Below are 117,193 nucleotides of genomic sequence, written 5' to 3' on the forward strand. Positions count from 1 at the left end.
TTGTCGGGGGTGACAGGTGACCCAAAACCTGTCGGCGGCTGTTGTGTTGAAGTTGATTGTTTGGGCGCAGTCTTAGTGCTTCGTGTAGCGGCTTGTGGCTCGCCTGTGGTGGTGGTAACAGTGTTGTCTATTGATATGTCGTATTTTGCGGCTTGCTCTCAAGTTTTTCATTGTAGTCGGGGCGTGCTCTGCGGCCATCTTGGGCCCCTTTGGGACGTAGAATCAAGGCCGAGGATGGCATTGCATCGAAGGGGGCTCTGTGGCCGCGAGCACGCGTATTTGGGGCCGTTTTTGCTCCGATTTTCAAAAATTTCGTTCTCGCTGTTGTTGATGTTTTTTTTTTTCTCAGCGGTTATAGGGACGGCCGTCAGCCGTTACGTCGTAACAACCCCCACGGAACGGAAGAACTAGGATACAGGTCACGTGACGATAAGCAGGACCGACGGACGATAAGCGGTCCTGGGACAGGACCGACGGTGCCAAGGGCGGTCCATGGCGATGGACCGACGTCCTGGGTGTCGGTCCCCCAGGATCAGGAAGTGTTCAGCATGGAACCAGACTTGTATATAGTTGGGACTCGAGTCCTCTCGAGTCCTACCTTTCCTAGTTCTTCAGCAATCAACTTCGTGACTACCCTCACCGGTACTTTCAGCTATCCTAAGTGACGAACTACTCTACGACTCTTGTTGAGGCCTTGACTGATCACCAAGCCCTTTGAAGATCTACGATCTATTCGACCAGGACCACGGAACGACTGTTACTACTCTCAATCCCTGGCTTACTGTTAACACAAACCCACTGTCAGTTAGCTGGCCGTAACATATATATAGCGGTAGAAGCTCGATTTTAATCCCTTTTTATACTGCCTACGTTTAGAAAGCTGTTTCTCCGTTAATTGCGATTACTACGCGCTTGATGTCTTGTCGTATCTTGCATATAGAAAGACCCTTCTATCTTTTTACCTATTTCTTAAATAAAGTTAGAGTCTCTAGTACTTATAGGAGGGTCTTATCTAAGAGTAGAAACGCGAAGTAGCGTCCCGAGTATTCGTCTTTAATTACTAGTATCTATTTGCTATTATCAAACCTTAATAGGTAGTTAAATAGATCCTACGCGATACGGTAGTATAGTCTTATCGCTTTTTACTCTAAAGTTCGTCTCGAAACTACCGTTTTAGCATAAGTCGTTACATAGTATTCGTATTTAATCCTTTCTAACGCCTTGATTCTTACCCCCCAAGCGGCTTTAACTAGTCGCTTAAGTACTTCCAGACCGAAGTATCCGGAGCAGCGGTACTATAGTTTAGCTCCGTCTATCCTTTCGCTATATATCTTATATAATTGCTTCTTACGGCTTTATACTTTATACTTAAACGCTAGGATTTTAGCATTACTTATAAGGATTTTACTATAGTACGAGGAACAGGGTTTATATTTAAGGAAGACTAGGTTTGCCTTGTAGAGGAGTTGTTTAACTATAGCGCTTTTCTTATAGGTTTCGAAGCGAAGTATATAGTCTAATCCGGAGTACTATATACCTGTCTTACGTAGCCTTGCTTTAGAGACGATATTAACATAGAAATTTTCGACGTAATAGACTTTTTCTAAGGTAAAGTCTTTAGTATTTAGTCCCTTCGGCCTATTTAAGATATTCTTAAGTACCCTTTTCCCCTTTCCTAGGATTAGAAACGATATCGTTCCCGACTTTATTCTTTTATTATAAACGACCTTCGTATATAAACCTAGTTCTAGGAGGTCGAGGTTATTTACGAGATAGGTTATACCGTAATTATCTATTATTATGCTATTTAATAATAGGTATAGACCTAGGAATAGGGTTAAGAAGATCCTAGGGGTTAGGTCTTCTCTCTCTATAGTTTCTATAAGAAGTAAGGGATCGATATTAACTACGTTGATTAATCTAGGATAATTCGGCTAGTCTTAGTCGCTTTGCTTACTACTTTCGCCTCGTAGCCTTCCTCGGGTATATCGGCTGTTCGCGCGGAGCTATCCTTTTCTTATAAGCATAGCTTAAAGGTTGCTTTAGGGGTCGGAATCGAGTCGGTCTCTTATTAAGGTTGCTTCCTTTTCTAAGAAGGATACGTGTTTAAGTATTATTCTCCCTTTTACTATAAGTTCTACCTTCGCGTATTTCGCTATAAGCTACTTATAGGTTTCGTTATAAAGGTACGACTTATTTCCTTTCTACTTATTCGGTATAGCTTTATTCGATTTATCGTTCGTTATACTCTCTACGGAGCAACCCCTTAATATAGTATAGATTCCAGTAGTTTTGTTCTGACTTTTCTTATAAAGGTTATCTTTATAAAGTAGGTTTGTAAGAATTTCTCCGTATTTACTTAGGCTATAAATCTTTTCTCCGGAGCGTTTTTATATAATAATCTACGTAAGCTTTAAAGTCGCCTAAGTCGGTATAAATCTCTATCCTACCGCTTTAAGGAACGCCTTTATAGCTAGACTTCCTTATACTTTAGGTATCTAGTATTCTACTTTACGAAAGTAAGCCTTATGCTATTTTATAAGCTATATAGTTAGAGAAATGCTTATATTTGCTTTTAATAGTATAGCGTTATATTTTTCTTATATAGTTATTAACATACTTGTCTTGTTTAAGGCGTATTTACGTTTAAAAATAGTAATTAAGTTCCGAAAGTTGATTTTGTTCGTCTTAAAGAGTTTTATATAGGCTAGTACTAATAGCGCTTAGTTAACTATAGCAGAGACTTAAGAGTTAATAAGTTTGTATACTTTTTCTTATTTTATAAGGCTTCCTTGTTATGCTACTTAGTATCTTAGCTAAGTAGCATACTTATCGAAAATCCCCGGTATCTACTTCGTTACTAGGTCTAGAGGAGATAGCCGTTCTCCTAACGGTATTTAGGAGACGGTATCGTCCTAAGTATTCGTTTTAAAGGCTTTATAACGTACGGTCTAGGTTTTAAGTCGTTTCTTATAGTCTTTTTATAGTTAATAGTTCTGCTTCTTAATAAAGACTTTAAGCATAGGGAGTTCCTCCGGTTTTAGAATTTTATTTAAACCTTCTTCGTCTAGATTAATATATTTCTAAACGTCTTTCGCCTAGGCAAGATACTAAAGCATACTATACTATTATAGCTAGTTACGTCTGCTTATTGTTACGGCCCAACCAGTTGGTGCCTGGCCGGCGTAGTTATATAGTGCAGAACAGGGGATAATGATGCCGGAGTCATCATTACCGAAACTTTTGCTTTGTGCCACAGTTGGTTGCCCTGACCTGCTCGTAACACTTATAAGCTTAACTATCGTGTCTAAAGATACTTTCGATAAGTACTTAGTCGTTATAGTTTATTCCTTAGTAAAGCTAGAAATCGGTTTCGTTCTTTCTTCTACTTTATATAGTAGTTAGGGTTTATCTTAAGTTAGAACTAGGCTTATAACTATAGTAAAGCAAAGTGCTAAACATAGGCATGTATTTAAAGTAGTAGATTAAGTAGCTTATCTTCTCCTAACTATACTATAGAACGATATCATGCCTAAATATGTTTTATGGGCGAAGCGGAATAAAGATATTCCGGTTATTCTATTTCGGGATTATCCTTACAGGCGATATGTGGGTCACGTGATGGTGAGGCTGCGCACTTCGCCTCGAAGGCATCACGACATAAAGCAAAACATAGTCCCCTTTTAATAGTGATGACTTAAAGAGCTTATTTCTCGTAATCCTAACATAAGGTGCTTAATTAAGCGTAAAAAAGTGATAGTCTCGAAGTGAAAGTACCTAGGAGAAAGTGCCCCAGCTTATCCCGTATGGAAGGGGGGGAAATGGAGCTTTTTGTCCCAGGTGTCGGGCATCTAGCCGTATGGCCGGCTGGGTAGCCATACAATCCTCTGTGTTCCAACTATTCCAACAATCTCTGCACCTTTCCAAGAAAGCCTCACCAATCTCATCCATGCCAAGCCGTGGTGTTACTAATACTGGTCGACATTGACGCACCTGGACTATACACATGCATAATATGCAGCACTAGGCTCAAGCCGGAAGGCCAAACTGATGCAAGGAGAAACCGAAGGGGACGTCAAGTCTCAGTGACGCGGGGACACGGCTACAACATGATGTGAACCCCGAAATGCGGCGCATATTGTGGTGTTTTCCCCACTGATAGATCAAACCAGAATCTGCACCAATTGACATCCCTTGGTTGCCAAGAAATCAAAATCAAGACTCAACTACGGGTCAGCTGTTCTTCATGTATTCTCCGGCCCGAAAACAAAGGCACTTATAGAGCTTCTTCCAAACTACAACCATGGTATCGTGCCAGAAGGCGAGACATGATGCGACTAATTTCAGTCTAGTGCAAGTTACATGAGACATCCCCATTGCCAACATGGGTCGCTCAGCTGGAGCCTGTTTTGAAATGCTGTCCCACGCCGCGAAGTAAGACGTGGCACCCAAAGCCAGCCTCAACCTGATTTTGTACTTATACCAACATAATCCCTGCAATAGGGCTACCAATAAGGGTGCAACGGCTCTGCAGGCTAGGTATGATATCGGCTCCCTTGGCCGCAGCATTGTTAAACAACCGCGCCTTGATTTACATGCGGGTATGGACATTTATTTTCGAGGCTTAAGTCAGGTGCACTCACTCCCAGCCTTGTTTGAGGTGATATGGAATGCATGACACCGAGTTTCAGAGCCTCACTGCCCGCGCAAACGCGGTCCGCTTCCACCCCCTTCAACTCGGTTGAACGTCTACATCGTCGCAGTCATACTTGATATTTTCCATATTTCAGGAAGTTTCATCATCGCAATCTGCCTTATCTGCTTTTGATGTTCTCCGCAGATCAAGAATTTTTCGTGTTGTTTGACGGCACCAATTAATTACTAGAATCCGACCCGTACACCAGGAATAGACGGTCCAGTCTACTCCGTTGCAAACGGTGCATCAGTGTCTAGGTAGGCTAAAACCTAGCTAAGATGGCAGATCCTGATAAAAGCGACCCCGTTGCCATTGCGGCCCTTGTTATCTCTGTGGTTGCCCTCTTTGCGGCAATTTCTCAGATTGCGCAGGCTATCTTCGCCTCGGCGCGAGGCCTTCCAAATTGCGATGAGAGGGTCATTGGAAAATGGGCGCTCAAAAAATGGGCCTTTCGCCACAGCCGGACCCGACTTAGGCTTCAAGAATTCAGACTTGAGGTTTTCTTTAAGGCACCAATCATATTTCTGGCGCCCGCGAGTAATCCCAAGAAACCCACAGACGGCGAATTACGCGTAGCGGACGGAACCGATCAAAGTTGCGCTGAATTTCACATTGATCCGGAGGATGTGGCATGGAAGTCGGGGAAAGAGGAGCCAGGGCAAAATGAAAAAGAAAAAAAAGAGCCAGTTCACACAGTTGAAAACGAGAAAGCTACTTGGATATGGTTGCTGGTAGCAATTCAACGAATGGAGAGAGATTCGCGTAAGTGGGAAAAGGATTTTGTCAAAGCAGCAGGACCTGGACGGGTGCCAATTTATGAAAAACCAACTCTCACTATCCAAATGCAACCAAAACAGCGAAGTTTTGATACCAATCCAGCGATCAAAAAACCCTATGCCACTACCACAATCTCTCATTTAGTTGAGCTTGCGGCAGTACTTGGACTGTACTGGAAGGTGTTTGACCAAGACGAAAACAAATACCGAGCCGCAGGAAATGAATATAGCCTCATGGGATCTCGGGTCCCTGATTTCGGTATCGTGTTCGTTTTCGAAAAGACTGGCGCTCCAGAATTTCAGAGTCGACGAATCATACCTACGTCGGAAGTAAAAGAGCTCTGTTTTGGGAGACTACCAACACTATATCGACGGAAACCTGAGGGATCGGCCGAAGATGTCTCTTGGCAGGACTTGTCAAAAACTTCTTCTGGGGACAAAAATCTTAAAGTCGAAGTTCTTCAGTTGGGAAGTCGTGACGAGATCGCAGAAACATTGACACAAATCGGATGTAATGCAACTACAGCATTGTATTACAAGAACGAGAAGAAGCACCAGCATTTGTTCCCAGGTATGTTGTAGTTTTGATACATAGACACTTGACGAAGGTGCTAAAAGTATGCAGTGACTTTCGAAATTATTGGTATGCTTGCAAGAACTCTCCATATAAGGAATAGATGCTTTAGATTCCTGCCGAATCCAACAATATTTCCCTGGGATCGTGATTCCCTATCACTCACTCGGCTGCTGGCTGCGTTTTGCGCCTGCATTCAGAAACATAACGAAACCATTCAGGATGAGCTTCTTCAAAAGACTTTCGAAAGCGAAGTTCAGTCAGAAGTCGATAGGATTGATCAACTTGTCAAGGATTCTCAATCCTTGTTAGGAGAAATTATGACCGATGACCAGCTTAACTATTTCAAATTGAACCTGGTCCACGATTCGATAGACAAGGCCGACAAGTTACTAACAGAGGGCGATTCACCGTCTAGCAATCAAAAGGTTGTGTTAGACGTTCTCCGACGTCACTTACAAGAGGTTTTGGCGGCTGTTAATAAGGATACATCTGACAGAGGTGACAGTCCGTCTTTTGGCGACATACTTGATGTTCCTCCCGAAATGAGAGAGCAACGTTTCATGGATATATATTTCAATCGAGTACTCTGGCTCGTAATCCCAATGTTTACGAACTCTTCCGAGAAAGACGATCAAGAAGAAGTGTCGAGAACCATTCACCATGTTGATGACAAACGAAAATCTCATATTCTTAGTGGCCAGGAATCTCCTGAGGTGGACGATCAGGCGCTCTCATTTTCAAGGTCAACTATCAAAGATCCCAAAGCCAACTTACGAGATGAACGTTATACACTGGGATTGAAGGCGGCATTGACCAGGCATGAAGAAACTCAACGTCTTCAGATATGGTATACATTGGTATTCAGAATGATCTGCTGGCTCATATTGCATGAATTCGACAAGAAGGACATACAAGTTCCTAGCAGTGACCTGATGGGAAACAGGCAGCCTGTATTCATTATGTAGGCGAATGATTCCTTTACAAGAGTGCCAGCCTTTTTGCAGGGTTGGACCTAAGAGGCTTGTTGTACCTTTCCAAGGAGAACTTCGATACGATTACTCCCTCTGTAGGCAATTAAGAGTATAGTCCTACGAACCTATGATGGGGTGGGAGTTTGCGCTATGGAAAACTAGTCAAGTTTGTCCTTAAACTTTATCACCTAGTCTTAATCTCAGAGTTTTAATACAACCAACTTACTCGTGTGTAGACCCAGATTCTGCTTTTTCTGGGGCTATAATTTGCTAACTAATCCTGTATTTAACTAGTATTTATAACAAACAATTGCATATAGAATCCAGTATAATTAAGAAGTATTTCTCTTCCAATCTCTGGACCCCTATGATGCAATTCAAATAACTTGGGCTACCTTAGAAATTCATGGAGTCGCTCCCTTGTGACTGCATGATAGGCAAAGGTCTTGACACCTCTTTTGAATGGGTAAACAAATTCACCAGTTTCGCCATTCCGTCGTGCTGGGCTATTTCAAGGACTGTCATTCGGGCGTAATGGGAGATTTCAAAAGCTGTTACCCCAGTATCTCTACGAGGTAGAAGCATGCCCCAGGCGTTGGTAGGGACTGTCACACTTATGTCTGCGCCGAATTCCCAAAGAAGTCGAACAATCTCCTGTTGGTGTAGCAAACATGCATAGATGATTACGGAGCCGTAATTTTCTATTTCCGCATTTGCATCGGCTCCGTATTCTAGCATGGTCTTGGTGGCTTCGAAGTTGCCGTTACGTATGGTTTCCTTCAATGCCTCCAGGCAGTCTTGCTTCTCTCGCTTCTCATTCATTTTCTCGTGGCGTATGATTAACTGTAAGATTTCTAGTTGATCATACTCTGCAGCTTCTCTAAGAGGATCGTCTCTCCTTGACAATCTCTTCAGTGCCCAGGCGTTGTGAGCTGTATCTGTAGAATGACCTAGGAGCTGCCGGTTTGGTGGCCGGGTTCTTACGCCACGTTCCAAAAGTAGCTTCACAATCGCTACATTCCCATTTCTTATAGAGTTGATGAGCGGAGTGTCATTCGTGGCCGAGCTTGAATTAACATCCGCTCCTGCTTGCAAAAGAAGGCGAGCAACTTCAACATGATTGCCGCGTGTGGCAGATAGCAGAGCGCTCCCACAGGCTTTTTTCGCATTGACATCTGCCCCATAAGCTAGGAGTAGCTGAACAACTCTCTCATGACCGAAGTACGAAGCTTCATGTAGTGCTCCTTCGCGACCATCCCAGTCAACATCAGCCCCGGTTTCTAAGAGCGTTTGCAGGATGTCTTGATAACCGTATCTGGAAGCTTCCACGACTGGAGTAGTGAACTGGTAGGTTGTCTTGTGCAAATTGACATTTGCCCCTCGATTAAGGAACAACTTGACCATATCTTCTCGGCCGTGGCTTGCGGCATATGCCACAACACAATAACTTCCCTCGGTATTGACATCAAATCCCATGTTCAGGATGAGTTCTGCTATATCGCAAAGCCCAGAGAAGCTACAGGCTTGAAGAGCAGTCATCGCCCGGTGTGGGGTGTCTAGATATCCCCCACAAGCTAACAGAGATTTAACTATGTTACGTAGCCCATACGCACAGGCAAGAGACAGGGCATCTTTCCGTAGAGTTTCTTTTGGCCAGGGCAATAATGTACCGTTTTTATCCTCTTTGCGTCTAGTATCCTCGTCCAGCTTCTCCCAGAAGTGAAACAGCCTTTCATTCTGCAAGAAGGTGACAGCAGGTTCGATTACGTCCCTTGAGTCATCTGAAAGGCGAGCGAACTCTGTCCAATATGCAGCCTTCCTGAGTAGAGGAAACTCAGACAAGCTTTTCGGGTACGGGATACCAGATGAACTCTTCAAGTAGGCAAGAAGGGTGCGAGTGATCGCGATACCAGTGTCGTATGGCCCAAATTCCTTCCGTCCGGAGTTGAGAAGGTACTCTTTTACAGAGAAGTGAGCAAGTTGAAGTTTCCGTAGTCGTTTGTTCCAAGACATTTCAACTACCACCGAAACCAAACTTGGGCAGTATCGAAGAATTTCTTTCGGATCGGGGAGTCTGTATTCCTGGTCGAATCCTTGTGGCTTCACAGCTAGTAGGTCCACCGCTTCTTCCAAGAGTAGAGGTCGAGATGAATGAATAAGAAACTGTAAAAGCCGCGTCGCTTTCATCTTACGGTTCTGTGGAATACGATCGACTATTCTTCCGTATGTTTCGTTAAGGTCCTTGGGTAGACTTCTGAGGGTAGCCTCAATCTCCTCGAGACTAAGACACTCTTCTAAGCAATCCAATTGGCAAGCTGCCCATCTGAACCTGTTGCACATGGATTAGTCATTTATCAAACTTATATGCGTTGAAATGAGATTGAATGAAGACTCACATTCCATCAGCCTTTTGTCCAACTTGGTCGCAAATTTGTTGAAGAACCAGAGGTCGGGACGCCCATCTTCTAAAACCGGGACTTGTTCTTATCCTAGATTGAACGTAGGAGCAAATGTCTGCGTTGACATGGGCCACATCAAGAGATTTACAGTTATCTACTCCTGTTATGAGTGGAATTCTCTGTCGGAATTCTTCTTCTGGACGACTCGTGATCAAGAATTTGATGTGTCTGAGGCAAGGGGAGCAAGCGAGGTATGTTATCCAGGTTAAGAGCTCCTTCCGATTCGAACATTCATCTAGCGCGTCAATGATTATGCAAACATCGTCGGCAGCCTCTAGCATTGAAGCAAAACAGTTTGACAACTCTGTCATCGTTGGCTGGCTGCTTCCATTAGTGCTTGAGCTCAATAGACTATCAAGCTTCTGCAAGATTTCAAGGTTCTGAGTACCAACTGTAACGGTATAAAGCTGGAATATGAGTGAGCGGACCAAATGATCCACTGTCTGCTTTTGCCCGTCACCAAAATCGAAGAAAAATTGCAACACGACACGAATGCCTTGTATCACAAGTGCATCATGAATTGTGGTGCTGAGGACAGTCTTACCACACCCCGGCAAGCCATAGAGCCATAAGTGCTGGCGTATCCCGATGCCCCATTGCTGGAAGGTCCATGAGTTAAAGATCCATAGGCCGGTGCCTTGGTGACGTAGTTGCCTCGCATGATTGAGGTTGACCGATACATCAGGAGGGTTAAGCCACTTTTTGATGCGATTGAGGTGCGCACCCGTCCTCACGTCTTCAATCACAGCTTTTGTTTCGTTCAACGCCTGGGTGTGCTGGAGTTGACTTTGTTCAACTATGTTCTGCGTGAGTTGAGTTCCGACGAACAGATACAGAAAGTCTGATGACGCTTACTAGATTGCAGTACATCTGTGATTTTTGTTTCTGCTTCAACCTTGGTGGGTGCAATCTGCTTGAGCAGATCTTTTGCGTACGCTGCGGCAGTCATGGCCGCGAAACCCTGCCAGGCTTTGTTTTTGTGTGTGTCTGAATAATCGCAGATACCGCGGATCACTAGGCAGGGGAAATGGTTCACCAAGCCAGCTGCCTCCATTTCAAAACATAACACACTTCTTTGGGCAGCCATTTCGTCTCGTTTCAGTGCATCTTTCATGACCCGATTTGCCGAGGCTATTAATCCATGGTGGATGGCAGGCTGACTTTCATCATCGTCCTCGCGCTGCCGCCTTACAACGACACGATCTGGGTCGCAGACTTCTGAACAAGATGCAGTAGATTGCACCGGGTGGACATAGTCAGAGGCATATAACTTGTCGCTGTCTGTCGGTGGCCGTGAATGTGTCTTCCGTAACCGCGGTCTCTGTTCTAGTGCGCTTTCTACCGCGTCATTTATCTCGTTGCCTTCCAGGGCGTATTTGGCCTCAAGAGCGCCTACAGCTGTAAGCAGCAATTGAGGTGGCTGGTTCAAATGGGTGGTTTCAGCGAAAGCCTGATTTTGAATCATCTTACCAAAATCGTACTGAATAACGCCGCCCTCTCTAATACTAGGACATCCGACTACAACATCGCCGAGGCGGATGTCGTGCATCAAGCTGGGCGCACCGCCGCCAATGCCGACCATCAATCCGATGCGGACGTTCGGGAAACTTTGAACCAAGTCCCTAGCGACTACTGCGGCAGATGTTGTGCCATATGACGATTTCGGTAAGACGGCGATTACAATATTATGCTTCCCCATTCGCCCCAGAGCGTAGACATTATTGTCGTTCGGAGCAACAGCGTCGGGATCCTCATGTTTCTCATCGAGAAAAGCCTGGGCGGCAATGAACTCCGTAGTGATTGCGCAAATCCAGCCGACAGTGTAGTCTAAGGGGTTAGACATGTGAGCAATGTCACAGGGCAGCAGACGCCTGGTCTTTGCTAATTAGATGCTTGTTCACGTTTGCTGGCTGACAGGTTTAAGTTACATGTGGAATCATAAGGCTCAGCCTTGTGAGCCGCGGGCACAAATGTTGCAGGCGAACTGCAAAAATGCCGGCGCCTAGATGATAGGCACCCCGCTGTCTTACGGACAGGGAGTCTAATGCCAAGCATCCGAGCCGGCTTCGGATGTGACATGCATTGGGGGTCGATTTGCCAACCTCCGTTATTGGCTGCTCCGCCATCTGCTCCGCACTCTGGCCACAATGCTATCAGATAAGGTGGAGTGAGAATGCAGCTAAAGTCGGGGGTGCCGTTCAGAGTGTCAATGGAAGCGAAGATTGTACTTAAAGACAGAATATTTCCTACCCTCGGCTTAAGCTTTTCTCCTATGTCTTAATCGTCGTTGACTTCTTTCACTACATCTTTGGTTTCGATCGTCAGCTAAGTAATTTTTTGCACCATAGTTGGGAAACCATGAGCGTTACTCCGGAGCCAAACGTTGTCGTTGTGGGCGGCGGCATCGTCGGCGCCTCCATCGCCTGGCATCTCGCTCCAGAGGCGAATGTTACCGTCATCGCCGAAGACCTCGGGGGCGTCGCGACGCCAAACTCGTTTGCGTGGATCAATGCGGCGACGGAAGACAAAACTTACTACGACTTTCGCATTCGCTCCATTGAACGATGGATAGAGATAAACAAGAAGCTGCCCAACCTGCCCATTCACTGGAGTAAGGCGCTGAGCTGGAACCAGCCCGAAGACGAGCTTGAGGAATTCCTCGAAAATCATGCAGCATGGGGCTACGACATTGTCCGCGTCAACCAGACCGAGATTACCGACATCGAACCCAAGCTAGAGAGTAACGGTGTACCTGACTGGGCCGTTCTCTCTGGCCAAGAGGGCGCTATGGAAGCAGAGCTTGTTGCCATTCAACTGATCGAAAATTCGGAAGCTGCCTTTGGTGCAAAGCTTCTGGAAACTAAGGTCACTGGATTCATCAAAAACGAACACGGAAGCATCGGAGGCGTCATTACACCTGACGGAGAGGTGCGGGCCGACCATGTCGTCCTTGCGGCCGGCCTCGGGAGCGTCCCGCTTCTAGCGGCAGAGAATATTAGGCTTCCCCTTTCAGGCCGAGAGGGTCTGCTCATCAACACCCGACCAACTAAGGAGAATCTGCTGAACACATTGATTAATGGCGACCAACTGCACATGCGCCAGACACTTGAGGGACGCATCAGGTCCGGCAAAGACTTTTCAGGCGGTGACACTGACGGCGATCCCCAAAAAGCGGCAGACGAGTTATTCGCCAAGGTGCAGAAGGCTTTCAAAGGCGGAGACAAGCTCGAGTATGATTATTACACCATCGGCGTGCGGCCAGACCCAGAGGACGGCTTGCCCATTCTTGGCCCAACTGGCCTGAGCGGTCTAACTGTTGCTGTCATGCACTCTGGTGTAACCAATGCTGCTGTCGTTGGCGACTTGCTTAGCAAGCAGATTTTGAGGAATGTGAGCGGCCCTTTGTTGTCTCCTTACAGGCTTGATCGGTTTGAAAAGAAATGAGACTGTAGACTCGAGGAGATGATGTGACGCGGGAAAAATAGTATAAATGAATTTTTGAGATCTCTCGCTGTTAGAAGCGATGATGATAGTACTTCATTTACGAATAGCACCTTCATCAAAAAGCACCACAACTTGTCTGGGTACATGTCCACGCAAACTGTTTCTCACACTGAGTCTAGCATCAGTTAGTGTTGTGGACCTTACTCAAATGAAATCCATGTTCCGTGCTCCCTGTTATCCGTTAATGTCGCAATAGTGGTAGCAATTGATGAGATCAGCGAATACGCCATCGCATCAAGTCGGAGTGCGGAGTGGCCTCATTTTCGCCATGCCCTCGAGTTCCTGCTTTGAGAGCCACTTTTTCTCCGCACCGCAGTGATGCACAAGCAGTAAATTCTTCGCTGTTTTAATGTAGCATTATGCATGAATAGTGATTGGCATACCCAAGGCGTTTAGTACCATGTAAGTACATGGTAGATCTACTATAAATCTTAGTGTATGATTCGGCAAAACTTGATGGCGAAGTTGAGGTCACCCCGCATTTGATAGGAAAACTTCGGTGTTGATTGCGATTGTCGGAATCCCGGGTTGAAGTGGCTCCGTGACCGACAAAGCTACCGACTATTATCGGCTATGTAGACATCGCGTGGATAAGCACTTTTCACTAGCCGTATAGGTAGGCAGCTGGAAGAGAGATATTTCACCTACTGGTAAGACCCATCATCTTCAGGGGCTACCAAGCCGTCACTGCATGAATACACGGAGCCGTCTACCATAACGATGCTACAGTTATTGTGGGCAGCCTCTGAATGCAACAAACAGGATTTTGGGATTGATATTTCAACTACTTTTGCGCACGATGCGAGAAGCCGAAGATCAGGGATTTCAGGATTGACGGAACTTCTGAGCCATGCCAAGGCAGCGTGCACCAACACAAGGTCAGGAACGCAAATTTAGAGGCGATGGAAAGAAGCCAGTCAAGAGGAAAAGAAAGAAAAGCTTAGCTTTACAACCTCGCTGGAGATTATGAAATAGTTCATCTCAATCAATACATTATATTCCTGTCGATAGGCTTGACGTTCTATAGTATCCATTTACACAACTGTGTGTTTTCCCATTCTTCCAACTTTTTGTGGTCAGAGATGCAATTCTTGGCGTCAACAGGTTAAAATGGACAACATCTGCCATTGAGCCTAGGATTGGGATAGAAATTGAGAGACTGAGAACGTAGGGTGGTGTTAAGCTAGGTGATAGTATGTTTTGAGGGTGTTCTTTTTTTTTCCATCAGGCTAGGTAATGGAAAGAGAATGGACTGCATCGAGCGGAGTGGAACCTGGAGCTCTTCCTTCGATTTCAAAACACCAAAGGTTCATGTTTGGCGCAACCGTGTCATATATGACTCGCCAACGTCTTGAAAGCCTTCTTCTCCCAATCTCAATTGCACGCGCCTCCTCCACTCCGTACGCTGACTCATCCGCTCGCTATCGTGTCCAGGAAAGTCGAAGTCCATGGCATGGCAAATGCGAAATTTGGTCCTGACCCATTCGCGCGGCACGTAGCCAGCCATTTCCCAATCAATGATACCAACTGATGGTTGATCTATTCGGGTCAAGTCAACAATGACGTTGTAAGGACCCATATCGTTGTGGGACAGCACTAGATCTGAGCAGTCCATACCAATCTCACTACAGTATCCAAACTGAGCTTGGGGACTGCGGTCCTCTTGACCAGGAGGGGCCATCCAATTTTCATTCAGATCTTTGTTATCGACGCCACAAATAGCAGTCCCCTTTCCTCCATAACAGACACGGTTGACGCAAAATTGTCTTGATGACTCCGTCAAAGAAGGCCACACAGTTTCTAGCGTCTGGCCCGAAACGCGGCTAGTGATGAGGTAGTAGCGGCCCTCAAATTCCGCATGAAATATAGTTTGAGGTATGGGAAAACTTAATGTCGGTTTTGTTGGGTCGTGGAGGTACCTGAGTACAGTATGCTCGCGGGTATGGTTGTTCGAATGCAGTGTGTGGATTTTGAGGAAGGCATCCCCGATGCTCCAGACAGCGTTTGTATTGCCGGTGTCGTAGACCTTTTGAATGGGGCCATCTGCAGGAAGTGGTTCTTCATGTGAGCTGGTCTTTATCTGGTCATTATAATACGAAACGGCAAAATAGGCGCCTTTGCCGTCGCTCCATGCATGCGGAAAAGCGGAGGGATTCTGAACTCGTAGAATAAAAATATGGTTGCCAACGACCCAAGAGTCAGAGTTCAGCTTGCGAATTGATTCTCTAACTGGTACTTCGTTGTAGTTTTTGAAGGACATAGATGTCGACCGGCTATAGTTGTCGGGTTAGTTAGGTTTGTTTGTTGCTCTTAGCTAGGGACCGCGGTCTTCTCGGGATAGCCACTGTTGTTGAGGTTAGAAGCATAGCGGTGAGCGAAAAACCTGCCAGCCAATTGTACTTTCGCCTATTATCGGCCAAGACATCATTTAAGCTTAGTAAAAATCATGAATAAGCAAAACCTATCCCATAATGAGTGCTGTGTGACCACAATACTCTCGCAGGAGAGACAACAGCCACTCAGGGCAAACCGAAGCCAATTTTCTACCAACTTGATAGCGAGAACGGAATATAGAATAGGTTAAGAGAAAACCACCAATCGTGTCCATTGTAAGCGACGTATTTATCTCGTCCAAAGTCCTTATAAGACGTACAAAATGGTATTTCACGGTGCTTCATAGTTCAAGTTATAACCCTCCTTTCGGCTTGAAACTGTAGAATGCGCCTGATCAACCAAGCGTTACTTCAATGTGCCGACTTCAACTGCCCCATCGCAATCATTTCGGCAACAACGTCATCTTCAAGCTTCTGGGCCTCGGTACCAGACAATGAAGGTTGTGACGCTCCCTGTATACCTGGCGTTCAGCCAATGTAAGGATCCTCATCGCGACGCAGTTGCAGTCTCTCTATGAATCGTTTGCGAATGTGTGCTGGGATGTTGGAACACTCCGCCAGTCTCCTCTGTCGAGATTCGAACAGGAGCTCCATAGCCCGTAGCAAAGAAACTTGAGACGATGAACTGGGTACCAAATCCTTCATCTGCCGTTTGAGAAGCAGGTAGTAGGAAATCAGCCAGTTACCACCACTGAGGTAGGTATCTTGTAGGCTCAGCTCGTACGAAGCCGGATAGAACCCGGCAAGTTCCCAGTCAATAATGGCGTTAAGCTTATAGGTCGAGGTTCCATCAGTATTGTTGAATAGCTGGACCATTATGTTGCGGGGAGTAAGGTCATTGTGGCAAAACACGGCTTCATGTCCCCATTGCGCCATGGTGGAGCTTTCGAGCTTCACGGGACCAAGATCTTCATAGTGAGACCGAAGCACAATGCCGTCGGGACAGGTAGTGGCCTCCGCCGTGTGAAAAGGCCTTTTCAACCCCATTTTCTTGCTGACGGCACCAAGAAGAGCTGAGCCATCTCTGAGAAACCCAATACCTGGGCCGCCAATGACTGCGTCTTGGAACCCTTCTGCAAGCATTTCATTCAATGCTTGTCGTAGCAGAGCTTGAACGCGGCCGTCGGAAAGCCGTAAAGTGTGTAGGTGACGTAAAGCTCCAACCAATTCAGCCACAATGGATTGCTGGTTCTTGCTGCTCATCTGGTCCCAGGCTTCTTGTAAAGTACTTCCCTCGACATATTCCATCACAGCGAAGCATAGTTGTATGTCTTGTGCGTTGTGAACCACACCCGTTTGACGAGGCAGCAGTTCCAATCAAAGTCGAAAGGGAATTCATTTGGCTTTAAACGTATGGGATAGGAGAAGATGCGGGGATCAGTGGCTGAAAGAAGGTCCAGTACAATGAGCCTGTTAAAAAAAAGAAATGGTCATGCACATTACCGGCGGGCTACAGAGGATGAAACATCCAGGCATTGGAGGTTGTTCAATATTTTGCATTGAAGTTTAATCTTTCTATTTGTTTGTTCTTCCATAACAAGCTGCCAAGAACATTGTTCATTGAAAGCCGGACATATCCCACAGTCAACCTTTCCTTGACGATGTGTTGCAACCGGTATGATAGATTCAACGGCATTGCTATGGGGCACAAAATGACACCAGACCGGGCGATACGGGACTGAAAATAGGTGAGTTTAGTCGGTGGCAAAGTCTTTTCTTGACTCACCACGATGCGAGTGTCTTTGGAAGAGTCATTGCATGTGCAAACATTAGCAGTTCCGTTGTAATTCAGGCCGCAAGTGCCGCAAATATTCTAGTCAACTGGACCGACCCGTGTCGCAGCCTTCTCGGGACCGAAGTTGATGTCGCCACCAGTCGCCATGATGTCGATTTCTGGATAATGAATAGGGGGGACAAAAGATTGAGCTTTAGGGACTCTTATGACGTTGGACAAATGGTTTTGAAGCTGTGATGTGAGAGGATTTGACGAAGAGGCGCTTAGCTTGCCCTTTTATCTTTACTTCCATGGTACTAGATACACCTCAAAAAAAGCCTCCGTTGGAGCACAGTTACTTGGATTCTGGCGGTCGAAGCATTCCCTGCACCGGTTCGCATTTCGGCGTTCGCTGCCAGCACCACGCTCCATACCCCATTCTATTCAGAAAAAAATAGGTTGCATGCACAGCAGGAGAAGTAGGTTACATGCAAAACAGTTACAATATAAGTCGTCCTCAGCGGAGCTCATTGTTAGCCGAGCCTAGGTGTCTATTATCGGCTGGGAATGCTTTTCTAACAGCTAAAAACGTAAGTATTCTATTGCTGATAGGCTAGTGCAATGAGCTGTACTACGACATGTTTGCTATTCTCATGCGCGGTCATGCTTGGCTTGGCGATGCGACTTCTACAGATTGTTCTCTACTAAACTTGACCCATCCTGCTCGACTGACTTTGAACGGCGTGTAACCTGATCGCATCAGCGCATCATGATGGCATTATCAAGGCTATTTGCGCAAGTGAGGCGACTTTTGATAAGAGGATTAGCCGCTATCTTACGTCTACAAAGAATGATCAAATAAAATAACCACCCAAATGTAATCTTGAGATACCATAGGTGTGCTCTTCAATTTGCTATCCCACTGTAATGATTGCAAAGGTACCTAGCTACTCGCAAGTTGAGTCGAATGGAAATACAAACTGTTAGATTTTAGGATTTTACTCGTCGTCCTCATCACGCTCAGCCTTTTGTTATATATGGTTTTGAATGTTTAGTTCAATGGGATAGGACCTGTGTATTTTACATGTATACCAAAGGTTGGTGTGTCGCTGTCATTGTAATCCTAGTCGGGGTCTGACCCTTCATTCGTGCCTCTTCTTTGGTTTATACATGTTAACGCTTTCTCTTGAGTAACCGACCAGCTTGGAATCACTTGTGATTTGGCGGTCGAAAAGAAGCACATCCTCGCATGCACTTCCCAGTGGCGGATTGTCGATAGACGCGGGTTCCCAGTACCATATACCCCTGCCGAGATTCTTGGGTGTCTCTTTCAGAATGTCAACAACCTCCCGAACCCAGTCTGTCTGTCCTTGGGGACTAAGGGTAAGTCTATCAGCATTTGATATATTCAGAGCGGGACATGAGACGGGGTAATCTGTCTCGACGACATGGACCGGTTTCACGTATGGAGGCGAAGTGAAAACACCAATTGTTTTGCGCAGATTGTCATAGGTTGCTCGGAGTCCGTTCCAAGGATAGAAACTGATGCCAAAAACGTCCCAATCCGCAGGCTTCACGATTCCCGTCTCGATGAGGGTTTCGTAGAAGATCTCCTGAAGAGTCGAGTTCCAGCCAAAGGATAAATGAAGCATCGTGTCAGGCTTGGAAACGCCACGACGGACCGCATCATCCACCCCTCCACGAGCAGACGTGTAAAGTCTGGCGAAGTCTGTGAAATTGGCGATTCTGGACGATTTGGGATGGATATCAATAGTTGCGTAACCAAGTGGCCAAAGCATCCCATGGGTGACTTCATTTCCGAGACTGACAATGGCGAGGTCGATGCCGGCTTTGTGAAAAGCAATTAGCGTGTCCTTAACATAATTGCGAAGGGTTTTAGACAGAGCATCGAAAGTGGTTGGCCAAGCTGCTGGCGTAATTTGCTTTCCCGGGTCGGCCCAGTTGTCCGAGAAATGAAAATCGAGATAGATTGCGTAACCCTTTTTGTAGAGCCGAGAGGCGAGCTCAAGATTGTACTCCAGATTGTGGTCTCCTGAGGGAGGATCGACCCAGAGGCTGGTTCACAGTCAACGACAAACACAATGAGAAACCGTTCGCTAATGAATGGAATGTGTACCGGAGTCGCGCCGCATTCATACCGCCATCTCCAAGTATGTCCTCGAGTGGTCTTGTCTTGTTATGGCGGGCCGAATCCTTGAAGGACGCCCCAGAATCCTCAAGCCACTTGACGCTGGAAATGTCATGGCCGTAGTAGAACTTTGGCCGACGAGGAGGAAGTTGTGGCGTTGCTGTTGCAGGGAATATGAGTGTCAGGAAGGTCAAAGCAACAGGAGCGATTGAGAACAACATCTTGATGATTTTTAGAGTCCGCATAGTGCCACTGGAACAATAATGGCAGAAGGCTACGGCTTAATGTATTTCTTAGATATAGAACCTGTATGGATCGGGTGTGCAATGCTAGACAACCTATTTTGGGTCGCTTCCCCGCTTGCTTCATCCTTCCAATCGTCATTTGTGGTAACAAAAGGCGTGGTTAAAGTCTGGGGTAGGAAGATCGCCAAGTTTTCCCCTCATTCCTCGGCTGTCTTTATGCCGAAAAGACGCCAGAAGTCACAAACAAAGCCTTTTATCAAGAGAGGCCCTGACCTGGTGATGCATGAATACATCAATGAAATAAGAAAATAGGAACACGTGTGCGTTTGTCCCTGACATTCTGTGAAGTTGACAAATCTGACCTGGGCTTGGTGGCACCGGGTTAGGTGATCTTGGGCGAACATGCCGCCCTAGTGTCCTCTTCTCCACCGTGATACCATCTTTTCAAGGGTCCACATGATTTATCTGCTAATAAAAAACTAGAAATGAGAACCATTTGTGATGTTTAAACAACATGATGTTGTTATAGCGGAGAATCTTGTTTTTACCTCAGCTGGATGCTGCGCTGTCTTATGATGTAAACCATTGAAATCTTACTTCAACCTTGTAGTAAATTAATATTTTATCGAGTGATTTATGTTGTTTGGCGAATAGCCCAAATTAAGAGCGACGAGATCAAGCCAAGCCCTCACCATCAAACCGCCTGTTAACCGTTAGGAATGAAATAGTAAACAAATGGTTCCTCTTTCGAATTTATGGAAAACTAGTACGACCATATTGACACTATAGCGAAACTGTAGCATAAGAAATGCTCAGTATTGAAGCCTTGGGTACAAAATGCATTGATCGTGCTTGCGTATCGGAGAACACACCCCATATTGTGGCGCCAAGACGCCCTGAACTGATCCGATCGGCCACCGCGTCCGATATTGAGATATTTTTAACATGGCGAGTCGTTAGGAGATCAAACGGCACTAGTTAGCCTGCAGATCTTTCGGGACGAACTAGGCACGTAGGAATCAGACTCGAGAAGTTGTAAAAGAGTAAATTGATTCAGAAAGAAACAATATGCATTTCAGAGGGCTTACGTAAACACAACTCGCACGGTGTGCCTGGTGAGCATTAACGTTATCGTCACATTCTGTTTTACCAACCAGGCGTGTTTCCCAAGAGCCTTCTGTTACGGCCAGCTAACTGACAGTGGGTTTGTGTTAACAGTAAGCCAGGGATTGAGAGTAGTAACAGTCGTTCCGTGGTCCTGGTCGAATAGATCGTAGATCTTCAAAGGTCTTGGTGATCAGTCAAGGCCTCAACAAGAGTCGTAGAGTAGTCGTCACTTAGGTATAGCTGAAAGTACCGGTTAGGGTAATCACAAAGTTGATTGCTGACGAGCTATGGAAGTCTGTCCTCGAGCCCGGCTCGAGTCCATCCTATATACAAGTCCTGAACGGTCCTCCTTATCTTGGCTATGTTGGATATTTGACATATCCAACATATCCGGGGATCGGTTGGATATTTGACATATCCAACATATCCGGGGATCGGTTGGATATCTGACATATCCAACATATCCAGCCCGGGTTGTCCCTACCCCGCGTTATCCCCGAGGCCACGTGACTTGTCCATAGTTCTTCCGTTCCGAGGATCCCTGGTTACACCTGTCGGCTGGGTTACATATGCCCTGCGTTAGCCGCCGGGATCCAGGCGGGGTCGTGTTGGCGACCATGTCCAACGGGTCGTAACAGATATACGGTAGTATAAAGTAATATCGAGTATCGTTCGGGATTATAAGGATATTATAAGATGTTATAAGATATTATAAGATATTATAAAGCTTTGCTAGAAAACTATACGTAATATGACGGGGGCGACGCCTAGCGCCCGGGGATATGCAAATCTATATAAAAGCTAATAGTTAGCAAATAATTATATAGAAATATACAAAAGCTTAAAAAATCGGAAAAAAAAAAAAAAGAGAAGATAAAAGAAAATAGAAGTATAATAAAAGATAAAAACTAAATCTTTATAAAATAGTATAGAAAGCGTTATAAATTTCTATATAGTAGGGGTTATATACTTAAACTTTGCTTAGCGTAAGGAAAAGGAAGAAGTTCTAAGCTTTACTAAATTCCTATTTATTTATCGATTTAGGCGTATAGACTATGCACCTAATCAACCGGAACCGGAAGATCTAACCTCCGACGGATTATTATAAAGCCTCGTAGGGGGCTATGTGTTACGACCCGACAGTTAACAGACCACTGACGACGACCCCGCAGGGGCTCAGCGGTTATAGGGACGGCCGTCAGCCGTTACGTCGTAACAACCCCCACGGAACGGAAGAACTAGGATACAGGTCACGTGACGATAAGCAGGACCGACGGACGATAAGCGGTCCTGGGACAGGACCGACGGGAAAACATCAACAACAGCGAGAACGAAATTCTTGAAAATCGGAGTTAAAACAGCACCAAAACACGATCTAACCGGTCAACTGGATAGCCGTGTGCTCGTCGTAAAGCCCAAAGCGACGTAGGCACCATGGCGACCCCATGGCCCAAGGATCAGACCTGGCCATCGCCCTATCGAGAGCACGCCACGGAACTCAGCAGATACCTACAGACAGCACTGAAATCTATCGATAACGCAAATGGACATCCAATCGAGCCGAAGGGCATCAGATCCGCATTCATCGGAACCCTTACCCTCCTTGCCAAACTACAGCACATCCCTGATATCAGCCACGTTCACGAAGCAGTTGAAAATTTGCGAGTGGAGACCAAGGCAGCGAATGAGAACGCTACCCGTACCACAAGCAGCCTGAGAATCGCCATTCAGCAAAACACAGCCGAAATCACACAGAATACAAACACCTCGAAGGATACTAACGCTACCGCTAAGGAGGCGCTGAAAGTTGGCGAACTGACAGCCAAAATGGTGAGGGACATCAAAGCACTGGGACCAATGAATCAGGGAAGCGCCGCGCAGTCTTATGCTAGCGTAGCTGCCAGAGGAGGACTCGTAGGAAGCATACATAACCCGCAGAACCAAAGACCGAACCATGTCCAGACCCTCCGCGAAATCATTGTAAACATTAGAGACCCTGTTACAATCGCCAGCATAAGAGCTATGAACCCCCGCTCCCTTAAGGCGCACGTAGACCGCGCTATCGAACAGAGCAACAATGAACATATCCGTAAACTGAAAACAGTATCCGCAAACCAGTTGAAGAGCGGAGACCTCAGTATCAAAACAGCCACAGCCACAGAAAGGGAAGCCCTACGCCAGTTCGCCGAGGACTGGGAACACCGTATTGGCACAGGGGCCGCGGTACGGATACCGACATACGGGATCCTCGCCCACGGCATACGCACAAGCACAATGGACATGGAGCGCTTCACGGAACTACGAGAGGAACTATTACAGGACAACAAGGCGTTTATCCCTACAGCAGAGATTAAATACATTGGATGGCTGACGAGATCCGCCAACACCAAGTCAGCATCATCCGTCATAGTTGAATTCTCAAAAGCGGAAGACGCCAATAGACTTATCGACGAAGGACTTATCTGGCAAGGAGAGGTGTTCCAATGCGAACGATACGACAGACAGTGCCGTCTGAGGCAATGCTTCAGATGCCACTCATACGGCCACATAGGAACCCAGTGCAAGGCAACGACAACATGCGGCTACTGCGCGCAAGAACATGCGACCCGAGAGTGCCCTACGAAGAGCGACGCAGACACACCCCGGAAGTGTGCAGCATGCCATGGAGAACACGAGGCCTGGCACGGCCGCTGCCCGACTAGGATGCGCGAGTTAGCCAAGATCAAGGAGGCCTATAGACAACGACCACGGTACCACCCAGAGGCGAAGACATCCCCAACCGCTAAGGAGACGGAACCCCAAACTGGAATAACAACAAGGCCGGTACTGGAACCAGGCCCAACTCAGGATACCCGCCCGGGGCGTAGCAGATCACCCATTAAGAAGAAAGTACAGAAACGCCAAAAGTCAACAGGCGGCGATACACAGCATGAAAACAACAAAAACGACGAAAACACAATCACAGTCGCCCCAGAGAAGCCCAGACCAAGGAGGGTAATAATGCCCTCCCGCCGAGCACTAGAAGCTATAGACGTAAACACGCAGACGATACACAACAGCCACAACATGGAAATAGTCGACGATAGTGAATGATAACACAACATACACTTACAATACTACAGTATAACGTCAGAAAATCAAGAGACACCGTTATGGCTACGCTCCTCCGCGACCCTCGGATCGATAAATACGACATCATCGCTATCCAGGAACCATGGAAGAACCCATTTAACGCCACAACACACCACCCAGCAAAGGACCGCTTCCACCTCTGCTATCCGTCGAACAGAGAGGGAGGCCCAGCCAGGGTCTGCTTCTTCGTAAACAAAAAGCTGGACCACTCTAAGTGGCAGTTTAAGGAACACAGCAAGGATCTCTGTACCCTCACCATTGGATCAGAGACTGACCAGGGCGTCAAAATTGCCATACACAACATATATAATCCCCAAAATCAGGAAGAGGGAGAGAAAACGGTCCTACAACAACTACGAACAGCCCTAGAAACCAACAATCACATCGAGCAAATAGTGGTGGGGGACTTTAACCTCCACCACGAACTATGGGGAGGAAGCGACATTCGAACGACAGACGCGGGAGCCAGGGAACTGGTAGAACTCATGGACGACTCCGACCTCATCAACCAGCTACCCGCGGGAACAATCACATACAAGGAAGGAGACTATAGCTCAACGATAGACCTGTGTCTACTTACAGTAGGACTCATCGAAAGGCTTATTAAGTGCGGCATAGAAGACGAAGTAAACCACGATTCAGATCACCTTCCGATAGCAACGTCGCTAGACCTCACAATCGCGCAACTACAACCAGAGGAAAGGAGAAACTGGAAAGCCCTAGACGAAAGGGTATTCATAAGGGCTATTAAAAGGGAGCTCCCACCACTAAGGAGGCCAAGAACAAAGTCTGCCCTCGATAAATATGTCCAGGACATCACTGAAGCCCTCAGTATAGCGACTGAAGAAGCGGTACCAAAGAAGATCTTGTCCCCCAAATCGCGAGCCGGCTGGAGCGAAGAGTGCGAGGAGGTCCTGGCCGAGACCAAACGACTCCGAAGACGGTTCTATGCGGAACACACAGAACAGAACTGGGAAGAATATATCATAGCCCGAAACAAGAAAGGCCGGACGATAAGAAAGGCGCTACAAAAGGCACATCGCGAGGCGGTTGAAACAGCAGCAGAATCACCAGAATCACTCTGGAGGATTGCTAAATGGGCCAGAACCAGACAGAACCAAATGCCGACAGTCACGCCAGAAATCGCCAAGCCAGGTAGTAATCATACGGCAACCACACCTGAAGAGAAAGCAGAGCTCTTTCGGGAAACATTCTTCCCAGCACCACCAGAAGCAAACCTAGAGGACATACAAAACGCAACATATAGAGACCAGATCACGCTCCCACCAATATCCGAGAACGAGGTAGAGGAAGCAATAAAGAAAACAGCACCGCGTAAGGCACCCGGCCCAGACGGCATCACGAACAGAGCGCTACAAATCGCCAAACCATGGATCAGCCCTCACCTAGCCAGGGCATTTAACCAGAGCCTCCGCATCGGTTACTGCCCCCAGCACTTCAGGAAATCTACTACCATAGTGCTACGGAAGCCAGGTAAAGATAACTATACAGTTCCGAAAGCATATAGGCCAATAGCGCTGCTCAACACAGTCGGAAAGATTATGGATGCAATCATAGCGGAAAGGCTAAGCTACCTAGCAGAGACATACAACCTGTTGCCTAAGAACCATATGGGCGGGAGGAGACAGAGATCGACGGAACATGCCCTACACCTCATTATCGATAAGATATATGAGGCTTGGAACACTAGACAAGGGATGGCGGCGAGCCTCCTTCTCCTAGATGTCTCGGGGGCGTTCGACAACGTGTCACACCAGAGACTCCTACACAACCTCAGGAAGAGACGGATTAACGAATCCATAGTACGATGGATTACTAGCTTCTTAGGAAACAGACAAACCCAAATACACATCGACGGATACCGGTCAGAGCCTTACACGCTCACCACCGGCATCCCACAGGGCTCTCCTCTTTCACCGATCCTATACCTATTCTATAATGCAGATATCCTCGACAGATGTAACCAAGGCCAGGAAACACTGGCCACTGGGTTTATAGACGACGTAGCGATCCTAGCATGGGCAGAAACGACTGAAGAAACATGCCGCAAGCTCCAAGATGCACTAGACGAAGCGGAGGACTGGGCAACAACCCACGCCTCCGTTTTCGCGCCCGAAAAGTTCCAACTAGTCCACTTCACAAGGGCAAGGTCGAGAATCAATACCAATACTCCACTACAGAGCAAATGGGGGGAAATACACCCCAAACCGACATGCAAATACCTTGGCCTCACGATGGATGCCATACTTAGATGGAAACAACACATCGATGCGATAGAGCGTAAAGTCTCAAAAACCATCTCCGCGATCAGCAGCCTCGGGAGCTCCACCTGGGGAGTGAAGACCAAAGAAATGCGAACAATATACCAAGGAGTAGCAATACCACAGATGATGTATGCCTGCTCAGCATGGTCTAACTCCGGCTGGAGGGGAAAGGGATACACAGACCGAACTCTCAATAGACTGAAACGATTACAAGCAAGGGCGGCAAGGGCAATGTGCGGAGCCTTCAGGGCTACGTCCGCTCCAGCACTCGACGTCGAAATGAACCTGCTACCGATGGAGCAACGAATATGGAAACACAACATCGACACGATCAACAGGCTAGGCCCACCAGAGCAAGGCTGCGAAAGCACCCAGAATAGGAGGAAGAGAAGAAGAAAGAAGAAGCAAAGGTTAAGCCCAAGACACACAATCGAACAAGAGCTTCACAACAAACAGGGCAGTAACACCAGACCGAGCGAGCAGATCCCACCCTTCATCACCCCTCCATGGTGGCAAGGGCCGCGCATATATATCGCAGACACTGCGGAAACGGCAGCAAAGGAACACCAGACAAGTCTCGATATAGAAAATGAAGCGTTACATATCTATACAGACGGAAGCGGCATCAACGGCCACATAGGAGCAGCGGCGGTATGCCACACTACACGACAAACCCGTAGCTCATATATGGGAGATGACGCCACCTCAACAGTCTATGCAGGGGAGCTGCGAGGCATTATCCTCGCCCTCGAGATTGCGGAAGAGGATAAACGGAAAGGGAACAACAGAAGTAAAATCCTCATCTACACCGACAACCAAGCAGCCATCAGATCGTCAGCCAAGCCGAAGGGCAAATCAGGCTCCTACTTGCTCAAGACCATTGCAGACAAGACACAGAAACTCCAGGAACATGGACTTAAGACAGAGATCCGATGGGTACCCGCTCACACGGGAATCCAGGGCAATGAAGACGCTGACATAGCAGCCAAAGAAGCCACAGGCTGGCGGCAGAACGGCCAGACGGGCACTAAGGCAGACACACCAAAGGAGCTATACGCACTCCGGTCAACGCTTAAGACATGGACGCATAGGGAGGCAAATAAAACGTGGCAAGCCGAGTGGTCGAGAGAGACACGAGGTAGAACCACCCATCGTCACACGCCGAAACCAACAAAGAAAGTGTTACAGCTCCATAGTAGGCTAAGCAAACGACAGAGCTCAATCCTCGTGCAGATGCGCACGGAAAAGATCGGACTCAGGGACTTCCTCTTCAACCGAAGAGTTCCGGACGCCACGGACGCCAACTGCCAATGCCGGGAAGGACGACAAACGGTATCGCACGTCCTGTTGCGGTGCCGTAGGTTTCGACAACTCCGACGCCAGGAACTAGGAGCCATCCCAGGACGACATAACCTCCGGGTCGTATTGAACGAACGCAAAGCAGCCGCGAAAGCCATCAGATTCATGGAACAAACCGAGATCCTTGGGCAATTCAGGATCGAGTCACAACCCAGACAAAGCTGAACATTGGGGGGAGACTGTAGGTACGCAGAACCACAGAACGAGGCATTAGGACTCGACAGATCCTATCATAGAGGTCACATTAGTAGGAAACCGCGATCAACATTAGGTGGCCGCCAAATGTAGATAGAGGTTAAAGTGCAAAGCAGGAATTTGGGGACAGCTGGTCAATGTTTTCGCATTGGCGAAGTGGGGCGGCTCGGATTAACATTCGAACGCTTCGGCTGTCTGCCGGACCCCGCTATCCGGGCATAGCTGCTGACATAAGAGCGGCTCCATAACCGAGTAGGAATAAATCAATCAATCAATCGACAGGACCGACGGTGCTAAGGGCGGTCCATGGCGATGGACCGACGTCCTGGGTGTCGGTCCCCCAGGATCAGGAAGTGTTCAGCATGGAACCAGACTTGTATATAGTTGGGACTCGAGTCCTCTCGAGTCCTACCTTTCCTAGTTCTTCAGCAATCAACTTTGTGATTACCCTAACCGGTACTTTCAGCTATACCTAAGTGACGACTACTCTACGACTCTTGTTGAGGCCTTGACTGATCACCAAGACCTTTGAAGATCTACGATCTATTCGACCAGGACCACGGAACGACTGTTACTACTCTCAATCCCTGGCTTACTGTTAACACAAACCCACTGTCAGTTAGCTGGCCGTAACACTTTGATTGCTCCTGTTCAGTAAGTCACCTTTTGAGAACTACTAAACAGTATAGACAAGATGTCTTCTCGCGCTTCTGCTAAATCACCTACTCCAGGATCCTCATCCTCTTCGCGCAACCAGCCTCAGAGCCTCGCGCAGGAGCCCGCCAACACTAAGGACTTCGACATGCCGGACCTCAAGTACGACTCCGATGGAGATGGCTCTTTCACCAAGGAAAGCTACGATAAGCTCCGACGCATAATCCAGAAACAAGAAGCCGAGACAAAAGACATATAGAAAATCGTTAACGAAAACCGACAAGCAATGGAAAACCTCAACGAGCAACTCCAGCACGCTGGACAGGCCTACAAGAAGCTGGAAGAAGACATCAAGGGGGACGCCAACCTCCGGAAGATCTAGGAACTCTAGGGGGAAATCACTACCCTCCGGGCCGCCGCCAACATCGTCACCACGCCCGTCCACGGAGGACGACAAAAGCTCAAGCTCAGTGCGCCTGTCACCTACGACGGAACCCCCGGGACCCTTAAAGGATTCCTGATTCAGGTCAAAAATTACCAGAACTTTCACCATAGAGATTTCACCAACGAAACCGAAAAAGTAGTACACGCAGCCACCTACCTCCGAGGAAAGGCCCTCAAGTGGTTTAAACTAATCCAGGAAGAATACCTCAAATGCGAGACCCTCGACGAGTGCACCACCGAGACCCGCGACATCTACGCCAATTTTAAAGGATTCGAGGATACGCTCAGGTCACTCTTCCAAGACCCCGACGAAAAGCGACAAGCCGAACGAGATCTGGCACAACTTAAGCAGACTAAGTCCGCCAAAGACTACTCCGCCAATTTCCGACAACTTAGCGTTCAACTCGACCTCACCGAGGAAACCAAGATCTTCATGTTCTATCAAGGACTAAAGGACGAAGTCAAGGACGAGATCATCAAGATTGATCGACCTGACGACTTTCTCCAGTACGCCGAACTCGCCATCAAAATCGACAACCGGCTTTTCGAACGACGAAAGGAAAGAGGCGAAAAACGACAAAACCCCAACTCAGGACGCAAGTACCAGTGGCAGCCTCAGCACCAGTTCAACAACCAGCGAAACGACAATAGACCCCGCAACAACTGGAACAACCCCCGACAAAGTACTGCCTATAGTCACCATAGTAGACCAATAGACCTTAGTGTTATACAGAGAAACGACAAAAAGAACGACAGTTGGAAGAAAGACAGACAGTGCTATAACTGCCAGAAGATTGGACACCTAGCATACGAATGCAGGTCACCCAAGAAGGAACGCTTCCAACCGGTACTAGAGAAACGACAAGCGAGTATCGCCACGAAGACGATCCCTCATAAACAACTCAACTAGACCACCTGCTTCGATGACAACTGCCATATCCACTCTAGCAGTAAGGAACACGCAGGATGGTACCCCCAGAAACCTCAAGAACGATCTGGTTACGACACTACCAACGTACCTAAACGGACCCTCGCTGCGGGATATAGAAGCAACAGCAAAATCGAGCGCAAGACAATCGAACGGCTCGACAGTATGAACGACAACGAGGAATTAGAACAAGACAATCAGCGAAGGCTGAGCCTCCTCTACGCAGGACGACAAGCCCACCTGCAGCGGATTCAACAGGACTTACAAAACCCTATGTAGCAACGACAACTCGGTGCGCTGGACGCACACATCGAACGACGACAACATGCACAAGGAGATCCCGCACGGATCCGCCAGATCAACCAAGAACTAGAAGAACAGGTCGAATCAGAAACGACCAAGAACACCCCCAACGACTCGGAAACACCTCGCGATGTTGCCCGTCAACATGCCCAACTGGAAGTCGCCTTTGAAGTCGCTTCAGTCGACGACACCAGCTCTGGAGAGGACTCTGACGAAGAAATACAGTGGTATCACTGCTACCGAGACCAGTGCCGAGTCCACTATATCAAGAAAGACGAAGCATGGAAGAAATAGCAAGAAAACGACGAACAAGGAACGGACGAGCAGTCAAAAAACTAGACTCGCCTACCGAAGACAAGGGACAACGACAGGCAGTCCAGACAAGGTCCCTATGTAGCGTAACGACGCCTACGACACAACGACACGAGCATGTACAAGTCCAAATACAGCTTAACGGAAGAACAGCTACCGCCATGATCGACAGCGGAGCCCAAGGAAACTTCATATCACCAAGAACGGTGAATGAAAGAAAGATAACCTGGAAAAGAAAAGCAGCCGAAGACTGCTACGAACTCAGCACCGTTGAAGGAGAACAAGTCCAGTACGGCGGAGGACGCATTGTTATGGAGACAGCGCAACTCCCAATGCAGATCCATGGCCAGAATGAGCGACTCAACTTCGATATTACGGAGATAGGAGACAAGTACGATGTCATCCTTGGAAGACCATGGTTATACGACAGTAACCCACGGATAGATTGGAGAACAGGCCAACTCCATTGGGACCAGGATTCAGTCACTGAGAAGCAACCACGGAACGGTGCCTCAAACGAACCTCTCAAGACTCCTGAAGCGAAGAGATTTCTAGCATACCTACGGATCAAGGATGCAAACGCCAGGACGTTATCAGCAACAGACATCGGCAAGGAAGACCGACTTCTGTCTATCCCAGAAGAATACCGGCAATACCAGAAGCTATTCGCCGAAGAACTCGAGACCGGACTCCCAGAACACAGCAACTACGACCACGAGATACCCCTTAAGGAAGGGAAGGAGCCAAAGCTAGAAGCAATCTACGGACTCAACCAGAAAGAAATGGAAGCACTCGACGCTTACCTCGAAGAAAATCTACAGAAGGGATACATCAGACCCTCCACATCACCAGCAGGATACCCAATCCTGTTCGTACTAAAAAAGAACGGCAAACTACGACTCTGCGTCGACTACCGGAAACTTAACGACATTACGATCAAGAACTGCTACCCACTACCGCTTATCTCCGAATTACGAGATCTACTGCACGGAGCCCAGTGGTTTACAACACTCGACCTAAAAGTAGCCTATAACCTGATCCGGATGAAATCAGGTGAAGAATGGAAGACAGCGTTTCGAACACGCCGAGGACATTACGAGTACCTTGTGATGCCCTTCGGACTTACCAACGCACCCGCGACATTCCAGACGATGATTAACCACGTCTTACGAGAATTTCTAGATGTGTTCGTCGTAGTTTACCTCGACGACATCCTAATCTTCTCCAAGACTCTAGAAGACCACAAAAAACACGTACACCAAGTACTGCGGAAACTGCAAGACGCCAAACTCCTAGTGGAACCCGAGAAGAGCAAGTTTCACGCCAAAGAAGTCGAATTCCTAGGTTTTACGATAGCCCCAGGAATCCTCAAAATGTCTAAAGACAAAATCGCAGCAGTACGAGACTGGCCTATACCACAGAACGTTAAGGACGTACAATCCTTTATTGGATATGTGAACTACTACCGACGGTTCCTAGAAGGGTACTCAGACAAAAACGACCCTCTCACGAGACTCTCGAAGAAAGATGTTCCCTGGCAATGGGAAGAAGAACAAGAACAAGCCTTCAACGAGATCAAACAACAAGTCACATCGGAACCAATACTTGTTATACCAAACCCCGAGAAACCATTCGAAGTCGAGACCGACTCCTCAGACTACGCTATAGGAGGACAACTAGGCTAACGAGACGACGAAGGACGACTACACCCTTACGCCTTCTTCTCACGCAAGTTACACGGCCCAGAACTCAACTACCAGATACACGACAAGGAACTTATAGCAATTATCGAGGCATTCAAAGAATGGAGACCGCAACTCTCAGGAACCAAGTACGAGGTCAAAGTATACACCGACCACAAGAATCTCGCATACTTCACCACATCGAAAGATCTCAACAAACGACAAATTCGATGGTCCGAATTCTTGTTAGAATTCAATTTCAGAATCATCTACCGAAAGGGCAAGGAGAACGGCAGGGCCGACGCCCTCAGCCGAAGACCGGACCATGAGGTCCAGGTACCTGAGGAAACCCGAGTTATCCTCAAAACAGACAAAAACGGAGACCTTATGCCAGCAGCCAGACTCTTAATGATGGCCAGAAGAGACAGTACCAGCACGACTGGAAGGATGTCTCCTGAAGCCATTAGGGAGATACACTCCGCACCCGCACATGGTCACCAAGGCGTAACCAAAACGTGGAAACGCATCCGTCAACACTACGACAAAACGGCTATACGACAAGAAGTATCTTTAGCGATTAAGGACTGTGAGGTTTGCGCAAAAAGCAAACCTAGCCGACATCAGCCTTATGGAAAGATACAGCCGCTCCCAGTGCCGCAAACCGCATGGGAATCCATCTCGCTGGACTTCGTCACTAAGTTACCTAAGTCCCGAGAACCGATGACCAACGTCCACTACGACAGTGTCCTCGTCATCGTCGACAGACTCACAAAGTACTCATACTTCATTCCGTACATAGAGTCAAGCACTGCAGAAGACCTCGCCTACAAGTTTCTACAGGTGATCGTAAGCCAACACGGAATGCCGAAGGAAATCGTATCCGACAGAGACAAGCTGTTCACTTCCAAGTTTTGGAGATCCCTGATCTCGCAGCTAGGATCTAACCACAAGATGTCCACCGCTTTCCATCCGCAAACCGATAGCCAGACAGAACGAATCAATCAGATCATGGAAACCTACCTACGCTGCTACGTCAACTATCAGCAAAACAACTGGGTCCAACTGCTACCTATGGCCCAGTTCGCTTACAACAGCGCAGTAGGAGAAAGTACAAAAGAATCACCATTCTACTTGAACTACGGATTCAACCCGACAGCCTATGGACAACCCCGACAAGGCCCAACAGCTCTGAAAGCTGTGGCAGATATCAACAAACTCAAGGAAATCCAACGAGATCTTCCCAGAGACCTTGAATTTGTGCGCGAACGCATGCGCAAATACGCTGACAAGACAAGAGTTAAGGGACCAACTCTGAAGGAGGGGGATAGTGTATACCTTCTCCGCCGCAACATCAAAACAAAACGACCAAGCGATAAGTTGGACTTCAAGAAACTTGGACCCTTTGAAATTACGAAGAAGGTATCTAACGTCAACTTTAAACTCGCACTACCCGACAGCATGAAGTGTCATCCAGTCTTTCACATTTCACTTCTCGAATCAGCACCAAAGGGATCGTACACTACGGACTATATCGAAGTAGATCTAGAACAAGAATACGAAGTCGAACGGATAATCGATCACATCGAAGAACAAAAAAGTATCCGCTACCTTGTCAAGTGGAAAGGATACGGACACGAAGACAACACATGGGAACCACCTCAGAGCCTCGAAAACGCACAGGAAGAACTCGGACGTTACTAGAGACAGCAAGAACAAGAACAACAAAGACAAGCACCAGTACGAATCGAAAAACAAACGCCAAAAAGTCAATTTCGACTACGACAACCACAACCCATCATCCGTCCACCACGATCAAACAAGCCACGGGATAAACACCCTCTCATTCGCCTAGGAACACCTAGCCCTAAGTAGCCGAGGAACCTCCAACACTCCCCGCACCCGCGCCATCCACCAGAGGACCCAAACCCACAAACTCGTCACCAAAACCAAAAAGGGACCAAGGAGGATCATTCCCGAGACCCACTGCCTGGAGGTCACTAACGACGAACCTCTCGTGAGCATCCAAGGCAGGTAGGACTTCGTCGTCCGCCAGGACGCCATCCTCCCTGTCAACCTCCTGCATACCACGCTCAAAAACTTCGGTCTGCCGCTCCCGAACCATCTTACGGACCGTCCGAATCCGTTTCAGACGACCCGCAGCATCCGCCATTTGAACTTGCAAACGAGCAAACTCTTGATGAAGCGCGAATAGCTCCTCACCCGCTTTCTCTTCTTTCTCATCCCACTCCTTTTGCTGAGAGTTCAACTTCTGAACTAGAAGCAAACATTAGCAACCCCCAGAACAGCGAAAACACAAAAACACGACTTACGAGTAGACGCCACGAGGACGCCGTCACAAGGTTTCTTCGCCTCGATGCAAGTCCTACAGCGTGTAGACTTCTCGCCAAAACGACACGGGACCTTTGCACGGAAACAACGAGTGCAAGGCATGTCGCTAGCAATCGATCGGGACTCCACGTATTCAATAAGCGCAGCTCTCTCACGATCTTTTATCACAGTCAAGTGCGACTTTGTCTTTCGAACGCGACCTGACATGGTGTCAGCATCATGAAAAACAAAGGAAGCAAATTTGTGGATCCCCAACCTGGGACCAACGACCTACTTATACTCAGGTCTCGAGGACAAGACCTTTAAGAGGGGAGCTGATGTTACGACCCGACAGTTAACAGACCACTGACGACGACCCCGCAGGGGCTCAGCGGTTATAGGGACGGCCGTCAGCCGTTACGTCGTAACAACCCCCACGGAACGGAAGAACTAGGATACAGGTCACGTGACGATAAGCAGGACCGACGGACGATAAGCGGTCCTGGGACAGGACCGACGGGAAAAAACATCAACAACAGCGAGAACGAAATTTTTGAAAATCGGAGCAAAAACGGCCCCAAATACGCGTGCTCGCGGCCACAGAGCCCCCTTCGATGCAATGCCATCCTCGGCCTTGATTCTACGTCCCAAAGGGGCCCAAGATGGCCGCAGAGCACGCCCCGACTACAATGAAAAACTTGAGAGCAAGCCGCAAAATACGACATATCAATAGACAACACTGTTACCACCACCACAGGCGAGCCACAAGCCGCTACACGAAGCACTAAGACTGCGCCCAAACAATCAACTTCAACACAACAGCCGCCGACAGGTTTTGGGTCACCTGTCACCCCCGACAAAGTTTGCAACGTCCCACAACGACGAAGATGAGTCCGACAGAACAGTATCACCTTCCGCACGGAGAAAGCACCAGGCATTAGGCATGCTACGATCGATGCCACACAATACTACAGACCACAGACAGACTGGTCCCCTGTCGCCCCTTTTGCGAAGAAGGATTGGTATCCCTTCAACGCGCGACAATGTCTGCGGAATCTGTGCGGGAGCTCTCATACCCAGTAATCGAACATGTCGGAGTCAGTGGAGCATTGTGCTTCGTGGAAGACCCTTGGGCCAATGTGGTGGAGGGCAATAGTGGTCAACAGGCAAGAAACAAGAGGCCACATAGGAACCCGGCAGGAGGCAACAAAGAATTTACAGATGCAACTAAGAAAACGGCATATACAAGTCCGGGAGGATACGGACAAAACAAAGAGACAAAGCTGAGCGCTGGGGGGAGACTGTAGGTACAAAGAACCAGATACGGTGCTACCAGCACCAACTGAACCGAAGCAGGAGGACGCAAAACAAGCATTCTAGAGAGCAACACAAAAGCGAGAAAGCAGACAGGAGAGCAACACACTTCTTCAACAGAGGGCACAAACACACAGAATAGAGAACATAGTGGGGAGCTTGGGGATAGCTGGCCCTGATGCAACATCAGGGCGAAGTGGGGCGTCGCTGTTCATTGTCGACGCTTCGGCTACCTGCCAAACCCCGCTTTCCGGGCATAGCTGCTGGCATAAGAGCGGCTTCATAACCGAGTAGGAATAAATCAATCAATCAATCACAGGACCGACGGTGCCAAGGGCGGTCCATGGCGATGGACCGACGTCCTGGGTGTCGGTCCCCCAGGATCAGGAAGTGTTCAGCATGGAACCAGACTTGTATATAGTTGGGACTCGAGTCCTCTCGAGTCCTACCTTTCCTAGTTCTTCAGCAATCAACTTTGTGATTACCCTAACCGGTACTTTCAGCTATACCTAAGTGACGACTACTCTACGACTCTTGTTGAGGCCTTGACTGATCACCAAGACCTTTGAAGATCTACGATCTATTCGACCAGGACCACGGAACGACTGTTACTACTCTCAATCCCTGGCTTACTGTTAACACAAACCCACTGTCAGTTAGCTGGCCGTAACACTATGGTTCTATATAGTAAACCCTTATTTCCTAAAAAGGCAAATACCTACCTAGAAATATATAAAAACAAAAATCGTTTTACGCGAGATTATATATGTTTACGCTTATAGGGTGTTCCTATCACTACCTTGAATTTTGACCTAGTGCGCCCTGCGGACTGCCGTAGCATACCCCACTACACCCGTCTCCGCTGTGACAGACGTACTATGTATGTGATGAACCCCTGTAGTACGTCAACATTAGGGAAACGATCAGCACACTCGTTAGCCTCACACAACCCTTTGCGGATGCCATGAAGATAGTTGGTATATTTCCAGAAAAGACGAACTTCCATTATATCCAGTTGTAGTTTGCAGACCTATTCTTCGCCTGGATATTGAGTGATGGTTGTAGTAGGGTAATACGCACCTGCTTGAGGAGTAAATGTGAGACGAAGAATGGGCCCTGTTAGAAGAAGAGAATCAGCAATCGTCTGGCGTCCAATTTAAACAGCACATTTAACGGTTATCAAAGTCCTCCAAGTGTTCTGTAACGAATTAGGCAAAAAACGAGGGAAGCGTGGCTTTCCCTTAGCCCGCCGCTCCCGTTTCAAGCATTCAGTTCTTGGACCAGGGACTAGCAGGATGTCGCATGCCGAATATCCGAGTATGACATCAGGAACAAGTCTCGTGAAGTAGCATGATTTACCAGTTAGACTTTGTTTTCACTAGTTTGGCCATACAAGCTTCGAAGCCTTGGGCAAGGTGACTACTCTACTGCCAGGATGACGTCAATACATATTGAAGTTATCCAAGTAGGACGGCTTTTACACTATCTACAAGAGATATTGGCCAATTCGGCAACACTGTCAAAGAAGAATAGCTATGAATTCCGCTGTAGCTACTTGTGTAGCACATCGTGCAAGGTGTTGACTGTGAAATAAAGGGACGATCCGACGATTTGGAAGTCATGATAACCAGACCTAATATGATTTGGAATTATAGATGTTGGCGTCTGTAAGAGTTGAACAGGGCCTAATAGAAACGAGACCTGTAATCCAATTGTCACAGCAAGGGAAGAACATTCTCAAAGCCGTGAAAGATTAAGAGCGATAGCGAGTTGAGACATTGCAAAAAGAAACAGAGATACTGTACGCTGGATATAAGCATGAGTACTGCATCATGGTTAGATCGTGAGCTGAGTCGGCATGGTTTTTGTACCCCATTGGCTCGAAAGCTGAGACAAATAACTCGCTCAGTGGTTCTTACAAGGTTTAGCGAAAATGTTCTGCACAAGGACCTCGAATCTTCTGTGGGTCACCTTTGACTAGGAAATCCAAAATGACACTCTTATGTAAAGTAACGACGCAGTTGTTTCACCCCGCTATCATGAGAACCCTGGTGAAGTGCTTATGAGTGCAGCCCCCACTAGTAGCGGGCTTCCTCCGAAGGCCGTCGCCCGCTGACTAAAATGACCGAATGTATCAAGAACGCATATAGAGTGAAGCGTCTTTACTTATAGGCTTCGTTTCGCCGTCCAAATACGAATCTCGAAATCTATCATCTTAAGCACTTGGACGAGAAACAATTAATGCTTACATTGACTCGGTCATCCTGATTTTACAATGTCGTCCGACAAGCAAATAGTTTTCATTACTGGTGGTAAGCTATTTTTGACTTCCGCGGACGTTGGTGCTTAACTGAATCCTCCCAGGCCACAGCGGCATTGGCTACGAGGCCGTCAAGGCCCTCTGCAAATCCTCCCAGTCATACGAGATAATAATTGGCAGCCGCACCCCGTCGAAGGGTGAAAAAGCGATTTTGTCTCTTCAGAAAGAGGTGCCCCAGTCCAAGTCTACTTTGACTGTCTTGCAGACAGATCTTGAGTCCGACTCGTCACTTGAAAAGGCGGCCGAGGCTATCAAGACCAAGTATGGACGCCTTGATGTCCTTGTTAATAACGCTGGCGCTTCCTTCGACATTAAATTGGCTAGCGGTGAAATCTCCATGAGAGATGCCTACAATGCGGCATGGAATACGAATGTTGTCGGGCCACAAATCCTGACAACCCATTTGGCTCCGTTGCTGATCAATTCATCTAACCCTCGTCTTGTTTTTGTATCATCTGGCACTTCGTCGCTGGCCGATACCCTCCATACGGACCATCCGGCAACCCAGGCTCTTAACAAACCACTTGCGGCCGGATGGCCGAAGAAGGAAACATTCATTCCGATGACGAGCTACCGTGCCTCCAAGACCGGATTAAATATCATTATGCGAGACTGGGTCCGAGTCTTGACGAATGACGGTGTGAAGGTGTGGGGGCTCGAGCCTGGCTTCCTGGCAACCGAGTTTGGTGGTGCTGACCCGAAGGATTTGAGGGCTCTGGGAGCTGGAGAGCCAAGCGATGGTGGTGAAATTATACGTAGCGTGGTGGAAGGAGAGAGAGATGCTGATGTCGGTAGAATTGTTACTAAAGATGGTCTACAAAGATGGTGACGCATCTGGCATAGCTTCAATATGAGGTTGCCATGCCAATAGCATAGGTTTAATGGAATATGTCATCCCCATGGTGTGGGTTACACAACCCATGTTATCTATAGGATCGAAGAGACGTACCACAAAAAGCTTCATAAGCTAGTCTCTAATAATGGGGTAACGGGGAAGCGGTGAATGTTGAGTTAGAAGTTACGCAAATTGAACAACAAATACCTAAATGTTTGGGTTATTCGATTACCGAGCTCAGCTCATAATATATAACCGTGCTTTAAAAAGAAAGGGCTTAACAACCACGCGCAGGTAAGTGTTCTGCATGCGAAACAATATCAAAGCTTCAATAATTGTCAACTCCTTGTTGTCATCGCTTGTTCGACACCATATAGTTATACTGGCTAGAGTTTAAGGTAGTTGATATCCTACAAATAAGGCCGTAGAGCGTGACGTAGTTCTGGCTTTATTGAACACTCATTTGACATTCAATTATTTGTTAACTGCCAGACAGATTTCCAGCGGTCTTAAGAAGTTGCCGAACTCTAGTTTGTTTAAAACCGCGTCTAAAGAGGATCAGTTATCTCCCTTGGAAAAGTTGAAATCTTGATTCACCTCTTAATATAGAACAGCTTTACCTGCCCGCTCCTCTTCGTTTGTACAATATATATAGATATCCTTTAATGCAGGGCATTAGCCGTAGCGGTATCCATGAGCAGCAATGACCAGAATTCATGAACAAGTACAAAGCAATACACATGAAAACTCTGAGCGCCATTCTGAACTGGGATGTGAGATTAGTCATTTATGAAAGACGTACCCATGTTCAGAAGAGCTCTCGAGAGGTTATATGTTGATCGAGACACAGCTCTTCTTAAGGTCTGTCTTAATTTCTTGCCGCCATCGCAAATCACCCCAAACGTCACTGTCTTGGTTTCCTCCATTTGCAATGGGTTTGATGGACTAGTAAAGCAGCATCCCCGTTCTCAGTCAGTAAGTCGGCAATAATGCGGAAGAACAGGCCAAGATAATACAAGGACTGGTTAGCCACACTGCATGTTAGTATTTAAAATAAGAAAAAAAAAAAAAAAAAAAAAAAACTGTAGGCTCATTTACTGCACAAGGATAAACTGGACGCTGACAGCCCAATAGAGCTGCGCACCCTGGTAAGTGCTTATGTCAGGATTCAACAGGGGTGGTGTTGGCTGCTTGGTTACCATCCCACGCTTTCTGATTTTTGCCGCCGGCCAGCCAGCCTTGTGAACAGAATTTATCTTCAAACATTTCACGACCTTGTCAAGCGTGCTCACTCAACAACTATTTTGATTTGCCAAGCCCTTGGTTTCTGAGCTAAGCCATGAGCGACAGCAGTGGCAATGACGTGGAGACTAGAACTGCTATTGCCAGCATGGCTCTCGCCATTGTCGCTCTAGCTGTTTCTCTCGTCGCACTGGTGGGAACGCTGGGCCAGCTCTGTCAGCAATATCTCGCAACCGCCGTGGGATACTCTAACTGCGGCGAACGGGTCATGGGGCCATGGGCCAAGTACACCAAGCTACGATTCCGTCCGTGGGAGCTCCGATTTGAGGTCGTTTTTGAAGCTCCCGTTTTTTTCCTCTGTCAACCGACAAACAGAATGGGTCCAGTGAAGGGGGCACCGATTTATTTTATGGACGGTCGCATATCTGATGAGAAATTCGCTCCTGGCTCCAAAGAAAAGGGTATCCTAGGGCAGTATGGCGGTGCTTCTGCCTCTTGGCTCCTTCTTTTTTCTCTTATCTTGTGGGCGAAACCAGCACAGAACGCTCAGAATGGGAAAAGTGGTGTTGTTGGTTGGAAGAACTAACTAACTGGCTAGAGGGCTGTGGAGGCTGGCTAAGACCAGTGGTGGCGGCCGTCAGCCCACGTGACGGGCCGGCGAGGCCTGCCACCCACATATCTCAAGGATGGAGGATACAAGTCGAGCTTGGAATAGGCAACAGTTCTCTGAGGGAGGTCTGGACATGTACAGACACAGTACGGATTATTCATCTCGAGCAACATTCACAGTGGCATTTCAAAGACAGTTATACACGCTTGACCTGATGCCAGATGGCGTCAAAAAGCCGTTTGCTGTCACAGCCATGTGTCATTTGATCGAGATGGCCGCTCTTCTCGGCTCCCATTGGAAACAGTTCAGCCGTCGCGATGACAGGTATATTGCGGATGGCAATGGCATTCTCATCACAGGTACAAATATACCCCATTTGGGGCTAATGTTTACCTTTGCAACCCATACTTCGACCACATTCGAGGCTGGTCGTGTCATCCCTTCCTACGACATGAAGTACTACTGCTTCGGGATGGTACCTACGATTTTCATCGCAAATGATGAAGCTCGATGGAGAAGAAGAGTTCCCGACTATCCTGATAGCTTAAAACTGGGCACCAATAGTGACATTGTTCAAACCCTTTCCAGGCTAGGGTGCTATCCGGAATCATTAGACTGTTTTGCTTTGGAAAGCCGACACATTACAACCCATCTATTCCCAGGTAAGACCTCCCGATCCTGTATACAGACTTTTATATTTTCTTACTATCTGTAGTTATATTTGAGATTATCGGCATGGCTGCTAGCGTGGTCTGCATCAAAGGACTGTGTTTTCGAGTGCTCCCCAACCCAACGCCATACCAGTGGGATAGCTCGCAGCTTGCGTTTGACCAGTTGATAAAATCATTCTCAGAGCATCTAGCTTTATCTGATGACTTAAATTCGGAAGATGAAACAGTGCAACAGATCACGACTTTGAGCAACCGGCTTCTGCATATATCGGCAACGGCAAACGTGCCGGCAAACGCTCAGAACTCAAGGCAGGAGTCGGAAACCACTGTCGCCTTGAGTCCTCAGCTTATGGATGAGCTGCAGGACTCCATCGAATGGACTACATCTGTGGTCACGTCCGAATTTCCCCGAGACATCTTATTGGATGTGATTAGGGCACACATAGACGCTGTACTTGGCTTGCTCAATGAAGACCACTCGCAGGATGGCATCAGTTCGACCATTTCTTATATCATGCCATCTGGAGCTTACCATAGAAAAATCAGGACTATGCCCACAGGCTGGCGCGAAAATGAGTTGGCAAAGTTCTATACGGACGTCATTCTCCATCGTGTCGTGTCAAGACTTGACCGTGCGCGTCAGAGACGTGCGCAGACCTTTGAGCCTCCAGACGCCGCCGAACCATGGCAAAGAGAGCAGGACTCCAATTTCACAGAACCCAGAAGGTTCTTACCCGGTCAAGTCAAAGCTTCGGCTGCTAACGCCTGGGCGTTGCTTATGTTTCGCATGATTTGCTGGCTCTGGCTGCACGACTTCCACCCTGACGATGCTCAGATATCAAAGGCCGACTTTTTCAATAGCCGTCTTCCTGTCTACATAAGTTAAGCATGCAGAGTCAACGCATTACGGGATCTTTAAACCGTAATGCATCCTGTTTGAAAAATCACTATAGTCGATACTGATTATTCTCACTTCTTCTGTGCTCGTATCTTGCCTGTTATTACGCCTGTTGAATTATGACCAAAGGTTACTGATACCCCAGTGGACTGCTAACACCAACCTCTGACGGTCACATAAATCTCCTTGCCTCGATTAATGGTAGCAAACAGTGTAACGGTCTGCTGTGCACTGCTACACTTTCTAGGCAGGCAAGCATCTAGACCTAGGTATCGGCCCACCACGAGATGGTGCAGGGTTGCAGATCCCCCTAGCCAAGTGGATACAGGCTTTAGCCAGACTCCTCCGCCGAAACCTTGTAAATAATAAGTTAGTTCTCCCCGGAACATTTCCCCTTATATATATACTTTTTCCGGTTACGCCAATAGTAGCCAATTCCGGGAGGAAAAAGGCAAGGAATATGCCCAATGGTGGGTTTGAATTAGCGACCTCAATGAAGCGTTTGGGGCCTTTGTTAGCTAACGCCGTTGAGCGATGATGGGAGTAATGCGTTCGGAGATATTTCCTTGAACGTGCTCCAGCTCCGGAGCTGGGTTCCAGCTCCGGAGCTGGACATGTTTCTGCGTTAATTTTAGCAACGCACAGCCGACATAGGGCAGGTCAGTTTAAAATGTAAGCAAAGCACCTGATCGAGACCCATAGTCCTGTTCGCCTTTCTGCGGGGTTTACCATCTACCTACATTAGATCTTCACCTCGAATGTTTTATGATAACCTGTAAAGCTTTGCAAACCCCCAGATGAGAAGCTCTGAGATGAGAATGGAAATGCCGAATCAAATACAACTAGATTTGAAAAGTATTTGGTGCTTTGAAGAGCAGCCTGATTTGGAATGTTGCATGTGCATGCAGACGGTTTCTGAGGAGCCGTTGATTCGAACCTTCCGAGTTCTCCAACCAGAAGAAGAAAAGCAGCATGGTACTAAGACCTTGCAGACAACGAACGGAGAATGCCTTATTCTATACGACCGGCATCTTTCTTGTTTGTTGAAAGGTAATGTCCAGTACATTACAATCTCGCATGTCTGGCACAAAGGTATCTCCGACACTCAGATTCAAGGACCCTCAGAAAGCCAGGATCCGGACGTGCAACACTTGGTCTTGCACGTCCCCACCGAGATAGCAAAGAGTGTCTCCAAGGCTTTGCGCAAGGATGTTGAGATTTGGCATGACTACATAAGCGTGCCTCAGGTTAGTTTGAGCCAGGTCCAAGTTCCGAATTCGTTATTTTGGATTTTCCCCTCGTTAACTGACGCTATGATGGCGTAGTGGTCACCGACTGTCAAAACTGCAATTCTGCAGGCAATGCATCGGGTCTACGCTGAGTCGGCTCTTACAGTTGTTCACTTAGAAGATGTCACGCCAACTATGATGGACATATTCCTCGATGGTGAAGACGATGAAGCTCGCCTGAAAGGCATGATTGGGATTTGCAATGCGAAATGGTACAGCCGCGTGTGGACTGCAATGGAGTACATCCGAAGCGCGAAAGTGAGAATTATGGATTCAGAGTTTCGACTACATGGTGAGGAGTCCGCTCAGGTCTACCAAGAACAGCTTAACAAGTTCTGGTCTGAGCAAATCGTTAAAAACGAGGGTGACGTGAAAGAATTGGAAGCCCGATTAGACATTGGCGAAAATATCGTGCCTTGGAATCTGGGTTCATTGAGCCTATGCCGCGCAGATTCCAACAGCCGGAACTTCGGCCTCGCCTTCGCATTACTGTCTCGTCGGGGCTGCCGCGACAACTACGACTTCCTCTACGCACTCCAGGGTATCATAACCGGGTCTTCGGTTACGAAGCTGGACGGTGAGAACTGGGACAAATCGTATCTGAATCTAGCACAACAGTGTTTGAAGGAGGGCGATTATACTCCCCTGCTGATGACACCAGAGTTTGGACCAGAAGATGGCTTAGATGTTCGGAATATGCCAGCAAACAATGTTGCTGAAGGTTACAATGATGTTTATGTCAGTCTCGCTACCCCTACCATTTTTCAGCTATCTTTTTTCACCCTTCAGACTGCTGAAATCTCACCTTTGAAAAGCTTGATTCCATCTAGGAGAGCTTAACATTCTGGAAAACAACGACGCGCAAATGGTAACTGACCAGACTCACAGGCATTTTCTATAGGGCATATGACATCACCACCAGAGTACCACGAAGCTCTCCATATCCTAGATAATGGTGATATAACCCTCAAGATGCAAAACGCTGGTAAAGTCTGGAAATCTGAGCAGTGGGATGGGTCTTACGATGATCTTGCCCACTTTTGCGCACGAAGTCTCGACACGCCGAATGTAGACGACTTCGCAGACCTTTTTGGCTCGCGACTACAATTCGGGTTGAAGGAGAACATGATGCAAGCTTTGTCTGTTGGCGACCGTCGACAAAAGCTAGAGCATACGCTTGTCTCACTGTCAAAAGTTCCCCTCGGACAGCCTTGGCCTTCAGATAGCCCGTATGACATTTTTGGTATTATCGAGGCTTTGGGTTTATTGGAATGTTGGCCAGGGCAGTCACAGTCTCGCTATGACTTCCAAGGTACCACCGGTAATGTCTTGCATTTGACATGGCGTCGATTTCGTGTGTGGGTTGCATGTACAACCTGCGGTGCACGGTCCGTCAACGACGCTGGTTTATTCATCCAAAATGAGCATGGAGAGGTTAATGGTACTATCATGTATCGTTTTCCCGGGCTTGGCTACTCAAATACCCTTCCAAGCGGCATTTGTCTATTGGTGGAGGGGAATGGCAGGATTGTTGGGCGGGCAGTATGGGCTACACCGGTTTGCTCATGCGAAGGGCTGGAGACCGTGAGGCTGAGGATGCCTGCTCTTCCGAAGCCTCGGCCAAGGTCGGAATTCTGTGAAGAGTTGGGGTGGACTTCTTAGTTCGGCAAGCTGAAGGACAATTGCGGCTTATCAGCCTGCGATGAGGTGTTCTGAAGTGCAGATTAGGGACATGGCCCACTCTGGAAGCATCGTGTCGTTACTCTCTTGGCAGGGCCTTGTCATTTGAACACGTCAACTTAATCAGATTTGTAAGGCCTTGGCAACAGATCAGGCTTTTGTTGTTGAGGTCGATTATGCTCGAAGTTGAGGTATTAGTCATATTATTTAAACTTTTATCGCCGTGGCGAATAACCCGACGAGCCGCTCTCGTCCGTGCCGATCTCCCTTCCGGGCTCGACGACCCGTCGTCGCATCTTTGACTACTACTGCGGAAGTTGTGCTTTGTCCACAACGACAACAGCTGCTGAGCGATTACTAAAGCGGGAAATTAACTCATAGTAAGTCTTCCTCGGACCTTCCCAACAACTACCATTTCGGTGTAGGCAATGCATTAAAAAAGACCGCAATTTGCTAGTGATTTTAGTCTGGTAGTGGCTTATACACATGGAACCTCGACTCAGGGACTGACTGCCCGGGGTTGTGACTGGAATACTATGTTTGCATTGAAAAGCAGCGTGATGTTGGTTATATGATGATATTCCACGAGCGTGTGAAGGCCAGTGTCCATTGCAACGAGATAGCAGTCACCTAAAGGCCCGTACAGCAAGGTAGAATCAAAGTAGTAGCCTTGAGCTGTTGCCAGATATGTAATTAGATAGTTGATCTTGACATGACGCCCATGTGAAGCCTCATTAATACTTCATCCCACTATAACCAATCTTAATGCCGGAACCCTTGTAATCCCATGGGTTTTCCTGCGCTATTCGTTAGTGAGCCAATGAGAATAGCCTTGTTGAACGGCCTCTTTTGTATATACCCCGCTTTTCGTACGTCAGATCACTGAGCGCTCAAGCCAGGCAGCAGGAGTCATATGTTCATGGTTTATTTCAAGTTGGCATCCATCTTTAGTCAACAAACAAATTCTGTCTCACTGAGATTCTTGACGTCCTATTAGCATGGCTCGTACAAAGCAAACAGCAAAGCCCTATCAAAAAAGACTAACAACATGGACACGATTTTATCTATCGCCAGAACAGAAGTGGCCGACGTGGCCTGCTGACTATGATGATGTCCACGTTGGTCCGCTTACGAACGTAGCAGGTTGTCGAAATCCATCACTGGGAAGAATGGTCGACAACCCAGAGCAGGCTGCCTACATCATTGGTGATTGCCATCGCCATTGAAAACCGGTTGATGTTGACTAACATTGCTGTTGACACACGCAGAATGGGTCACGTTGGATGACTTGAAGAACTTCCAATCCTCCCCCGCGTGCGCAGAGTTTTTGCGAAACCTTCCCGAACGCAAGGATCCACTAGTCTCTGTTGAGTCTGGTCATGCTCTAGGGCATCTGAGCTTGAGGGATGCGTTCGCTTCGCCGTCGTCTGCTTCGTCGCGCTTCCTAACTCTAAAACACATTATACAAGGCGTAACATCAAATGTCGATGGTCGGGTGACATTTACTGCATTCTTGATACCGCAAAAGGTTGATGACGTCTGGGGGATGTGGAAAGAAAAATTCAACAGTGTGTTTGGCACCTTCATCCCACGCGGATTAGAGTCCGTGAAAAGAAATCACTATTTCCGATTTCATCTCACAGCGGCGTGGTTTTGGGTGCTTGAGGAAGACGACTGGGTGGAAAGCAAGTTTGGACAATTGGACCAGACAAATGAAAACAGCCAAAGCCGAACAATCTTCTGCCAGTTTTATATCTGGCCTCGAAGACTTGGTGTCACTCCAGAGCACGAGGAAGCCTCGGCAGCAGATCCACAGGCGAGAGAGTCTTGGGATCAAGCGATAGCACAAATCATGCCTCCGGCTACAGCCTGGGAACAGGAGCGTTGGGACATCAACAATGTGCCTCGGTTTTTCCCCCCGGAGCCAGATTTGGATTCGGAGTACCCTACGTATGAACTAGAGCAACAAAGAGGCTTAGAGGAGTATCTCCAACTGCATGGCTTCAAAGTCGGTGAAGCTTCACAGACTGGATAGCTCTATTAAATAGACGACTAAACAAAAACTACAGCTAGTTCTTACGAAAATAGATTTTGAAAGCTCCTCTGGGACAATATTTGAACGTTCCCAATTTGTGAACCTCGGCTGCACACATTCTTCCAGCCGTTTAAGCCATTTCTCTCCCAACTATTCGGTCTCGGACCTCGAACTGACACCTACAGTTCCAATTGGATGGTATATACCAAGCTGCATTACCACCCTGCTCTAAATAAGTGACAGATGTGGGTGATGAGGAAGATATGGTGCTTTCGAAATAGCTAGGTTTTAGTATGCGTCTTTGATGACTGTCAGTACATCTGTCAGCATATCCTTTCTACTCAAATAAAAAACAGTGCTGATGGAGAGGCCCTACATATCTCATCCAGTTAATAACTTTTATCCCTAAAGCACTTGGAACAACTAATGAAGAAAGGTTACACTCTGGAGAATTCTATGGGCGAGATTTCTTCCCTCGGCGAATAAGTTGTTCGCGTCGCTGTAAGCATTTCGGTTGTCGGTTCTATCAAAATTGTGCGAACAAGCTACGACGTCTGCTTTTTACCAAGGCCAAGTACAACCTGGCCGTTGGGTTTATTTCTATGAGATTGAATGTCGGAAGTGCCCCGGAGGTGGCTCTCATAGCAGTGGTTGGCGGCGTATTCTGTGAGCCCTCTTATGCCATCGAAGTATTTTCTGACCGCCTACTGGTATTCTAGTATGCCGTTTATGTAGATTGTGTTCCCTTTCTGGTCTCTAATCTTGTCTCTGGAAGTCTAGTTCTTGGGAGTTTGTTTCATGCAGAGATTGGACAGTATTTCGACGAATCCATCGGTGTAGTTGTCTCCGCTGTACCTAGAATCGTTGAGAAAATACTTGACGCGTAATGATGCGTTAGAAATTGTTTATCAGGCCCAAGGCCCCCGGAAGCTCGAAGACTCATCATGCTCTATGTTACATGAGGTCCGCCGAGTACTTCGTGATAAGCTCAACGAAAGCATTATGGAACACGATAACGTCCTCAGAGCCGTAAAGAGAGGACTGCAACTTTACAATAACCAGTGGGTCACGCGTTGGATCGGCACAAATTTCAAGCACCACGTCATACGGCGTTCGTTCGCGGGAAACAAGCTCAGAAGCCCGCAAACCGCCTTGCTCGGTGATGACTGCATTGCCAATGCGCACGCTCTCAACCCCGCCCCCAGCGTAATCGAACACTGCTTGGAACAGTGGCGCGTGCGGCCAGTCCTTGGCTAGGACTTCCATAGTTGGAGTTACTGGCAGCCGCTCCAGTAACACACTGTACGGTACGCGCGCGTGCTGCATTGCCCCGCGCATCGCCTTCTTGACGAGACCCAACTGTTGGATAGGACTCAACGATGATCTGCCTCCTTTTTCTCTCGTCTTTATGCGTACAGGCAATAAGTTGGCGAAGAAGCCCATCGCTGCCATGTCCTCCACCGTAGCACGGTTCGTGTCCGCAACTCCAATGGTTATCATTCTTTCGTCGTCATCGTCATTATTATTGGTGGCTCCGTCCTCACTATTGCTGTTCTTGCTTGTTAATCTGCTCAGGAGCGCGGCATATACTGTCATGAAAAATTGCATACGCGAGACCTTTTGTTGCCGCACCGCCTCCTTGACTTGTGTGGACACTGCCGAGCTGAGGCGGAAGACCCCTGTGTGTTGATACCAAGAACAGGGGGGACTGTTGTTCCGATCGGTGTGCAGGCAATGTGGGAGGTCAAGAATGGGCATGATAGGCACCACCTTGTTGTTGTACTGGAACATCCAGTAGGCAATGTCAGCATCCAACCGTCCCTGCTCGTATTCGACGCGCTGACTATTGGAAATCTTCGAAAATTGTGGAACAGCGACAGGGAGCACCGCGCCGTTGTAGAGAGCACAGATTTCAGAGAGGAGCGCAGATGTGGTCGCGCCATCCCCGGCGAGCCGATGATAGGCAATCACGAGAAGATGATGATGGGCTGACGACCAGTGAAAATCAACAATCTTAAATGTCTTGCCAGACTCAAGGTCGTAACCCTCCCTGTGAAGCTGCTTCATTGCCTCCTCGGCCGAGGCTTGATCGGCGACCGCTGTGCAATTCAAACTCCATGTCGGCGTGTCCAGGATAACTTGAGTCATGTCATTGCCCTCATTGGTCTGGAGCTCGGCGAGGAACGCAGTGCGAAGGATCTCATGTCTGAGTATCACTTCGTCTACAGCTGTGCCGAGTCTTTGAAGATCTATGTAGCCTTCGAACAGGTAGGCGATGGTGTTGTGAAAGATAGTACAATCGCGCGAGAGCTGCTGTTGCAGTTTCCATGAATACGTCTGCCCTATCGACAGGGGATGCCGACGCAAGGTCTTTGTGCTGGCCTGATCATCGCCGCTTGCGTCTAATGTCATGCTGGTCCGGGCGGAGTTTACTGACGGCTTCCCAGATGTCAATGACGAATCCATGCTGCTAGAGGTCGGGCTCTGGATGGTTGACGACACTGACGCCTCCGGCTGGCATTCTTCTGGATTGAGAGCAATCAGAGGTATTGCATCACGTGGAAGTCGTCTGACGGCTTCCTCAGCGAGATCTTCAAGAGAAGCACCACTGAGGACTCGCAAGATGGGTATATCGACCAAAAGTTCTTGGGAGAACCTGCAATAAACGAAACATCAGCCATGTACATAGATGTGAACGTCGCAGACTCGTGCATTCTCAACTTCTTTATGGGTGCTTTTTCAGGTTTAACGAGTCCCAACACCACTACATAACGAACGTCATCGGATGGGTAGAAGACAAATTAAAACGCAAGTACATGATGACGGATTGCGTCTGTTTCGGAGAAGGAGCGAATCTCTCTCACATACCATCCTGATACTGCAACAGCACCGAGCGAATCCATGCCCTGGTCAAGGAGTGCGGCATTAACATTGACACTTTGATCTGCAGGGATAAGGAGGATGTCGCGCGTCTTCTGGGCGAGCCCATCTTGATAAACCACACATGTTAGAATTGCGCTATCCCAGCAAATACGGATGGGCGGGTCCTCTGAATCTTTGCTTACGTATGATAGCATTTTGTGCCTCGTCTTTAGTTGCTGCTTCGCGCAGTCGGTCCTTGATAGAAATCCTACTAGTCGAAGACCCTTGGCCCACATAACTCAAATGGTTTTCGGGTGTCCGAAGATGGCCAAACCGAGGGTTATCCCACAACTTGAAGGAGTTCTTGTTCTTGGCCTCGAATACCGGGAAGCCCGTTATCACTTCGATGTCTGACATATCTGTGACGGACATCCGGGTGGTTTTGCCTTCGCTTTGTCTAAACACGCCTTGTCCTGAGACGATGGCTTCGGCAAAAAGGGTATGGAAGTCTCCTTCTGCGAGTTTGCCCATGTCGTGGACTTTGAGAAGTTGCTCGTCGAAATGTGTTCTGGCTAGATATCCAATGCCCATCACGGCGCCCACATGGATCGTCGAGGCCTAGAACTGTTAGCGTTATCCGGTTTTCCCACCTCAACGTCCCCGTCTGTTTTTCGTTCTTGAAGAAAACAGAGAAGGCTGGATATTGCGTCGAGGTCACATACCGCCAGTCCCTTTGTCCGCCGATACTGCGCGAGGGCTTGCAAATAAGCGTTGGCCGCGTTGTAGTTGCTTTGACCGGGAGTGCCACCGACAGTGGCCCCAGACGAGAACATGACGAAGAAGTTCAACGGCGTTTCTGCATTTGCATCGCAGAATCGCTCGTGGAGAAGGCGTGCACCGATCACTTTAGAATTCAGCACTAAATTCATATCTGCCAAGGTCATATTCTGGAGCATCGTATCTCGGAGGACCAAAGGGCCATAAGCGATTCCTCGTATTGGCGGCAAAGTCTTGCGGATCTTTGACAAACCTTCATCTAAAGCTCTCTCGTTGGACAAATCCCTGATTGATAAACATGTTAGTTGGTGTCTAGGGCTGTTAGGGTTGAGGACAGAATGCGGGTGGCCGACTGTCTGAACGCACATGGGTAAAACTGTAACATAACCGCCAAGCTCTTCCATTTCCTCGATCCATTTACAGTCCGGGGTTTCCGGGTGGCGACTGGATAGAACAACATAGCGACCGCCATGTGTGACAATCCATCGGGCTAACGATCGACCCATTGTTTTGGCAAGTCCAGCAAGAAGGTAGGTCTTGTCTGGAGCGAGAAAACTCCCGGCGTCAATAGGGCGAAGCCGGGCTTGAATTGTGTCAGTGGTCCTCCAGTCAATAATGGTGGTGAGGTCCATGGGGGCTTCATTGAACTGCATATCAGCGACCTTGATGATTGCTGCTCCAACCATGACGTGATCATCGGTAACTGCTGAGGATGCGAGAAGAGCCTGCTCGACAGCAATGGCAAATTCACCACAATTGAAATTGTCATAAAGCGTGCCGGACCCATGCTCTGCGAAAAAGTGAGCAGAATCGTACTTTGCACAATGTGGTGGTTGAATCTTAGCCAGGCGACGGCCTAAGGTAGCGGCGGCTCCGTGCTCTGTCGCAAAAGAGAAATCGCAATAGACAGACACTTTCGCAGTGACCATTTTCTTCAGCGCCCGTTCCGATACCCAAAGGTCTAGGTACGTCCATGAGGAGCCTGACTTGAGCTCTATCGCAGTAAGTTGTTGACTGGTGGCAAAGTGTGCCTGAACGTTATTCCTCTTGGCTTGTTTTTCAATGGCATGAACGCAAAACCGCGGTGCGTCAAACACGAGAACACTCGTGCCCGGGACTGCGTTGCTCATAATGCGTTGACTTATGAGGGAGGCAACAATATGGAGCAAAATACATTTTTCTCCAGACGGCAAAGAGAAGACACGGCTGGCTGGAACACGGATGACTGATGCGTTGTTCTCTGCCAGTACCACTACTGGCGTCTCGGTTTCGATGGCAAAACCCTGGCAAAGGTGGAAGAACCCCAGATTACCGACGCGAATGGCCCCGGTTAGAGCAAAATTGACCTGCACCTGGACCAAATCATCATCATGCACATTAGAGAGTGAGGACGGCGGAGATGGTGGGCAAGGGCTGACCATCGCGTCCATGAACTCAAGGTACGAAGACGCTCCATCCTCAGCAAGACAGAAGCGCAAAGGAACACGATCTGGCCGGGCATCCGCGAAAATAGCACGACTTGCAGAGTTTAAGCGATTGTTGCGCGCTATATCGTGCTTGATGCGAGGTATCCAGGCATGCCCGTCGACGAGATAAATCTCGGGTTCATGGAACCCTATCAAGTCACTGCTATCCTCAGGTGGTTTCGGCGACCCTTCGAGCTCAATAATGTGCTGGGCGATGAGTGCGGGGTAGTCCGAATGCTCAGCGTTGTCCATGTCGATGTTCTGGACGTGGATGTTCGGATTCTCGAGCTGTATCGTCCGAAGGAGGCCGATGGTCATAGCCTGACGAGGATTGTGCGTGAAAGCCGCCTCCGTGATCCAGATCACGGCCTTGGCGTAGTCACCCGAGAAAAGTGATTTGGCAGCCTCGAGCTTGATGTCGTCGAGATCATCGAACATTTCGTCATCAAGCTCCGAGGCTACGACGAACGTGGAACCTGTCTCCAACCGCGCAGCCTGTTTGAACATAGTTTGCAAGCAGTCAAGACGGAGGATCCGCCTATGGCTTAACTTGGCTTGAAGCTTGTCCAGTAAGGCTGATGATCGACCAGAGCAGCCACCGACAAAGACTAGCTGCGGCATGTTCGCTCCGTCATCTTTTTGCCTGGGTGGCGTGTGAAGTAGGCTTTCAAACTGCTCCACCTTGGGATTTATGGCATGTGCACTGAACAGTGAATTCTGGAAAACCCAGCTTTCGCGGTCAGATGTGCGGCTGTCGATTCCTGAGAACCCAGCTTGCTTCAGGATCGCATCCCACTCTTCGTACGAAGCAAAAGGGTCAAGGATACGGCCGTCCTCGTAACCGGCCCACCAGTCAGGGAAGAGCCCAAAGATGTAGCTTGTGCGCAAATACTCTTTAAATGTGGCTTCCGCGATGACAACATGGCCACCCAGCTTTAGCAGAGACCTTACGTTCGTCATAGTTTCAACAAGATGTGGTGTTGCGTGGAGAACAGACGAAGCAATTACCAGATCATACGAGTGAGGTGTGAAGCCTTGTTGCACCTGAATGGCTGTTAGCAACCCTATCTTTTAGCCTAAACACGCACCACGCCTGCTGTAAGTCTGATAGAAACGACGTAGACAATGAAACGAGGAGTACTTGCTGGATCCTGAGTAATGTCTAGCTTTCGGAAGTCCATAAGGTCTTTATACTGGGAAAAGACCTCGCGAGCATTTTCGAAAAAGGTCGCTGAGATGTCAGTAAAGGTGTAGCTGTTGAATCCTAGCTGTGGGACGTCGAGAATATAACGTGTAGCTGAGCCTGTACCAGCGCCTAGGTAGGAAGTTTTAGAGCATTAGTATGGCGGCTTTTTGAACATGGATCCAATAGACAGTAAGCCAGGTCGATCTCACCGATTTCAAGAATGTTCATATTGGGGAAACGATGGCAAATCTGGCCAATGAGATGTTTGCCGTAGTTCCAACACGGTCCATTGCTGAGAGGACTGGCATAGAACTCGCTCAGCAGCCCATCCGCGTTCATCCAATGGAATGGATTCGTGTTGTCACGGATTGTGGAGATCACATTCTCGCTGACCCTCTTGACAAGGCGCACGTAGGGGTGATACCAATTTCTAAGTCTTGGTGTTAGCCTCCACTTGAAAGATGCATTCTTACGACTGGGGGAAGCCAACTTACTCGTCACAGAGTTTCTCTACATCAGCCGCTGTGTCCAACTCCCAATCTGCCTCGTAGAATGTTGTTTGCCACTGTCGAGCCTTGTCCAGGACCTGTTCGTTCCAGTGAATGTATCTCTGCAGTCCTAGGCTTGCATTCCGACGGTCTTCGAGTGTGAGTTTGCTTAGAAGTTCCTTCACGTAATTATATACAATGCGCTCGATGATAGGTATCATGCGCTTGTCCTCATCAGTAGCCCAGAATTCGGGACGATCTAGAATGCGATCTGGTACATAAGGGCCCCACACAGTTTTGGTGAACATCAGATGGTCAGCGGACGGCTCTGGTCTGTAAAGTGGCTGAAGAACGATGTTGTCCACTTGAAAGAGGACAACAGAACTGTCATCAAAGACCTCGACGTGTCCAGTCAGAATCGAGTCTTTGAAGGATGAGCATGTAGAGTTAAAGAGCACAATGACTTCATCACAAGAGCTCAATGCGGAGGCGCACGCTCCAGGAGCCAAGGCAATTCTGTCAATGTGCACAGGAACAACTGTAGACCTCAAAGCTTTGTCACCTGGGTACGAAAAGGCACCCATGATGGTCTGAAAAGCTGTGTCCAACGTGGCTGGGTGAAGAACGATCTCTCGCAAAGAACTGTTCGGAAGTCGGTAATGGGAGAGCCGCCCCGCAGCTCTGCCATCTGCACGGCACAACTCTCGGACACCACGATACTTACTCGTATAGTCGAGACCCAAGAATTCAAGTTCCCGGTAGAAGCTGTTGATGTCTATGTTGTTGGGATGTAGTGGCTCATCTAAGCCTCGTTGCAGCAAGCAGGTCAAGGAAGAGCTAAAAGTGACAACGACGCGACCACTGGCCGACGTGGAAGGTTTTGTTTCTCTGTCAAGAGCAGAGTCAATAGAAACTTCCACTGACAGTTGCTGATCACTCTGATCCATCACTTTAAGCGTGACAAGCAGCTCAGCCATGCTATTCTTGTCGTCGAAGGAGATGGCCTTGTCGATGCTCAGATCCAATACCTCGAGAACAGTGATGTCTATATCATGCGGAACACGCTTCTTTGCTACGTGCAGCGCTGCTTCCATGGCCATCACAACATAGCCGGCAGCGGGAAGGATAGGTTGGCTTTGAAGGTCGTGACCCTCAAGCCACTCATCGTCCCGGGGCTTGATGAAAGATTGCCATTGGAACGTCAAGTCCGTAGTCGACGGAAGAGGGGACCCCAGAAGGAGATGGGGAGCTGTTCCGGTAAGGAAAGCTTTCGTAGCACGTGTTTCTGTCCAGTGTGTTCGTGTATGGTCCCATGCGTACCTCGGAATGACCTTGGTCAGGCTTCTGCGGGGCCATGTTGAAGGTGACACAGTTCTCATGAAGCTGTCAGCTTTAAGTATGTTAAAACAGGCAAATCGTTCCCAGAAATAGGCTAATGCTTCCGCGAATGCATCCATATCATCTTGCCCTCGTTTCATGCATCCTATGTATGGCAGATCCGTGCCGTAAATGGCATGAATAGTTGCAACAGTAGGACGCTTCAGAGCAGGGTGAGCACCCACTTCTACACCACAAGCGACATCATGGTCACCCACAGCACGCTCGACAGCCTGCGAAAAAAGCACTGGGGAGACGAGGTTCGCTTTCCAGTAATCTGCTGTGATGTCCGTACATTTCAAGAGTCTCCCCTCGTACACGGATGAGTACCAAGCAACAGGCGAGCACGATTCGGGCGCCTTGGAGGCGGTACTAACGGCACAGTCACAGTCGCTAAGGGCTTTGATGTATGTGTCACCACACGAGATCATATGATGAGAGTGGTAGGCTTTGTCGACGCGTAGGAATCTGACGAACTTATCTTCGTCCTTGAGGATGGCCTCAACATGTTCCAACGCTGACGATATATAAACGCGATTAGCTCGGTCCACGTCAGATCAAGCTCATGTGCGCGCATACGAGGGACAGGAGGAAGAGAGTCACACTTACCATCGACATCACCAGACAATGTCACGCTGGTGGGCGCGTTATACGCCGCAATGCAGATTCGCCCTTCGAACTCTTCAAGGTTGCACAACTCTTTGGCATCGTCATATGAGATCTCAGCCGCGAGCATAGCACCTTGGGCACCGCTAGGAGATGTAACGCGCGACGTGGTGACTGCTAGCCCACGCAAGTAAGCGACACGGATGGCCTGAAAAGGCGTGATATATCCCGCAGCAGCCGCACAGGCAATTTCACCTGAACTGTGACCGACAATAGCTGTGAACTTGATGCCTGCAGCCTCGAGCAATCTGATGAGCACGAGTTGTACGGCAGCGCAGAGCGGCTGCGAAAAGCCCGCCTCGGCCGCATTGGACTCAACCCCATCACAAAACAGCTGTTGCTGGAGCGTCCACGTAGGACGGTATTCTGTTGGAAGCGTCTGTAAGGAGGTGTCCAACTCATCGATAATATCCCGCGCCAAAGGAATAGAGGCTAAAAGCGACTTGCACATGTGTGGCCACTGTACACCCTGTCCGGTAAAGATGCCCAAGATCTGGGGTGTACTCTTATGGCCGCGGCTGGAGCTGAAGTCAATACCTAAATTGTCTTTAATGGCTGCCTCGAGTGCGAGACGGGCCCCTTCGCACGTGTGGCTCGAAATTGCGTGCCGAATGGGCAGTACAGCTTGCTTTTGCATCAATGTCCAAGCTAGATCTGCCATATCAACGGATGGATCTGACTCAAGGAACCGGAGCATGGCATCCATATTTTCTTTGAGGGAACGCTGCGACTTGGCCGAAAACACGAGAGGCATGCCGTACGTAGTACTCGAGAGCTGGCTCTCCAGGTCGCGGGATAACAATTTGCAGGATGATAGCTCCTGCAGGCCGGATCCTACATGCTCTTCAATGATGCAGTGTGCATTTGTTCCGCCAAAACCTGCGTGAAGTCTTCGTCAACCTTGAGTCACTGCATATGGATGATACTGTCTGCAACTCACCAAACGAGTTCACACTGGCTCGACGTGGGTGACCCAGTGTAACTTGTGGCCAAGGTTGTACTTCCGTGGGGATGCTAACGTGATGATAGAAGGGCTGCACAGCAGGGTTAAGCTTTTCAAAATGTTGGTTTGGTGGAATCACACCATGCTGGACCGCAAGGGAAGCTTTCAGCAAGCCGGCTAGTCCAGCAGTCCCTTCTGTATGACCAATCACCGTTTTCACGCTACCGACCAGCAGATCCTGGGGTTGCGTGACGTCGGGCAACTTGTTCCTAAAGAACGCGTTCGCGATAGCCTCCGCTTCTTGGGGGTCGCCTGCTGGCGTTCCCGTCCCTGATTGATGATATTCATGAGTTCAGTAGTCCAAAAACGGCCCACGTGTATATTTAATCCAGAGGAACTCACCATGGGCTTCAAAGAATTGAGGACGGTCATCAATTCTATTCAAGTCTAATCCTGCCCTCGCATAAGTCTCTCGAATCAATGCTTCTTGTGCCAGATGGCTCGGCATTGTGATTCCAATTGTTTTGCCGTCTTGGTTTACACCCGTCTCTCGGATGATGCTCTCGATGTGATCGCCGTCACTCAGAGCTTGTTGTAGGGTCTTGAGAATCACAGCTGCAACGCCTTCCTGTACGTATCCAAATTCCGGTTAGATGATCATTTATAAACACACAATGTTAGCCAATGGAACACTGACTCCTCTTGCATAGCCATCAGCGGCAGCATCCCACATTCGCGATCTGCCTGTCGGGGAGAGCATGTTCAATTTGCTCTCTGAAACATAACTCACTGGAACCCATTTTCACGTCAGTATCCAGTAATCGGGGTCAAGAGATTATGTCTAAGTTGTTCCATACACGGAGATAAGATCATGTTCGCACCAGCAGCCACCGCAACTCTACTCTGGGCACTTCTGAGTTGCTGTACCGCATGATGAACGGCGACGAGAGACGAGCTGCAAGCTGTGTCAATGGTCATCTGCAGTTGCGACATGAATATCAGCCGCTGTATTGATAGCGAGATGACCACAGAAACTTACGCTTGGACCATGCCAATCGAAAACATAGGATAATCGGTTCGAGGCAATACTCGCGGCAACGCCTGTGGCGAAATAAGTTGGCATATGATGCATATCTTGTGTTTTAATTGTCTCAAAGTCGTGCGTCATAAGTCCAACGTAAACAGCCGTATCAGAACCCTGAAGCTCTTGTACGAGCCCCGCGGAAGAGAGTGCATCATATGTTGTCTCCAAAAGAAGGCGCTGTTGAGGGTCCATGCTTTCGGCTTCGCCCGCCTGGATGTTGAAGAATGGCGCATCAAAGGCGCCGAGAGGTTCCTTCAAGAAATACCCATATCTTGTGTTTGTACTGCCATGGTGCATGCCATCGGGGTGAAAGAACTTTTCAGCACTGAAGCGCTGCTTAGGTACCTCACTCTGAAGGTCTCCAGGTTGCTGCAAAACCTCCCAGAATTTGGATGGGCTGTCTACACCACCGGGAAAGCGACATGCGCTCCCGACAATAGCGATGGGTTCACGGTTCCACATCTTGATACCGAATTCAATTGAGAAGAAATGGGCTTGCGCCTGAGAAGTATCAAGTAAAATACAGACTGTCCATTACAGCTGCTATTTGTGTGGTTAGAGAAGCAATTATTTGTCTCTCCATAGACAGCCTCCTGTCGTTGAGCAATATTTATCTACAGACATGAGTTGACTCCCGCAACTCCATAAAGAGCTATAATGCGTAACTACATCCAGGAATAGCGCTATATCCAGGCGTCAGCGCCGATTCATGGCTGCTGTAAATTGCGAGCAGGTCGGGAAACCTACTGCACCACAAGTAAAAAGTCTCGGTAATGGTGCCCGAGGCATCTTCGGCACTGCCAGTATCCCTGCCCCCTGTTCCGCACTATAGTATACAGTTGCATGCTGCGAAGACTAACTGGAGCAGGTATAATCCTGGATTTGCCCTCGAACAGACATGTCGTTATGCCCTCGGAAACTAAGCAAGGCAAATGTCTAATTATACTTATTGAAGCGGGGTTGGCGGAATTTAGCATGGAGGCCGGTAGCGGCTGAACAGTAAACACAACCGCACCCATAGCTTACCACAGGATGTTCTACGTTGATAAGGGTCAACAGAAGTTCTCTGGTAAACTAAGGATCCGGGTCACTTACTGTATGGCGCTTCGCTCCTCTGATTATAGCTGCTTAGAGGTTTCAATTATGGTAGTTTTCACTCTCAATAAACAAACGTTTCTAGTTCTGATCATGGTAAATCACTGAGAAAAGTAAAACGATACAAATACGTGTATTGGGTGCTTATCTGCTATCCTGGTACAATGGTGTCACTGCTGGTGAAGATGTCTGATGTCCTCAAAAAGAAACAAACAGGAAAAAGCCCCCGATTAATTCCCCCACTCGAGAACATAATTACAAACCCACATTGTACACCTAATACGTCGTCCACATAAACCGACCATCTCAAATGTTAGCGCAGCAGGTGACCCACTGTTACCCAGTGTGCAAAAGAGCATTGGACAGTAACAGTGGGGCTGGTTATCACGCTAAAGTTGGAAATGCTTAGTAAAGGTATAGTTAGAAAATTAGAAAACTATTAGTAACTATATATATTAGATAACGTACATGATAAGCGAGTGAGACAGACAAGCGAGTGAGACAGTAAACCAGACCTTCGCGACAATAATATCGAAATCTATAACAAGAAATCTTAGATTGATTAATACTACTCGGATTCCTGTTCTTCGGATGTTTCCTCAATAAATTGACATGTTCTCGCGTTGTGGCCTGTATTCCCGCATACGCCACACCGACGATGAGTCGTCTCAGACCTCACTTTGCGACCACTACTCCGTCGCGTTTCCTCTTGTAGTTGCGTGTCTGCCTCTCTTTGCGACTGTATATCCTCTCCAGTAGATATAGTAAGACTTCCTCCTTTCTGTAGACGTGTTTTCTTAGCCCTTCGACGCCGACTTAATATTGCATTCTCCTCTCGAAGGATTTGAACCTCTGACTCTAGTAATGCTACCCGATGCCCTAGTCCTTCTGTCCCTCTGGCTAGCTTACTCACAGCACTATAAATTGATGCTGGAGAGCTGCTTCGGTGGCGTGAGATTCGACTCTTAATAAAAGTAGACTGTGATCTTGCTTCGCTTGGGTTGCTCGGCGTCCTAGAGATCCAAGGGTCTGGTGTCTGAGGGACCCCCTCCTCAGGCGTTGGCGTTCGGAACTTTACATCCAGCTTTGAGAGAACACTTTCTGCATTCAAAGGGACAAGTCCAGCTCCTCGGAAACCTCCCTGGATATTTTTCCTCGTAAAAGACTGCTTAAAAGCTTCGTGAAATGCTGCAAAGAAATCTTCCTTCGAGATATGGGTTATGCCTCGCCGCATCTTATTCTCAATTTGCCGACCGTAGGCATTCTTTAACGGCTGAAAACAACCAACATCTAAGGGTTGAAGTAGATGAGACGAGTGAGCCGGCATGCACAGTGTAATAATGTTGTTTTCTTGACAAAAGAGCTCGAAGGCTGCGGAGTGGTGACTTTCATGACCATCAACAACGAGGAGGCGATATTTCCCAGACGTACGTGGTTTTGTATAAATGTCGAAGTGTCTGATCCAGTCAATACCTCTCTCGTTTGTTGTCCATCCATTTTCAGACGTTGCAATAGCCCAATCGCCCGGAAGAGAGGTTTCTGTATACCAGCTTGAGAGGTGATACTGGCCTGCAACGATGATGTATGGCGGGATGCTCTCCCCTTGGGAATTAATAGCCTGGATAACTGTAACCCATTCCCTATTGCCAGGCTGTGTCATCTTCGTATTTGAACGCCTTTCAGCACTTGTAATAACCATTCCAGAAGCAATAACGCCCATCATAAAGCCGGTCTCATCAAAGTTGTAGATATCAGCATCAGCAATACCATACTTCGCAATTGTATTCTTCACAAGCGAAAACCAGCCACGAATCACCTCTGGATCTTCGTATTGAGCTCTCTTATAGTCATACTTGCGAAAGAAACGCGTCCTAAGCTGTGGTTGTCGCTTGACGAAATTAGAAGCCTAGCGCTTCCCAACTGGAGGCGCGTCGCGCTCTGCGAGAAGTCGATTGGCCATTTCTTCCACACCACTCAGCCGGGGAGGAAATGATCGCGCATCTAGGTCGAGAATATACTCAACTATTGTCTTCTCTTCTAAATCTGATAAATTCCGTGAATTAGGCATGCTGTCGCGTCGTGAGACTATTCCCTTTAGTCGCCGGCTTAATGTTGCGTGACTGACTGTATAGAGTGCACCTGCGGCCCGAGCACTAAGTTTTGGGTCATTTCTCATTGCTTGAAGGGCAATTTGTAACCTTCTTTCAATACTAGCTGATTCCATGATTTATTGTAGAGGAAAAGGTGCCGGTCGCGTCAAGGTGCGACGGTCGCGGTTTACTGTCTCACTCGCTTGTCTGTCTCACTCGCTTATCATGTACGTTAGTTAATTATTAGTAAAATAACTATGAGTTTCAGTTTCTAAAATATCTATTTTAGAATATTTTCAAAGACTAAAGCTTTTAATATTAATTTAAAATTAAGTTAAAAGATTTCATAATTATTAATAAGAAGATAAATAACGTACATGATAAGCGAGTGAGACAGACAAGCGAGTGAGACAGTAAACCGCGACCGTCGCACCTTGACGCGACCGGCACCTTTTCCTCTATAATAAATCATAGAATCAGCTAGTATTGAAAGAAGGTTACAAATTGCCCTTCAAGCAATGAGAAATGACCCAAAACTTAGTGCTCGGGCCGCAGGTACACTCTATACAGTCAGTCACGCAACATTAAGCCGGCGACTAAAGGGAATAGTCTCACGACGCGACAGCATGCCTAATTCACGGAATTTATCAGATTTAGAAGAGAAGACAATAGTTGAGTATATTCTCGACCTAGATGCGCGATCATTTCCTCCCCGGCTGAGTGGTGTGGAAGAAATGGCCAATCGACTTCTCGCAGAGCGCGACGCGCCTCCAGTTGGGAAGCGCTGGGCTTCTAATTTCGTCAAGCGACAACCACAGCTTAGGACGCGTTTCTTTCGCAAGTATGACTATAAGAGAGCTCAATGCGAAGATCCAGAGGTGATTCGTGGCTGGTTTTCGCTTGTGAAGAATACAATTGCGAAGTATGGTATTGCTGATGCTGATATCTACAACTTTGATGAGACCGGCTTTATGATGGGCGTTATTGCTTCTGGAATGGTTGTTACAAGTGCTGAAAGGCGTTCAAATACGAAGATGACACAGCCTGGCAATAGGGAATGGGTTACAGTTATCCAGGCTATTAATTCCCAAGGGGAGAGCATCCCGCCATACATCATCGTTGCAGGCCAGTATCACCTCTCAAGCTGGTATACAGAAACCTCTCTTCCGGGCGATTGGGCTATTGCAACGTCTGAAAATGGATGGACAACAAACGAGAGAGGTATTGACTGGATCAGACACTTCGACATTTATACAAAACCACGTACGTCTGGGAAATATCGCCTCCTCGTTGTTGATGGTCATGAAAGTCACTACTCCGCAGCCTTCGAGCTCTTTTGTCAAGAAAACAACATTATTACACTGTGCATGCCGGCTCACTCGTCTCATCTACTTCAACCCTTAGATGTTGGTTGTTTTCAGCCGTTAAAGAATGCCTACGGTCGGCAAATTGAGAATAAGATGCGGCGAGGCACAACCCATATCTCGAAGGAAGATTTCTTTGCAGCATTTCACGAAGCTTTTAAGCAGTCTTTTACGAGGAAAAATATCCAGGGAGGTTTCCGAGGAGCTGGACTTGTCCCTTTGAATGCAGAAAGTGTTCTCTCAAAGCTGGATGTAAAGTTCCGAACGCCAACGCCTGAGGAGGGGGTCCCTCAGACACCAGACCCTTGGATCTCTAGGACGCCGAGCAACCCAAGCGAAGCAAGATCACAGTCTACTTTTATTAAGAGTCGAATCTCACGCCACCGAAGCAGCTCTCCAGCATCAATTTATAGTGCTGTGAGTAAGCTAGCCAGAGGGACAGAAGGACTAGGGCATCGGGTAGCATTACTAGAGTCAGAGGTTCAAATCCTTCGAGAGGAGAATGCAATATTAAGTCGGCGTCGAAGGGCTAAGAAAACACGTCTACAGAAAGGAGGAAGTCTTACTATATCTACTGGAGAGGATATACAGTCGCAAAGAGAGGCAGACACGCAACTACAAGAGGAAACGCGACGGAGTAGTGGTCGCAAAGTGAGGTCTGAGACGACTCATCGTCGGTGTGGCGTATGCGGGAATACAGGCCACAACGCGAGAACATGTCAATTTATTGAGGAAACATCCGAAGAACAGGAATCCGAGTAGTATTAATCAATCTAAGATTTCTTGTTATAGATTTCGATATTATTGTCGCGAAGGTCTGGTTTACTGTCTCACTCGCTTGTCTGTCTCACTCGCTTATCATGTACGTTATATTTAATATAATAAATTTTATTCTTAAGAAAATATTCTAGAAAAGTAATTATCTATTATAAAGCTATTAATAAATAAGTATAGTATGACGTAAATATAATATAATAATAGCACTACTTTGTCTTAGTCTCTTCTCTAACTAACTTTTTGCTTTACTGTGCGTTTTATAAACGAGAGGTCAAGAGCATCCCCTCGGAGACCCTCTCAACTTTAGAATAATGGTGTCTTCTTTTGCAGAAACTGAGTGGCTAATGAGAAGATCAGGAGGAGGGGTGGATCTTAAGTTTTAAATGATATTAAAAGTTTTGGCGTCCACAGTTCCTCCCGAGGTTACAACACAAAATACTGCTAGAAAAGGTATAGTTTCTTCAAAATAATTATCGAGCATCATTTAAATCGTGGAACGTACCGCAACCCACACAAGCAGCAATCCAATCATACTTTTGATATTCGAAAACCTGGCCACATTCACCACCTGTTCTTCCACAAACACTTCACATCTTGTCCATCTGCCAAAAGAAGACCCTCCCCTGACTCAAACTGTTTTTTTATACTGCTTCCAGAATGGCTTCTTACAGCTTGCCACGACCATCTACAAACCAGACACCAAGTCTGCGATTCCGCGACAAGCCATATGATGTGTCAAAACTCGAGAAATCGCAAAAGTTCACAAACCATGTTTCGCGCGTCTGCGAATTGATTGCCCAGAGGCACACGGTAAGGTCAAAGTACCCTACTAGCTGACTTGAGTATTTCACATGACTGATCAAGTTATATCAGAATTTTGATGGACTCAACATGCTTGTGAAGCTCTCGTTCGGGGACGGTACCCAAGAGCAGCCGTTGCATTCCATCATTATTGATTCCCGCTCGAAAAAAGCCATTGTTCTTGAAATGCTTCCTGAAAAGGTCCAACCAGACCTTGAAACAACCATTTTGCCTGAGTTTGTGCTTGATGTCATGGAAGGTCGCCTCAATCCCCAGCAAGCATTCAGGCTCTACGCTCGACCTCCTTGTCCGGGTGCCTTTGCCAGTCGCTTCTCTGCCTTGGGTCCTCCATCACCTATAATAAGCAGCGACGAGTTAAACGTTGAGAGTCTGCCGAAGCCGTGCGAAGACATCCAGCAAATAAAGAGTGATCTCATAAAATGGGGCTACGCATTCGTCGCAAACGCTCTCACGGCGGAGGAAGTGAAAGTGATCAAGACTGCCCTAGAAGAACAAGCAGCGGGTGAACGGCAGGCCGGAATTGCTCACATGGCGAATCTCCATAAATCTGCCGACGATAAGCCCGATCAGCGCGTTTGGTAAGTATGCTATGGCTCCCTGTGGTCGACGATACACACTGGCACACTTTGCCCCCACTAATGTACTGAAATAAGGAACCTCGTGAACAAAGGAGATGAGTTCCTGGACCTTCTGAACCACCCCCTGATCGACGCAATCATGCCTTGGTTCCTAGGAAGAGAATTCGGCCTCTTCGCCATGACCGCGACCATCGTATCGCCGAGGTCCAAATCCGGAATTTATATGCACACAGACCAGATGGACATGACGCCCAATACGACAAATCACCCTTATCTCTTGAACATCTTTTGGAATCTAACTGACATAACTGACGAGAAAGGTGCCACTCGTATTTACCCTGGATCACACATCAAGAACGTAGTGCCTCACCATATCCGTGATGTCGTACGTGATGACGTTTCCTCTTTGTTGGCAGATCGTAATATATCAGTCCACGCTTTGTTTTTTCTCGTTTCATGTAGATGTGACTAGCTGAGTGTCTGACACTGAATAGGGCGGCTCGATACCTGCAGCAGCACCAGCTGGCTCATGCCTCCTGCTGGACAGTCGGACTTGGCACTCCACCGGTATAAACAAGACAAGTAGCTCACGGCCTGTCATCTGCTTGACTTGCTGTAGATTTTACGTTCAAAGAATGGAGAAGCACGACCTTTTCCTCTCCGAAGAGACCAAAGAGAAGTTGTCTAATCGCCAACGGGTACTACTCGGTCTCCCGCTCAAGCAAACGTCGAATGGCGCAGACAAACAAGGCTGGGGAAGCATCTATAAATTGGGAGGAATTGACGCCGGTAGAATGCGGGTAGCTGTGTAGCAGGTTCTACCCATTAGTGTTCAATTTAGCGGGTTCTTGCGATGTTGGCCATAGGTTGAACTTTTCCCCCTTCTGTCAGTGCCCCAAAGTGACCGGGCATTTCCGTATAGAGATCTATGAGACTTGTCCACTACCATTGGTGGTAACCGATTGATCTTACTCATAACCTAGGGGAGAAGTCTGGGTCAGGTCTCCAATGGTTGTACTGTAGTACAAATATCATTTACTAAGTTCAAGTTTGAGCAGAATAATTGATAATCCCCACCCCGCTGCATTCCGACAATCTTTCCCTGCTTCTCTTGCCTCGGCGATTCAAATCAGTCTGACCTTATAGGTCAGTACATCAATCGGTCAATTCACTGCAACACTGTTCTGTTAAAACATAGCAAAATGATCATTCAAAGCCTAGAAGACTCGGTGTACTTGACTTGGGCTGATAACCGTTTGAGTTCTTTCTCGAGGAAAGCCAAAAGCCAATTTGCACTCTCATCTTCTACAACACCGGCCTCCCAGTTCACTGTGATACCCATATAGCCCCCAGCTTGAGAAACTACACAAACTGTGTACGGCGCTCCGTTAGTTGCTATCCCCGCCGACAACACAAACCTATCAACACTGGCCCTTGGCCGAGCAGCTTGTTCGTCGATTTGCGAAGCCTGACTATCCACAACCCCAAGGTTGGTCAAGGTAAAAGCATGCCGCCTAGAAGTTCCACTCGATCTCAGGAATCCATTGCGATGGTCATTTTTGAATTTCAGAAGACCGTTGGTGAGGTTCGCCGTTGAAGCGCTTCGTTGGCGTAGAAATTGTTTGCACATGTTCGCAGACGCCCAGAGTTTCGAGTCGTTTGTAGAGGACAATGTGTTGTCATCATCTTGGGAAGAACTGGCAGTGCGCTGACACGGAATGTAGCCCGGTGGTGGGTTGTCGTCTGCGCAAAAGCGCGGCTCCGCAATACTAGTAAAGCAGCCCATGTCATCTTGGGCGTGTTTCGAATACTTTCTAAGCGAGAAGGGTACGGAGGCCGTAAAACGCGTACTAGGCGTATGCAGAACGGATAAACCAATGGCCACCAGAACAGTTAAAAGAGCTGTGATGCTTGTTTGGTGTTGTCTGCATTGGCGCAAGAGGCTGCGGGTTTCCTGTTGCGGCAGATGGAAATATTGCAAGTTGCTGAAAGGCGGTCGCGTGCTCCCGATGGGCGGTCCAACCCACTCTAAGGGATCGATCGGAGCATACACGAGTGCTTTGAACAACAGGCGCAAAAAGTATAGTCTAGACATAGGGAATGTCATACTTTCTTCCAAGTAGGGAATGAGCGGTAATTTGGGTACTGCAACTATCTCCTTCCCCGCGAGGTTAAGATGTTCACTCCCCGCGGTTGTCTCTGTGGAAGATAGTAGCTGGTTCAAGCATCTATGAAATGTCTTATGGAATGCAATCATTGAAACGCCATCTCCAACGACATGGTGACAAACAAAAGTGTTACGACCCGTCAGATGCACTTAACAGACCCACTGGGTCGGGCGGCTACGACAGGACATATGTACGTAGGATCACGGGAACAAGGGTAAACCTCTCGGCAAGGAAGAACTACGTTACAAGTCACGTGACAATCGACCAATCAGGACAGAGTCGACAGAGTCGACGAGCGACTCTGTAGACTCCTGTAAAGGACCAATCAGAAGAGAGTCGATAGAGTCGACGAGCGACTCTATAGACTCTCTAAGACATTGGGAAACGGGACTTGTATATAGACCAGGACTTGAGCATCTGCTTAAGCCTTCTAGATAGTTCTTCAGCAATCAACTTGTGATTCATCCTCGAATGACTTTCAGCTTACCTCTCAGTATTGTGAATACTAAGAACCTCGTTACCATAGTGTAAGACTGATCACCTTACCCTAACCCTACGATCTACCAGAACGACCTCTACGAACCAGTGTTAGTCTCTTACTGCACCTTCTGTTAGCAGAACCCTACTGTCAGATAGCTGGCCGTAACACTTTGATTGCTCCTGTTCAGTAAGTTGCCCTTTGAGACTAACGAACAGTATAAGACAAGATGTCTTCGCACGGAACTACCGAAAACCCTACTCCTGGAACCTCGTCCACGTCCGAGAGACGTATTCCCCAGAATCTGGCCCAAGAGATTCAAGACCAGGAAATGAAGGAGGAATCCGATAGCGATGACGACAATGAAGAACTTAAGCGGCAACTTGAGCGGAACAACAACGAGCTCAGGGAAATGAAAAACCTGTTCAACCAGAACGTCAAAGCCCTCAAGGAGCTACAGGAACAAGCCCGCCGCACCAAAGAACTAGAGAAGGAAGTCACAACCCTTCGAGCTGCCGCGAACGTCATATCAGCTCCTGTCGAAGGAAGAGAACGCCTTAAGCTCAACACCCCTACCACCTTCGACGGAACCCCTGGACAGCTCAAAGGATACTTGGTACAGATACGGACCTACCAAGCCTTCCACATCAACACGTTCCAGAACGATACCGAACGTGTCGTCCACGCCGCCACCTTCTTGAGAGGGAAGGCCCTCGCTTGGTTCGAACCCCTCCAACAAGAATGGCTGGACACCCCTATCGAGAGATACAGTCAAGAAGTGAAGGACATCTTTTTCAGCTTCAGTGGATATGTTAAAGCCCTTCAATCTCTCTTCTTAGACCCCGATGAGAAAAGACAAGCAGAAAGAGAACTGGCGAGCCTACGACAAAACAAATCAGCTACAATGTACGCCGCAGAATTTCGACGACTCGCAGCCAGACTCGACATGACCGACGAAAGCAAAGTCTTCGCTTTCTACCAGGGTCTCAAGGACGACGTCAAGGACGAAATGGCCAAAGTGGACACGCCACCTAGCTTCCTTGATTATGTCGAATACGCCATTAAGATTGACAACCGACTGTTTGAACGACGCAAGGAAAAAGGAGAAAAACGTCAAACAGCCAACTCAGGAAAGAAATACCAATGGCAACCTCAACACAAGTTCAACAACAAAAACCAGAACAACAGGAACAACAATCAGCAGAGCACCGCACATGGACAACACAGTGGACCCATGGACCTGAGCGTCGCGCAAAAAGACAAACCCAGACGCAGAGAATTCAAATGCTACAACTGCGACAAGCCAGGACACATGGCCAGACACTGCATACAGCCTAAGAAACTTACGGCAACCCCTAAGCAAGCCAACGCTGCAACCAAAATCCCTAGCCACGAAGAAAAGGGATGGACAGCCTGCTATGACAATGATTGCACTACGCACAGGCATGCAAAAGAGAATAGTGGATGGTACCCTCAAAACCCAGCAGGACGATCGGGATACGACACCACCAACATACCCAAGGCCATTGCTGTGATAGACCGATACACCGGTGGACCGGATTACACTAAGCAGCGACAAGAGCCACTCGACGACTGGGAACAAGCGAAGAAGGCCGCGGAACTCAACAACGCCTTCCAAGATGGTAGCATTGTGTACCAACCGGGACTCTTATGGGACATCCCACGCCTCGCCAACTATCGACAGACGAATGAAGTAAACACCCCGGAAAGTCTCTCAGAAGAAGAAGCCAGGAAACTCGAAGAAGAAAACGAGACAGCCATCAAACGGATACAAGACGCCATCAACTACACGATGCAAATTCGAAACAACAGCGAAGTTGGAGACACCCTCCAACACATGCGGAAAACCCGAGACCGCCGCATCGCACTACGCGGAAACACCCGAGGACAGTATCAACTCAAGTACAAAGCAACCCAATTTGTCTACCGACCCCAAAACGATGGAAAGACGGAACGAACCCTCGCGGTAGCCAGCAAATACGCCCGCAAAGCCACCGAGCAATTGGATGAAATGCTGAGACAACAACAATTCAGGGACGCCAGCACCCAGACCCGAGTATACCAAGCAAAGGACAACCTAAGCCAACGATGGAGCTCACCATATACCACGGTAGCCAGCGACTCGACCTTTGAATTGCCACAAAGAACCCGCGCTACTCCTCAACCCATCTCGGAATGGGCTGAAGACGTCGCAGACGGACCACCCTCGGCGGAAGTACGTCCACAAGGAACGTCGATAGACGATACCGACCCGGAAGACGCAGAAGAAGAACACCATCTCGACAGAATGGAAAAAATTAAGGAAGTACTAGAATACAAATACATCGACCCCCAAGACGACTGCCAACAGATCGCCTTCCATGCAGAAGAATATCATAACAAAATCCCTACAACAATCACACAAACCCGGGATGAAGAAATATTCTTGGAAGACGATCCCAGGATTACGACACAGCACAGAGAACACAAGGAGATAGCATGGATCTACTGCATCTTCGATCACTGCGCCTACCATCTCTTAAAGAAAGCAGAAAACGAACTATACCCCAAAAGAAAAGAAGAACTGCGAATCCGCAGAGCCCATGAGGAACAAGAACTCTCATATTGGGAAGTACGGGGAGAACCCGGAGAATGGAAAACCAACAACAATGGAATAGCATTCCTACGACCCAGCGTCGAATACCCTCAGAAGTGTGTGAACCACTTCACGGGAGTCTGGTGGAATTGCAGGGAAGACCTATGCAAACTCCACTACATTCCAAAAAGCGAAAGTTGGAGATTCCGACAACAAGAACTAGACAAGCAAGGACAGGACGGCGAGACGCCCAGCCCACCTCGTCTAGGAATCAGAGAAAGTAACCTCGGCAGAGACCGAAAGAAGGGCGAGAAGGCCCTCTACTCAAAAAACTAGGAGAGCCGCCTTGTCCGGGACACATGGCGAGCTCCCCCAGCAAGTCCCTATGTGCTACATTCGACGACGACGCACAAATGAAGATCACAGTAAACCTGGGCGGATACACCACACAGGTCCTGATAGACTCAGGAGCCCAAGGAAACTTTATCGCACCCCGAATAGTGCAACAGCGAGAAATACCATGGAATCAGAAGCAAAACCCTTACCGACTAAGGAATGTGGAAGGGAAAGAAGTCGAGTATGGCGGAGGCAGCATTGATCAGGAGACAGCGCAACTCCCTTTGCTCTACCATGGCCATCAGGAGCTTATCAGCCTCGACATCACGGAGATAGGAAACCACGACGTTATCCTCGGAATTCCATGGCTACGAAGACATAACCCACAAATCGATTGGGTTACCGGCCGAATAAAATTCAATCCAGCCTCTGAGAAGCACTCGACGAAGGCCTCATGCGGATTACTAGCAGCAACCAGAGCAAGACCACGCCTGATGCTAAGGATAAAAGACATTGGCACTAGGACGCTAGCAGCCACGACGATTGACAAAGTCACGGAAGATCCAATGTCAAAGATACCTGTTGAATACAGGGTCTACAGCAAACTCTTTGCACCAGAACTCGAGACCGGATTACCGGAACACAGCAAGTGGGATCACAAGATCGAAATTAAGGAAGGACACGAACCCACCTTTAACAAAATATACCCACTCAACCAAGAAGAAATGAAAGCCTTAGACGAATGGCTTGACGAAAATCTTGCGAAAGGATTCATCAGACCTTCGAAATCACCCGCAGGATACCCCGTACTATTCGTACCAAAGAAGAACGGGAAGAAACGACTTTGTGTCGATTATCGACGACTCAACGATATTACGATCAAAGACTGTTACCCACTGCCCCTCATATCGGAACTAAGAGACCTACTCTACGAGGCCCAATGGTTCACAGCCTTGGACCTTAAAGGAGCCTACAACCTTATCCGAATTGCAGAAGGAGATGAGTGGAAAACAGCCTTCCGAACGAGAAGAGGACAGTTTGAAACGTTAGTCATGCCATTTGGACTCACCAACGCACCGGCTACATTCCAAACTATGATCAACCAAGTACTACGGGAATATCTGGACAAGTCTGTTGTTGTGTACCTCGACGACATCCTTATATTCTCCAAAACGTTGGAAGAACACAAGAAGCATGTCCACGAGATTCTCAAAGCACTCGAACAAGCGAAGCTACTTGTGGAACCAGAGAAGAGTCTGTTTCACAAACAGGAAGTAGAATTTTTAGGGTTCACAATCACGCCAGGCGTAATCAAGATGTCCCCTAACAAAATCAAGGCTGTGCAAGAATGGCCTACACCAGAAAACCCGAAGGACATACTATCCTTCTTAGGATTTGTCAACTTCTACCGAAAATTCCTCAAAGACTACTCCAAAACGATATTGCCTCTTACCGAACTCACTAAGAAAAATGCACCTTGGGAATGGACAGACAAACAACAGAAAGCGTTCCAAGAAGTCAAGGACAAGGTCACATCGGAACCCGTCATCCAGATTCCGAACCCTGAGAAGCCCTTCGAGCTCGAAACGGATGCTTCGAACGAAGCTGAAGGAGCGCAGCTAGGCCAAAGGGACGAGAACGGAGTCCTACACCCCTGTGGATTCTTTTCAAGGAAGTTCCAAGGACCTGAACTGAATTACCAGATCCATGATAAGGAACTTATGGCAATTATCGACGCATTCAAAGAATGGAGACCCCAACTATCAGGAACAAAGTACGAAGTAAAAGTGTACACGGATCACAAGAATCTGGCACACTTCACCACTTCGAAAGAGCTCAACAAACGACAAATCAGATGGTCAGAATTCCTCTCAGAATTCAACTTCAGAATCATCTACAGGAAAGGATCAGAAAACGGCAGAGCAGACGCGCTCAGCCGAAGACCCGATTACAAGGACGAAGTCCCAGAAGAAACTCAGGTTATCCTCAAAAAAGACAATGGCGACCTCGTACCCGCCGCGAAACTCTTAATGATCGGCGACCGTGTCAAGACCAGCACGACTGGAAGAATGACACACGACCAGATCAGGGAGATACACAGCGCACCCGCTCACGGTCACCAAGGAGTTACGAAAACCTGGAAACGAATTAGACAACACCACGACAAGCGAGTAACAAGAAAAGACGTCGCTGACGCAATCAAGGATTGCGAAGTCTGCGCAAAAAGTAAGCCCAGCAGACACAAACCATATGGAGAATTACAACCATTGCCAGCACCACCAGCACCCTGGCACTCAATCTCTCTAGACTTTATCGTCAAACTACCAAAATCGAGAGAACCACTCACTAAAGTACAGTACGACAGTATACTAGTGGTTGTGGATAGATTCACGAAGTACGCGTATTTCATACCATACTTGGAATCAAGCACGGCAGAAGACTTAGCATACACCTTTCTCAGGATCATTGTCAGCCAACACGGCCTGCCCCAGGAAATAGTATCAGACAGAGGATCAGTCTTTACGTCCAAGTTCTGGAGATCCCTGATCTCGCAGCTCGGAGCAAAGCACAGCCTCAGCACTGCCTTCCACCCGCAGTCCGACGGACAAACGGAAAGAATCAACCAGATCCTGGAAACGTACCTAAGGAGTTATGTGAACTACGACCAGGACAACTGGGTCAAGTTGTTACCAACCGCACAGTTCGCATACAACAGTTCAATAGGAGAAAGCACGCGAGAATCACCTTTCTTCCTCAACTATGGATTCAACCCTACCGCTTATGGAGAACCCCGAACCGGCTCTGCCGCGATAAAAGCAGTAGCAGACATCAAGAAACTTAAGGAAATCCAACAAAAACTACCCCAAGAACTCGAATTCGTACGGCAAAGAATGAAGAAACACGCCGACCGACATAGGGTGAGAGGCCCACCCCTAAAAGAGGGAGGTAGCGCCTACCTCATACGGCGAAACATCAAAACGAAACGACCTAGCGACAAACTCGACTTCAAAAAACTAGGACCTTTCGAAATCACGAAGAAAATTTCCGAAGTCAACTACGAGTTGAAACTACCGGAAACAATGAAATGTCACCCAGTCTTTCACGTCTCATTATTAGAACCAGCACCGGACGGTACACACACCGAAGACTGCATCATTGTGGAAACAGATGACACCGAATACGAAGTAGAACGCATTCTAGACCACCGGAGGAATGACGAAACAACAGAATACTTCATTAAGTGGAAAAACTATGGACACGAAGACGATTCGTGGGAACCAGCTAAGAACCTGGAACACGCTCAGGAAGAACTCCAACAATACTGGCACCAGAGGACGTCTCTGGACCCCAGTCGTCCAAACCGACGCCAGACCAATCCACAACGCCAATAGCACCCAGGGAATGAAGTGCACCCACAGTTTCCGAGCTAGCACTCTGCAAACCAAGAACCTCGGAACGATACTCATTCTCAACCTCCTCCACACGCCGCAAACCAGATCGAATGAGATCAGTCGCCTCACGATTGATGTCCTTGCGACGCCTTCGTAAACGACGAATCTTCGCCATAAGAGCTAACTGCTCTTCTTCAGCTTTCTCAAGCTCATCATCAATTTTTATTTTCTGTTGCCGAACCCGAATGAGGGAAGCCGCGGAAGGACCGTGAATGTCGCAAGAATGCTTATCGGCAACGCAACGCGAACAACGAGAAGAATTAACTTCGGAAACGACGCAGTCGACACCGGCAGCCGCGCAACCGGAACAAGGGACAGGCATGATGAACCCGAACAAATCGACAAGCTGGCTAAGTTCCTTATAAGCCACAGGGTTCTTTGATTTGGATTTTTGAACGCGACCTGACATGATGTCAGCATTATGAATAAACAAGGAAGCACGATTGACGACTCCCCAACCTGGGAAGCCACGACCTACTTATGTTGGCCTTGAGGACAAGACCATCGAGGGGAGACCTGATGTTACGACCCGTCAGATGCACTTAACAGACCCACTGGGTCGGGCGGCTACGACAGGACATATGTACGTAGGATCACGGGAACAAGGGTAAACCTCTCGGCAAGGAAGAACTACGTTACAAGTCACGTGACAATCGACCAATCAGGACAGAGTCGACAGAGTCGACGAGCGACTCTGTAGACTCCTGTAAAGGACCAATCAGAAGAGAGTCGATAGAGTCGACGAGCGACTCTATAGACTCTCTAAGACATTGGGAAACGGGACTTGTATATAGACCAGGACTTGAGCATCTGCTTAAGCCTTCTAGATAGTTCTTCAGCAATCAACTTGTGATTCATCCTCGAATGACTTTCAGCTTACCTCTCAGTATTGTGAATACTAAGAACCTCGTTACCATAGTGTAAGACTGATCACCTTACCCTAACCCTACGATCTACCAGAACGACCTCTACGAACCAGTGTTAGTCTCTTACTGCACCTTCTGTTAGCAGAACCCTACTGTCAGATAGCTGGCCGTAACAAAAAGCCAGGACAAAGGACACCGCACGATCCCGATCAATGTTGTCAGTCGGCAGAACGAGTAGACAACGCCATAGAGGAACATCATGCCGTCGTACCAGCTTGTCTTGATGTTCTGCTTGTATCAAGGCGGCGATATTTGAGGTAGATTCTGATCTGGTGAATTTTAATACTTTCCGTAGGTCGATAGATTCGATCCTACTGAAGCTTGGCTGCGCAGTATCCTCGTCCTCCAGTGTAACTCCCAAGATAGGGTGACATATTATCGTTTCTCTCAAGCCCGAGTAGACCAAGCTAAGAATGTCCCTGCTTAGGTAGCGGGCTGTACTGCGAGGAAGGAAATATTCTGTAGAGAGTACTGCAACATTGTAAAAGCCGACTACGTGCTGATGAACAAGGTACTTCTCAAGAGGACCTAGTCAACGATTGAAACACGGTTACTCTTTGGCTTCTGATTGTGTACGGGTGTGATGATATGCCTACCAAGGGGACGCAATGAAAGCTGCTCCATCTCCTCACGCTCCTAGTAAAATGTCGCAATTGGCATAGGTGCGGTTACAAATTTGTCTTGTGAAGGTGTTGAGGCAGGTAAGGAAGACTAACTACACTACAAGCCTACAGTCTTGGTTGTAATGTCTCAGCGTTCCCAGGACAATAATCCCATTTCCTATTAGGTATAAATAAATACATAAAAATTTATTTCTTACCTTAACAAGGTAATTATTTATTATAAGCTTAAGTTTCTACTTAAGCTTATTATTTTGAGTTAGATCTTTTTCTTTCCATCGTTTATATTTTTTTATTAATAAATCTATGTAAAAGCTTAAATTTAAGTAAGATATATAAGTCTAATTCATACTACTAATGTAAAGTATAGAAATAAAGAGAATTCTAGATGTAATTATTTCTAAATTAACAACTATGAATAAATTTACTTATATTATTTTCTATAAGTATAAAATATTCTAAAATTTTAATAACTAAATTATTTAATTAAGATATTCTATTAAGACTATAACGTCTTATAATTATATTAAGGTATATATTTACTATTTACTAGACATACGTATGTTACTATTAGTCTATTTCTTTGAACTTTAAGTAATTATCAGGATCATCATCCAGCATCCTTATCCACATCAAGACCCTGCATTACTACCCTGCATTTATTACTAAGCATCACCCCTGCTCCGCTCTATTACCTCCACGCCCTCAGATGTTAACTGCAGCGTGCATACCTACTAAACCCAGTCCGACGCCATTACTATATAACAAACTACTCTGTCTTATTCAATAAACAAATGATAGGCCTTTCCCGACTATAACCAAGCTTCTGGTTCCACATTCCAGAGTTATCCGCGGTGTAATCTACTCATTTTATTTTCTTAGTTTCTCATTCCTTGAGGTAAATTTAGACCTTACAGGCATGCTTACGCCTCTGATACTTTTTAGTCACTTTCCTACCTTGAAGTTTTATAGACAACTTGCCTGAAACACGACACGTAATAACTCGACAATTAGGTTGTTGGTTTGTTGACACTAGTTTACAAATGTTGGCACAAGCTCTTATGATGGAAGAACTTGTTTTGATTATTTAAGCTTTTAGGTTGCTAGCGTAATAGTATAATGATAACGTTTTATGGTTATCAACCCAGCCCTGTTAATACTTATGCAACCTCTTGGAATAATCATCGAATCAACAACTTTGCCAAGAGGCTGGATGCGGCCTGGATTCTAGTAACCACTAGCCACAAGTACAGCAAAAGTATGATTGTTTCACACCAGGCCTAAATAGGATGGTACAACAAGATTACGATTCGTCCTCACAGAACCCAAAATCTTGCTCGTACTCAAGGACGAAGTACCTCGTTTCACTCGGATAGCAGCCGCAGTGCCCACTTTCTTTGTTTCTGTTGCGCAAAGGCTTAAATTCATAGTTTACCATTGGGTCATTATCGCGTTATCCAAGTTGACCACAAGTTATTGCACAGCACTACGGAACGGGACATAGGTCTAAGCAGACTTTATCATCACCTTAACTATAACCTTGTGATGGATACTGATTCAGCAATGAAGCGTCTGGAGTCCGAATACGGGACAGATTGGTTCACTATTGCCACCATCGAGACTCTTGGCTTGTAATGCAGTTGGTTGCCCTGACTTGCTTGCGACAGACTCTCTCTTAGTTCCGCTGATGGTAAATAGCATTTCAAAAAATTATTAGCTAAATGTCGCCTTGACTAACCATTGTAAATTGTCTTTGAGAGGCTTACAACATCACGATGAACAGAACGACTACTTCGCGTCCGTCTCGTGCAATTCTTCTTCTTCATGGCAGCGGATCGTCAGATGCTATATTCAAATTCCAAACATCCAAAATTCGGGCTACTTTGAAGGACAAATTTACATTTGTGTTCGCGAAAGCCCCGCACCCCTCGGAGCCCGGCCCTGGAGTGCTTCCATTCTTTGCCAAAATGCCGCCTTACTTCACATGGTTCCGAAAAGGAATCGAAGCAACAAAGCAAGAAATTGGAGTCTTCAATCAGTGCATCGAAAACACCGTCCTGGCCTGGAAAGCTGAGAACCCTTCAGGGGCGATTGTTGGAGTGTTGGGCTTCTCACAAGGCGGCATAGCATCCACCCTACTGCTGTGGGAACAGCAAATGGGCTTCGCACCTTGGCTTCCGGATCTAGAGTTCGGCATCTTGATTTGTTCGGGATACTACGAAGCTTTGACTGAGTGTATGAGTGATCTGAGCATTGATAACCATCACGGCGGTCAAGTCTCGACGACCAGATTGCCTACGTTGCATCTTTACGGACGACAGGATGTATTTGGCGCTCCGTCGTCCAAGAAAATGTTTGCAACCCATTTCGCCGTAGACAGCGCCCGAATGGAAAGTTTCAATGGAGGTCATGAGCTTCCTCGAGATGAAGATGACCTTAAGCTTATCAGGAGTTTTGTGACAGAACGCATAGAGGCCAACCCAAGATAGAACGGAATCATGTGTTTACCATTCACACGCTGCAATTTGTTGTGTATAAGTGTTACTATGGAGCCGTTAGGGAGTGAAGTGATAGCTACGTAGCTTCAAAATCTTTCATCCTACAGATGTCCTAACCACTTACAATTGATATGGAATCCCTGATCTCCATGGCAAATGCTCATCCACCATTCGCCAGTCAGCTCACATACTGAATAAGCTTCAATAGTCACAAAATAGTATCGTTTTGACAACTCGGATCTTTAAGCGAAGGATGTAGATCTTGCTTTCCACACACCAATGTGACGCTGAATTTCCATAATTCTCTCGTGTCAAAGTAATGCCAAAGTTGTGATAACTTGTCGAGCAGCTTCTCTTCTCTCCCTCTTAAGTTCAGTGGAAAGTTGCTGTGTATTCAAACGAATTTGCTTGCCTTCAGCTCCTTTCGTCTTCCGGAAGACTTCCTCAAAGTCGTGTCTTACAGCGTCTTCGCTACCAAGGATATCTGGACCTCCTCGTCTGGCTTTGGCTTTAGCACTACCTGTCCTAATCTAAACAAAGGTCGTTAGCTAAATTGACCACATGGAGTTTGCTTACAGTATCAAAGTCGACGTATAGCACAAGACTTACCTGCATGAGCTCAAACGCAGTAGGCCTATCCCTTGTTGAAGCCAATGCCACGTTGATAGCGTTGTCTCCCGGAGCCAGAGGCCAGCCCACAAGTGGAATACCCTGCACAAAGCTTTCCATCATAGAATTCCATCCACCGTGAGCAAGTAAAAACCCTACTGACGGATGCTGGAGGACCGCCTGTTGATCGACCCACGTATTACACACAAGACCGACCCCGCTGCTTTGAATATTTTCTATGTCGGCATCACTAATGAATTTCTTCGCATGCATTCCCCCAATGATCAAGACAAACGGATGCTTCATCTCGTTCAAGGTAGATATCAGAGCCTGAAAATTAGCTTGATTGGTTGGGAAGACCATGGACCTAATGTAACGATTGTAAGACTCATGGAATGAAACTCAGGAGGGACCATCTTACCCAAACGAGATGACGAGGACCTCTTCCTTGCCGTGGCGGTCAAGATAAGCACGTATTCTCTCATCCTCGATCAGTGCGTCTCGGGACCAATTCTTGGGTCCGATCTGAACACCAACGGGATACACGGTAGTATAATTGTTGCAAGCAGTAAGGGTTTCACCTTCCAATGCCATTGCTGAAGCACAGACGATGCCATCAGTGGCTTGGACAAGCGTAACTGTCTCCCTGAGCAATGAAGATACCACTGCGACCACAATTAGTAGGATGTCCACCAAATCAAATGACCTCCTCACCTGTCCTAATCATGCCAAACTCACCAAACTCTCGCTCATAATCATAAATATCTCTACAACCAGGGATTCTTATCACGGTTCCATTGAATGTATCATACCCGTTTTTGGCAATGGAGACCTGTGAAATATTATCAGTCTGTCAAAATTACAAAGCTACGTGACGACTAACTGTAGTATACTCACTTGCTCAATTATTTCACCAAGGCTCCTTCCCTGACGCAAGGTCTCATCGGAGAAATATTTGTGGGCGATCAATTCCCAGTCGCTGAAACCCCCTTCCGATGAGGGCGCAAGGTAAGAGTAAAGGCGCGCAGCACTACCTGCCCAATACAACAGAATCTTACATCCATTACCAACGATCTTTCGTGCCTGCGGCAGAGACTCTAACGAGCCGATATGGTCCAGAATCAGCGCCGTAGGCCTTGGCCGATTGTCCCTTGAGTTGGTGACTTGCTGTAGCGTCTCCACCCATCCCTTAGACAGCTGGTTTGTAATGTCTTCCACCGTCACTCCCTTGTTCTTAAGAAGACTGCGTGCTCATGGTCAAAAATATCGGTTTCAAGAGTGACACAGCTTCGTTATATGGGATGTTGAAAACTCACTGCGGGTCCCCGACTAATACCACATGAAATCGGTCTCGTGGCGCATCGGAATACTGGCTAAGGTCTGAATGAAATCAATACTGCGCCAAAACAACTCACTATCTACTATCCACCAGATGTTGAAAATCGCAGTGAATAGGACCTTACCTAGAAAAGCATGAGATACAAAGGTTACAGCCAAAGACTGGTTAACCTCAAGCATCTCAGTGATAAGGGAAATAGTACTGGTGACATGGCCCCAGGCAGGCCAAACGTGCCAAACATGATGTTGTTTGTAATCCATGATGACAACCTGTTTATTGAACAGCTGTTTACTGAACAGGAAGAAGAGCGGGGATGCATTGTAGTTTTCAATACGATTCTCATATGCAAATTGGCATTATTTAAGGTTTTCGGGTAGCGGAGCTTATCAAGTTGCAGGTATTGAAGTGGTCAGACCCCCAAGGGTGGTAAATGTGGGGGTCTTCCAAAAACATTGTTCTCAGACTCGTAAAATCGGGTGTGGACGCCATTGAGAATAAAGACAGAGTACAACAAGTGGTTGTTCCACGTACAAGAAACTAAACCGTAGATGTTACAATATTTATACGATATCATTCAACATCAAGTCCACATCGAAAGACCCGGATTCTAAGTTTCGGCTGGGACATCAAGTTTGCATTCGGACCACAATCTTCTCCCCTGACACACCCTGATTCGCGATCAAGTCGAGGCCCTTCCGAATAGCATCAAATCCGCCGTCTAGTATTCGAACAGGATGATGATTCAGTTTGCCCTCAAGCACAAGCTTCTGCGCAATTTCCCACAATTCAACCCCTAAAGCACGCATCTTCTCATCTGGCTCTCGTGTGTATGGCGCTGGATAGGTACATCCTTCGCCAAAGATGCAGGGACCGACGACGAAGTCCGCCGTGACTACCGACCGATTTGCAGCATGCCTCGGGAATGGTTCAAGGGCAACGTAGTTCCCTCCAGCGCGCCCTATCGCGTTGAAGCAGACGGTTGTAGACTCGACGTTAGAAGTACAGTCTAACGCATACTTTAAGTTGTTCCGTGTATGAATTTTCTTGGCCATTTACATTGTTTAGCCTCCGGAGTCTGTTCGGGCATAATTGGAAAGAAAGCAACAGGGACTGTTTACAATTTTTTGTGCGACGTCCTTGTCGAAACGATTGAATACTTCCTCAGCCCCATTCTTCCTCGATAATTGAAAGTGTTTTGGAGAGCAAACCCCTATCGGGATCAAACCTGCGCTGTGCACAGGGTATGTAGTCAGATGGGTACCACCGAAATGTCTCATAGGGGAAGAAACTTGACAAGGGGTAAAACTCACAGCTTTAGCAATTGCATAGCAATAGAAGCCGTCGCAGTACTACTGCCGTAGACGAGAACATGTTTCGCTTTCGCAACAGGTTCGTTTGGCAAAGGTAAGCCTAGCGATTTTACAGCTAAACCAGCGGTGCATATTCCCACAGGTAATGACGCTGCCGCTTCAATAGTCCACGAGTCTGGAACTCTCATCCACATTTTGCCCCTCGTCACGGTATACTCTGCAAACGCCCCTTGTTCTGGCGTAGATTTGAACATCTCATTTTGCGCCCCGCATACCCGGTCGCCAACTCCAACGCCGACAACGTCTGGTCCTACTGCGACAACTGTGCCAGCGAAATCAGACCCCATGATCGCAAATGGATTAGCAAAGTCTGTCTTCATTTTGGTGTTACTCGGATTAAGAGCAACGGCTTCAATGCGCACAAGGGCTTGATCGCGAGGTAAGACGGGACAAGGCGCCTCGTCCCACACGAAGAGTTGCCCATCTTCGTTCATGACGAGAGCCTTCTGAGTGGAGGGGTTCGCGGAGTTGTTAAATTGTAACCCCATGTTGAGTGCTTTGGACAAAGACTGATGATTCTGTGCCTTTTCGTAGCTTGTGAATACCAATGACTTTAGCATAGACGCCAATTCGTCTGCACCAGCCGCTGTCTGCGAATCGCTAGGAGCAGATTCATTATTGCTAGCCTATTAAAAGAGCTTCTTTCTGTCTAGTCTATCATGACTATTGTATTGCAAAGCAAGAGAGAGTTCTTCTACGATTGAGATATACCCCGCTTTAATGCATAATACTTACACCTACCGTCCTTGTATAACTGCTCCATCCTCAAATAATAAGTTTTAAATCTTAGCCGACTGGTCCCTGCGGACTTCTGTAAGGTTAAGGCAATTAAAAGGTTGCGGCTGAAGTGACCCCCCTCCCCTCCCAATCTCTCCCTTCTAAGAAGCTGGTCTATGTGGATATCCCCTGCTTTTCCTATCAGAATTTCTAAAACGAGGATACGTAAGTTACTCCCGAAGAGTAGGTTAAAAGCAGGGGTAATAGCGCCAGTAATGCCGATGACTCCACTGTAACCCAACCAAGACCTGTGATCTTATCTTGTAGCGCAGTTGGTTCCCCTAACTGCTTGTGACACCATGCCCCTTTAAATAAATGACCCCATATTATCAAGAACACACAGAATAATATTAGAAAGTGTTTTTGTTGAAATGATAGCCTCAGTTGCTATTCAAGCGATAAATTCCTGTAGTGACCCACAATCCAGATCCGGAAACTTGAAAATGGGCGAACCTGATAATGTCAGTCCATGTTTTGGCGACGACCCCGTGGCCATCTGTGGCATGGCCATGAGACTTCCCGGGGGCGTAAGCAACGCGGAACAGTTTTGGGACATGTTGATGCAGAAGCGATGTGCATCTGTGCCGGTCCCGAAAGACCGTTTCAATATTGATGGGTATTACAGTCAGAAACCACGTCCGGGGACCATCCAAACAAAGACTGCATACTTCCTGGACCATGTTCAACTTGACCGATTCGATGCGACACATTTTTCTTTCGGTCGCAGTGAGCTAGAACAGATGGATCCTTTGCAAAGACTGCTGCTAGAGATCAGTTGGGAATGCCTTGAAAATGCTGGCGAGACAGACTGGCAAGGCAAGACGGTCGGCTGCTATGTGGGCTCCTTCATTGAGGACTGGAGTGTTGAGATGCAACGGGACTCGCAGTACTACAGCAACTATCCGACTGGCAAGTGGGACATCATGTTATCAAATAGAATTTCGCATGCATTCGATTTCCGGGGCCCAAGGTACGTTGAGTTTGAACCTCAAAATGTTCCATCTACAGCTTGAGAAGCAATCTTATTGATGCGCATGTCGCAGCATGACTGTGAAAACCGGATGCTCATCGTCACTGGTAGCTCTAAACCTCGCCGTGCAATCTTTGATATTGGGAGAATGTACTTCCGCGCTTGTGGCTGGCTGTAGTCTATTCTTATCTGCGCCGTCCTCGGCTGCGGGCGCATCTGGGACTTTAGGCAACATTGCCTCCCCGGATGGCATCTGCAAGACCTTTGATGCCGCCAGCGACGGCATTGGAAGGGGCGAGGCCATTAATGCCGTCTATTTGAAACGACTGTCGCAGGCCCTTCGCGATGGGAATCCCGTGCGGGCCGTGATCCGTTCGATTGCGACTCAGCATGACGGCAGGGAGCCTGGTCTGATCATCCCTAATGGATACGCGCAGGAGGCGCTCATTCGGCATACATACGACAAGGCGGGGATCATCAAATATTCCGAAACGTCCTTCTTCGAATGTCATGGCACGGGCACGCGGATTGGCGATCTTGCTGAAGTCGGAGCCATTGAGAGAATTTTTGGAAAAGAAGGCATGATCATCGGTGCTGTGAGTAGTATTGGTAAATCTTCTGGTCTCACCAACTCAATCATTAACACAACGCTACTTTCTTTATATCCATAGGTCAAGCCCAATGTCGGTCATTCTGAGGGCGCCGCTGCCCTGACTAGTATCATCAAGGTGGTACTTATGCTTGAGAGAGGAATTATTGCGCCAAACACCAACTTCAATACACCAAATCCTAATCGTAAGTGCTCTTCGAGATTGCCATCTCTAGACACTCTAAATGACCAATCAATACCCATATATAGTCCCTTGGGCCGATGGAAGGATCAGAGTTGCTTCTGAGCCTGAGCCGTTTCCTCTGGATCGATTACGAAGAGTCAGTGTGAACTCCTTTGGAATGGGGGGCGCCAACAGCCATGTATGAGTCCATTTACTTCGTTCTTCTCAACTTCCAGACATTAATAATCGTCTGGAAATCGAAACCATAACTGACAATTTTAGGCCATCCTTGAATATCCCTCCATGGGGGTCGATGGTCAACTGAATCCCTATATCCAGCCACGCATGAATACATCTTCTGTAGTCACAGAAGAATGTCACATCTTGTTGCTCTCGGCGTCGAATCCAAAATCCTTAGAGCTACTTCACCAGGCTTACAGGCAGTACGCTGTGACAATCTCGGAACCGTACAATCTATCGGATTTGGCATATACTCTTGGATGTCGACGAACAATGTTGAAATACAGAGGTTTTTTCGTCGCACGACACGGAAAAAACGGAGAGCGTACGACAACCCAGCCAGAACTAAAACTGTCTGCTTCCAGCAGCGATGAGCAAAAGACACTTGTCTTTGTGTTCAATGGCCAGGGCGCGCAGTGGCCTACTATGGGCAAGACTTTAATCCTTACGAACAATATCTTTCGCCAATGTATTCAAGATTTAGACAGAGTGCTCAGAGGATTGAAAGCGTCTTGGACGATTGAAGGTATGGATTCTTCGCCTTGTCTTGAAGTTTTCAATTTCTTCGTAAACTCCTAGCAAGTCTCTGGCAACGCTAACATGCTTTTCCCTTTGCCATTGTTTTGTAGGTGAACTCCTTAAATCAGAAACTGAAAGTCGGGTGATGCAGTCAGAGTATGCTTTGCCCTGCAGCACCGCTATTCAAATAGGACTTCTCGCAGTCTTGCGTAATTGGACAGTGGACCCGGATATTGTGGTCGGCCACTCCAGTGGAGAGATCACCGCTGCCTTTGCGGCTGGTGCCCTCACAGCAAATGAGGCAATTATCGTCGCATATTTCCGAGGCTACATACTCAACAGAACCGGTAAAAGACACTCAGGAGCCATGGCTGCGATTGGAGCCGGCTCCGAGGACACATCTGGGTGGCTGCTACCTGGAGTAGTTGTTGCTTGCGAGAACAGTGATGTCAACACAACTATATCTGGAGATGCGTGTGCGGTTGAAACTGTGGTGGAAAGGTTCAAAACAGATGGAATATTTGCTAAGATTCTTCCTGTGGATCATGCCTTCCATTCCGGTTAGTATCAACGCGAGATACACTCAAATACTGTGACAGAGTACTAACATAAGTTTTGGAACTTCCAGAACACATGAAGGAGTATGGTTTAGCCTATGAAATGGCGATTCGCCCCTTTCTCAACACTGCCGCACCTCGGGTACCTTTCTTTTCCAGTGTCACTGGAGGCTACGTAAAGGTCGACGAATCCCTGGGCGCCGCGCACTGGCACCAAAGCCTAGTTCAACCTGTCCTGTTTAACAAGGCTCTCAGAAGTCTTCTAAAGCAAACCAAGACACCAAATGTTGTCATTGTTGAAATCGGCGCCCGCCCTTCTCTAAAGAGCCCCATTAAACAGATATTAGAGAGCATTCCCCACAGCAAAGCTAGCTACCTCCCAACTTTGGAGGAGAACAAAGATTGCCACGAAAGTCTTCTCAGGCTGGCCGGACGTTTGTTTTGTGAGGGCATCAACTTTGATCATAAAGCGATTGCGCCGCCGGGAAAAACCCTGACAAATACTCCTACATATACTTGGGCTCATGAACAGTCTTTTCAGGGGCAACACCGTTTATTCAGGGCGTATAGAGACTCCCAGTACCCTATGCACGAGCTGCTTGGCAGCCCAGTATTTGAAACTAGTGCTCTTGAGCCTAGCTGGAGGAAAGTATTGCTCCTCGAGGACATTCCCTGGCTTGGCGATCACGTTGTCAACGACCAGGTCATTATCCCTTTTGCAGCATATATATCGATTGCTGAGCAGGCCCTTCGTCAGGTTAACGGAGGCTGCTTGGAGTCCTTCTTTGCTCAAGATTTCTCTGTTTCCGCGGCACTGCGTTTGGATCCTGGCCGTCCGGTTGAAATACATACCAGATTACGACGTCTTATTTTCAATGAGAATGCGCCTCCAAGCTACGATGTCCAAATCACTTCATGGAAAGACAACGTCTGGACCGAGCACTGCCACACAATAGTCACCGCAGGGACCCATCGAGTCCAAAAGCGCTTCGCAAAGCGCGAATTTCCGCGCTTGCTGTCTCGAAACGCTTGGTACAAAATTACACAAGAGTTAGGTTTCACTTATGGACCCTCCTTCAGAAGGCTAGAAGACATTTCTGTCAGTCCCAGTGTACAGCAAGCGACAGCCCGTGTGAATCCACCCGAGGAGACATCAGCGGACTCAACCTGTAGCTACCTTTTACATCCCACCGCACTCGACCAATGCTTGCAGACTACAGGCATTGCACTCTGCCATGGGCTAGAAAGAAATGCGAAGTATATGGCCGCACCGACGTATATCAAAGAACTTCTTGTTCGTCGTTATGTAGGGCCCTTTTGGGCCACAGGAATGATGGACCAAGTTGCGCAGGGCCATCTTTCTGGAACGGTCCATGCATACAATGATGATGGGAGAGAGATTGTCGTCATGCAAGGTATTGAGGGCCACCAGATCAGTAGTGCTTTGCAACTCGAAACGGAGGCTCCTCCAATTGTCAGCACGGCTCATTGGCATGCTCACGCAAGCTTCTTCCCATTCCAGACCCTCTATGGAACTCCCTTCTTTGACGCAGATGAAATCAAGAAAATGCAGCACTTGCTATTTCTCCAGTTATTGGAGATGCGTTCGAAGTATGCTCAAGATAACAACTTTGAAGATGCTCTTCCTACGTGTGCGACCAGGTCATGGGTTGAGAAACAGATTCAAAGGGCACAGGAGACAGGTTATGGTGTCTTGTCTGCCACTACCTGCCGGGATATTATACAAGATAACCGAGATGATCATCAAGTTGCCCATCAAAAGCTACGAATTAAACTGCAGAGTAGCCATCTGCATGACATGGAACCGACGATGGACCAGCTGTTCAAGGACCCCATTCGGCAGACCAAGGAAACGCTCCGAGAATCTATCGTGTCCCGAGGCCTCTGGCCGCTGCGAGCTAAGAAACTTTTGGCAGATGCGATGCATGTTTTGACACACACAAATCCTCAGCTGAGGATCTTGCAGATCGGTTCAGGTGGGATAGGCCACAGTATGGCCCTGACATTGCGGGAACTTCTCCAGCCAGACAAAGGAACTAGGCTTTTTTCAATGTTTACGTATGCGGCAGTCTCGCAAGATCCTTTAGACATTCCAAAAGACGCCTTTACAGATACTCATGGCTTGGAAGTGCGAAACTGGGATGCCGTAGGCGGGGACAGAGATCTTAACGTCGTTGCTCATTCGTGCGATGTTATCGTCTGTACAAATGTGCGACTTCTTGATTTCTGCAACATTATGGGAACATTTACTGACCCACATCCCTATGCAGATTTTATCTGCGGAACGCAATACCCTTCAAGACTTGCAACACATAAAGCATCTACTTCACCCTTCTGGGTTGCTCATTCTTCTAGAGCTTCTTTCTGGTCAGTACCTAAAACCTGTTACTCGAAACGTGCTCCACGTCCAACACAGGTGACTAATGTGAATCTTCAGGCGATTCACTTCTATCATCTCTTGATGTAAGTCCCAGGAAGTGGCGTTCTCATCTGAAACCAGCAATAGGCTGTGCGGATAGTCTTGGAAACAACAACACGTGCTCCAATGGTTGTCCGCAGACCGGAAACACAAATTGTTAAAAGCAGGAAAGCTGACAGATTCTCAGTTTCTGTTGCAGAATGATTCGCCACCCATTTCAGAAGATGTCCTACTTCCCATTCTTCGCGACCTGGGATTTGATGTAGATCAAAGTGATCAACACAGAAGCCAGCTACCCCCCATCATGCGACTTTGTACTCTGAACCAGGTTGAATCGAGTTCATCAACCATTACTATCGTTACAAATCACCAGCAAAGTGCATTGATTAAAAATTTCAAATCGGTGCTGCATTCCTATTCCGTCTCAGCCCGAACATACGATGCAGCTACTTGCATCAATCAATCCGCGTCACTCCCAGCCGAGGGAGCTCTTATCTTTTTCCTCGATCTTGAACGCCCTTGGATCTATCACCTGACCGAGACTGAGTTCGCCGAGTTCGTCCGACTTCTGAGCACCGGTACCCAAAAACGACCCATCGTCTGGGTCACACCTTTATCGCAGATCAGCTGCAAGAACCCACAGACCGCTCTGATCTATGGACTCGCTCGTACGCTGCGATCGGAGCTAAAAGCCGATATCACGATCGTTGAGGTCGACTTGGAAGATGATGCAGATAGTGATGAATTGGCAAAATTACTCACGCGCATCGTCCAGCATCTGCCGCACCGATGCTTTGCTGACCCTTTTGACCCGGACTTTGAGTTTGCGATTACTATGGAGCATGGAATCATGGTACCGAGGCACCACTGGACAACCGTCCAACAGGAACTCTATCGATGTTCCGAGCAACAAAAGATAAGCGAGACGTGGAAAGTAAAACTGGTTCCAAGGATTCCAGGAAAGTTGAGCTCGTTGCGATGGGTTACTTGCCCCTTGCCAGGTCTAGACGCCCGCCATGTCCGATTGGAGGTGAAAGCAGCCGCAGTCAATAAAGAGGCACGTACCCCTGGCCTGTACAGGCCGTGCATGCGTTCGTGTTGATTATGGGAGGATAACTAATATCTGGTATTTTACAGGATGTGATCATAGCCAAGGAGGCTTTCAAGGCTAGCCAGGTTCTGTTGGGGCAAGAGGCTGCCGGCATCATTACTGGAGTAGGCGATGATGTAACCAATTTTCAAGTGGGAGACAGAGTAGTCGTTCTTTTGACAGGCAAAGGTGCCGTAGCCAGCCATCTTGATGTCCTGCCGTCGAGGTGCTTGCGGCTGGATAAAAATTTCGCGTTCGAAGCTGCCGCGGCGATGCCGCTGGCATGCGTTAAGGCCGAGTTAACAGTAAAGAAGTTTGGAAGGATTGAAGGCGGAGAGGTAAGTCTTGTCTTCTGGGCGGCTGGCTAGGGGAGAACTGGAGGCAGTAATGCTGAAAACTTACTTCTTGTTTGATTAAAGGTCGTCATCGTGCTGTTCACTCTCAGCGACGTGTGTCTCGCAACTGTCCAACTGTTGCGGGAAATACGAGCAGATGTAAGGACAACGGAAGCGCAAACTTCTCTTTACGCAAGCAGTCGTTGACTAGTTGACTTTTTGTCAGAGTCGTTTCATCATCACTTCGGAGCCAGATGGTTTGCTTCTGGAAAATGCTTTCGGCATCGTCAGAGACTCTATTGCGTCGGTCCCGGAAGATGCTTCGCCATGGCCAAAGGCAGCCTACATGATAGGATTTGGTGGCCATGTTTCCGACTGGGTACTGAGTTGCTTGTCACCTACTGGTACCCTCCTTGACGTTTTAGATTATTCAGACAACTTTGAGGCCTACGAAAGACCAAGGATCTTTGCAAGTCAGGCATATCGCAGCGTTAACTTACAGACACTCAGTTTCTACGATCCAGACACTGTGCAAAGGTGAGCACTACTATACCCGCACGCCACGTTGATTTTTATTTGCAGGACTATGACTGCAAACAAGTTCACAACTAATCTATGTAGGGCTTGGAAGACGTGTCAAGTACATTTCGTCGGCATATCACAGCCAGCAGATTGGGCACGACTGGCGAAGATCTTCAAGCCAAATCAAGTCCAGGAGGCTTTCCGTGCTGCTGTTGGACAAGAGGTTCAAGCAGATAGCAAGGTCGTCCTCCAAATCCCAACACCGGACCCACTGGGCAACTTTCCCTCGTCGTTCGCCGAGGTCATTCCTGCGTCTCCTCGGTTCCGTTCAGATGCTGCTTACCTGCTTGTGGGTGGCTTGGGCGGCATCGGCTGCGCTGTGGCTACGTGGATGGCAGAACATGGTGCTGGGGAATTGGTATTTTTTTCTCGCTCTGCTGGAACTAGACTAGAGACTGAATCTTTTCTGGACGAACTGCGAAGTCAGGACTGTGTCGTAAAGACGGTAACGGGGAGTGTTGCGAGATTGGAGGATATCACAAGGGCTGTTAACGCGGCGGATCGTCCTATCGCTGGGGTGTTTCAAATGTCAATGGTTTTGCGGGTATGTCAATCCTCGTGTGGGGAAAGCACATATTCTATTAATTTGTCCACTTATTTAACGGATTTGACAGGATGCTGCGACATTGCGCATGACATACGACGAATGGCGAGCATGCATCGAGCCCAAGATCCGAGGTACGGAGAACATTCACACAGCATTGTCGCAGCATAGCTTAGACTTCTTCGTTCTGTTCTCCTCGATCGGCGGACTGGTCGGCAACCTTGGGCAAGCCAACTACAACTCCGCGAACACCTATCTTGACGCGTTTGTTCGGTATCGGCATCACCTAGGGCTACCAGCGTCGGTCATCGACATTGGGATTATGGGTGGCATCGGTATCATCGCCAGTACCGGCAACATGCAAGACAGAGCCAGGTCGGCAGGATATCATATCCTTCGTGAGCAGGATCTCCTGGAAGCCATTACTATCAGCATGCACCACTCTCGTCCAAGCCCAACACCCAGTCAAGACAACGCATATCATCATCTCAGCCAGATGGCTCTCGGTCTTTGGTCGGAGCAAGGCCTAGCAGATCCTTCGACGCACGTCCTTTGGAAGAAGAACGCGCATACGAGTGCGGCGCACAGCATCCACCTAGAGAGCTTGCCCGCAGAATCACAAGTAAATTCTTCTACCGAGTCAGGACTGACAACGATAATGATGATTGCGAAGAGCACACCTAAACGCCTACTTGACGAGGAAACACTAAGATTGATCGGCAAGCTGCTTGGAACTGCTATTGCGCAATTGCTCAATCTTTCCAGCGCTGAAATCGGCCCGGCTACTGGTCTGGATGATCTTGGGCTTGACTCGCTAAACGCAAATGAGCTGACAAGCTGGGTCTCCCAATATCTCTTGGTTGATCTGCCGCTACCCGATCTTATTCAATCGGCAACAATGCACGACCTTGCAACTAAGATCGCTGTCCTACTGCTGGTTAAGTTCGGAGATGCCCTGATATAGCGAATCATATGCTCAAGTGGTTCAAATTATTATTTTATGTTTAAGTTATTAGGCTGCTGACGTGTCATTGTCAATTTGCGTGAAAGCCTTTAGCTTCTGATATTTAAAGCTTTCCCCTTTTCTTAGATTGCCGGCGACCGCTAAATACTAACGCAGCTTTTCTAGCTACTAACAGATGTGCATAAAACCGTATGTATCTATCAAGGTACAACCTTGCGTATGGCAACCACAATGGTGCTAAATAGGCTATAACCGGCGGTGCCCTCCGATTACTACTTCATCCGAAAACTAGGCCAACGACAACCAAAGATAAATCTCCAACTACAGGATCAAGGGTACTAGATTTAGTTCATAGTATACGGTTACATTGATGTCGTCACACAATTTGCTCCCAATTCCAGCCTTGAAATAAACTTTCTAGTTCATTGGAAGCAGAGTTGTCCCTCAAATTCAGGAAGGTGGGCTCGGGTTCGGTTGGACATGATGACAAGGAACATAAGTAGTTGCCATGTGGAAAAAAACATGGCAAGTAGGTTTACGTTTAACGACGGAGTTGTTTTCATGACGTTGCCGGGGGAAAGTAACTTAATCTGCGAGAAAGTACGAGTAACCCGGTACCTTCAACAGCGGGCGTGATTAAACCATACCCCACTACTTGAAGGTTAGCACCTACACAACAATGTGGCCTAAGGGTGCTGTCGTGCTGGCTTAAGTTTAGAATGCTCAGGTGGAGGCCGGCTCTTGTTCCACGTGCGCTTACCATGTATATATTGTAATAAATTCCGGGTAGCTCAACTGTATTTAGAACCTTTATTGGACTCACTTGAGTTCTCGTCACCAAAGTTAGTCTCCTTGTTCCCGAGAGGCCTAGAAATTCCCGTCCGATCTCTTCGCATTTGACCCTGGTTCATGTTCAATATTCTTTTAAGCGAAAAAAAGATTCGTTTTCTATATTATTTACTAATGCAATAGCAATCTTCTGTTTAATCATGAATATTAAGAACTGACTCTCATCGATTCAGTCCCGTGCATTAGTAACCCCTGATTTTGCTTTCACTGTAAGTCCTATGATTAAAAGTTAGCGAGTAGAACACAGATGGCAAACTAATGCCAGACGGCGGAAGGCTAAGATGGCCTCCAAATTTTCGCATCAAAAACATGAAGAGGAGCTTTCCGAGGTCGATGTCGTGGAATGGGCAAGACACGACCTCGAAAAGCGTTTTTCAATTGGCTTCAACCCGGGCCACATCGGGACCACTAGTAGTCCTGTTGCAAGCGACATCCACGTCGTGATTCAAACGCCGGGTCTTCCACAACTAGTGAGACCTCGACGGCTGATGGTAACAGCAACACTAACGGGATTACTTATTGCCGTGCTACTCATGGCACTCGACGTTAACATTTTGGGTACGTGTATCACCCGTAGCATAGACGAGCATCATGTCGCAGCTTATGTGACCACAGCTGACCCGTGATAATGTGATACGGTAATAATAGCCACAAGTATTCCAAAGATTACAACAGAATTCCAAAGTCTCCGTGATGCGGCATGGTATTCAGCGGCATTCTCCCTGGCTCGACTTGCAACACAGCCAATTTATGGCCGGTTGTATACTCTGTTCTCCATGAAAGTAATATTTTGCTGCAATATGGCTACTCTTGCCGTGGGTAAGTGAACATGGCGGCGATTTGTGGATTCTGCGACCGTTCTCTATCTTGCTTAGGGAATAATGGTGAAACAGGTTCCACCATCTGCGCTGTGTCACCAAACTCCATGACCCTGATTATCGGTCGCGGCATTCAGGGTTTGGGAGTCAGTGGCGTGGCGTCAGGGGCTCTAAATATTGGTGGTTACACCGTGTCGAAAGCCCAAATGCCTATGATGATCTCTATCATGAGCTCTATGATGATGGCAGCGGCTCTTGGAGGCCCAGTCCTCGGAGGCGTCTTCTCGGAAAGCTTTCTGACTTGGCGATTTGGCTTTTGGCTCAACCTACGTAGGTGTTCAGCGGAATTCGACCTAGTTGCATGCTGACCAGATTCTCATGGAAGCGCTTTCTGGTGTTAGTATGATTTTGGTCTGGATCTTTTTCCCAGAGCCTCACAGACCTTCAACCAGAATTTCACTGGAAGATAAGCTTATCAGGCTGGATCCTACAGGCAGCATTCTCATACTGGGTTCTATGACCTGCCTAGTCTTAAGCCTTCAGTGGGGTGGCAATCTCCTGCCGTGGAGTAGTACAAAGGTCTTTGGCTGTTTGATCGGATTTGGAGTCCTATTCTTGATATTTGCATTTTTGCAAGTCAAGCAAAAAGACAAGTAAGTGAAGCTTTGTTCCCACACTTCTGGTTAAGAGACCAATTTAGACAATCTATTTCACGTCCTGTCGAGGGGGTTAATCTATATAAGCTAATATCAAAACTTATTCAGAGCCCTTGTTCCAGTTCGTATCGTGAAGCAGCGAACCGTCGGATTGAGCTGTGTCGCAACTACCTGTACTTATCTGGGCGTCACGGTCCTGGCGTACTACGTGCCCTTTTACCTTCAAGCTGCCAGGGGTTTCTCTCCAAGAATAGCTGGGTCATATATGCTTGCCCTTGGGGGACCCGAGACGCTGGCTACTCTTGTGTCTGGAGCATTGATCACGTACACAAAACACTACGTTCCCATGATAGTACTTGGTGGAGCGATATACTCACTCGGCAGTGGACTTTTGTCGAGCCTCACCACTAGCAGTAACGCTGGACATATCATAGGGTATTCCATTTTGACAAGCATTGGCATCGGTTTCAGTGCCCAAGTTCCGCTCACTGCCGTTCGAAATGTCCTGCACGAGGCAGACATACCAATTGCAAATGGTTTAAATGTTTTCTCACAAAGCTTGGGTGTTGTGCTTGGGGCACCCATTGCCCAATCAGTCTTTATCAAAACACTGACTAGCCGTTTGGCATCTCGTCTCCAGCAAGGAAATGTCACCCAGATTACCGATCTGGGGGCGGCAAATATCAATCCCGCGCATATTGAGCCGCAGCTTCTGTCCTTTGTTGCGGAAGCTTATCGAGACGCCTCGACTACTTCCCTATATGTGGCTGCTACAGCTGCTGCAGTCGTTAGTACAGCTGGGTTATTTATGGAGTGGAAGACATTTAAAACTAAGCATGAATTGGAGAGTTAACAACAGCTGGGAAATACCAATAAGGTTAGTATATCGGCCTACATCTACAGTCTATAAATGAGAATAGACAACCTCTAGATATACAAATAGATTAAAATAATGGTACAGAGGAAAGATAACTATTTATAATTGTGGTCAGCTTGCGCTACATATAGTCAGTCAAAAAAAAAAAAGAAATTTCGCTGTTCTAGTATGTTTTTGATAAACCCGTATCTTTTGTATCTCTGGGCGACAGGAAATCACTCATTTATCGCGACATGACTTGAACTATAGTTCTGTCGTTCCAGGTAGATCCCTGTTCTTACAATGTCCTGCAATACAAAGGCCTTGTCCTAGCCGCTCGACACCCGAGTGGGTCGTTCAGATGGTAACTCTTACATACGGATCGTATCATACATAACCAGTTCATCCCGACATTGATCCATTTTGTGGTTTGTCCCCAACATCATTATCGAGTTGGATTCTCCAAGAAATTTTACTCCAGTGCAATGTTTACGAACATCGAACAGTGCCCAGGCGGAACGTCTACAACAAGCGACTGCGACCTTACATCTCAGCGTTCAAGCGCAGACAATGAGATGGATTTTAGCCACTTGGATGCCGACCTTACCGCAAAAAAAAACGGACGATGGACAGGCTTGCCATTTCCACGGATCAAAGAGGACGAGAGACCTCATTCTATGGAGATCACGAATATCAGAAGGGAAAACGAGAGACTACGCCGCGAACTGGGACAGCAAGAAGCGCTCATCAAGTCACTTCGGCTTGCTCTTGATGAAGCAGCCCAGAACGTTGTAGATCTCAAGCGCAAAAACGCTGAAGCAGAATTAGCACATGAGCAGCACATGAATGATCATATACGCGAGTGCCAGCAGGAGATACTGACATTGCGAGAGCAACTGTGCAATGTGGAAATTGCCAAACCTTCGGGACAAGCCTTCGCAAACAGTATTGAGATCTCAGACACAGCCATACTTGGTCTGTGGAAAGGATTGTCACATAAAATTTGCTCGCTCGCCAACGCTTTCCTCACTCGCTGTCCAGAAAAAGAAGAATGGGGGCGGAGCCACCAGCAAGACACTGATACAACTTTGCAAATGACAGCTGTCGAGTACGCATTACTGTCAGACGTCAAGACAAGATCGGCTGTAGTGGAACACCTTATCTGGCGTTCAGTTATCTTTAGCATCTTTGGAATCGGGCAACAAGAGGATCAACTTGGCGCTTTGGGGGTGATCGCGGGTACTAAATTCCATGGTCATTGCTGCGCCCTCATTCGTATGTGAATGCACTGTAGATGATTGCTTTCTCGGGTATTGGCGCTAACATGTCAACAACCAGCCAAAATCTCCCAAGCCACAGCTGCTGATTTCTTCTACTGGAGACCACGAGGCGCGGTTTTGGTGGAGACGATAATGGGCCTACGGGATCAGGTTCTAGGGAGGCTTGCTCTCCGCGAGCAGGTCAGGTTATCACTTTTGCTACCCTTAGACAGTAGGAAGAATATTTCGTTCAGAGATGCGCTGTATCAAGATCTGCTCAACATTTTCAGAGACGCGCTTGGGTTGTTCTCGACTTTCATAAAATCAAGGGCCTTGTTCTACGTATATTGGGTTACTCAATCAGAACCCTCCAAGGAGAGAATTATTTTTAATCCAGAGGTTATGGAGGCTAAGACATGGGGGAGTGGCCTGGATGACGGACGACGTGTTGTTTTCAATGTGTCACCAGGTCTTTCGAGATTTGGTACTGTCGACGGCATCGACTACGACCGTACCATGATTCTTGCCAAGCCTAGGGTATTGTGCGACTAGAGGCCTTCTGAATTGGTCATAGAATCTGGATAGTGACTTGATACTATTTTTGCTGTTGGATCCAGTGTTCTGGCGTATACACACCTCAGACTGAATATGGTATGCATAATGTCGAGTACGTCAACTTCTGATGTTTTGACGACCTAGAGCACGATAAGTAGCAGGTTTTAATGTAAACTTTAAAATGACTTAACACCAAGGCCGTATTTCGACATAGCTGATTTTAAGATATAGCAGCGGGCAGCCAGTCCAGATGAGCCCGCACGGCAAAGATTACAGAAATTACCGTGTTTTGAAATGTACAAGCAGTAGTAATCTGCTAGAGACAGCCTGATAAGGGTTGCCAGCACAATGATTTACAGTAAAAGACTGATAGACCATAATAACTACTTTGAATGATCGTAACTAAAATCATTCGGTGAGCGGGAGTTACAGTATCAACTGTTGATAGACGGTGGCTGTCGTGGCGAACGACTGAACATAGACTTTGATTGTTGCCGGTGGCTTCCGACAGGTCGACGGGAGTAGACGAAATCAGTATTACGCTAGTAGTCGGGCAGAACTGCATAATCGAAGGATATCACCGGCCACCGGCCACAACGAATGAATCACTGTGGTTCGCAGCTAGGTCTGCGCAATGTGCCTCAACGCTTTGGGTTGCGATCGAGGCTTGCGATTTGAGCTAGTCTAGCCCTGGCATTGCTGCACCCACAAGGCTTCGGGGAAGGTAAGCATATGAAAGTTTTCATCCATGTCGTTGCCGAGAAGAACATACATCTGACCACCTTGCAGACTTAAACATGATAGCATGTGTCTGTTACTAGTGCGGTGTCTAATATAAAACTTCCTCCTCTACGGCTTAAAAGAATGAGGTGCTGTGGGAGATGTGAAAGCAACAGCATCGCTGTTGCGGGGTGCAGGGTCTGATGCCAAACAACTCGAAACTACACTACGAAGGTCAGAGTTAATGCTCTTAAGATGTTTTTGTAATAGACTCTGAAAGAACATTTCGCCGTGCTTCTATTTTCATTATTAAGTTGAGGTAGCATCGCACTTAGTTTTGTCCTTCGCCCACAGTCAGGATGATTATTCAATAACGGAGGATGATAATGCTATAGCGAGGAGTAAAGGGATGATCAAGTTCGAACGGCCTTCAAATGCACCTACACCCCTGGGGGTTGCTCCAAAGGACAAAGTAGCTTGCTTTCTTGATATGGTTGGCGCCCTGCTTTATCGGTAGTAGTCGCCATTCACTTCATGATTGAACCGAGAGTTGCGCAAATTGAAAAGTATATGAAAAGAGCTATCCTACTTGCAGTTCATAGTTTAGCATTAAAGGAAGTTAGTGAACTGTTGGCGACTATAGTGCCCGTCTGCATAGCTGACGTTGCACAGAAGTAAAAGAGGCGGAAGAATAGCCTGTTGTACCTCAGGGCATTATCAGCCGCGCAACCAGCCCTATTAAACCCCAGCCCCCTGTTTGTAAATGTAAAAGGTAGATCATTGGTATGCGCCGGACGCGTTCCACACCCGACCGGGCCGCGAACCCTACATGTCCGCGAGAATCAGGACCCCAGCCTCCCCAATTCAATCGGGCAGGGTTCAACCCCTCAGGCTCTCAACAACGAACACACGTAAGCCAGGTTTACTTGAGCATGAGTACCACTTGGAAAACCCATCTGGAATTAGGATTTAGCTACAGACTTTCACCGGGAGGGGTTTATCGGCTTTAGTAACTTGCTAGACTAGATGCCCGAGATGTCCTCCAAGGTTCAGGTCCTGGGCGGGGCTTCTACCAGCAAAGGTGATTTTGCTTGTCTTCCTTTCTTCTCGCACAACTCTAATCCGGCAGTCCCCGCAAACACAGAACTTGGCCCAATCGTCAGCACCCTTCCCGCTGCTGAACCGGACCGATCCATCGTTCTGCACGGTTCCCTCGCTACCCTCGAACCTTGGTCAGCATCGACTCACTGGGCCAGTTTCTGGCGCAATCTCCAGCTACTCGAGAACCAATGGTTGGTGGACTACTTTCCGTTCGAGGAGGTCCGCTCGGAAGTGGATCTGCGCAAGCAACTCGACAATCTGGTTGCTGTTCCGGATGTTATTCTGTACGCCGTCCTAGCTAATCCGGCACACTTAAACCCGATGAAAGCGGCGAGTGGAGAGAAAGGCTCTGCAGGGCATGCAGAGGTATTTGGATTCATGGCTTATTCGCTAGCTGGTACGACGCACCGCGAGATTGAGGTTGGAGCAATGTTTGCACCGGCGCTACAGCGGACGGCAGCGGCAACTGAGGCACATTACGTGATGTTAAAGAACGTGCTGGAACCAGTTCGTGTCCAGGAAGGAAAGTCTCTGCCGTATCGGAGGGTATCGTGGAAATGTAACAGTCTAAACACGGCATCCCGCCGGGCGGCGGAGCGGCTCGGATATGTGTATGAGGGAACGTTGAGGAACCATCAGATTATCAAAGGGAGGTCGAGAGATACAAGCTGGTTTAGTATTATTGATAAGGAGTGGCCAATAATCAGGATTGCCTTGGAAAAGTGGTTAGATAGCTGTAATTTTGATGAGAAGGGCCGACAGGTAAAAGCGCTAGACTATATTCGAGCGAAGCTAACTACAACAGCTAAGTAATACAACATCAATATCTGTATCATATAATACCTTGCGTTAGGAAAGGCTGAATTCCCTATTCGCAAGGCGGAGGACAAACCTACAATATGGCTAAGTCTTCTTTATTTTATGCTCTCTGATTAGGTAGCTTGAGTTAAAAGTAATACTTGTTAGTTACAGTTTTATATACCGCTAATTAACCTCTACGACTCTTCTTTAGGCTAAGTAGTCTTTTATTACTTTTGTCTATACATACCGTTGTCGAGGTAGGACCATGAAGAAACACCAGATGTTCGTACTCCTTGGCTTTCCTATCGCCCAACAGGTTGTCAGCTTGTATGATGTCCTTTCGTAAACCCATCAGCCATGGGTGCAGCGCCGAGACGTAATCGTCGATCGTGATGTATTCCGTGTTGGACGCCTCAATGACGAGGGGCAGTGCTCTTTTTGGCCGGTCAGTGCCGCAGCAGCGCAAGAGCTCTCCCTCGTCGCTGTGAACGTCTTCTTTTTCTTTTCCTTCGTTGCTGCTGCTCTCTGACGTAGGAATGTCGTTGTCTGGTAGCTCTCCAAAAACGCAGTTGTCGTTGTCAGGACTGGCGTGCCGCTCGTGCCACTCAATCCATTCGCGCTGCCAGCGCTCTAGGACATCGATTTTTTTCGCTAATAGATTTGATTTTGGGTTCAGCAAGCGACTTCTGTGAAATGTCGTCCCAAGAAGTGTTGCCTGTGATGTCCCGGGTGGCGAAGGGTTCGCACGGAGGGTCCTGGCTTCAGTTCCTCACGACGAAGATGCTCTCCGCCAACGAGCCAGGGAACCTCCATAAGAGACTGAATACTTCAGAGGTTGGAAAGGGGCTTGACATAGCGGTTTGTTGTGGCATGAAAAATCGCGTGAGGTGAAGTTAGAAGGTTGTTTGGCCGCTTTATATAGTCATATTAGTGTTGTTCGTGGGGATTCACATTTCTAGGATCAGCTTCAACCTATCACAATCTGGAATAGTTTTTGCAACAATGATAATGGAATAGAATACAAATAGCGCGATTGGTCGCAATTATTCGCGCACTTAGATTACTCAAAGCAATGGTTGAGAATAACAAGTCTCGTGTTTTGGAAAACCCGTTGGGCGAGAGCCGCCACTATTAAAATACCATGCGTTATCTCCTCGTTTTCGGCAGACCCAATGCATGAATGGCATCATTAAACCTCTGTCTAATATGTTGCATTACTGTCGCGATCCGTGTCTTTAGCGAAAGTTTCACGTAACCCGTCACCGTTCCTCTGCCCAATGACCGACCAACCAACCTGACTAATGCGTGTTCTCTAATAGATGCCTGGGATGATTCTCCACTTGACGATCTTCTTGTACTTGTTCCAGTCGTCGCCATACTTCTGCTGGCAGGCGGCATCGTCTCGCCCCTCGCGATGGACCAGCATGAAGGCAAACCATGCAGCGTAAAAGTAGGTAAACAGCATGCCCCATCCCCTCGCGGCGTCTTGGATCACCACGCGTCCGTCGAGCGTCGTAGTGCTGCCAACAGCGCCAGCAGCCAAGGAGCTTCCGGCAGGAACAATGAGATAACCCGCGATTCCGGTAGGAAGTGTGAAGGGCGAGGACTGAAGCCAATCCCCCAGGTAGTTGATGTGGCGAGAAACACCCCACCAACCCGAGGTCAACAGTCGCGTACCGCGCTTCGTTTGGAGGTACGATGCATTGGCGAACTGCGGGTCATCCGGGTTGGTGCGGAAGGCATTCTTCTGTGAGTTTGAGGCGCGGAAGATGTACACTCCAATGGCGAAGACGCCGGCAACTGCGATGAGCTCTGTCCATCCGAGCTGAACGGGGTAAACCGATAGGTAGCGACACTGAGTTGAATAGAGGAAGGGTACCCAGACGATATCGCCGAAGCTGAGCATGAATCCCAAGCCGTCGGTTGTAAGATCCATCATGCCCAGAATACCTGCTTCGGCATACTGACCCTCGAGGACATAGTAGGATTGGACTGCGGTGATGAAAACGATGCTGTTCGAGATGTAACCGTACGTCCGGTATTGTTTCGCAATGAATGCCAGGTCAAGTAACGCCCAACCAGTCAGCCCAGGGCGCATTTCGAGCCAAGCTTTTACATCCACTTCGCCGATGAACGGAAGTGTAACACGAGGGTTGAGTTCGCGGCCGATGTAGTAATCGTAAATGAAGTTCCCAGTATGACCACCACGTGCTAGTTCACGCAGCTCAGGATTACCCGGTTTAACTGAAAAGCTGCGGATGTAAACCCAAGTCGCGATTATGTAAGAGAGGATAATATTGGCAGTCAAGATCTGCAAGTAATTATCCGTAATAAAGGTCCAAACGACGAAGTCGGCCCCATGTAGATAGGTTCCAATGGCACAGCCAGCCAGCTGCACAATAGTAGAGTTGAAGGCTGAGACATAAAGTCAGAAACTACCAATATGAGTAGGGCTAATGAGACAGGCAAGGAAGGATGCCGGCCCATTCCACTTACCGTTAAAGCGGTACTTGAGAGGTCGTCCAGACTCAGCCAATTTAGAGCCGTAGACCTCATGAGCAGGAAGAACGCGGTACAGGATGAGGCTGAGAAGATAGTAGCCGAGGACCCAGGCCGTCACGTTCCAGCTGGCGAAGCCCCAGATGCCATTCTGCGGCCAAGGAATCTGCGCCCTGAGTTTCTCCCAGGTGAGAGTACGCGGCTCCAGCAGGGCCGGAGCAGGGCAGCCGCTGAGATCGTTGCAGCCAAAGTAGAAGACGTACATCAGTATCGGCAGGCCAAAGACGATACCGGCGGCACCGGGTCTAGCAAGCCGGGCATGCCCTTGTTAGCGGCGCGGGTGGGGAGCCGGCGGGGTGGGCCTTGACTTACGGGCCTCCGAACTCGTATCTAGGTCCCTGCTTGGCCATGATGTAGCGCGGGTACGTAGTCTTGGTAAGGGAGGAGGAGGAGGTTGTGGTGTTTGCGAGAGACACGTCTCGTGTTTATTTGGCGCGCGTGCAGCGACGTGTTGTGAATGTCGAAAGGACAAGTCAAAAACAAGCTGACATTTTATGGGTACAACACGAAAGTAATTCACAAATACTGATTACATAAGGCAATCATCCCAGGCGGCTCCCAATAGGTTCACGGGTACCCGTGCGTGTAAAATTTCACGGGTACCCGTGGAAATGACTAAGCAACTCTGATATGGGGCTCATGAGCCAATGAGAGGCACGGCCTGCATCAAACTTATCCGGAAAGTTTACGACTTTACTACGATGCACTCTTCGGGCTTACTACCAGCGTATAACGCCTCCTGCTCTGCCTTATCTTGCTCGACTCGTTTCCAGACTTCGCTCATACCTCTCTCACTGTTTTTAAAGGGGTTTTGTCCATCTTCCGCAATAATCAGCTCATCGACCCGTTTGTGTTCAGCCCTATCCCAGTCCAGATAAGCCATCATCTCCTCCTTCGTCCAATCCCTTGACCCGTGTGAGGTAGTGCAGCGTCCTTTCATCTGCTTATAGTCAAGACACCACTCATAACACTTTTTGTCATAACGTAGCGGAAGTCCCATTGCCCTTCGATACTCCTGGTTTGTTTTGACACTCCCACGAGGTTGAGCACCGTACCAGGCGCTTCTTGCTGCACAGTACCGTCCGTATATCGCCTGAGGTGAATCGTATCCTGGCAGCGAAGGTGAATGCGAATACGCAAATGGTGATAATACCCGAGGTGGTGATATACTGGTCTCTACTACTATAGCAATAGTCGGTTGAACTAACTCTGGTACGTCCTGCACGGCGTTTGAAGGAGGTTCTTGTGTATCTGTCGTCGTCCCGGTAAATATCGCAGTTGATACTGTAGCTGGATCTGGAGTAGGTGTCGGTTCAGGCAATAAATGCGTGTATCGCAGAGGGCACGCCTTTGAAGTCATAGTATGGCCAACTGTATGACACCTACTGCATTTGCTTGGGGCCCGTGAAGCAACTTCAACAACTTCGAACCCGCTAGGCTCTCGTCTAGTGCTTGATTTGGGAATACTGGGATTCTCTAATTGCAACCTGGGCTCTATGCGCTGGCGAGGCTCCAGCAATAGCTGCGGCGCTCCATCACGCCTCAAATGCCAATGTGCATGGAAGTGCTCACGTAGAAGAACAAGATTCTGTTCTTGTAAAGTCTTCAATTTGTGTAAGCATGGGAGACCATATACTCGAGAAAACGTCCCCGTACAGGCTGTGGAAGGATTTGTGTCTTTCTTCGTGAGCAGCTTCCGTTGCTCTTCTACTTTGCGCAAGGCTTCATGCGATACCCAGCCAAGCACTGCGCCGTACATTGACCCTGAAAGCTCAACTGGTATCCGTATTTGCTGTTTAACTTGATTTAACTTTAGATCCGATAGCTGATTTAGTAAAGCATGCTTCATTGCTCGCCAAGCTTCAAAAAGGTCTAATGTGGATCGTTTCAAGTGCGATTTAAGTAGTGCATGAATACCCTCAACTCGCGAAGTAGCCACATTGCCAAAATGGGTATGCTGATCGACCCAGGCTTTCACTAGCTTCTCCTTGTATGGTTTCAACCAAACGGACGTAACATAGCCGACTTCTTCGAGATGGTCCAGAAGATAGCGTTCCTCAAACTGGGAAACGCGCTCCTCAAAAACCACCTCAGATGGCGAGCTGATGATCGAATGCCAGGAGTTATAGAATTCTTCCCAGCTCTGAGTTGAAGGTTTGAGCGCTGCAGGATTGTTGACTGTCTTTGGCTTAGTAGAGTCAAAAGCTGGATTACAATGTTGAAGAACGGCCTTGTTCGCATGCCAGAGGCAAAGCAAAGATGCAGAAGAGGGGAAGATGGTTGCAACAGCGTTAATGCATGCTAAGCAGCGATCTGTGAGGATAACCGCAGGTAGGCTAGCGTTGCACTGACTATACAAGGATTTGACCCGCTCCAAAGCCCAGGTATAGTCATCTTCTGCCTCGCTGCTAAGAAATGCAAACGCAATACAGAACGACCGTTGGCAAGCATCGACGCCAACTATATCAAGAAGTGGCATACCATACTTATTAGTCTTATAGGTACAGTCTAGTAACATGATGTCTGGGTAGGCTTGGAGAAGGGCTAAGGAATCTGGATGAGCGAACAAGACAGCCGTAACTCGGCCATCTGGTGCAAACTGCATGCGACTCCAGAAGCCTTCCTCATCAAGTTGATTAGCAAGTGCATGGATCGAGGTCTGCCCTTCACGAACATCTCGTTTAGCGGCTGCAATATGATTGTAGATATCCTGCTGGGTCGCTATAGAGTCTGTCGTTTGTCGTATGTATGTTCTGATGTCCCTGGGTGCGACGCCAGCGTTTGAAAGACCGGCCACCTTGGCTTGATCCTCCTCAGATAGCTTGCGATGCGTTGGGTGAGCAGACGGATGTTGGCTTGGGGGATGATTATGAGAAGAAAAACGCTTATCGGGCCGGTGTCTCAAGCTCCATGTGCTCTTATCCAAAGATTCCTTAGCAAGGACGGAAAATTGACAACCAGTCCCCCTACTAGTAGTTTGCCTTTGCCGCGCTATTGATGTGCTTGGCGGATGACACGACCTATCGCATGAATATGTAATCGTCCGTCGTCCGCTTTTCTCCTTTGTTGATCTCCCGGTAGTGAATGCGTATCCCTTTGTCGCCGCCCAGTTGTTGATTGACATAAAAAGCTCATCGCGAGATTTATGATCGCTTTCAGGGGGGAGACTGTCGTCTGGGAATGTGAGTATTGAGTCTTTGAGAGCTATTTCCATTTTTAAGAATATATGACTGAAGTGCTGGATGCAAATAACGCGTGAAAGGTGTATGACACAAGACGCGTTCATTGACGTGGGCAGGTTGCTTAGTCATTTCCACGGGTACCCGTGAAATTTTACACGCACGGGTACCGTGAACCTATTGGGAGCCATCCCAGGCGGGCCCTCAGCTGAGCCGGGATCTCTCATTCCGCTTCTTGGCCCTGCAGTGTTAACGCTGCCCATCTCGCTTGTCCTTCGAAAGCAATTCAACCATCGAATCACCTGTGGCCATCTCGCTTTACCTATGAAAGCATTTGAAGTTCTTCGAATTCGACTCTCGAACAACCTCTGATCCTCCGACTGCGCCCGACTACTAGTACTTGCAGTTTTAAATTCATCTTGCACTTCACTCTGACCTTCAACATCCAATAGTACAAATATATTTGTATTCTATTCAGCTCCTCACCGCTTAAAGACGCGTATCAGGCTGCCCTCTAATCTTTTAGTGCTTTGTCCGCCGCTTGACCATGATCTTGGCTCCGTTTGCGGGAAACACGAACTCTAGCAGCCAGCGAGCTGCTGGTCGCTGGCCCTGGTAGTTGTCGGGGAACTTGATGTCATAGTTCGTCAGCAAGTGCGACATGAACATCTTGAGCTGGAAGTCTACGAGAAACCGGCCTGGACACGAGTTGCGTCCACGGCCGAAAATCAGCAGGTTCGCCGTCGACAAGAACGCGTGCGGGCTCCAGTTGCCACCGGCCTCAGGCGCACCGCCCTCACCCTTCGTCGCCAACTGCTCCTGGCGCAGCCGTACGAAGCGGAACGGGTCGAACGCATCCGCATCCGTGAAGTGCTCCTCGTCTGTATGCATGGGCTGCGACACGAACGACACCAGGGCCCCGCGAGGCAGCTCGACTCCGGTGTCGGTTCGGACTCCGTCGACCATGACCTTGCGCACGAGGGCCCGCGTCGGCACCGTGTTGAGCCGCAGCGTCTCGCGCGCCACCGAATCGGCGTGCACCATGCGGGTGATGTTCTGCTTCGTCCAGAGCTTGGCCGCGTCGCCGCCGCTCTCGGCGAGGAAGCTCTCGGCCTCGCGCCGCAGCACCGCGATTGTGTCATGCGCCGCCTCGGAGCCGAGGATGTTCATCAGCATGTTTGACATGGCGAAGCTGGCCTGGTAGATGAAGCCCAGGTTGGCCATGAGCAGCCGCCGCGTCATCTGGCTCGTCTCGAGCTCCTCAGGCCGGTTCTTCTGCGCATACCGGAGCATCTTCTGCAGCAGGTCAAGAGGGTCATTGCTCTCGTCGGAGGTGGACTTCATGTACGCAATGCGCTCCTTGAAGACGGCATCGTATCGCGCTTCGAGACTGGAGAGCTTGGACCGCGTGCTCCAGCAGACGAGAGGGCCGACGAGGGGGCGCAGGAATTCGGGTGTGAAACCCGTGACCCCCGCATTGGCGACAACACCATCAATTGTGTTCATGATGGTTCGGAGGTAATCCTCATCGCGGCCTGTGCGAGTAGTTTGTCAGCAGCTTCTTCTTACTTCAAGGGTAGGCGCCCATAACGTACACAACGGCAAACCAACAGCAAATCGGCTACCAGTCTGGTTGACAATCATTCGCATGGTATCCAGGAGATCAAGTGTCTTCCAGTTCTCCGTGTCTACACCCAAGTGGGTATCGATAGCCAGTTGGAGCTCCTCGTGCACAGGAAGGATGTAGTCCTCCAACTCTTGCGTCAGGATGTGTCGTGCGAGCAAATGTGGCCAAGTATCCACCATGTATTTCTCGTCCCCTAGGCTATGCCCCAGCTGGAACATCTCGTTGAACGCCTCCCACATGCCTAAGATAGAGGCAGGCTGGGACAGCGCCCATTTCATCGAGCTATGGGGCAAGAAGATCTCCTTACGTGTGCCGAGTGTTGGTACAACAACGGGAAGTCCCCGCTTGGAAAACTATCAAAGACCTTAGATTAGTAACTGCCGCGAGCAATTGTTAAGGACTTTCTCAGACGGACCTTGTCCCAGACATTACGGTAGAGAGCCGAGCAGTTAAAGTAGAAGGAGAGCCTTGTCCAGAGGCTGAAATGCCTTTGTCCAGGCTTCTCTCCCACAAGATCGAGGTCTTTGTGGAATGGGCGCGCTAGGAAAACCCGGTAGATAAGGCCGATCACGACTGCGACTACTGCTAAGACGAGAAGCCCATGGTCCTTGACGGTCTGGAGCTCAAGAACGATGGGGGTGGCTCTAAGAGAAGGCATGACGGATACCTCTGGTGAAGGATATTGCTTGCCTAGAATAGTTCGACTATGGAGTGGCAGGCCAACCTGGGCTACCTATATACAATTATGCTCCGGGTGAATCCCGCGGCACAGTTTATCTTTTTATAGGCTTTTGGTTCGACCCTCGCTATTCCTCCAGTCTATTTCTGTGCCTCTAAAGCCATGGCGCAGCCTGTCACTTGCTTACTGAGCGTCGATGACTTTGCAAAAGAGGACAAGATTATCTAAGACTCCTAAGACCCAACTGAGTCTTCCCGGTGAGCCAGATGTGGGATGTTTGGCGAGACCCATCTCACGCTTGCATGTTATCTAACTGCGCTGCAATGTGACACGCCCGACTATGGAGATTGTGGGGGACATTTGTAAGTATTTACACGAATCTGGGTGTCATACGAGTTAGGCACCATTCCTGCATGCTAAGGTACCTACATGCAGGCCGAACGGAATTCGGTAAAACAACACACGATAAGCACGGGCCACGGTCGCCGGCTAGACGCTCCTCTCCTCCGTAACAACTCGCCTGCCCTCCATAGTAGCGAGGTTGCCGGCCAGGTTGGAAAGGGAAAAAAAAAAAAGGAAAAAGAAAAAAGAAAAAAAGGAAAAAAAAAAAGAGGGCTCCTTCCTCCGTCTCGCTAGTCCGCTCCTTCCCCTCAACAATAGTAGCAGAGTTTTCCAGCCGCCCACCCGACCGGCGCCTCATTTGAACACCTCCCTCCCCCTCACATCAGCCAGCAGCCTCTCAACAACAGCATCAACATCAATATCACCAACAACAGCAGCAGCACGAATAGCAACGGCAATGGCGACAATAGCGCTATAATAGTAATCATAGTGAAAATAACAGCTATTTAGTTGCCCTATTTGCAATCTCCACCCACCTCTATATATAAACGCCAAGCAAAGATCTAGGCAGATAAGGTATATCCAGTCAGATAGATCCTTAACGAATTTCTTACTTGAACGCGTCAAACGGAAACCAACCGCGACCTTCGCGTTCTAGCCAAGAGCCCCTGTAGTAACATACATCAGAGATTCGTATCTAGAATACTGGTTGCGTGGCTCACAAGTACGCTAATTGCTTATGCACCTCAGCCTACCCACGTCAGCTGAGAATCCCATAACCTGGAAATTATTAACCGGCCGCATGTTGCGCACCAGCCGTTAGAGAATGATTCTACACATAGCATTGCAGACGCCCCTCAACTCCCGGTAGCGTCGAGGATAAAGCATGATCGGATGCTCGCTCGCTCGGCCTACGTTTTTTATTTCACGTTGTTAAATTAGCCTCTTTCTAACTTAACTTTGTTGATCAGTGTAGGCTTGGCTGGGGAAACAATTGGTTGGCCCCCGCGCCCGCGCCCGCGACGTTCGATACCAGGCTTGCCCGGGCTAGCTGGTGTCTCTACCTATAGCAGCCTAGAGTCAGTAGTTCAGGGGTTTGAACTCTGTCTAAGCGGGTCTAAGTCCGACACCGCCAATCCTATGGGGAATACTTCTGGAAAACTGTGGGCTGCGCTTCTAATTATTGCTCGGAATAATGGTAGACGGGATGCCTGCTAGGGAAACAATCCCCACTTCCAGGGCGGAGCATTATGTCAGCACAATATGGAACCGAGCAATATCGACGAGAGCGAGCTGCTTACAACAATATCTCAAAGAGAACTAATTATATCGAGAGAAGCTCAGAGGAGTAAGCCTCGAGAATAGAAGATAAAAGGGCGGCTTCTCCTGCTAGACGTCTGGTTCTTATTCCTAATCATCCTCAATAACAACACAATCAATACGACCAAAACTATCAATAGAAGTTTCATTATCACACTATCATCCTAAACAAGACTCTTAACATATTACTATACGATATATCCCTAAGCCCTATCTATCAAAATGCAGCTCACTACCGTCATCCTCGCCTACGCCAGTACTGTCTCCGCTATCGACGTCTACTTCCACTCCCAGAACAACTGCAACGGCGCCTCCCGCCGCTGGAACAACGTCAACCCGGGTACCTGTATTAACGCCGGCCCCGGCACGGGCCAAATCCCCTCCATCGCGTGGCGCGGCGTCCCAACCAACTGGCGCCTCACCTACTACGGCACGCACAACCAGCAGTGCAACAACATCAAGACCACGCATATCAAGTCCAACGTCGTGTGGACTTGCATGTCAGGTGGCTACTGGGGTGCGCGTTACCAGTTTACAAGCAAGAAGCGGGCGATTGGGATGGAGGAGGAGGTGTGCTTGAAGGGCGAGGGTGAGTGTGAGGGGAGCTTGGGCCCGGCGGATGAGATTATTGCGGAGGATGGGACGGTTTGGGAGCTGGAGGGGCTGAGTGTGGAGGAGATTGATGAGTTGTATGGGTTAGTGGTGGATGGGAGCAAGATTCCTGAGGAGTTTCAGGTTCGTCGCCGCGATGTTAGGGCTTGAGAAGACCGGTGTGACCTCGAGGCGGAGATCCACGGCAGTCGAAGAGCTGGGAGGAGAGACCTGGGAGAGAGAGGAACACAAGCCAGAGGGGGATAGTAGATACTGATTTCTGAGAGGGTTTTGCCTTTGTTTGTCTGGCCATAGCATTCACGTACATAGGTACTTATAGGGCTTCCATACCCACCGCATCTCCTTCAATTACACATACTACTATTTTCTTACCCTAGCCTACAGGCAGCTTCAAACACCTAACAACCTAGCAACGATAAATGATAACGTCCCACACCCACTTCTGGGCACCCCCCACATTTGGGCACCCCATTTACACCAAAAACGCCGTTTTTCGAAATTCTATATTAAACTAAATACTTTACTTATTAAAGAGAATAAATATATATTAAATAGATTAAGACTTAATTATAATACTTAAGTAGCTATATACTAGTATTATTAATAATAAGTATTATAAATTCAAGGTTTAACATTTATAATACTAATTTACCTAGCCTATATCTTAATATATAAAATAGGTAGAGATATTTAACTAATATGATTAGAATTTTTAAGTAAGATATAGTAGATTTATATATTCTTATACTTAGTAAAAAATTCTTTAAGCTTAGAATAATATTTTAAAATTTCCCTTAAGAAAAGTTTCTATTATAGAATTTTAACCCTTAATTATACTATATTTACTAAAGTAATACTTTTAAATCTCTTTTAGATATAATTATATACTTTTAATAAGTATAAATATTAATTTCCTAGATTTTTTAAATAAGTATATATAAGCGAAAATATATTTTTCTAATGTTAAGGAATACTAGTAAGTTACTAGTATCTACTAACATTTTAAAGCTTTTAGTTTTAAACTTCTATATTATAACTATTATTATATTTAAACCTTTATAAAAAATTAGATGGCTATAATTATACTTAACATAGTTTATATATATTTTCTTTTCTTAGTAAGTATAGTAGTTAGTTTAATATAGAATTTCGAAAAACGGCGTTTTTGGTGTAAATGGGGTGCCCACATGTGGGGGGTGCCCAGAAGTGGGTGTGGGACGTTAGTATCATCGCAATAGCTACTAAAAAAGAGCGGGTCTGCAAAGACAGGGGGTAAGATTCATCAAAATCTTGTTAAGTGTCATTCTTCGACCGTTCTACGTCTAAAATATCTGTATTATAGATATGTCTAGAGCTGCTACTGGGATATTCTTCTTACCTAACTAAGGGCCCTGCCTCACATGCTATCTGATTAAACTGATAAGAATTAATTGAGATCTGAACGACCTTGAGCTGTTGCTAGTGGCCTACTGAGTCCGAATCAATTAACGGCAGTCTTACTGACGATATACTTTTGCAAGGATTCCAGGGAGACACCATACGCAAGTTCTGGGGGTAAGCGGGCGCTTGCAAATCTTCATCCAGTTTCTTCCCCTCCTTCGCCCCCACGACTGCCTTGACGTGTCCCACAATTTCTGACAGGGGAGACAGCTGACGTGCATCAACTTGACAGTACCTCATGGCACCAATGCTTACGACTTGGCCTCGCTGGCCACGCGGACTGTATCGTCGACTGCATCCTTCTAGTTACACGCTCTACGGCGCTATCTCGATACCTACGGCTGGTCCTTGCGTTCCTTGTATCTGGATTTATCTATCGTACCTTAGGTATCGCTATGGGTGTATCTGGTGTGGCAATGGGATTGCTGATGTTCTTCTTCCTATAGCCTCGGTATTATTTTATAGAGGATGGCCTATTCGTTATTATCCCTCCTCGCCTTTCTACTCTTCTAAATTAGCTTTAGTAGGGTACGGGCTATCTACAGGTTATATCATTTTTAGATTAGTCTATACTAGTTTAGTTTTATTTTCCAGGAAAGCTTAATTTAGATTCTATTAAGTAACAGACCGTGTCCATACCAGGTATTATCATCGAGTTGATGAGCGCAAACCCATATGAGATGGAACTTTTAGGTAATATAGTCCATAGTATTAAAAGAAGCCGTGATTTTGGTATTTTTCCTCGCCTAAAAAGTTTTTCCTTGTCGTCTTGGATACTCTCAATGTAGTTCTTGCTCTTTACACCAAAGGTGGCTACCAAACCGTTGAATGTCTATCACGACCAGAGCACACTGCACTGTCAAAGTCAGTATACCACCAGTAACTGTCCATTGAAAACATTGAGACTATCCTATCGACCGCGGCATGACTTCATTTTCGCCAAGGGAGGTGTAAAGCCAATCAAGGCCTATGCGGCTACCAGATTTGTTAACTTTTGCACTTAAAACTTCAGTACAAAGTATTACTACTCGCAACTTCTAATGGAACCTAACAATTCAGAGGAAATGCTGGATTTTCTATGTATCTAGTGTAATGCGGGGTAAAAATGGCTCTAAAAGCGGAAACTTGAGGGCCTGGCGAAAAAGGGGTCATGCCGCGATCAATGGGATAGCTTTGTTTGCAATTATTAAGTCCCAACCGGGTCCTCAGGCCCAAATGTCCGTCGAATCAAGGGCCTCTTAACCATTCCCTGACGCTAATTGTGAGAACTTGGTATATGTAGGGTTGCTGAGATCTACCTTTCTCGGCCAAACTCTGTACGCGCATATCCATGATACAAATAAAATCCTCCTTATAAACTAGAACCTCATCAGCGATGTGACATTTGCTTGACCATCGGAATAGATGATTGTAATTGAGGTACTGCTAGTAATAGAGATCTTGCATATACCGCTGCTGATATGGCATCGTAGCCCTGCCGCTGACGAGTCCTATGAGAATCGTAATAGTCGCAGATACGTCGGATTACGACGCATGGGAAGTCTTTCATTAGTCCAGCAGCTTCTGTATCGAAACAAACAATGCCTCCTTCGTTCGCAAAGTCGTCCCTGGAGCCGGCATCCTTGACTAGCATGTCAACAGAAGCGATCAGGACGCAATGTACCGCCGGGTTATCATCATCCTCATCCCGCTCACGCCGTTTTAATTCATATTGATGATCGCAGCTGAGCTTGCACAGATCATCTCACACGTCGACGTACGAAGGCGTGTACAATCTATCCGAGCTTGAGTCTGGACGCGAGTAGCGCTCGCGCATTTGAGGATTTTTGGCGTTGATGCGTTGGATGTCATGCTGGAGCCAGTTGTGTACTCTCGTAGACTTAACCCTCCAGGTAAGTTGCAGCGTGGAGCAGGAATGGGGGTGGGCGGTTGAGGATCCCGGTTCTTGGGAAACCTACAGCCTGAAGCTGCTTAGCTATATCGACCTGCATCACGCCGCCATGTGTGTCGGTTAGATAACGGACTGCCACATCTCCAAGCCGAGTATCGTGATGCTCTGATGGCACGCCACCTCCAATACCAACAATTATAAAAAATCTGATTTAAGGAAAGATGTGTCTCATGTTTGCTGCCAAGGCTGCTGATAAAATTGCCCCAGCCACGCTATGAGGAAGTGTACCGATAACAATGTTATGACCACCGAGCTGACCACAAATGTAGGAATTATTATCTCCGGCTTCTGTGCGCCAATTCTTGTGCTTTGCATCAAGGCAAGTTACTGCCGCAGCTTCCCATAGTCTGGTTTCGTCATCATCTCTACTCCTGTCTATTTCATGGATGTCCTCTTCCAGTATCTCTTTTTCACCATATTCTGGCTCTTGTTGTTTGTTTTCGTCTTTCTCATCGTCATCATCTCCTTCCTGACCATCATTTCCTTCTTGACCACCATCATCACCTCAATATCTCATACTGTGTAGAGGCCAGAAGCCGAGGCCAGCTTGATGACGGCCAATACGTGTTCTAATTACTTCGGGATATCGGGTTTCGCCACCTCATAGGGGACAAATTGACACCTTTGGCTCAGGTAGCTCTGTGCTATGTGCCCCGTGCTTCTCGACTTGGGCTATACCATCCAATTCCTGGTAATTAGCCCTAAAATGTACCTTAAAAGCTAACTCGGAGGTAGACTACACTGAGCAATCCAAGACGCAGACCCAGAACCCTCCGATTAAAAGTAAGCTCATGGCTGTACCAGTCGTGTCGACTGGGAAAGAGTCGGTTCGATTCTCCGCAATCACTGAACGTGCATACGTATGGTCGCATGTCTGAGAATACATGTCTCCTGTACTTATCCATGAGCGATTTGTCTCGTACTTGCTGTCTCGTGTAGCGGTTCAACTTAGATGACTCACTTCCATCATTCCCAATTGCTTGTTTCGATCATTAAGAAGCAGCAGGGACATTCGAAAGGTTTTCCCCCATCGCCATGGACGGCGTCGGATGCACTCAAGCTGAGGCATCGGATCTAAGGGATGAAGAGACCGAGACGTCGGATGCGGCTCCATCACTGATGTCGTATTGGAGTAATGTCGTCTATAGGGATATCCGAGGGAAAATGCGTCGACACGGTATCCACGACTTCACTTTTATCTTCGGTAAGATTTCCTTCGTCTATATCTTTATTTTGCTGCAACGGCGCTTCTATTGCTGATTTCTCCTTGTGTTCCTGAGTATACTGTAGAAACTCCCTGCTTCCCTGCCCTCCGCCTCCTTTCCCCATTACAACTATAGCTGCCTGTGCCCCTATACCCCCCTTTTCCCTTCACAACTCCGGTTCTCTTACCCCCTATAGTCGAATGGCTGTGAAGCGACGATCTCGTTCCTCCTCATCCTCCTCCTCTCCTCCCCCTCTAACCCCTAACCCCCGGGGCTTTCTCCCTTTCCTCCTCACGATCGTGGTAGCTTCCTCCCATATATACCATAAAAGAATGTAGGCTGGGTCGCGTGCGGGAGGGCGGGTCGCGCGACCGACGGGGCCCCAGACCATTTAACTGTTCACAACCACTGTAGCCACTGCCGCCCATAGCAGCCGACAGCTAAGTGCCACTGCGCAATAATAACTATTAATTATAAGAGTCCTGCAAAAGGGTATGTAGCACCCTTACTAAGACACCTTAATTAATAAATAAAAGGTCAGTCGATATAAACTACTATCGATTTTTCATTTGCAGTTTATGTTATTTAAGGTAACTTTAATAACTAAAGCCAGAACCAAGCAATACACCTACATATACTAAAAGCACCCCATCAGCTAAGACACAACAACCACCGCACCATATATTAATAACTAGTCATTCTCCTTGCCTAGTTTCCTAGCTATCACCGTAAATAATCAATCAGCCATCTCTATCCCTCTTTAGCTATAATCATAGTTCACAAATATGAAAGCAGTTAGCCATAAGCTAAGATAATCAGTCTAACCCTACCCAATCCTACCAAAGATAGTGGCCCTAAGATAATATCTTTCTAGCCCTAACCCAACGCGACCGGGGTGTAGGGATGGTTTTACTAGAGGCTAGGTTGTGAATTGGATCGAGCCTTGCACTACGAATCCAATTATGACGGCGTTCTGTCTCGCATAATAGGAGGATTCTATAGAGCAGTCAATAATAATAAGTCATCAGGATCACCAATGGAAAGTCTTGAGGTTTGACTTGTTGCGATCTATTAGGAAGTGTTGATCAGGGGTATGGGGGTGTGGCCTTCCCACATGTTATCAAGCTACTTAGCCATAAACTTTCGTCTGAGACGAGGTCAATAGTCATTACAGATTGATATATTGCCACTGTAGAGAAGTATCATCAAGGTTACGTCACCTAAGACTTTGCACATTTTTGAACAATCCTTGAAGCGGGCACATTTATTTTGTATACCGAAGATCCTTCTTTACATCAAATCGAGTATAAAGATCAATAGTAGAAAAATAACTTCATGGATGATCCGTCACCGAGAACTCTCGAGCTCTCAGGATCAACATCTCGCATTATCGTTCTCACTATACTTAACAGTGAAGTCTCTGGTACATAAGATACCCCGCTGTCCCTTATCCAGTATAATCTCTTCGCTATTCGTATCAGACGGCAAGCACCCCGTGTACACAGCTTCCGCAGACGACCGGCCTTCCATCGCCACCGGCGACCGTACCATATTGCCTCTCGAACCTACGACGGAGACCTGCCGCTCTACGACGCGAGTATCATCCTTGGTGTGCATCTCGAATTCGTCATGCACACTCAGATCCAGGGGTATGCCCGTTCTCCTGGCACTAGCATAGGCATTGCTACGGGATCCAGCGCCACCCAGGGGCGTTTGGCCGCTGCGACCATATCGCTCGTTGTTGGGGTAGTAGTCCATCGTGCTATTGATCTTCAACATACGTCCGAAGAGGGGCTTCAGATATGAGGCACAAGCTGCGATGATGCCGATGTTGAGTTGGAGGCTTGAGAACCACAAGTTAGCATCTGATGACCGGGTGTGAGGATACCAACTACTTTTGCCAGAAGTGAACCCAATAGTCGAAAATGGCATCGGGGCTGCCACCGGTGGTAAGCATGAAGACGGCCTTGAGGATGCCCATGATGACTGCGCTGGAGTGGAAAACCATGTCAGCCCTAACCCAGTACAAAGGGTCTAACGTTGGTGTTATAGAAGATGTCGATAACTTACAAATATCCAAGATTGAGGATGCCTATCACGTAGAGCCGGACCCGGAACCTCATCTTCAGATGCCAGATTATTGGAATGGGTAATGCTCCCAAGCAGATGTCGGTGAAGATGTTGCAGGCTGATTGTTCACTGTAAGTCATTACCTCGATTTTTCTTGCAAGCAATACTGACCAACATTCCAGTATGTTAAGTTGAGGAACAAGTTGAAGTCGTGGCATCTTGGATCGAAGGGATTCATCCATTGAAACTCCCACCACCCTGAATATGGGGTGCAGTAGACAAAAAGCCAGGAGATTGCTTGAATAGAATACGCAACCACGAAGGCTTTCAAGAATCAGTATGGTGTTTCCAAAGACTCGAGACCGTTCAGATCCGGTCGTGAGACATACCAACGATAGCGTAGAGTGACCAGCGGTACCATTTCAAGTCCCGCTTCAATCGTAGTAGACTGATTGCCATTGATATTCTCAAAAGTCCCAATGCGAAGCCATCCGATAACACCGTCTTCCAAAATGTTATGCGCTCGAATTTGGTTCGGTCTTCTATCGATATGGTCAAGCCATGACGTCCGAGGCCGTACGGTATCTGGAGGACTAGGCAGATCCAAGAGATCAGGGCAAGAATCTCAATTTTCCATCGGGTTAGTTTCATCCTTTACCAGGCACTCAAGACGTAGCTAAGAAAAACTTGGAATATTGTTGGACTTACAGCAACGAGGATGATGAGCGCATCTTCAGCCCCAAAGGTCCTTAGAATAGCTAATCGGACATAAATACGCAGAGAGACAAATGTCAGGGCGATGAAGCAGAAAGTGCCTACTATCCCGACGATTCGCCCTGCATTGCTCGCTTCGACATACTCGGGAGGGAACTCATCCATTGTACCACATCGTTGGGTATTGTAAAAGGCTGGGAAAAGACAGTGGAACTGCAAGTGTCAGATGAGGGGTGGTTGACTAGTGAAGAGACTCCTACTAATCTAGCAATATGAAGACTAACAGTTGGCTCATCTCCCATTTCGCATGGCTGCTTCCTTCAGGAAGAAGAGAAGTTTCTCGCGCCGCTGGTTACTCGGCTTTGCCCCACGAATTGCCTATCATGGCCATCTGCATCCTGTATCGAAGTTCTCATTTCAGGTCAAAGGGAGAGAACAGGGTGCGTACAACCAGCTGTCGCAATTCAGGTTCCGCGGACGGCCGTGCGAATCAATTTTGATCCATGGTAACCATGAGGTGACGCTGTTCTTGCAGCTGTACAGGCCCGAAAATGGGATTCGCTTCTTCAACGGATCCAGAACCTTGTCCGCATATGCAGGTGACGGTCTCTGCGACACGCAGTCCTGAAGAACTTGAACAGATGTGGCACAGAGGGCGGCGGGTTTTCCGAGCAGGATGTTGCAACTTGGCACATAGGGAGTACTACGCCGAGAGCGAGAGCCAATCAGTGAGAATCCGCGAACTAGGGTTTAAGCGCAGATGGCGTGGCATGCACATCGGGTTCATGACATGTGAACAGAAACCAACACTTTCATCAGGTCCAAGTTCTAGCATTGGGACATCTCACTTCATGAGAATCAATTTAGAAGTAGGTCTGCGCATCATCTTTTCTAGGAATGTGACAAGGGCCCGAACAGCAGACACGATTAATTATCGAGCAGGCATGTCTCTCAAGCCATCCCATTTTCAACATTCTAGCGCCCCACCCTTCAGATCCTCAAGCCAGGGAAAGTC

The 117,193-nt window shown here is 47.7% G+C and overlaps 36 protein-coding genes across 36 annotated transcripts; 20 read left to right on the plus strand and 16 right to left on the minus strand.

Annotated features, from left to right (window-relative positions):
* Positions 1-4,974: 4,974 nt before the first annotated feature.
* CTRU02_207963 (modin) lies at positions 4,975-7,014 on the plus strand (the record flags this gene model as incomplete). Its single annotated transcript, XM_036729250.1, has 2 exons — positions 4,975-6,043; positions 6,098-7,014. 2 exons carry the CDS (start codon positions 4,975-4,977, stop codon positions 7,012-7,014), a joined length of 1,986 nt encoding a protein of 661 aa, XP_036579082.1.
* A 402-nt stretch (positions 7,015-7,416) lies between these two features.
* Positions 7,417-11,322, minus strand: CTRU02_207964 (ankyrin repeat protein; the record flags this gene model as incomplete). Its single annotated transcript, XM_036729249.1, has 3 exons — positions 7,417-9,349; positions 9,417-10,275; positions 10,335-11,322. 3 exons carry the CDS (start codon positions 11,320-11,322, stop codon positions 7,417-7,419), a joined length of 3,780 nt encoding a protein of 1,259 aa, XP_036579081.1.
* A 515-nt stretch (positions 11,323-11,837) lies between these two features.
* Positions 11,838-12,923, plus strand: CTRU02_207965 (FAD dependent oxidoreductase; the record flags this gene model as incomplete). Its single annotated transcript, XM_036729248.1, has 1 exon — positions 11,838-12,923. One exon carries the CDS (start codon positions 11,838-11,840, stop codon positions 12,921-12,923), a length of 1,086 nt encoding a protein of 361 aa, XP_036579080.1.
* Positions 12,924-15,844: 2,921 nt separating this feature from the next.
* CTRU02_207966 (uncharacterized protein) lies at positions 15,845-16,624 on the minus strand (the record flags this gene model as incomplete). The annotated part of the gene is made up of 1 exon (XM_036729247.1): positions 15,845-16,624. The coding sequence occupies one exon, from the start codon at positions 16,622-16,624 to the stop codon at positions 15,845-15,847; it is 780 nt and encodes a 259-aa protein (XP_036579079.1).
* A 1,608-nt stretch (positions 16,625-18,232) lies between these two features.
* CTRU02_207967 (glycoside hydrolase family 53 protein) lies at positions 18,233-19,484 on the minus strand (the record flags this gene model as incomplete). Its single annotated transcript, XM_036729246.1, has 2 exons — positions 18,233-19,166; positions 19,228-19,484. The coding sequence occupies 2 exons, from the start codon at positions 19,482-19,484 to the stop codon at positions 18,233-18,235; spliced, it is 1,191 nt and encodes a 396-aa protein (XP_036579078.1).
* A 2,541-nt stretch (positions 19,485-22,025) lies between these two features.
* CTRU02_207968 (zinc knuckle) lies at positions 22,026-27,532 on the plus strand (the record flags this gene model as incomplete). The annotated part of the gene is made up of 2 exons (XM_070204998.1): positions 22,026-23,624; positions 23,714-27,532. 2 exons carry the CDS (start codon positions 22,026-22,028, stop codon positions 27,530-27,532), a joined length of 5,418 nt encoding a protein of 1,805 aa, XP_070061531.1.
* Positions 27,533-28,256: 724 nt separating this feature from the next.
* On the plus strand, positions 28,257-28,475 carry CTRU02_207969 (uncharacterized protein; the record flags this gene model as incomplete). Its single annotated transcript, XM_070204999.1, has 1 exon — positions 28,257-28,475. One exon carries the CDS (start codon positions 28,257-28,259, stop codon positions 28,473-28,475), a length of 219 nt encoding a protein of 72 aa, XP_070061532.1.
* A 27-nt stretch (positions 28,476-28,502) lies between these two features.
* Positions 28,503-30,185, plus strand: CTRU02_207970 (reverse transcriptase domain protein; the record flags this gene model as incomplete). Its single annotated transcript, XM_070205000.1, has 4 exons — positions 28,503-28,577; positions 28,608-29,507; positions 29,571-29,810; positions 29,868-30,185. 4 exons carry the CDS (start codon positions 28,503-28,505, stop codon positions 30,183-30,185), a joined length of 1,533 nt encoding a protein of 510 aa, XP_070061533.1.
* A 3,564-nt stretch (positions 30,186-33,749) lies between these two features.
* On the minus strand, positions 33,750-34,055 carry CTRU02_207971 (uncharacterized protein; the record flags this gene model as incomplete). The annotated part of the gene is made up of 1 exon (XM_036729243.2): positions 33,750-34,055. One exon carries the CDS (start codon positions 34,053-34,055, stop codon positions 33,750-33,752), a length of 306 nt encoding a protein of 101 aa, XP_036579075.2.
* A 104-nt stretch (positions 34,056-34,159) lies between these two features.
* CTRU02_207972 (uncharacterized protein) lies at positions 34,160-34,336 on the minus strand (the record flags this gene model as incomplete). The annotated part of the gene is made up of 1 exon (XM_070205001.1): positions 34,160-34,336. One exon carries the CDS (start codon positions 34,334-34,336, stop codon positions 34,160-34,162), a length of 177 nt encoding a protein of 58 aa, XP_070061534.1.
* A 3,466-nt stretch (positions 34,337-37,802) lies between these two features.
* Positions 37,803-38,676, plus strand: CTRU02_207973 (Short-chain dehydrogenase/reductase 2b; the record flags this gene model as incomplete). Its single annotated transcript, XM_036729242.1, has 2 exons — positions 37,803-37,839; positions 37,892-38,676. The coding sequence occupies 2 exons, from the start codon at positions 37,803-37,805 to the stop codon at positions 38,674-38,676; spliced, it is 822 nt and encodes a 273-aa protein (XP_036579074.1).
* Positions 38,677-40,021: 1,345 nt separating this feature from the next.
* Positions 40,022-40,510, plus strand: CTRU02_207974 (modin; the record flags this gene model as incomplete). Its single annotated transcript, XM_036729241.1, has 1 exon — positions 40,022-40,510. One exon carries the CDS (start codon positions 40,022-40,024, stop codon positions 40,508-40,510), a length of 489 nt encoding a protein of 162 aa, XP_036579073.1.
* A 100-nt stretch (positions 40,511-40,610) lies between these two features.
* CTRU02_207975 (modin) lies at positions 40,611-42,091 on the plus strand (the record flags this gene model as incomplete). The annotated part of the gene is made up of 2 exons (XM_036729240.1): positions 40,611-41,196; positions 41,250-42,091. 2 exons carry the CDS (start codon positions 40,611-40,613, stop codon positions 42,089-42,091), a joined length of 1,428 nt encoding a protein of 475 aa, XP_036579072.1.
* Positions 42,092-42,900: 809 nt separating this feature from the next.
* On the plus strand, positions 42,901-44,222 carry CTRU02_207976 (uncharacterized protein; the record flags this gene model as incomplete). Its single annotated transcript, XM_070205002.1, has 3 exons — positions 42,901-43,350; positions 43,429-44,130; positions 44,208-44,222. 3 exons carry the CDS (start codon positions 42,901-42,903, stop codon positions 44,220-44,222), a joined length of 1,167 nt encoding a protein of 388 aa, XP_070061535.1.
* A 1,848-nt stretch (positions 44,223-46,070) lies between these two features.
* CTRU02_207977 (uncharacterized protein) lies at positions 46,071-47,107 on the plus strand (the record flags this gene model as incomplete). Its single annotated transcript, XM_036729238.1, has 2 exons — positions 46,071-46,278; positions 46,341-47,107. The coding sequence occupies 2 exons, from the start codon at positions 46,071-46,073 to the stop codon at positions 47,105-47,107; spliced, it is 975 nt and encodes a 324-aa protein (XP_036579070.1).
* Positions 47,108-48,061: 954 nt separating this feature from the next.
* On the minus strand, positions 48,062-58,418 carry CTRU02_207978 (beta-ketoacyl synthase domain-containing protein; the record flags this gene model as incomplete). Its single annotated transcript, XM_036729237.1, has 14 exons — positions 48,062-49,763; positions 49,976-50,096; positions 50,173-50,587; positions 50,692-51,031; positions 51,113-53,256; positions 53,301-53,527; positions 53,608-53,828; positions 53,893-55,780; positions 55,873-56,808; positions 56,870-57,202; positions 57,275-57,500; positions 57,570-57,661; positions 57,730-57,850; positions 57,912-58,418. The coding sequence occupies 14 exons, from the start codon at positions 58,416-58,418 to the stop codon at positions 48,062-48,064; spliced, it is 9,273 nt and encodes a 3,090-aa protein (XP_036579069.1).
* Positions 58,419-59,619: 1,201 nt separating this feature from the next.
* CTRU02_207979 (transposase) lies at positions 59,620-61,119 on the minus strand (the record flags this gene model as incomplete). The annotated part of the gene is made up of 2 exons (XM_070205003.1): positions 59,620-60,939; positions 60,973-61,119. The coding sequence occupies 2 exons, from the start codon at positions 61,117-61,119 to the stop codon at positions 59,620-59,622; spliced, it is 1,467 nt and encodes a 488-aa protein (XP_070061536.1).
* A 540-nt stretch (positions 61,120-61,659) lies between these two features.
* CTRU02_207980 (transposase) lies at positions 61,660-63,267 on the plus strand (the record flags this gene model as incomplete). Its single annotated transcript, XM_070205004.1, has 1 exon — positions 61,660-63,267. The coding sequence occupies one exon, from the start codon at positions 61,660-61,662 to the stop codon at positions 63,265-63,267; it is 1,608 nt and encodes a 535-aa protein (XP_070061537.1).
* Positions 63,268-63,939: 672 nt separating this feature from the next.
* Positions 63,940-65,494, plus strand: CTRU02_207981 (phytanoyl-dioxygenase; the record flags this gene model as incomplete). The annotated part of the gene is made up of 4 exons (XM_036729236.1): positions 63,940-64,092; positions 64,156-64,682; positions 64,758-65,067; positions 65,177-65,494. 4 exons carry the CDS (start codon positions 63,940-63,942, stop codon positions 65,492-65,494), a joined length of 1,308 nt encoding a protein of 435 aa, XP_036579068.1.
* Positions 65,495-65,892: 398 nt separating this feature from the next.
* On the minus strand, positions 65,893-66,939 carry CTRU02_207982 (uncharacterized protein; the record flags this gene model as incomplete). Its single annotated transcript, XM_036729235.1, has 1 exon — positions 65,893-66,939. The coding sequence occupies one exon, from the start codon at positions 66,937-66,939 to the stop codon at positions 65,893-65,895; it is 1,047 nt and encodes a 348-aa protein (XP_036579067.1).
* A 618-nt stretch (positions 66,940-67,557) lies between these two features.
* CTRU02_207983 (reverse transcriptase domain protein) lies at positions 67,558-70,260 on the plus strand (the record flags this gene model as incomplete). The annotated part of the gene is made up of 1 exon (XM_036733858.2): positions 67,558-70,260. One exon carries the CDS (start codon positions 67,558-67,560, stop codon positions 70,258-70,260), a length of 2,703 nt encoding a protein of 900 aa, XP_036574405.2.
* A 6,773-nt stretch (positions 70,261-77,033) lies between these two features.
* Positions 77,034-77,747, plus strand: CTRU02_207984 (oxidoreductase; the record flags this gene model as incomplete). The annotated part of the gene is made up of 1 exon (XM_036733860.1): positions 77,034-77,747. The coding sequence occupies one exon, from the start codon at positions 77,034-77,036 to the stop codon at positions 77,745-77,747; it is 714 nt and encodes a 237-aa protein (XP_036574407.1).
* A 320-nt stretch (positions 77,748-78,067) lies between these two features.
* On the minus strand, positions 78,068-79,964 carry CTRU02_207985 (indole-3-acetate beta-glucosyltransferase; the record flags this gene model as incomplete). Its single annotated transcript, XM_070205005.1, has 7 exons — positions 78,068-78,286; positions 78,333-78,732; positions 78,787-79,030; positions 79,080-79,197; positions 79,263-79,608; positions 79,682-79,745; positions 79,829-79,964. 7 exons carry the CDS (start codon positions 79,962-79,964, stop codon positions 78,068-78,070), a joined length of 1,527 nt encoding a protein of 508 aa, XP_070061538.1.
* A 366-nt stretch (positions 79,965-80,330) lies between these two features.
* Positions 80,331-81,508, minus strand: CTRU02_207986 (alcohol dehydrogenase GroES-like domain-containing protein; the record flags this gene model as incomplete). Its single annotated transcript, XM_036733862.1, has 3 exons — positions 80,331-80,747; positions 80,823-80,934; positions 81,015-81,508. 3 exons carry the CDS (start codon positions 81,506-81,508, stop codon positions 80,331-80,333), a joined length of 1,023 nt encoding a protein of 340 aa, XP_036574409.1.
* A 786-nt stretch (positions 81,509-82,294) lies between these two features.
* Positions 82,295-90,865, plus strand: CTRU02_207987 (polyketide synthase; the record flags this gene model as incomplete). The annotated part of the gene is made up of 15 exons (XM_036733863.1): positions 82,295-82,821; positions 82,895-83,417; positions 83,493-83,616; positions 83,681-83,793; positions 83,877-84,360; positions 84,464-84,913; positions 84,982-87,140; positions 87,202-87,298; positions 87,369-87,394; positions 87,538-88,203; positions 88,488-88,778; positions 88,860-88,934; positions 89,002-89,312; positions 89,397-89,901; positions 89,972-90,865. 15 exons carry the CDS (start codon positions 82,295-82,297, stop codon positions 90,863-90,865), a joined length of 7,245 nt encoding a protein of 2,414 aa, XP_036574410.1.
* A 1,130-nt stretch (positions 90,866-91,995) lies between these two features.
* CTRU02_207988 (MFS transporter) lies at positions 91,996-94,041 on the plus strand (the record flags this gene model as incomplete). The annotated part of the gene is made up of 5 exons (XM_036733864.1): positions 91,996-92,272; positions 92,363-92,533; positions 92,608-92,862; positions 92,918-93,185; positions 93,297-94,041. 5 exons carry the CDS (start codon positions 91,996-91,998, stop codon positions 94,039-94,041), a joined length of 1,716 nt encoding a protein of 571 aa, XP_036574411.1.
* Positions 94,042-94,721: 680 nt separating this feature from the next.
* On the plus strand, positions 94,722-95,855 carry CTRU02_207989 (uncharacterized protein; the record flags this gene model as incomplete). Its single annotated transcript, XM_036733865.1, has 2 exons — positions 94,722-95,319; positions 95,383-95,855. 2 exons carry the CDS (start codon positions 94,722-94,724, stop codon positions 95,853-95,855), a joined length of 1,071 nt encoding a protein of 356 aa, XP_036574412.1.
* Positions 95,856-97,613: 1,758 nt separating this feature from the next.
* CTRU02_207990 (GNAT family acetyltransferase) lies at positions 97,614-98,492 on the plus strand (the record flags this gene model as incomplete). Its single annotated transcript, XM_036733866.1, has 1 exon — positions 97,614-98,492. One exon carries the CDS (start codon positions 97,614-97,616, stop codon positions 98,490-98,492), a length of 879 nt encoding a protein of 292 aa, XP_036574413.1.
* Positions 98,493-98,598: 106 nt separating this feature from the next.
* On the minus strand, positions 98,599-99,334 carry CTRU02_207991 (uncharacterized protein; the record flags this gene model as incomplete). The annotated part of the gene is made up of 3 exons (XM_070205006.1): positions 98,599-98,607; positions 98,728-99,195; positions 99,254-99,334. 3 exons carry the CDS (start codon positions 99,332-99,334, stop codon positions 98,599-98,601), a joined length of 558 nt encoding a protein of 185 aa, XP_070061539.1.
* Positions 99,335-99,792: 458 nt separating this feature from the next.
* CTRU02_207992 (delta-sterol reductase) lies at positions 99,793-101,389 on the minus strand (the record flags this gene model as incomplete). Its single annotated transcript, XM_036733868.1, has 3 exons — positions 99,793-100,895; positions 100,977-101,284; positions 101,352-101,389. The coding sequence occupies 3 exons, from the start codon at positions 101,387-101,389 to the stop codon at positions 99,793-99,795; spliced, it is 1,449 nt and encodes a 482-aa protein (XP_036574415.1).
* A 351-nt stretch (positions 101,390-101,740) lies between these two features.
* CTRU02_207993 (uncharacterized protein) lies at positions 101,741-101,917 on the plus strand (the record flags this gene model as incomplete). The annotated part of the gene is made up of 1 exon (XM_070205007.1): positions 101,741-101,917. One exon carries the CDS (start codon positions 101,741-101,743, stop codon positions 101,915-101,917), a length of 177 nt encoding a protein of 58 aa, XP_070061540.1.
* Positions 101,918-104,740: 2,823 nt separating this feature from the next.
* Positions 104,741-106,503, minus strand: CTRU02_207994 (cytochrome p450; the record flags this gene model as incomplete). The annotated part of the gene is made up of 3 exons (XM_036733869.1): positions 104,741-105,753; positions 105,814-106,198; positions 106,261-106,503. The coding sequence occupies 3 exons, from the start codon at positions 106,501-106,503 to the stop codon at positions 104,741-104,743; spliced, it is 1,641 nt and encodes a 546-aa protein (XP_036574416.1).
* A 1,905-nt stretch (positions 106,504-108,408) lies between these two features.
* Positions 108,409-108,948, plus strand: CTRU02_207995 (uncharacterized protein; the record flags this gene model as incomplete). The annotated part of the gene is made up of 1 exon (XM_036733870.1): positions 108,409-108,948. One exon carries the CDS (start codon positions 108,409-108,411, stop codon positions 108,946-108,948), a length of 540 nt encoding a protein of 179 aa, XP_036574417.1.
* Positions 108,949-111,607: 2,659 nt separating this feature from the next.
* Positions 111,608-111,787, minus strand: CTRU02_207996 (g-protein beta wd-40 repeats containing; the record flags this gene model as incomplete). Its single annotated transcript, XM_036733871.1, has 1 exon — positions 111,608-111,787. The coding sequence occupies one exon, from the start codon at positions 111,785-111,787 to the stop codon at positions 111,608-111,610; it is 180 nt and encodes a 59-aa protein (XP_036574418.1).
* A 570-nt stretch (positions 111,788-112,357) lies between these two features.
* CTRU02_207997 (uncharacterized protein) lies at positions 112,358-112,504 on the minus strand (the record flags this gene model as incomplete). The annotated part of the gene is made up of 1 exon (XM_036733872.1): positions 112,358-112,504. One exon carries the CDS (start codon positions 112,502-112,504, stop codon positions 112,358-112,360), a length of 147 nt encoding a protein of 48 aa, XP_036574419.1.
* A 2,264-nt stretch (positions 112,505-114,768) lies between these two features.
* Positions 114,769-116,343, minus strand: CTRU02_207998 (uncharacterized protein; the record flags this gene model as incomplete). The annotated part of the gene is made up of 6 exons (XM_070205008.1): positions 114,769-115,237; positions 115,290-115,385; positions 115,465-115,582; positions 115,636-115,788; positions 115,854-116,088; positions 116,173-116,343. The coding sequence occupies 6 exons, from the start codon at positions 116,341-116,343 to the stop codon at positions 114,769-114,771; spliced, it is 1,242 nt and encodes a 413-aa protein (XP_070061541.1).
* Between the last annotated feature and the right edge of the window lie 850 nt (positions 116,344-117,193).

Source organism: Colletotrichum truncatum (assembly GCF_014235925.2).
Source record: "Colletotrichum truncatum strain CMES1059 chromosome Unknown Contig_0004, whole genome shotgun sequence".
NCBI lineage: Eukaryota > Fungi > Ascomycota > Sordariomycetes > Glomerellales > Glomerellaceae > Colletotrichum > Colletotrichum truncatum.